Consider the following 143,466-nt stretch of genomic DNA (forward strand, 5'->3'; position numbering starts at 1 on the left):
CATGGAATCATTGGGACCACTGTGACAGTGTGGGGCCTTGTGAAACCTAGGGACCACTGTTACACTGCTGGACCCCATTGAACCAATGGTCCATTGTGACACTGCAGGTCTTCTTGTAATCAACAGGCCATTGTGACACTGTGGGGCCCCATAAAACCAAGAGAACACAGAACAGGTCTGGCTTCACCACCCATGGACTGCCTGACTGGTCCAGCTGACCTTGGCACATTGAGAGTCTCCTCATCTGCTATTGAAACACTGGGGCTCTGTGCTTTCCTTTCCAAGGAAAAGAACTGGCTTTCTCCTCCAGGCACCCATGGCAAGAATTGGGATTTCACCTCCAAAATTCTATATATCCAAGGATTGTTCCAATAGGAAGATTGCCAGGACAAGTCTGGCTGGTAATAGTTTCACAAGAGTCACCTTTCATCTGTCCCCAAAACACTGGGGAAAGCTCTGTGCTTTCCTTCCTATGGGAAAGAACTGTCCTTTTGGTCCAGGTGCCCATGGCCAAGACTGGGATTTCACCTCCAATATTGCCTATTGTGACAGACTGGAGGAGATTGTTGGCTGAAAACATTTTGTTGGGGGAGGGGGGAGGAAGGAGCAGGTCCAGCCTTGCCCTGCCATGGAACCCCAGCCCTGCCCTGCCCTGGAACCCCAATCCCCCCAGACCCTCTATCCCAGCCCAGCAGTGGCTGCCAATCCCTGTCACAGCACAGGCAATGCTCCACAGCCACCTCTGGAGCCCCCAGCCCAGCTCCTGAGGGACCAAATGAGCCCAAGTCCCACCTGTGGGAAGGGCCCAGGAAGATCAAGGGGTATTTAAGACTGACCACAAGGCAAGCACACATCTTGACCCTACCTCATCTTGGAATTTCCATCTGAACACCACTGGAATCCAGGAGTTGGTAGCTGTGTGTAAGGTTCTCTAAATATTTTTTTTTTCTCTCTCTCTATTTCTTCTATTTATGTTCTCTTGCAAATTTTGAGTATGTTAAAACTGAGCAGGCTTAGAGTTTGTGACGTTGAATGCTCCAAATTAAAGCTTTGATAAGTGGGGTTTTTTGATTGAATATCATATTAACCATTTGCCAAGTTTCCCAAATTTTCTAAAATGACCAGTAAAGGCTGTTGTGTTCTTTTGAGCTCCTGAGGCTCTCTTGTCAGTATTTCTCCAGTGCATCTAATTCAGAGGACACAAACAATTGTAATTCCTTTTAAACGCCTCCCTGAGAGAGTTGTTTGGGGGATGGTAGTCAGACCTTGTCTGTCCTGCTTGGCACAGCCCAGGCAGGGCTTTCCCAGCCACATTCCACACTCCATTTCCCAGATGGAACCCCTGGTGCCTCTGAGTTGTGCTGCCCCAGCCCCAGGGGCGCTCTCCTTGTCTGCCCATTCCCCCACGGTCTCTGGGCAGGGATGGCCTCAGTGGGGGCTGCTGACATCCTTGGCAACTTGGAGGCTGCTGCTGAATTTTCCTGCTCCAGAGGCTTGTTCAGCCTTCAGCTCTTCAGTGCAGGAACTCAGTGTCGCAGGGTTCATTAACATTCAGAACACCTTAACAAGCCAAGCCTCTGGGAATAATTTTATTTTAATTTTTAATCTTTTAATTTTCAAATCTTTTGTGGTTAATTAGACAGATTTCAGTACTGTATTGAACCTGAATGGATTCTGTCTAAAAAGCCAGAGTAGATTTTTTTAGGTCCTGTTGAGGTTTTTTTAATCTGTTCATAAATTGATATGTGCAAATTCCAGCTGACACTGAATCCAGGTACCTCCTCATGCAGTTTGAATAGATATGAAAATCAAGACCCTCCATGGCTGACAATCAATCAGACTCTGTCCCTACCCCCACCCCACCATTTCACCCATCCAAGCCCTGGCACTCAGAGCAGCCTTGTGCAAATCTGAGCTCCCTCCAGCCCAGGCTGCACCTGCAGCTTTCAGCTCCTTGGCTCCAACTCCCACCTGCTTTCCTTGGAGAAGGAGCTGCCCGAGACACAGAGGGATGTTCATTTCTTGTCAGCCAACAAAGCCAAGGAAAGGCACTGCTCCATCAAATGCAAAAGTCATTTCTCTGCGGGATATAAAATCCACTTTCCACAGCAGACAGTCTCAGAGCAATGGAAAACACCTTCTGTGCCCAGCACAGATCCCAATGTCCCCCCAACCCTCCCTGCCCCAGTTCTGCCCAGATTTGCTCTTTGCACACACGAGTCACACGCTGAAGTCAGGAGCTGCCTCCATGCCCAGAGGGAGGAAAAGAGAGAGAGGGGATGAAGAGCTCTCCTGTGCAGAGCCAAGGTCCAAGTGCTCTGGGATATCCCAGCAGCATCTGACATGTTCACCATCCCCCAGAGATTTCCGTACAGCAACAGTTTCAGACAAAGACAAAAGAAAAGGTAATTCTGTGAGATATAAACACAATTAAGATGTTGACTAATATGCTATTTATTTGAGCTTCAGAAATATTAGGCAATTCCCTGAAGCTCAAAGCATGAAACCAGTCAGCTGAAGGGCACTTGAATGACCAGAAAGCATTGGGAGGAGTGTTGAGGGTTTTTTGCAGGACAATGGACATATGGAACATATGCACAATCCAGCCTTCATAGAAACTGAGTAAGGTCACCATGCCCTTGAAAGACACAAAAGGAGAAGAACATGCTCAGCAGCAGATGGTTCAGGATGCAAAGGCAGACAAGAAAACCACAGCGAGATGTATGAAGAAGAAAGACTAACTAAAATTAACTGAAATGTCAAAATGCGTGCGTAAAAAGGACTTAACCAATCACGTATTAGCTTGAGGTGTGAACAATAGAGAACAGTATAAAAATGGCTTGCTTTTTGTAAAAAATTGGCTTCACTTGATCATATTGATCATGCTGTGATGTCCCGTTAATGATCCTCTGCACCTAGGGACCAGAAATGCATGCAAGCCTCCACCCCAAGAGACATTATGAATCCAAAAAACATGGTCATTAACTGCTTGATACCAACACAGAGTAATGGCAACCAAAATGCAGTCAGCCAAGGGTTTTTTCCCCTCTCTCTCAAGCCCCATGCATTGGGCACCAAATTTTGTCCTGGTTTAGGGCAAATTTGGGAGAAAACCTCCAAAGGGGCCCCTCCAGAAAGGAAACACACACAGCCCCTCTCCCCAGTCGGGTCGGGAAAGATTCCTTGGGGAGAAGTGGAAAGAACCTGTTCATTTAACAGGCAAAGCACCCCCAGCAGACAAAATGAACAATACCAGGTGACAACACTCTTTCACCACTCTGAAAAAGATGACAAATTCACAAAGTCTCTCTTGGGGGTGGTCGCTCTGTTATCAGTCCCTCCAGTGCTGGGGCAGCTGCTGCAGCCACAAGGTGCAAACTCTCGGTGTTTCCCAGGTCCCAGTCTGGAGCAGTTTGAGTGGTTCCAAAAAAGGGAAAGGAAAACAGTCCAGGGAAAAATTCAGACTGCTTAGCTAAACTAACTAATGAGCAGAAACAAAAGCAAGAGCAAAGCAAAAAGTCAAGCAAAAAGCAAAAGCAGCACCATGTACTGCCCTGCCTCTGTGTCCTGCCAGCCATGGGGGAGTTGCTTAAAACAAAACCAAAACAAAACTTCACTCTTCAGAGCGAGTCTTGAAGGCAAAGAACATAATATCCAGCATAAACAGAACAGACAGCTGGGGATACAAGCGTCCTAATGTCACCCTAGGACAGCACAGTTATTCCAAACTGACCCCCAGCAGCCCCCTCCTCACCCATGCCATCTGCTGGGGCTGTGCCAGCTTCAGGAGATGCCTCCAGGGCCTGCATTACCTGTGTGAAAAATGCATATGGTATGACTGGCTTTTCACAAATATTAAAATGAATATTATATGTGTTGTGTTAGAAAGTTATGTTGTACTAATTTCCTTAAGTAGTGTGTCAAATCTAGTTTTAGGGTATACCATAATGTTGAAATAGAAACTATGCTATGTAAGATACTTTTATAGTTAGAGTATTAATAATTTGGACAATTTGAATTAGGACAATATGAGATAATAGAAACAAAGAATTACAGACGTCTGGGTAACTTCTTCTGGGCAGCATAAGCCTGAAAAAGGACACACATTAACAGAGGGTTAACCCTTAAAAACAATAGCCTGTTGCATATTCATACCCCTCATACATGATGCATAAATTCTATTCAAACACAGGATTCTATCTTCTTCCTCTGAATCCTGACGGCGTCTTCATAGCTGAGCAGGCAGGAAGAAGTTCGTTTCTTCTGATAAGAGAGCAATAAATTCTCTTTCTCTGAAAGATTTAGGTGTCCTGTGGCCGCTATCTCGTTGCGAGTCCTTTCTTTAAAAAAAGTATTTTACATAGCATAGTTTTTATTTTAACATTATGTTATACCCTAAAACTAGATTTAACACACTACTTAAGAAAATTAATACAGCATAACTTTCTGACACAACACATATAATATTCATTTTAATATTTGCGAAAAGGCAATCATAAAATACGCATTTTTCCCACGGGAGGACAGGCCCCCCCCAGTTATTCCCTGTACCGGCGGGACCCCCCCTTCCCCTCAGAGCTCTCCCGCGCTGAGGGGCCGCTGCCGCTTCCCGCCCTTCGCGCCCGCCCTCAGCGGCCGCTGGGAGCTGGGGCCGCCCCGCCCGCCCTTTTATCGGAGCCATGGAGAAGGAAAATCGCTTTAAATTGTTCATGCCGCCGCGCCTGAGCGCTGGGCAGGTGTCTGCGGGCAGATCCCAGGTGAGCGCTCGGCCGCAGGGCCGCTGAGGGCGGCCCATACCACACCCGCCCCCGACCCCGGCCGCCTCCTCGGGCTGTGCTGCTCTGGAGGCCGCGGCTGAGGAGGGGACGGGGGGAAAGCGCAGGGGCCCTTCCCGGGGACACGGGGACAGTGCTGGGCCCGGGGAGTGCTCCGGCAGAGCCCCGAGCTGGAGCACACACACCTGCCCCTTGTCCCGGCAGAGCTGGAGCACACACCCACCTGCCCCTGCATAGGCCGGGACGGCTCCTGCACTCGACTCATTTCTGTGCGTGTGTCTGGAGTGGCACATGCACAGACATCTTCGGTTTGAATTTCAAAGACTTTTGTTGTTGTGTTCTCTCAAAACTGAAGGGAATCATCTTCTGGAGCATCCGCTCTGTGTTGTAAGTCCGCGTTTGCTGTGGGTAATTCAGCCCAGAGAGCGAGCAGGGCTCTATCGCCGGCCGGGCTCTGTGTACAAATCACCAACGGGATGGGGCTGCTGAGGAACTGCCTTGAGCTGTTTTATTTTCCAGCATCAGTCTCATTACGTGGTTATGACAATGGGAAGATGCCAGCAGCTCAGATCCCAGGCAGCAGACAAAGAACTTAATGTGACAACTTACTTTAAAAGTTTTTTGACCAATCACACAAAGCAAAAGTATATTGACAGCAGTTCTATCCAACCAGTATAAGCATAGGTACCTTTGGTTAAAAAAATGCTTGCCTTTTTTGAATACAATACCTGCTTGTAAGCCTTGAAACACAATGCACAGAGCTCCATTATTAAGCTTAGAACTTTCTAATATCTTGCTAGATAAACTTTTCTGTAGCTTAGGGAGTTATTCTAGCCAAGCATTAATACACAGACCATTGTTCTATTTGTCATTACTTTTCTACTTTTTGCATAATTTTTCTGCTGACCTATGTCATGGCTACTGCTTGGCACTAATCACAGTTCTGCTGTCTCTGAGGCCTGCCTTTTGCAGCTTTCTGAAACCCCTCTGATTTTATGGATTCCCACAGGCCCCACTCAGATGCTCGCACTGCCATTGGCGTCTTGGTCTCACCAGATCAGGTGTGCAGTGAAAATGTTCTGTCCCCACACTGAGTTATGAGCATTCAACAAGTTATTTTTTCATGTCGAAGCTCCTTATGAAATATGTTGAGATTCAAACAGGATATTCTGACAGCAGATGAGTTTGCTGTTTACAGGATGAACTTCTGTGACTTAAAAAACTTGTAAAAGGGTATTTTCATACTGAAACATAATCAGATATCGTTTAGAAGTGCCCTTGGAAGTAAAGCAAAAAAGAAATATCAACTACTGAAAAGTCTTCAGAAAAGTAATTTGTCTCCTTGAGTCCTTTGCCATGCACCAGTGCCCAGACAGGCAGGAGCTGCTGAGTTCCCTGCATTGAAAGCTCCCCTTTGGCCACAGTCTGTAAATCAAACTGCAGAACACCAACAGTTTGATCAACCACTGGGAAGTAAGAAGTGAGTTCCAAAGCCATTACCAATACCTTGGGCTTTGAAAATTGTAGGCAGCTGTTTAATTAATGACACATTCTATTTTCACATCATCTGTAGGGATTTTTTCTGGCTTTTATAATTCTTCTTTGCAAATCTACTCTTAAAGAACTAATTTTTAAATTTGTGCAGGGTATTAACAGACGCTCAGATGATGAATTTAAGCTGCCATTCGATGTGTTGAGCCATGGCGAAATCACTGATTCAGGTACGATTGGAATATTTGCCATGCATCTTCTTTAGATTTGTATATATTGTCAAGTTTTAATTTTCATGAGTAGTCTCACAGTTTCATGTCTGTAACTGTTAAATACAGTTTCACTGTTACTTTTTTTAGAAATACATTGATCAAAATCTCTTCATGTTTCAGATGCAATTTCACAGCAAGTGAAACTTTGCTCTGGAGTAGATGAAGAGGTCAGCTAAGTATCAACCCTGCACATCTCATTCCTTGGGGTCTTTTGAATTTGTTCCCAAACAGTGCCTAAAGCATTATTAAGTAGATATTTCAGGCCTAAAGGAAGTAGTCAAAAGGGAATAATGTTTTCTGTCTCCTGTTTAAAGCTGAATCACTTAGAGGAGATACTTGTGATTTAGTGAACACACCTGGAAATTAATCTTTAAAAATTAAGGTGATTGCAATATTGTTGTTGTTTTTTTCTTTGTTTGAAGTGTCTGCAAAGTCTATGAGCTTTAATTAGAGTAAGATTTAAACACTTAAGCATCCTTGTGGAACTGCTGCTGAATATTCTGTTGAGGGGCAGAAGGGTTGAAGTCAGAGTATTCTTTGGAAAACTGAAGTAGATGATCCCAATTGCATTGTCTGGCTTTAATTTATCTGTAGAACAATGAATTCAGTGGTTTCCTCAAGCACTGGATTCCTTTCACAGTGTCTTTACCAGCAGATCTCTGCTTTAGCACAACTCAGTACAGCTCATTTTTTTGCAATAGCTTCTGTACTTTGCAGCTACAAAACACTGTTTGCTACCACAAAATAAAACACATTTCTTGTGCTCTCTCTGCTGTTTTTCATATCTCTGACAACTTTTAGACTTTTTTAATCCTAAGCTATTAAAGCACCATCAGGACTGTAACAAAACTGTGATGCAGCCAAAACAAGGATGGTGTTTGGGGGTGTTGTAAATGAACCAAAGGGCCCTTGGGGCTTGTGTGTTGCTCTCCCTGCCTCAACCACTGGCCCAGCACTGCTTGTAGGGCACTTTCAAGGTGCTGTAAGGGCACAAGGGTGGTGGTTTTCCTTCCTGCTCTGTGTGTGAGCAGAGAACTGCTGGGACACTTGGATATTTATAAATCCCTGGTTCCAGATGGGATCCATGCCAGGGTGATGAGGGAGCTGGCAGATGAGCTTGCCAAGCCTCTCTCCATCATTTATCAGGAGTTGTGGCTCACTGTGAGGTTCCAGAGGATTGGACACTGGCCAGTGTGACACCCATGTACAAAAAAAGCAGGAAGGAGGATCCTGGTAATTCCAGGCCAGTCAGCCTGGCCCCAGTGGCAGGTGAGATAAAGGAGCAGTTCACACTGAGTGCTATCACACAGCACTCACAGCATGGCCAGGCTATCAGACCCAGCCAGCAGGGCTTTACCAAGGGTGGGTCATGTCTGACCAACCTGGGCTCCTTCTGTGAGCAGGTGACTGCCTGGTGCATGCAGGAAAGGCTGTGGGTGTTGTGTCTCTGGGCTCCAGCAAGGCCTTTGGCACTGTCTCCCACAGCACACTCCTGGAGAAGCTGCAGCCATGGCTGGGACAGGAGCACTCTGTGCTGGGCTCAGAACTGGCTGCATGGCCGGGCCAGAGAGTGGTGGTGAATGGTGCTGCATCCAGCTGGCAGCCAGGCACCAGTGCTGTCCCTCAGGGCTCTGTACTGGGACCAGTTCTGTTTAATATTTTTATAGATGACATGGGTGAGGGCATCGAGTCCTTCATCAGTAAATTTGCAGAGGACACTAAGCTGGGAGCTTGTGTTGATCTATTGGGAGGAAGGAGGGCTCTGCAGAGAGACTTAGATCAGTTGGATGGATGGGCAGAGTCCAGCAGCATGAAGTTTAATCAGTCCAAGTGCTGAGTTCCACATTTTGGCCACAGAAGTCCCCTACAACGTTCCAAGCTGGGGACAGTGTGGCTGGACAGTGCTCAGGCAGAAAGGGCCCTGGGGCTGCTGGTGACAGCCGGTTGAACATGAGCCAGCAGTGTGCCCTGGTGGCCAAGAAGGCCAATGGCTCCTGGCCTGGATCAGGAATGGTGTGGCCAGCAGGAGCAGGGAGCTCATTCTGCCCCTGTTCTGGGCACTGCTGAGGCTGCACCTTGAGTGCTGTGTCCAGTTCTGGGGCCTCAGTTTAGGAAGGACGTTGAGATGCTTGAGCACATCCAGAGGAGGGCAGCAAGGCTGGTGAGGGGTTTGGAACACAAGCCCTGTGAGGAACGTTTGAAGGAGCTGGGGCTGTTTAGCCTGGAGAAGAGGAGGCTCAGGAGTGACCTTATTGCTCTCTACAGCTTCCTGCAGGGAGGTTGGAGCCAGGTGGGGTCGGGCTCTTCCACCGGGCAGCACTGACAGAACCAGAGGACACAGTCTCCAGCTACAGCAGGGAAGGGATAGGTTGGATATTAGGGAAAAAATTTTCACTAAAAGAATAATGAAGCACTGGAATGCTCTTCCCAGGGACGTGATAGAATCACCATCTCTGGATGTGTTTAAAAAAAGCCTGGACATGGCACTTGGTGCTGCAGTTGAGGTGTCAGGGCATAGGTTGGACTCGATGATCTGAGAGGTCTCTTCCAGCCTCATTATTCTGTGATTCTGTGATTCTGTGATTCTGTGATTCTGTGTGTGTCCATGGCAATATCACAGGTACTCCTGGGCAAAGTCTCTGAAGCTGCTTTTACTTAACTCAGCAGTGTCTGTCAGAAGGAGAGGACAGAAATGTGTGAAGAACCTGCTAGAAGGAAATTTGGCTTCACTGATAATTCTGGCAAAATTTTTGTTGATTTTGGTGGATTGCAGTTATCCGTGTCTTTAAGCCCATCTATTTGGTGATGTCTGAAGGGGGTTTGGGATATTTCATTGTATTTGTATCTCCTATGTGCCCTGTAATGCCTTTTGATACATACACAGAGGATGCACAAAGATTTAAACTTGGGCTCCTGATCATATATAAGCTTATATCACCATCTGTGGAAAAAATATTACTCTTGTGATGTTTCTAAGAGATAAATACATTATCTACAACAGTATTAATTAGATATTATATACTATTAATTAGATAGTATTTGAGATTAACTTGTGGAACCTGTTCTAATAGAATCCAGAAACAACGAATGAATTGTTCTCAAAACTCTACAAAGAGGCTGAGAAGATCAAGCAGTGGAAACTGACTGTGGAAAGTGAACTAAACCAGAAAGAAAGAAAACTCCAAGAGAATAGAAAGATTATTGAAGCACAGAATAAAGCCATTCAAGAACTGCAGGCCAGTATTGTATAGTGTACATTGAACAGATGAAGTTCAGTGCTTCCTGATTCAGTATGACACTATTATTGATACAATTAAATATTAAAGACTGTTGCAGTTTGGTTTGTGCCTTGAGAAAATGATTATTTTGAGAAGTTGCAGGCACCTGTCCTGTGTGAGGGTGGGTATGAAGAATATACCTGTAAGTGTCTCATTTGCTGGTAAATTATTGTTCATTAATTATTACATCTTTCATGCAAAAGATGACTCAGCATGTAATACCAGATAAAACAGACTTCTGTCTACTGATGCCCCAAGTGACTTTTTCATGAGGGATTTGAGAAGTTCAAGTGCATTTCTAATATATTTTTCAATAACAGTGTCTTTTTGCATCTGTTCCCCATGAAATCAGTTTGAAAATGAGAAACTCCATTTGAAACTGGAAGATGAGATATGTGAAAATAAAGATCTCTTGAAAGAGTAAGTAATAGAACCAAGGATATATTTTTGTGATGGAAATAATCAGTTTCCATGTGGGCAGTTTTATGTAGCTGTTAAATTTTGAAGGTCATTTCCATTGTTACTCCTTAGGTGCACAAAGCACTGTGCACTCCTGAGCAAACATGATATTTTTCCCTCCCTTGGAGCTGCTGCTTCGAGGCATCTGTGTAATCTGCTCAAGGAAACCTGCACTCGCTTCACAGAGAAGACCAGCAAATGTAAATGCTTTTTTAGTTTTTATTTATCAGATAAATGTACTTCTAGCTTGCTCTGAATTCTCAAACAGAAGCAAGAAGAAGAAATTTCTCGTGCTGTTCAGAAAAGTTCTCCAGTTGAGATCGACTGGATGTGGCTCTCAGAATGAGAAGTGAATTTTAAGTGGCTCACAAAATTGGAAGTGAAGCCCCAGGTCTAACAGACTTGTGGTTTGTAATGCTGAATGCAGAGGGCTTTTGAAGGCAGTGAGATTGTTTGCTGCAAGGTTGCCAGCCTGGGAGCTCCTTGGGTGCCCAAACAGTGCTCCAGGTTTGAGGCAGTGCCCACAGCCCTGACTGGCACTGGAGCCACTGCAGAGCAGGGCAGGGCTCCCCAAGGCTGCTCAGCCCATTGAAGCTTTGCAGTCCCAGCCACACTCTGGGAATGTATTCAGACATGAGAAGTGACACTTCATGCCTGGTTTTAGGCAGTAGAATCTACTCTGAATTCCCAGCACTCTGTAACAAATTTCCAGAGCTGACCTTTCCTGTTTTCAGCCATCACACATTTGTGGGGAAAAAAGGTCTGAACCCCAAGGTATAATGAGCAACTGGAATTCTTCTCATGAAACTGAACAAGCCAAGACAGTTGGATAACTTAATGAAGTTTAAATTCTTGAGGTTTTAAAATATGTTATTGATTGGGAATTTTACTTTATATGTTATTTAGAATTGTTATTATAATCATTATAATTTTACTAACTTGATCCTGGATACTTAAGAAGTGTCTATCTCTTTTTAGCCTTAATTCTAGAAACACTTTTATATAGTTGTACTGTTCTTTTTTGATAGCTGTTTCTTTTACTGTTCTCTTTTTAATTGTTTTCTTAGGAAAAAATAGTATCAATTACAAAAGTGAAAGGAAAGAAGGAAAATATGGACATGGAGTGTTGCAATTTTATAATGACAGTTCAGATGCTCTATCAGCATCTGCTGATAGGAAGAAATTAAGTGCTAAACCCTAGATTACAGTTTATAAATACTAACAGTTTTGATACATTATTATTCAACAGCATTAATACTATAATAATTAATATGGTCACATAAACTGATCCAGAATTACACTTTTCACAGAAAAAAATATCTTGGGAAGGAAATTTAAAAGCTGAGCTTGCTTAATGTTTCAATGAAATACACATTTTCCCTAGATTCTGTAACTTTTGGCACCATGTTTCATAATGACTTATTTAGTAAGAATGGAGCTGATAATTCCTTTGTTAATTCATTATGCTGATTAAAAATTATGACTTGGGCAGCTGGCATTCTTGTTCAAAAGAAAAACTTTCTTATATGTTCTTGCTTTGATAGATGAACAGGAAAAGGAAGCAACAATACAATTGTATGAGGAACTTCACAGCAACGTAGAAGTAAGTGAGCAAGCTTGATGAAAGGAATGTGAGTTATGTGAGCTGAGCTGAGTTCCATGTTTATGTTGGGATATTGTTTGTGTCCATCATGTGTGGGTATCATATCATGTGTGATGCATGAAGTTGGGTTTTCAATCTCTTTTCAAGAATTATTTTAGTGTTCTATCAAACACATTCAATGGAGAAGGTGCAGCAGTGTGTGGGATGTAGATCCCTGTGATCTGGGTGATGTGTGCTCAGTGCTGGGTCACTGCCACAGCTTCTGGCTTCTTTCTGGGCTCTGTTTCACCTCCCTGCTGGTTCCTCAGAATGGCTGAGGTGGGCAGCAGCCCCTGGAGAAGTTCCAGGGTTTCCAGTATTGAACTTCAAATATTAAATTTTGTTTTTAGAGAATGACGGTGGCATTTGAAGAGCTTCGTGTGCAAGCAGAGAACGACAGATTGGAAATGAGTTTCAAATGTGAGAATTCTGTTTATTGAGTTTATGCAGCTGGCTCATTTTTGTACTTCATAGCTTGTGTTACACATGCAGTGTCAGGGCAGAGAGATGTGAAGTGCTGGAATGGTGAGCACCTCACACTGAGACACTGGGACCCTTCTTTTATTCCTGCTGCCTTTGGTCACTGCCTGGCCCCTTCTGTTGCTGTTCCACTGGGCCAAAGCTGGAACTTTATTTCTCAAACAGTCACTCAAAATTGAAGTTTTGTCTGTGAAGTACAGTCTAGAGATCAATACTTACTTCCCATAGTTTGTTTATTTAAATGATAATGCACGAGTGTATAGCTACAGAAACTTTAGCTAAATGCTCTCTCTCTGTATGTATAGCCTGCTATGTTCCTGTTTCATTCTCACTTGCTCTTTTCTGTTTGTATTTTCATTATAAAATCAAACATTGCCTCAGCAATTACTCTTGGGAAACAAATGGTACAGCTGTACAATTCCAGGCAACCTTAAACTGGAAGTTATATTGAGCTTGGAGTATATTTCAGCTAGAATGTTAACTATGGATGTTACTGTATCTCCAAAGTAAAAGAAGAAGCAGAAAAAGTGGACAAGTTTGAAAAAGAATGCAGACTGGAAGTCAGTCAAAAGGAAAAGCAGGTTTGCTCATTTTACCATCTAAGATGTAGAGCTTTATTTGGAACTAATGGGGCAATGCAAGAGCCAAGAAGTGTTTCTGGGTATTAGTAAAAAAGACAAAATAACATCTGAAGCTGCATTTAAGTCAAATTCTTCTAAGTTTAGTGGTGTTTCAGTCTCTTTAGTCTACTGGAATTTATGGTTTGATTTTGAATTGGAGAACTTTTTTGTTTAGAGTAATGTGACTTGATCAATATTTGGCTAAGAATATATCTAGACAAATATTATCTATCTATCTGTCTGTCTATCTATCTATCAATCTATCTATCTTGAATGACAGCAAAATGTCTGCTTATCATACCTGAGTACAAATGAAAATTAATATCTGTCCCTTCTCCAGACTTCATGATGATATTTCTTGCATTTTTCTAGATTTCAGCTCTTACCATACAGAGAGATGAAAAAGATGATGTCATAAAAGACATCAAGGCTCAGCTGCAGACGTCACAAAATAAGATTGCTGACTTAATGGAAGCAAGATGTAAGAGTTCTGCCTGCTGTGTTTAAATGTAATTGTTTATAGAATTGAAATGTAATTGTTTATGAATCTTTATTTATTATATGTAATTGTTTATAGAAGCATAGGAAACAGGGCCATGATAGTCTTATTCTGTTGCTGGTTGGCAGCAGAATTTTGGGGCCTTGAAGGCCTTATTTTTGTTTGGAGCAGGAGCTGCTCATGTGGGAGCAGGACTGGCAGGGCAGTTTTTAGGGTGAGTCAAGCATTGAGAGCTCTTGAAAATTGCAAGGGGAAAATATGTTGCTTCAGTTTTGCAAATGTACCGTCAGGCACATGTCACTGAGGAAACTTACTTTTCAGAACTTGATTTTCAATATTTTTAAGCCATCTATATTTTAATTTCATCTATTATTTTATAGTATATGATGTCAGTACCATTGGTCTTTGTTACATTCTTTAAATGTATGTAATTTTCCATTTTTAGCAGCATTTTTTAGTAAATAATCCTATTTTTAAAAAGATAAACATCTTTTTTTGCTTAGTACATAATGAAGAAATGTTAAAGGAATCCCAGGGCAGTAAAGAACATTTGAGGGCAGAGCTGGAAGAGGCTAAAATTTCATTGCAAAAGGCAGAGGTACCCCTTGCTTATAGTTTTACAGTAGAAATTGACTAGATGAGTATTTGCATAAATAATTATGGATACTTTAGACATGAAACAGCTGTAGCTGTTTGTTGCAAACATGTTTAGAAATGATATCATGTCTTGAAGGTTACTCAAAAGAACTTGGAAACTGAATTCCAGACTACAGTGAAAACATTAATTCAGGTCACTGGAGAAAAGGAAGAGCAGGAGGAAGAATGTAAAGAAATGAAGGCTTTGCTTGTAGCCCTGACAGAGGAGTTTGAGACTTCTGTTGCCAATTTGAAAAGCTTGCTGCAAGAAGATCAAAATAGGTAAATTAATGAGTTTAAATTCCAAGAGTGATCTTACAGGTTGCAGTCTATGACGAAATCAATAACAATTGGAAATGAAGCTGAAATTTTTTTCACACAGTGGTCTAAATGCAGAGAATTTCATGTATTTTTTTTGTTTGTGATAGTTGATACCGTATAAAAAGTAATCTTTTGCCCCCTCCAACTTTCATAATTCTGTCTTTAAGAAATACAGATTTCTGTAGGTATATATTTGTTTACTTTTATGTCTACTGTTCTGCGTTTTTAAAAGTGAAATTTGATGTGTGTTGCAGGCAGATCTATCACCTGCCTGTTGAAAGATAAATGTTCTTAAAGTGCTTGTGCTAAGACTTTGTCTTATTGTCCTGTAAGTTTCAAATGCAGTGCTTTGTACCCTACATTTGGGATTTTTCATTTACCATTTCCTTAGATTAAAGAAATCTGAAGATGATTCAAAGTTGCTTATCTTGGAGCTCCAGAATAAATCTGCTGAACTGGGTAAGGCTTGTAGAAAGGCAGAAAGTGAGCTAGGCAGTAATAAAAATGTTTTCTGCTGTTGTCTGGAAATGGACTGTCTCTAGTAGCTGGAGAAATGATTTTACAGTACCTGTACCTGTCAGGAATGCCTGGATTTATTTTCTCAGATGATTCCTTTTCTTTGGGGGTCATTGGTGCTGGCAGCAGCCAAAGGGCAGTGCTGTGCACAGCTCCAATAGTCAGACCATTCGTGCATGAATTCCTCTGGAGGTAATTTTGGTTTGCAGCTCACAGCAGCAGCACTGCAGGTGCCAGGAGTGACTTGTGCAGCAGAGATAAAACCTCCCATGGAGGTTTCTGTGACCCTCCCCATGCTGGAAGTGGAATGATGCTGGCAGGGGTTGTCTTTAAATATCATCAATTTGACATCCTGTGGTTTCTAGGGATGTGCTCCTTAGTCCCCAGAATAAGAGCTCTGCCTTGCTGTTGAGAACTTGCAAAAAATCCCAGAATTGTGAATGTGCACATAGAAACCATTTGGAAGTTAGTAACAACTGGTTTCCTTTCTCAGCATATCCATGTGATACCATATCCAGCAGTTCAGATTTTTTTTCTGGAACAATGCAGGTGCATCAATGCTTGGAGAATACTCTAGTCTTACAGTCCATGGTTTATTTGAAGTTGTAATTGTGGAAAACATAATAGGCTCTAAATTTTTTTGAAGATAATATTTAGTTTCTCTTCAGATATAGATTTGCTAATGTCTGAATCATTTTTTCAAGTCTACATTTAGATTAAGTCATAAATGAGCTTTTCAGTTTCTTAGCTTAATCCAACAAGTTTTGAGAACTGGGTATTGCAAAAGGGGAAATGTTTTATACTTCCTGCTAAATATGAAAAATCATTTATGTTCCATTCATTTTACATTCCATGTGCTGTAGAAGAGATGACAAAAGTAAAATGTGATAAAGAAGTGCAACTTGAAGAGCTGTCAGAAACTCTGGTAAATGTTCATTTTATTAATCTCATGGCATTTGCTCTTCATATGAAATTCCTCTTGCTTTGTAAGTATCTTAAATGCCATAAATAAACTCCATCTAGTCAACCTTAACATTTCTACTAAACTTTCTCACACACAATTTCAGTGTTTTCTTTGAAGAATTCTTTATTGCCTCTGTTTTTCTTGTCTCCTGTGCTTTTGGTTTTTCTTGTCTCCCATGTTTTTGGTTTTCCTTCTCAAGGTTTTTGGTTATTTCCTTCTTTGTTCATGCCCATTCAAATGCCACTCCCTCTGGATATAAAGTTTTCCCATTTTTTCTTCCTTCCAGGAAGGTAATTAGCTCTGGCCTCTGTGAACCCTGCTGTGCTGTGACACAGGCCCATTTTCTGTCACAGAAGTCTAAGCTATATGAAATACACTCTTAACAGAGGTTTATTTTCATTATGATTTTATATTTACAAGCCTAACAAGAATCCATATCAACTAAAGTTAAGATAGTCTGAAATCAGGTGTGCATTTTACTGTGTCTGCTTGTTGTTATAATCTGTGCATTGAGTGTTCTGAACTAAGTTTCACTCATTTTCTAAAATGGGTAAATTGGAGCACTTTTAGAAGAAGAATCTTGAGGCTAGTACAGAAAATTTGCAGAGAGAGAAACATTTGGAGAGAGAAATGAAAATACTCTCCAAATGAGAGAGGTCTGAAGAAAGGCAACAGTTACATGTTTTTAGAAATAGTGAAGTTGCACATCATGACTTGGATACAAGTTTATACATAAGAAACAGCACCCAGAGCAGGGTCCCACCCTAATTTTGCAGCCCAGGTAATGAAACTCACAGCAGAGGACAGACATGAACAGCACTGGTGTCACAGTTCACTATATCACACCACTTCCAGATCCCAGCAGAGACTGGAAAGATCCAATCTGGATAATCCATGGCATGGATGTTGTTGGGTTCTTCTGAAAGCCTTGTGCTCTTAGTTCATGTCTGATAACCTCCAGCAGTTGGAGTTTGCACATGGGAACTCAAAACTCTTCCTTTTCATTTTGCAGAAAGAATTCCATGGTTTGAAAGCACAGCTGACAAGAACAGCTAAGAAGGAACAAGATTATTTAAAGCAGCTTGTGACTCTGAAAACAGATCTTGAACAAGAGGCGTATGACCATTTTGAAAATGGGATATTTCATTAGTTTTGGTGTAATATAGAAGTTGCTTTAATCCACAGTGAAATGAACTATGATTGTTTTCTAATGGAAATTTTGAACCACATATATGCCATTAATTATATACTTACATTTCTAAATTCCACTTTCTCTATTTATGTGTATTCTATGGCATATGTAGTTGTTCTTTCACTTATTTAACAAGAAGAGAAAGTTTCTGAATTCATTGTTAATCTTGCTTTAAAATACATAATCTTCACTAACCATTATATATATATAAAAGTTGACTCTGATTTTCTTTCCTTCTTCTGTCACCTTCTTACATCTCTCTGACTCTGCTGCAAAGCTTATATTTGTAGATAAAGGCCTGGACTTCTTTCAGCATGGAATAACACTTGATAATGGGTATTTTTAATTTAAAAGGAGATTTCAAAATGCATCTTCTTATTCCTCTTGGCCATTTGTTTTAAATTAGGTTAAAGAATGAACAGCTAACAGTGTATCTCAGTAAGCTTTCACTAGAGAAAGAACAAACAGCACAAGAGAAAAATGCTGTGGCTGCAGAACTCCAGAAGCTGCAAGAACAATAAGAGGCAAGTTGTAAACTTCCAGCTTTCTTGAAAGGACAACACTCAATTTGGCAAATGACTCCGTTTTACAAATTAGATGATGAGCTGCAACATGACTTGGATCTGTAGAGTACCTGAGCAATTTTTTTTGTGTTTGAATTGGAAAGGAAGTGTATTTACACTTGTGAACAAGGCAGGTCTGTGTGCTTTGGATGGCTTTGAATTTTTTAAGAAGTCACTTTGAATTTTATTTCTTTGCTGACACAAGGGTCTTTATTTAGGATAGTAAGAAAAAAGAAGACAATACAAAGCAGTTAGTTGAAAATCTAGAAGAGGCAAATAGCCAGCTAAGGCAAGTAAAACCAAATATTAATAACTGATATTGTTGAAGGAAGTAGACTCAAATAGTTAGTTGTGTTCAAATGCTGCTTTCTGGGATTTTTTGATTAATGTTTTTTTAGATTACATAGCTAAACAGAAACTATTCAGAATTGCTGTTGGCCAAGTAGAAATTTTCTCAGATAGAAATACCAATTGCTGCAGGAACAATGTTTGCCATCATTTTGTATTCCATAGTAGGAGCTGTCTTGTTTTGCATTAGACATCTCAGGTGTGAAGGAAATTCAAATGGAAGTTGAAGGTTATGGATGAAATGTGACAAGGCAAAACTGGATCAGAGTTACTCTCTGTATCCCCAGTTCAACAGAGAGGCAGCTCCCATGTTTCACAGCTGCACTGCAATAGTCCAGGTCAGGATGTATTTTCCTTGGGTTCCTGGAACATCTTTTCCTACTTACAAGAAGTATGGACAGTTCACATATTGACTTACTGGGCCTGTTGCTGCATTTTAAGAACATTTTCATTGAACAGCTTATGTGAAGTTCCCATCAACATTAGCAGCTCTTTTCAGAAAATAAAATATGGGTTTATTAGAAGTACTGAAAATAAGTTAAAGGCAATAAGGACATATTTACTAATGCTTGTTAATTTGGCACTTAGAAATGAACTGGAGTCTTTGAAGAAGAAAATGGCAAAGACAGGTGAAGAGATGAAAAGTACACTGGATGAAAGAGAAGAAAATGTATGTCCTGTGTCATGAAAATATCTTACAGAACCTGCAGGGCAGCATTCAATGTAAAATCTTTGTTGGGGTTTTTTCTGCAAGCTCTGCCTGGGGGATGTGATCTCTGCCAGAGGTTTCTTCTTTCCCAGCTGCTGCCAGCTGTGCCCTTGTGTGTCCCCATGTGAGCCCTGGTATTTCAAAAGACAAGCATAGTCACTGGGATGTTCACTCTGTGCTGGAAGTTTAATATTAAAGATTTATTTGTTTTCAGGCAAACAGAGAACCTGCTTTTCTGTTTTTTTCATATACCCACTCAGTGATGGATGGGCTCTGGATTAGCTTTTTATATGTAGTGTGAGTTTGAGCTGAAATAGATTCAAACATTTTTACTTTTCTTTCTATTGGTTCAAAGCAACCTGGAGTTTTTAGCAAATTTCAAAATTTCATTGTAAAAGTCAAAGATTTACAATTTAATTTCAGGTTAAGAGAACTGAAAATGAAATTTCAAGAAAGGAAAAGCCATTGAAGATTCTAGAAAATAATTGGGAAAATTCATTTTTTCATGGATGTAGGGAACTTCATACAAGTGCATTTTTTAAATTGTGAAGATCTTGGGGTTTTTTTCTTCTTCTTTCTTAACTCCATAACCACTAAGGAACTGGTTCACTGCTGTTAATTAACATCTTGTGGTACTTTATGGCTAAAACTCTGATTATTCTAACATGGCAGCTGGTGTTTCAGTCCCATTGGAACAAACCAGACTGGTGCAAGGGCAGGTTTGAGAACATTTACAGGAATTGCTCATATAGGGAGTCATTTGTAGAACTTACTAATTCATGTCTGAAATATCTCTTTCAGATGAATATTTTAAAGAAACAGATGGAAAATAAAACCAAATGCACTGAAGAGTTGCAGCAGGAGGTGTGTAGAGATTTTAAATGTCACAAATGCATAAACACATTATACTTTGGGTTGCCTTTTCAGCAGGTTTTTGTCTGCTGTGATGTCTTTAGATACACCTATGTAACTTAAACATTTTCCTTTCTTATCCTAACCCTGAGCAAATTAGAGAGTCTTCTTAGGGATCACTTGATTTGTTAAATGAGCCTTAATTTGAAAAGAGCAATTACAAAAATAATATCTTTAATAAACTTCTACTCTTTTTCATTTAGTGCATAGTGTTATTTATGTACGTGTATGAATATCTCAGTTACCACTAGTAGAAAAGAATTCTGCACTGGCACAAACTGTAGGAACTTCACTGTAAAAATAAATAACTTGTATTTTTGGTCATGACATCTTCACACCTTCTGTCAGCAGCATCTTAGTTTTAATACCCATTCTGCACCTCATTTGTTATTCCCTGCTGCTGCTCAGGAGGAGCCTTTCTTAAGGTCATGAAGAAACAGTAATTATCACAGAAATTAGCTGAACATTCATTTGTTTGAAGAATTGTTCTGGAACCTGAGCTGCACAACAAAGAGTTATTTGCCTGATGAAAGCTGGAATATCTTGATGCAGTTAAACCATGACATAATTCTATTAACTTATTAAGGTACAGTGCTTGTTTTGTTTTATTTCAACAGAATAAGGTGCTGAAAAAGAAAATTACTGCAGAAAGCAAGAAAAGCAATACTTATGAAGGGAAGGTAGGTTTAAATAACATCGTGTAGAAGATGAGGTGAGTGTTTTTAACTTCCAGTGTAGGTAATGATAATACTTGTTATACATTCTGAGCTGGTTTATGGATCTAGGATCCAGACTTTGCAGGAATGAGCTTGATGCCGAATTTTTCCCCAAAAGGCGAGAATAACTGCCTAAGAGACTCAATTTAAGTCAGCATAGACAGGAGGTATTTTATTACGACGCGTTGGAGAAATCACAAAAGGGATTTCTGAGTATCTCGTAACCGAAGCAAGCCTTTTATACAGTTTTGATTATGAAGTTACATCATATCACATGCATAATCATGTTTTTGCATACATATTCATAAGAGGCGTGGTGTGGGCGGAGCGTGGGCGGAGACATCTCTTTTGAGGATCATTTTGGTGGTCGTTCCGGTTGCCTTCATCGTGGGCAGGAGTCACCTGATGAGTCTTCCTCCTTAAACTTTTGAACTCCTATCCTAATATGGCCAATTCCCGGTGTACTTGGCTTGGTCCCATGGCTTGGCAAGGCTCTTAGGGTTAGTTTGACTTTGTTGGCTCTGAACATGCTTAGCCCATCAGTTCCCCTATCCCTATCTCTCTTTCCTGTCATTGTGTTCCATGCCTTAACTGATTTATTGCTCTATATGTTTCCTAAGTGCTATGCTCTCTTCGAATGTTTCTCATTCCATGTTTTAACTCATTATTTCTTGAAGGCTATCCGTTTTGGGGCTTCAAGCTCATAGTTTTTAGAAGATGCTTCCATTTTTAATCATTGGGCACTGACTATTGGACATTTAAGAGATGGATTCACATTGCAATTAATGATGTTTCCAATATGTTCCCTTTTTTTTTCTTTTGTTGATAGTGGACTGAACAGGGTTCAGCAACCTCATTGTAACAGAAAAGCATTTAAAAGAAATATATATATAAATATATTACTCTTTTTAGGCTGTTCTTTAAATGTGTTCTTCAGTGGCAATCCCTCTGATGGGAATATTGTGTCCAGCTTTGGGTACTGCACTTGAAGAAAAGTGGACTTTTTTGAGGATATTCATATGAAAAACTTAAAAGGAAAAACTGTAGTCAAAATGCACAGCTGGGAGAAAATGTACCATAAAACCTGTGAAAATCTGATACAGATTTACAAGAGAGGGAATAAAATCTCCATCTCTATTTGTTTTTTTTCCAAGGCATTCACAGCATTTAGGGTGACTGCTTAGGGCAGTCTTCCCCATTGTGCTGTTGCCATTGTTCCTTTGAGTATTTTCTAACTCACTTCAGGCCAAAGTTCAACTCTATTAAAAAAAACCCTGAACTTTTAAATAGGAAACACTTGAATAATATACCTGAAAAGTAACAGTGTTTGTGCTCAAAAATAAGAGGTAAGAAAAAATAATCAACATAGTAATTCCTAAACAAATAACAGCAGCAATTCTGCTTTCTCCAAAGGTGAATAAATTGCAGTTAGAGATGGAAAATATGAACAAGCAACATAAGGAAGAAGTTGACATCTATCAAAAAGACATAGAAACAAGAAAAGTAAATGAAAATAAACTTCGTGAAGAGGTGAGAGGTGTTAATTTTTACTGCAATTTATTTTTTTTAGTTTAAAATGTTGTTCTGAAGCTTTAATGTCCAGAGTCCTTGCTCATATTTCAGTCTTATCAACATAAATGGAACTTGTTTTGTATGCCTGTGAGCAAAGCTTTAGTACATTAGGTGCTTAGGTTGAAGTATTTGAATATGTCTTTGACAATGAGAACTCCATTAAAAATTCCTTCTTTCAAGATATAGTTTAAAGAAATTCCACCCTTGGTATAAAGTCAGCCCAGTTAAATTAGATTATAACTTCTCCCATATTAGGATTTTTCCGCCCACACTTTTTTTATGGCAATGCTAAGAAATGTTAGGGCAGAGTGCTTGAAATGGCCTTTTGGTTTGCAGTGAGCTTGCCTGCCATGGCTGTACCTTTGATCTTGCCCATTTTAACAATCTGCAGAAGAGATGAGGGATTTGAAAGGGATCTTAAAAGCAAATAAAGCCCAAGTGGGACTGCAAACTTTGCACCCACAGGGGGAAGAAGAAATTGAGATTTAAAAGAAATATATTGTTATCTTGATGAATGAAATGCAATTCATTACTGACAGGTAGAAAAGATGAGGTTGCTTTGTGATGAAACTGCAATGATACAGAGAGAAACTGATGCCAGATGTCAGCACAAGATAACTGAGATGATGGCACTGATTGAAAAGCACAAGGTCAGAGATTTTCCTGCTTGCTGTGGTTTGCAATGGGTGATACCATGTCAATACCATGTTTATAACTTGTGACACCACGTTAATGACCTTTCCAAAGCAGAAACAGGCCTGAGTCTGGGAAAAGGAAGATGAACACATGCTGGACTTTGCATCATCTAAAATCAAATTCATTTGAAGATTATGAACACATTCCTATGGGCAGATACATTCCATTCATCTAAACTTCTGGGATTTTTAGATTTTTTTTTCAATTCAGGCTTCCTTTGATACCATCTGAATGCAATATTTTTCAGTATCAGTTTGGCTCTGAGATTACTTAGTGACTGTCAGCAGTTTAGCCTGACACATTTTAGTTTACCTTTCTATTCCTCATTTTGCAATGTCTTTAGCAGATACATTAATAAAGATAGCACAGCTGGCTCTTAGTGCTGAGCACATATTGCTGCACAGAAATAAAGCACTCTCTGCCAGTCCACAAAATAATACTTGAATTGAGCATTTCCTGTTTTACAGTTTCTGCAGAAGCATCAATGAATCTTTTCTTTCTGAATCTTAAGGGCTTGGTTTGAAAAAATGATGTTTAAAGACTGGATAACTCTATAATTGCAACATTTAGTCACATGTTTTGAGTTTGTTGTTGGTTGGTTTTTTTACCACAGAATGAATATGATAAAATGGTTGAAGAAAAAGATGCAGAGTTAAAAGTATATAAAATGAAACAGCAAAAGCAGTTCTCATCAGAAAGAGCACTGGTAAGGAGCACTTTGCAATGGTCAATAATTCAGTGAAGGAGCTGATGTCCTTGTGTAGGGGTTTTATACTGGCTAAGTGCAGGCACACACAAAAAAACATTCACTTATTTTTCTCTGCTATTGTTGAGCAGAGGAGGGGAAAGAAAAATTCAAGGACTGAGTTGAGATAAGGATTAGGAGAAAATCACTTTGAGGGTAAAGCAGATTCAAAATAAATAGTATAAAAAATTATTAATAGAATTAAAAGTGAGTAATAAGAATTTTAAAAAATCCTTAAAACACCTTTTATTGCAATCCCTCCCTCTTGCCCACCAACAGCACAGAGAGACAAAAGATGTGATCTTCAGTCAGTTTGTGACTTCTAAAGATCTTTTTTCAATTTGCTTAGAGAGTTTCTTTTCCTGCTGTGCTCTGGGGTCTTCCCACCAGAGACATTCTCTGGGAACTCTTCCAGTGTGCTTTTAATTTTTACCCGCAGCAGTCCCACCCAACCTGCTGCAACAGATCTTATATTCTGGGCACTAAAAACTCCAAATGTTTCTAAAAATAAATTGCAGTAGCAGTGTGTTTTTGTCTGCTCCTCCAGATAGTGGGTCATGTTCTGACTTCCCACTTTGAATAGATAACTTTTGTTTTAAATATTTAGATTGTGCCCTCTCACCCCTGCTCTCCCAAGCATTTTAAGGTATTACCTTGAACACTTCTGATCAAGTACCTGTTTCTTACAGTGCTTCAGTCTTTGTTAAACAAGCTAAAGCAAATCTTCAAGTATAGGGCTGAAAAGCACATAGAATTATCTTGTGTATCTAATGAGTGTCCGGTTAATTACTGTCTCACTTGGGACTGTTTTCCTTTTTCTGGGCTGTGCAGAGTTAACCCTGTCCTTTGTTTAATGGTTTGTAGGAAAATGAGCTGTCATGTTTGAAAAGGGAACTGTCCTCCCTTAAGGAACAGCTGAGAGCAGAAATGGAAGAAAAGGTGGAGTTTTTTATTCACTGAGCAGTGGGGGTGAGAGGTGTGGCCTGGGTTTGTGCTGTGGGAGGAGTTGGGTTAGAAATGAAACTGAACAGAAAAACAGTGACTTTGGAATGCTGGCGTTGTGCTAAATCTGGTCATAGATTTGTGTGAACTTTGTAACAGTCTGTGATTATAGATTACACATAAATAAACAAACAACAAAGCAAAACTCTCCTTTATTTTAGTTAATTTTAACTAGCTAAAGCAAAAAAGTTCCCTAAACTGAAGGGGTTTTTCAGTGACTTTTGAATGCTGGGGTTGTACCAAACCTGGTCATATTTTTGTGTGAACTTTGTAGCAGTCTGTGATTATAGACTGTGCACTGTAATTAGACCAAGAAGATTTTTAACAACTGAATCCAAATCAATATTTCCTTGCTGTCACATAACTCTTTTGTAGGAGAATCTTGTAAAAGAGCACTCTGGCAGTGTGATTCCTGAAAGTGAAAAGAAACACAAGGTAACTTTAACTTTTTTATTGCTTTTAGAATTTGATAGTATTTATATGTGTAGAATCAATTGAAGTGCCATGATAATTTATTTCCATTCAACAGAAGACAGTAGAATGCTTTAGACTTAAAATTTTAAATTATAAAAATACAAATTGATGTTCCTGGGACTCCTAAACCTTGTTTAGATCTATGCAGTGAATCTATTCATGAAAAAAATAGAAACTCTCCAAATTATATTCCAAAAAAAAAAAAAACAAAAAAAAAAAAAACACCAAAAAAAAAAAAAAGTCTTCTTCAGTACAGGAAGCCCCTTGGGCAGTCCAACATTGAAGTTTTGTAACTCCTAACAGTGAATTTTTCTTGTTGCATTTTTCTACCTGTATTTCTTCTCTGTAGATGATTTTTTTTTTTCCCCCTGGGATAAGAAGGGATTTTAAAGGGTCACACCATTCCATGGAGATATTAGACAGCAGTTTCTGGAAGGGCTCCCAGTGTCCCAGTGTGTAATTTTTCTTGCTCAGTTGTTGATTTTTTTTTGTCTCTAGAATTATTTTACATAGTCTTAAAAGTGTCCATTTGTAAAGGCACTTTTCCTCTATGGAAGAGAAAAAAGCTGATATAGCTGTAAACATGGTCAAAGTATAAAGTAGTCCTGACTGCAGAACTGACCCTTCTTCCCTGTCAGGAGTTCACTTGTGGTTTTCACATTGGAACAATGGAATCCAGCACCATTTTGATGTTATCTGTCTAAAAAAGGACTGCACTGGACCATTCAATGCTTCTCAGTTTCACTTCTAGTGAAAAGACTATTTTAAGAAACACCAATCTTGATGTAGCTACCAATCTTTCTTTGAAAGCCTTTTCCTGCAGTTTTGTTTGTTCCCATTTTCTTTGATGTTTGGTAGAGTCCAATGTAGTGGCTACAGTTCAGAATAACCTGAATTTCTGCAGATAAGCATGGAGAACTTAAATACAATGTGCCATGAAACTCAGCTCTTCCATAGCTTCCCCTTCATTCTCCTCATTTGGCAACAAAAATAATATAAAAAATGATATTTCCACCCCACTTTGTTTGGGTCTTTGCTCCATCTCTGGATGGAAAGATCAGAGTTCCACCATTTCTCTCAGGTGAATTCTTGGACACTCAGACTGTAAACTGGGTCCTGAGTTTGGCTTTAGATTCCATACTTACCCCATAAAATATGATCTAAAAATAGAAACATTTTCTTTCCCAGACATGTGTTATAAAGACTCCTCCAATGGATAAAATGCAGAGTGGAAGAAGCACAAGCCTGCCTGCAGGGCAGAGCAGCAGGAAAAAGCAGAAAGTGCTTGTGCAGCTGGACACTCAGTCAGACAGCTCTGAGCACACTGACCTCCTGGTAAGAGCCAGAGAACAAATCGTGGGCTGAGCAGCTCTTTGTGCTCACTGCTGGGGCTGAGAATGGAAATAAAGAGTTTGGGCTTCCACATTCCAGCCAATATTTATGTATATTTTTAATTTATTGGTTCTTTCTGGAATTGTAGTTGTATGTACATAATTAACATTCTTTTTATTGAACTGTTATGCCTCATAATGACAACTTTTCTTTTTCATAATTTAATATCCTTAGGCAGAAAGAAAAAGTAATTTTAATATAGTGTGACTAAGTAACTTTTAATTTAACTTTCAACTTTTAATCATATAGAGCATAGTCTCGGAAGAAGAAACATTTAAAAATTTGTACAAAGATTATCCACAAGCTTTACAGTTACATTCCACAGCACCAAAAAAGGTATGTTAGCCTTTCCTAAGATTAAAGCAAGCAGTTAATCAGATTGTTTACAGAAACGAAAGGATGGCTTTATTTTCCTTCCCAGAGCCCAGCTCCATGCAGTGTGAAATCTCCAGGCTCTGCTCTGAAACTCAAAACCATGAGGAGAATGCATGAGGCAGGCTGGACTGCGCTCTCCAAAATGGACAGGAAAAGGAAAATTACAGATGCTGTAAAGCTCTTTGCTTAAAATGCAGAAATGCCCAGTGCTGTGGCATTGCTTGCACGGTTGTTCTTCTCTCAGAGTTAGGAATTTGTTGCTTTTTTCTGTCATACTGTGTTTAATACTTCAAAATGTTGGGACAAAAATGAGCCAATTTTAAATTTTGAAATAAATAGAACTACATGGAAAGTTGTTTCAAAGCTGTTTCTGGCATTATAAACTCTGGTTTAAAAACTTCTGTTCTTTTACATTTGCTCTGTTTTTCTTAACACATAAATACTTAGTGGAAGAAATGTAGCTGTTAAATGAATGTTCTTTTACCTGAAGTCCTCTTGCTTTTTCCTGCATTTTAATGGCTGTTAGACCTGTCTTTTTAGACTGTTTTGTTTTCAGTATGTTAAAATGGTTTTGAAACTTCTAAAATTTCTGTAGAATTACTTGTATTTAAAAAGATTTCAGCTTCACAAGGAGTAAAATATGCACATTATAAGATTGTGAAAACAATGTTAAGATGCTATTAAATTCTTTATCTGAAATATAAAGTGTGGGACTATTTGTTGTTGCTTTAAATATTTGAACACAGACAGAAATCACCCACCAGCCTTCCTAGGGACCAGCAGAAGTGCAAGGATAGATTAGAACATCTATCTCTGTATTAATCCCTGATTAATCTTTGTCAGGGTCTCTGGCTGGTCAGAGTGACCCTGAGAAAAGTTCCAAAGTCTCTTTTCCCAGTCTGGTGCTTGAAGAAGGAGTCAGGGCTCTTCATTTCTCAGTCTCAAGGTTGTTTCATTTATCTTATCTGTAAAAAATTTTCTCCTGCCCTGCCAAGGTCAGCTCAGCAGGACAGTCTGAGGCATTCTGGCTCCCCCGGGGCAGTGTTATGTCTTTATACTACAAACTACATGTACAATGTTTACAATTACTTTCCAATACCTATCACCTATGTTAGACAGTGAGCTTCTACTCTAAACCAATCTGTAAGTGCCAACATCACAGCAGAAGAAGAAGGAGAAAGCTGGACACACACAGTTCCCTCCATCTTGCCCCCTGAACCCCCATACCAGAAATCCCAAAATCTACATTTTCACCCTGTAATAGCTTCACTAATACGCTACCTAAACTGTTGTGGCTTGCTGATCTTCATAGAAGGTTGGTAACTTGCTCCATGGGTCATAATCAAAACCACAGGGGCATTCTGGGCTCTGTGCCAGGGTCTCTGAGCCCCCTGGCAGGGGTCTGGGCTGCTCAGGACAGCCAGAGGGATGTCCTGGGTCCTGACAAATCCTGGTTTCACAACAATGAAAAACCCTGCTTCAGAGCCTAGACATAACAAGAAAACTACTAGTACATCTTAATCCCCGAGCCCCCTGCCCATTGCTGGGGACTCTGGGGGTTTCTCCCCCTGTCCCAGTGTAGGATTGATGGGGGTAGCACGGTCGGGACGCATGGAGATGAGAGATCTCTGCAGCCAGGTCGTGGAACTTGGGGTTGTGATAAATAGGTGTGATTCATGCTGATAAAAATTGAAACAGTAATCAATATTGATACAGTAATTAATATTTGAGAATAATAAAATAGTTAATAGCCAAAAGTTGTAATGCCAAAGAAGAGAGGGAAAGGAGGGTCTCCACCCACCCCCCCCTTCCCAGCAGATGTTCTCAAGGACCACAGGAAAGAAGCTGAAGATACCGTTGCTAAAAATGACCAAGAACCTGGTTGGGTCCAAGAAAATGCTAATTATAAGGGACTTATTGCTTTGATATGCAGATGCAGTGATACATTAGTCTTGGCTTACATTATACTGGCTTGGTGCGCATGTATAACCCAAAGGTGAATTAAAGGACAACGAAGAAGACTACAGAGCCTTCATCAGTGACGACCCCCAAAGACTTGTGTGACCACCAAACCGAGTGGTGGCGCATGCGTGATAAGGGTGGTAATGAGGGCAGAGATAGAGATATGATGAACCGAAAATGGGAGGAGATGGCATTTACACATGGCATATAAGGGGTGATTTTCACTTGGCAAGCTGGTACATGAAGTGGCAAGGGTCATTGAACTCTGCCCTCCGTACCCCGCAGTTGTTTTCACTTATGCACTATTATTTGAACCAAATTATCTCTTATTTATATATTTTCTAAACTATTCAATTAAAATTGCTGCTACCTTAAATATTGTTTGGGTTTTTTTTATGATGGATAATTGGGCAAACATAACAGGGTTTATTGCAAAGGGCCTGGGTGCAGGGCCCTGCTGGGATTTGGGGTTTATTGCAAAGGGCCTGGGTGCAGGGACCTTTTGGGATTTGGGGTTTATTGCAAAGGGCCTGGGTGCAGGGACCTTTTGGGATTTGGGGTTTATTGCAAAGGGCCTGGGTGCAGGGCCCTACGGGGAGCTGCAGCCACAGCTCGTAGCAGGCCTAAGAGAAGAGAGGGGGAGAGAGGATGAGAGGGTAAGAGAGTAAAAGCATGAGAGTAAAAGGGGTAAGAGCATCAAAGGCAAGAGCTAAGAGACAAGAGGTAAGAGCAAGAGTAAGAGAGGTAAGAGCTAAAACAGCGAAGTTCTCGTTACAATACAATAAATCTTCTTCTGTGTTGAATATTCTGATTCTCACTAACCAATCTAGCACAATATGGAAATCCTACAGCATCTCCATACTGCCTGTAAGAATCACTGCATTACCATACAGTGCTACATTTTAAACCCTAAAAACTCCTCTTTGGACCCCTTCTGTAGGGGCTGCTCTGACCCTGGGACCTGCCTGCAAGCAGAGGGAATTGTTTCATCAAAAGGGGATTACTTTCAGTGGCCTCACCGTTATTTTCCCGTTGTTCAGTAACTGAGGGATCTCAAAGCTTGCTTTCATTTCAATCTCGCTTATAGTTTCCATATTCTCAAAATCTTTTGCCAGACAATCATGTTATGAACAAAATTCGGGTAATATTTTTTGTGAGAAAAAGTTACAAAAAAAAAAGCAGCCAGACCACGGGTAGCTGCTGAAGTTCTTCGTGTTTTGTTATTGTAATCACGAGTCGTTGTGGCTAATCGCTCCTTTTGTATCAGCAGAGCCTCGCCCGAGGCTAAGTTGTACCTTTCCCAGAAGGGTGGGAACCTTCCCGAACAGTAGAAGAGACCTGAGAAGGTGAGGGGGGGCTATGCAAAGTGACTCCAAGACCACAATGCAGCATGGGTCCCCCGCTGTACGGAGAAAACCCCAAAACAACGAGCCACCTAAGAGTTGAGAGACTGGAGTGATGTCTGGACGTGAGGAGCCGAGTGCTGAGCCTGCAGAGATGCGGAACGCCTTCGGACCCTCTCACCCTGACCAAGAGAGACGACCCCGGCGGTGAGACCAGGCCGACTGAGTGGGTGGGGCAACATCTGACGGGGAATCACGCCCTAAAGGCTCCCACGAGGACTGGAATCCCCCTGCTCTGCCCCTTGTGGACAGAGCTGTGCATATCCTCCTCCTCTGAATCGCCCAGGAAGACGACGGAGACTGCAGACCCGTCGAGCCACCCAATCCTGAGCTGATCACTTTTAATAAAGGCATTAAAAAGGAGAAGAAGTCTCCTGGCCCTTGTTTATTTCAGCTGGGGGCTCTCGTCCGGAATAGCCACACCGCAAGAGGACTCAGGACTGGCCATCTTGGATCTTCAGAGGACAGCTGGCTACTAGGACCAGGGATCAGCTCAGGACAGCCACGCAGAGGAGCACCGGAGCACCGGACTGGTGAGAAACCCGGTGGCGGGAGTGGGAGACGTGCGCAAGTGTGTGAGTGAGACGAGGGCCGGCAGCCGGACCTTCGAAGCGAGTGGGACCCCTAAGTACTGCGTTTCCGGTTTTTCGCAAGAAACCCAGCCAGGAACAGGGGGAAGCGAGTGGACTTAGTGTGAGTGAAGTCGTCTCCCAAGGGGGAATAAAGGGCCCCCCCACTCCGGGCGTGCGGAGTGAATTACTGTGTATGAGTGGCACGCACCCCAAAGTCCTGACAAAGGGAGGTCAGGCACTTTTGTAAGTCTCAAGAAGGATTCGCGTAAGATTTGTCAGTCCCGAGAAGGATTCGGGTGTTTTCGCAAGCCCTGCAGGCAAAGTAAGTCCTGACAAAGGGAGTCAGGCACAAACCCCAGCAAAGGAGGCTGTGGTTTGCTTTTAAGTCCTGATACGGTGAAGCCTAAAAATTGGCGGGTTAGGCAAACTAAAAATCAGGCAGTTGTTTTTCCTGACTGAGGGAGTCAGGCACGACCCGGATTCTTGGCCGAGGCATCGTGTGTTCAAGTCCCGATAGATATAAGACCTGACGAAAGTTGGGCAATCAAGAGATTGGGCAGTTGTTTCAGTACAAAGTCCTGAGCATCAGGCAGAAATTTGAAGTTCAGTGGAGGAGGCTGAAGCTCCTCAAACAAGGTTTTTTTGAAATTACCGGTCAGTTGAGGCACCTTTGAGACTTTGTTATTGAGACCTGAAAAATGGGATGTTGTAGTAGTAAAAAGACCAGCAAGAGACTGAGGTATGTACATCCCAATAGTCCCTTAGAACTGTTAGAAAAATGGGATTCTATAGAGGCCACGGAGGGATTAGATAAAGTGAAAATGATCCATTATTGTATGGAAGTCTGGCCAGAATTAGAGGTGCAAGGAGGATGGCCTTGGTGTGGGACAAAGGATAAGTGGATGTGCCAACAATTAAATAACTATCTGACAGCTCGAGGGGATACTGATCCTGAGCAATTACTGTATGTATCGTGCTGGTTACAGAGCGCTGTTGGGGATGAAGGGGTGCGAATTTGTAAGGTACAGAGGAAGAAAGAGGGGAATGAAGGAGGGGATGATTAGGACTAGTAAAAGATGGGACCCCCTGGATTATTTGCCTCCTTCTGCCCCTCCACCTTATAATCCTCTTCTTCAAGCACCTCAAAGGGCAGGTCCGGTTCCTCCCCCAGCTGCCATCTCATTACCCCCTGCTCAAACTTCTCCTTCTACCTCTTCAGCTTCCGCTATGATAAACCCAGTATCTCCTCCAGTTCCTTCTGCATCACCACAAGCGCCTATTCCACCTGCTGCATTCTCCACCCCTTCTCCAGCTCCACTTAATATTCACTCAGGCTCTTCTCCCCCTCCTATTGCTGCCCCTTTACCTCCCCCTAGTTGGGGCACAAATGTCTCCTCATACAGTAAACAGCTATCAGCAAATACACTTGCTGATGGGCAGAAAGTTCAGGGTAACCCAGATATTCCTCAAAGTAGTTTGGCATCTGAAGATGGGCCATACTGTAGCACCAGATCCAAGACCTCCAAGGCGGAGAGACTCTTTCCCCTCAGAGAGGTTCCTATGGGAGGAATAGCGGGAGGTGTTGGCTTTGTGAATGCTCCCCTAACTGCTTCTGAGGTGAGAGGATTCAAGAAAGAGTTAAGGCATTTAGTGGAGGACCCAGTGGGCATAGCCAACCAAGTAGAACAATTTCTAGGTCCAAATATCTACACTTGGGGGGAGATGGATTCCATCCTGAGTATATTATTTTCCCCAGAAGAGGTCCAGATCATAAGGGCGACTGGCATAAGAATATGGGAGAAAGATAACAGTCCAGGACCCCAGGTGCCAACAGGTGAACAGAAATTGCCACTAACGGATCCCAGCTGGAACCCTAATCAGGAGGAGGGGAGGAAGGCCATGAGGGAATATAGGTCTTTGATAATACGGGGGATCAAAGAGTCAGTTCCCAAAGGAACTAATACCCAATTGGCATTTGAGGGTGCACAAGAGAAGGATGAAGCTCCTGCTGCCTGGCTTAATCGCCTAAGGCGGAACTTCCAGTTGTACTCTAGAATAGACTCAGGCACCCCGGAAGGTCAAATGCTGTTAAAAGTCCAATTTGTTACCAAATCTTGGCCTGATATAAGGAGAAAACTGGAAAAGATGGAAGATTGGCAAGAGAAGGACATTAATGAGTTATTAAGAGAAGCATTGAAGGTGTATTTAAGGAGGGAGGAAGAAAAAGCAAAGGCCAAGGCTAAGGTAATGGTTGCTGTAGCTAGAGAAAGTGCAGAGTGGGCGGGTCCACCACCAGGAGGAGGCAAGGATAGGCCAGTACTGTCAGGTGCAAGAGGGATGGAGACACCTCAAGGCCCTTTGAGAGAGCGACATTGCTATTACTGTAGAGAGCCAGGACACGTCAGGAGGTTTTTGTAGAAAGCTTAGTCTCGATGTGGCAATAGCCAGGGAACAAGATAATTTAGGGAAGATCCTTAGAGGTGACGATTAGAAGGTCATGGGCTTTACACTATAGGAGACCCAATGCAACATCTAGAAGAGCCCCTTGGTAAACTTTGAGGTGGGCCCCCTAAATGAAGAATTTGAATTTGAGTAGATACAGGAGCAGGTAAGTCCTGTCTCAACAAAGTAACATCTGAAGTTAGACAAAAAAACAGCTAGGTAGAAAGGGTATCCAGTAGCACCAAAACTGGCCAGTAAAACTAAACTTGTAATAAGTAATGTGAAAGTAAAAAGTACCTTTTTGTTGTCTTGTTGTGTGTGTGAGAGTGAGTCACGAAGTCAGCCTCAACTTCCCAGGCAGGTGGGAAGGGGGGCAGTGGAAGTGTGTGTGTGACCTGCAAACCAGGCTTGTGTCCCCCGGGCAGGTGGGGGCTGTGGCCAAAGAGTGTGTGTGACCTGCAAACCAGACTAGTGCTCCCCAGGTGTGTGAGGGAGCCATAGCTGTAAGAGCGTGAGTGACACACAGACAGCCTCACAGGTGGATGGGCACCAGAGGCAACCAGAGTCAGGGCCCTTCCAAGAGGCCCAGGGATACTGAGACCTGTGGGCCAACCCCAGGGTGAGGGGGGCTACAGGGACCCGTGATTTTCTAGCAATAATGATCCAGTTTGTGTCTTCAGAGTGTGAAGGAATGTGTGAGAGTGAATATAGACAAATTAGAATAGAGGTAATGTAGATTGTGCATTATAAGTTTTACCACATTTCCTTAGAGAGAAGTGTATTGTGTAGAAGAATGGTGTAAGAAAAAACCCCCAAAAATTTAAGTGTAAGGGGTTGAAAGAAATATTTAGGCTCTAAGTGAAAGTAAGAAACAGAAGCAAGAGATAAATAAGATCTTGAAAATAGAACAGAAAACCAGTGAATTAAATACACAGAGATATAAGAGAATAAAAATACTTTGGGAGTTAAGTTAGCTGAGAAATACAACTCCTTGCAAAATACAGAGTATGTAAAAGTTGATGAGAGAAACATGCAAGCTATGGAAAAAGAGAAATTAACCAACAACATTAAACAGAGAAACTGAGTTTTGATAAAATCATTAAATAGCAGACCATTAATGCCTGTGTTTGAAAGCCCGTTTCAGGTACTCTTCATTACTAATTCGACTGTGCAGACCAAAAGAAAAAGGTTGGACCCACATCACTCTCACCCCCTGGCATTGGACCAGGATTCAACATCAGGTTTTTTTTCCCTCTAACATTGGACCGGACTGCACCCCATTCTCCCTCTGGCATTGGACCGGACTCCACCCCTTTCTTCTTCTGGCATTGGGCCAGACTCCCAGTTTTTCACTCTGGCATTGGGCCAGAGTCCACACCACTCACCTCCGGGCACTGGACAAGGATTCATCTGCCTCACAAGCTAAATCACCTGAGTATACTGTGGTAAAAGGACCAAAGGATTTAAAGTTGACTCTCAGGAGGAAGAGTCAAATAGACTGAACTGTGTAGAAAAAATTAGTATCAAGAGTTCTAATATTGCTTAAAATGTTTCAAAACTGTTCTGTGTAAACTATGTTAGTAAAAAGTTTAAGACTGTAAATAAGAAATTCTGGTTAAGCTCCTTAAGTTAATTCTAAAGACTCCAGGTTAATCCTCTACAGAACACTTCCCTGGGAGGGGAAACCAAAATTGGTAGGGAACAGACCAAGAGAGGTTTAACCAGAGAAGCGGGTAGAAGGGACTCTAAAGAGCTTGGAAGCTTTTCCTCAGTAAAATTCCCCAAGAGGCAAGGCCGGGTGGGCAGGCTGTGCAAGATGACCCATACCGGACTCTTGGGAAGGGTAGTACTGATGGCTCTGATGGCTGGTGGTGCTCTGAGAAGCCCAGCTGAGCGGTGCAGTAAATGCTACTAATCCCTCTATGAGGAGGAAGTGAGCTCCTTGTCGAGAGTCCACATCAGTTCTGACCCTGATCGTGTTAACCTCTTCCAATTGGTCCTTTATCAGAAAAATAAGAGAGTGTATTGGATAGCATACAATACTGCCACTTTTAGGCAGCCACTCCTAGGAGAGTGTACTATAGGGGAAGCCTGGTTGTGCTTTGAATGTGATGCTGCTGAAACAAGCTCAGCAGATCTAGTAAAAAGCAAAGAAATGGTGAAAATGGTAAGAAAAATTGTTTGTTACAAGTATTTATATGAGTGTACTGGAAAGGAGATAAACCCCTTTTGGAACACATTTCAGGGGAGCCCTAAACCCCTAGGTTTGATCTCGTCTGGCAACTGCATTGCTAGAGTGATAAAACCAATTTTCTTATTACCCAAAGAAACTGAATCAAGTTTGGGAGTTCCTATATATAATGATTTGGGAGAAAATAAACAGAACCGAGAAAGTGAAATAGAAATTGAGAAAATCCAAAATTGTAAAAGCCAAATTCGGACCCCAATACCTATGTTAAACAAAGTCATCAGGCTCCAGGCAGTATTAAAAATAAAGAATTCAATTATTAGGAACATTTCAAACGAGATAAAAAGATTAGCATGTGTAAATAATGAAGAACAAACTCCTACACTTGATTCCAGTGGGTGGGAGAACCTGGAGATTTTCAAAAAGGATGTATGGGAAAAGGTAGTTTTTCTCACTGTGTGTGTACTTGGAGGATTGGTTTTTTTACTATGCTTATTTATCTGTCTTAGTAGAATAGTACTTGCCGTGCGGACCAACGTGAAGAAACCAAAGAAAGTAACAAGGTTAAGTAACCAGGATTACCAAAGTGCACAAGAGATTTATAGTAGATTCAAAACAAAAAATTTGTGAGTTGATGCGAGCTTAGAATTTAAGCTCGATCAAAGAAAAAGAGGGGGGACTGTTATGAACAAAATTCGGGTAATATTTTTTGTGAGAAAAAGTTACAAAAAAAAAAGCAGCCAGACCACGGGTAGCTGCTGAAGTTCTTCGTGTTTTGTTATTGTAATCACGAGTCGTTGTGGCTAATCGCTCCTTTTGTATCAGCAGAGCCTCGCCCGAGGCTAAGTTGTACCTTTCCCAGAAGGGTGGGAACCTTCCCGAACAGTAGAAGAGACCTGAGAAGGTGAGGGGGGGCTATGCAAAGTGACTCCAAGACCACAATGCAGCATGGGTCCCCCGCTGTACGGAGAAAACCCCAAAACAACGAGCCACCTAAGAGTTGAGAGACTGGAGTGATGTCTGGACGTGAGGAGCCGAGTGCTGAGCCTGCAGAGATGCGGAACGCCTTCGGACCCTCTCGCCCTGACCAAGAGAGACGACCCCGGCGGTGAGACCAGGCCGACTGAGTGGGTGGGGCAACATCTGACGGGGAATCACGCCCTAAAGACTCCCACGAGGACTGGATTCCCCCAGCTCTGCCCCTTGTGGACAGAGCTGTGCATATCCTCCTCCTCTGAATCGCCCGGGAAGACGACGGAGACTGCAGACCCGTCGAGCCACCCAATCCTGAGCTGATCACTTTTAATAAAGGCATTAAAAAGGAGAAGAAGTCTCCTGGCCTTTGTTTATTTCAAATCATATTTGTAAGGCTTTCCTGTTTCATCTTCCCCAACACCCCAGAGCCGGCACTGCTCCGGCCGTGGGGCAGAGGGGGTGCGAAAGAGGGATCCGGGCTTGGAGCGGGAGGAAGGGGAGGGAGAGGGGAAGGGGAGGAGCAGGAACTGGAGCAGCACGAAGGGGAGCAGCCCGAGGAGGAGCAGCAGCAGGGCCAGGAGCATTGCGGGGTTCCACGGCGAGCCCGCAGCTCGGCTGGGCCCGGCAGCATCGCATTGCCCCGCGTCCCACAGGTGAGTGCCGAGGGGAAGCGGCAGCTGCGGGAGGGTTTTTTGGGGGAAGAGGGGGATTCTGCTGGGGTTTGGACCTTGCCGATTCCGGAGTTGTGAAAAGTGCGTATTGTATGGGTCTATGCAGATATTTACTGTGGGAATCCATAAAATCAGAGGCTTTTGGGAAAGCTGCAAAAGGCAGGCCTCAGAGACAGCAGAACTGTGAGTAGAGCGCAGCCATGAGATAGGTCAGCAGAAAAATTATTTAAACTGTAGAAAAAGCAAGGGCAAATAGAACAATGGCCTGTGCATTAACGTTTGTCTGAATAGCTCTCTAAGCTGCAGAAAGTTTATTTAGCAAGATATTAGGATAGTTGAAGCTTAAGAATGGAGCTCAGTGCATTGTGTTTTAAGGCTTACAAGCAGGTATTGTATTCAAAATAAGCAAGCATTGTTTTAAGCAAACATGGTGTGTGAAAAACGGCAATCACTTGTTTTTAAAATTTTAAAAGTTTAATAGTAATAAAATAGTTCTACAAATAGTAATACAATTAGAGTAATAATAATTTGGACAATTTGAATTAGGATGATACGAGACAACAAATATAAAGAGTTACGGACATCTGGGTACCTTTTTCTGGGCAGCACAAGCCCAAAAAAGGACCCCCGCTAACGAAGATTAACCCCTAAAAACAATAGCCCATTGCATATTCATACACCTCATACATGATGCATAAATTCCATTCAAACATTCAAACACAGGATTCTGTGGTTCTGGTCAGTGTCAGCTTCTTCCTCTGAATCCTAACAGCACCTTCGAGGCGGGAAGAAGTTCGTTTCTTCTGATAAGAGAGCAATAAATTCTTTTTCTGTGAAAGATTTAGGTGTCCTGTGGCTGCTATCTCGCTGCAAGTCCTTTCTTTAAAAAAGTATCCTACATAGCATTGTTTCTGTGTTAACAATTTTTATAACCTAAAACTATATTTAACATGGTACTTAAGAGAATTAATACAGCATTACTTTCTAACACAACACATATAATATTCATTTTTATACTTGCAAAAAGCCAATCATAAAATACAGGCATTTTCACATTTACTATATGTATTTTGATGTATTGATCAGTAGTGCTGTATTAACAGTTTAATAATAAATGTAGTCTTGTAATTAAAAGGTAACTTTTGCAGTTAAAAGAAGAACTATGTTAGTGGGGTTTTTTTAAAGAAAGGAATGAGGCACTCACACCAGATAGCAGCCACAGGACACCTAAATCTTTCAGAGAAAAGAATTTATTGCTCTCTTATCAGAAGAAATGAACTTCTTCCCACCTCAAAGGGGCTGTTAGGATTAGAGGGAAGAGGTTGATGATGGCCAGACAGAATCCTGTGTTTGAATGGAATTTATGCATCATGTATGAGGTGTATGAATATGCAATGGGTTATTGCTTTTAAGGGTTAATCCTTTGCTAATGGGTGTCCTTTTTCGCGCTCGTGCTGCCCAGAAAAAGGTACCCAGACGTCTGTAACTCTTTATATTTGTTGTCTCGTATTGTCCTGATTCAAATTGTCCAAATTATTATTACTCTAATTGTATTAGTATTTGTAGAACTATTTTATTACTATTAAACTTTTAAAATTTTAAAAACAAGTGATTGGCGTTTTTCACAGGAGTTGAGTCCCAAATATATTTTGGTGTTGCTGAGAGAGGTATTTTTAATTCATTTGATGAGGGGATATTTTTGGATCTCTCAGGAATGCAAAGGGGAGCAGGGGAAGTGTTGAGTGCCTGGAGTGGAGGGATGCTGGGGAAAGGGGACCCTGGAACACCTGATATAAAATTTCAATGGTCAATCCAAATTTTACTTCTATACCTTTTATTTTAAAGCAAGCAAGCAGCGCTGGGTGGCCGGGGAGTCACTGCTCCACTCACAGCACACACAGTTCAGTAAAGTATATATACTGTTTTTAAGCCTACAAAGCAGTTTCTAATGTGCTTGGTTAGTCCAAATTAGCAAATATCAATAAGCTGGGAGCAGTAATTTCATAATATTTCTAGGTTGTCCTTGATTCCTATCCTTGTGGTTTTCTGGAGGGAGGCCTTGCACTGGTGTCTGCTACATGATTTTGTCAAGTGCATCAAGCTTTTTATTATACATAAGCTTTTAATTGCTTTGTTGCAATATCTCTTAGCTTTACCTCAACTTCCTCTAATTTATTCTAAGCATCAGTCATCTTGCTACCTCATCTCTTTTGCTGTACTATACTTCTTTGATTTTGATGCTTTTTTTGGCTGTTTGGTCAGAAAGTTTCAAAACCTTTCTTTGTGTCTGTTTTGGACACAGCAGATAGAAGCATTTGCTGATTCCATTCCCAATTGGCACGTATCTCAAAAACAATTTCCACAGAATCAGGGGAGGGTGAGCCCTGGGACCCCCCCAAAACCCCCTCATCATGCCTGAGCAGGACCTGGGAGAGGGGGAATGCCCAGGACCCACGGGCCCCCCAGCAGCTCTGAGAAGAGGGACCCCCATAGCCCCAAAGCGAGGACACTGGAAACAGGGAACTCCTGGGAGAGGTTTTTGGACTCCTTGATTTTTGGAGGTATTTCTGGCCACCAGACGTCTGGTGACTTCTAGAGATGGACTTGCCCAGTGGGACCATCAAAGGCAGTGCACTCACATCTTGTTTTTCCGCCAAACCAGGATTTCCCATTCCCAAACCTCTTCTGGATGGAGAAGGCTGTGAGGAAGAGGAAGATGCCCCAGGGCACTGAGGCAGGTGAGGAGGAAGTCAGTGCCCCTTTCCCCCTCTGTCCTGCTCCATCTCCCAGCCCAGCACGGCCCCGGCTGCAGCACAGCCCCACTGCTGATGCTGTCCAGCCACGGATGCACTGGGGGGATCTCCTTCCCCTTCCCTCTGGCACAGAGGAAAATCCCATCCTGTCCTTGTCCTTCCTCCCCCAGGGAAGGAGCTGAGGATGGAGACCAGGGAGGACAAATCCCCACAGCAGAACCTGGTGGCAGAGGCCATTTTGAGTGGCTCCAGGGCACAGGAATCCACCGGGGAGGAAAAGCCCCGGAGATTCCTCAGGAGGAGGGGCTGCAAACCCAGCCCAGGGTGCTCCGAGGAGGAAAGACTCACCCTGAGCCAGGAAGGCAGCCAGAGATCTGGCCAGAGCGCTGAGGTGGTGGTCCATGAGCAGCTTGATGATGGCAAGAAGCCCCACCAGTGCTTGGAATGTGGGAAGAGTTTCGGCAGGAGCGACCACCTGCTCATCCACCAGAGGACCCACACCGGGGAACGGCCCTATGAGTGTGGGGAATGTGGGAAGAGCTTCAGGATCAGCTCCCACCTGATCGTCCACCAGAGGATCCACACCAATGAACGGCCCCACGAGTGTGGGGAATGTGGGAAGAGCTTCAGGATCAACTCCAGCCTGATCACCCACCAGAGGATCCACACCAATGAACGGCCCTATAAACGTGGAGAATGTGGGAAAGGCTTCAGGAGGAGCTCCAGCCTGAAACTCCACCAGATGATCCACACTGGGATACGACCCTTTGTGTGTGGGGAGTGTGGGAAGGGCTTCCGTGACAGCTCCCGCCTGATCATCCACCAGACAATGCATACTGGGGAGTGCCCCTACACATGCTCAGAGTGTGGGAAGAGCTTCATTGAGAACTCCAGCCTGATTCTGCACCAGAGGATCCACACTGGGGAGAGGCCCTACAAGTGCAGGGAATGTGGGAAAAGCTTTAGGCAGAGCTGCCATCTGAATGCCCACCAGAGGATCCACACTGGGGAGAGGCCCTATAAGTGCAGGGAATGTGGGAAAAGCTTCATCGACCCCTCCGGCCTGAGTGTCCACCAGAGGATCCACACTGGGGAGAGGCCCTACAAGTGTGGGGAATGTGGGAAAAGCTTCAGTCAGAGCACTAGGCTGATTCTGCACCAGAGGATCCACACCAGGGAGAGGCCTTACAGGTGTGGGGAATGTGGGAAATGCTTCAGGCAGAACTCTAAGCTGATTGCCCACCAGAGAATCCACACTGGGGAGAGACCCTATGAGTGTTCTGAGTGTGGGGAGAGGTTTCAGAGCCGATACCGTCTCCTCAAGCATCAGCAGATTCACACAGAATAGAGGCCCTTCTGCTGCCCTGACTGCAGGAAGGGCTTTTAGAAAAACTCCACCTTTGTCACCCACCAGTGGATCCACACTGGGGAGAGGCCCTGACAGTGTCCCAAGTGTGGGAAGAGCTTCTCCCAGAACTCTGCCGTGACCCAACACCAAGGGACGCAGCAGTAAGGGATGCCCAACAAGTGCCCTGTGTGCAGGAAGAGTGTTACCTTGATTTTTAAAGATTCTCTGAGCCTTCTAATGTTTACATTCTTGTAGCAAACTTTCTCAAACACTTTCTGTAAATAACTTCTTGTTTTGCATTCTTTTATAGAAGAAGAGAAATTTGATGGACTGTTGGTTTGTCCAGTGTCATTGGAGAGGTGGCACTTTCAGCCTCCAGTCCACGGTCACTTTTAGAAAACTATAAATGTTTGAGTCAGGAAATAAACTTCCCTTTTCTTCCCCTTGAGAGCAGCAGTGTGTACGCTCGTGTTGTTTTGTGTCCTACAGTGACAGGAAGAGCTTTGAGCGCTGCTTCAACTCCATCCCCCATTGGGGACCCCCACTGGATGGTCCACAGTGATCCTCGCTGTGCAGAGACTTGGTCATCCATGGTCCTGGTGATCCATGTTGGGAAGACACCTGGCTGGTGGTCTCCACGTCTTCCTGGCTCCCCTTGGGCATTTGGACACGGCCAGAGAAAAATCCATTGGGATGCAAACAGACACCAGAATTTCACAGCGGACAGCACAGTTTTTTACTTTCGACCCCAAAAAAGTCTCATCTTTTGCATCCTATCATTCTTCGGGTGGCATCCAGAATTCCAAATGGTGTTGGAGGTCTTTTCCAACCTGAATCATTCCATGATTCTAATTCTCTCTGGCCCACCAGCATCTTCCACAGCCAAATGGTGTTTGACTGGGGCAAACCCCAGGATTTTGGAAACAATGGAGTGGAAATCTTTCTAGAAAAGGTCCTTTCTACCGCCCAGGCACATGGATACTCAGCCAGCATGGACACGTAAATGCTTTTATTTTGGCCTTTATTTTCTTTCATTTTTCATTATCCTTCACCCAACATTGGGGTAAATATAAAGACATTTAACTCACACACACATGGTGACATTGTGGGACATGGGTGGGGACATGGTAGGGATGGGGACAAGGACGTGGGTGGGGATGTGGTGGGGATGGGGACAAGGACCTGGGTGGGGATATGGTGGGGATATGGTGGGGATGGGGACCAGGACATGGCTGTGGATGGCGATATTGGGCATGAGGGGTGTCACAGATAGAGATGGTGACATGGGGCTCTATGGCCATAGATGAGGACATGGGGGACATGGCCATGGATGGTGACACAAGTGGCCTAGAGACAAGTCCATGGGTTGACATGTCCATGCCATGGGGTGTCCCATGGCCAAGGACAACACATCCCCACCACCACCATGATACTGTCCCTTTCATGCTACCATTTATTCCCTGCTCCTCCCCATTGTCATCCCACTGTGAACCCAGCCAGGGACAGGGGTGACATTTGGGGACACTCCTGTCCCCACTCCAGCACATACCTGGGGCCAGCAGAGAAGGGGATGAAGGACGACGGGGACCGTCCCTTGCTGTTCTCCAGACTGAACCTCAGAGGACTGAACACCTGGGGTGACACCGACACAGTCACACCGAGGGGACACAGCTGTCACCACCATGGTGACAGGGACACCTCATAGGGTGGCCCTACCTCAGGCTTGGGCCAGAGGTCTGGGTTGTGATGGGTCCCGTAGATGCTCATCAGGCAGATGACCCCTGGTGGGATGGGAATGGCCACTTTAGGGACAGCAGATGAGGGTGGGTGGTGACACTGGGGACACCCTGGCCATGCCATACCCTTGGGGATGACACAGCCATCACGCAGGGGGATGTCCTCGGTGCAGCGCCGGGACACAGCAGTGACAGGAGGGTGCAGCCGCAGGCTCTCCTTGATGCACATGGTGGTGAAGGGCAGCTGGGACAGGTCCTCCCTGGGGACAAGCGGGGGTGGCACCGTGTCCCCGAGCCACATGACCGGGGTGGCCCTGGGGACATCTCACCATTCAATGTCCACAGTGTCCCGGTCAGCCAGGAGCTCCTGGACCTGCTGGTGGCATCACTCCTGGTGCTCAGGATGGCCGGCCAGGTTGTAGAAGAGCCATGCCAGGCCACTGGCTGTGGTGTCATGGCCTGTGGGGACACTGGGTGAGTGAGGGGACACTGGAGTGGCTCCTCCCCAGTGGCACCTGAGAGCTCATGCTCACCCTCAAACATGAAGGTGTCAGCCTCAGCCATGATGTCCTCGTCCGATAGGGTGTGGCCATTCACGTCCTGCACGGGCAAGATGAGCCACGGGCCACTGGGGCCACCAGTCTGTGGGCCACGTGGGGCCAAATCCCATCCATGGCCACCACCCTATGGCTCCACAATCCCACTGGCCACCAGCTCTATGGTCAGTGCTGCCCATGGCCACCACTGTTCTCCTATGGCCACCAGTCTATGTCCAAGCCTCCCATGGCCACCAGCATCCTACTGACCTCTATGGCCAATCCTTCCATGGCCACCACCACTCTCTTGACCACTTCCATGTTCCATGGCCACCACCCCAGCCCCACCTTGGTGAGCAGCAGGATGTACTCGCTGGGCCGTCTGCACCAGGGACAATGGGGGGACACTGTGGCCACCAGCATGGATGATAGCAGGACCATTGCGGCCACCAGAATGGCCAACAGGGACAGTGATTGGACAGGATGGCCAGTGGGGACCATGGCAGAGCCAGCACAGCCACCAGGATGGCCAGCAGGGACAATGGTAGGGTCACCAGGGCCACCAGGATGGTGTCATGATCCACTCGGTGCCAAAGCAACACGGAAGGGGATTTTGGTATTAATCAAAACAAATGCACCTTTAATTGAGTGCCCACAGCAGATGTGATGGAAGGATTAGAAAGGAGAATAAAGGATAGAGAGAGAGAGGGAAAGAGGAGGGGAATAGCTACCAATGGAGAGATGAAACCCTCGTGGTCCAGCCAATAGATCCGTCTTGTCACGTCAGGGAGAATCTCAAAGTCTTGGTTCTATTATAGTCCTCCACCAAGGAGGGGAACAGGTAAGTCTATTGAAACCACTGAGAGGGAACAGGTAAGTTTACAGACAGTCCATGTTCTCAGCAGTGAGCGAGACCAATTGTTTTCTTGGTGCAGGGAGCACACCTGCAGGCAACACTTGGCAAACATCTCGCTTCAGTCCGGCCAGCCCCCTGTGTTAGAGTTATAGGGGTCTCAGTCTCAGCCCTTGGGAGGGGGCTTCAGTCTCCATCCATCACAGTGGTCGTGAGGCAGATGAGGGAAACCTCAGACTGTCTCTTACAGATGATCAGTGGGGACAGGTGACACTCACTCCTGGCCATGGCTCTCGTGGCTGAAGATGCACTTCTGGAGCGTGTCCAGGGTGAGGAGGCTCAGGGGCTGCAGCACCTCCAACTCCATTAGCCCCCCACCAGCTGCCACTGCTGCTGCCCCCCACTTATGGGGAAGGACTGGGTTGGGGAGGGAACAGGGAGGGGATCAGGGACAAGGGATAAATTTGGGGGTGGGACAGGAGTGGGAGAGGGGGAGGAGTTGAAGAGAGGGTGTGGAACAGGAATGTGGTGATGAATGAGGGGTGGGGTTGGGGTTTGGGGGCAGCTTTGAGTTTGGGGTATGGGACGGTACAGAATTTGGGTACAGGACGGGGCTCGGGGTGCAGGACAGGACTCAGGATGCAGCAGTGGGTGCAGGACAGAATTTTGGGTGCAGGACTGTCCTAAGGTGACGTTATGATGCTTGTATCCCCATCCATGTGTTCTGTTTATGCTGGATATTATGTTCTGTGCCTTCAAAATTGGCTCGAAAGAGTGAATGTTTTGTTTTGGTTTTGTTATCAGCCGCTCCCCCATGGCTGGCAGGACGCAGAGGCAGGGCAGTACATGGTGCTGCTTTTGCTTTTTGCTTGGCTTTTTGCTTTGCTCTTGCTTTTGTTTCTGCTCATTAGTTAGTTTAGCTAAGCACTCCGAATTTTTCCCTGGACTGTTTTTCTTTCCCTTTTTTGGAACCACTCAAACTGCTCCAGACTGGGACCTGGGAAATACTGAGAGTTTGCACCTTGTGGCTGCAGCAGCTGCCCCAGCACCGGAGGGACTGATAACAGAGCGACTACTCCCAAGAGAGACTTTCTGAATTTGTCATCTTTTTCAGAGTGGTGAAAGAGTGTTGTCACCTGGTATTGTTCATTTTGTCTGCTGGGGGTTCTTTGCCTGTTAAATAAACAGGTTCTTTCCACTTCTCTCCAGGGAATCCTTCCTGACCCAGTTGTGGGGAGGGGCTGTGTGTGTTTCCTTTCTGGAGGACCCCTTTTGGAGGTTTTCTCCCAAATTTGCCCTAAACCAGGACAAAATTTGGTGCCCAATGCATGGGGCTTGAGAGAGAGGGGAAAAAACCCTTGGCTGACTGCATTTTGGTTGCCATTACTCTGTGTTGGTATCAAGCAGTTAATGACCATGTTTTTTGGATTCATAATGTCTCTTGGGGTGGAGGCTTGCATGCATTTCTGGTCCCTAGGTGCAGAGGATCATTAATGGGACATCACACCATGATTAATATGATAAGTGAAACCAATTTATTACAAAAAGCAAGCCATATTTATACTGTTCTCTATTGTTCACACCTCAAGCTAATACATGATTGGTTAAATCCTTTTTACGCACGCATTTTGATATTTCAGTTAATTTTAGTTAGTCTTTCTTCTTCATGCATCTCGCTGTGGTTTTCTTGTCTGCCTTTGCATCCTGAACCGTCTGCTGGTGAGCATGTTCTCCTTCTTTTGTGTCCTTCAAGGGCATGGTGACCTTACTCAGGTTCTATGAAGGCTGGATTGTGCATATGTTGCATATGTCCATTGTCCTGCAAAAAACCCTCAACACTCCTCCCAATGCTTTCTGGTCATTCAAGTGCCCTTCAGCTGACTGGTTTCAGCTTTGAACTTCAGGGACTTGCCCAATCTTTCTGAAGCTCAAATAAATAGCATATTAGTCAACATCTTAATTGTGTTTATATCTCACAGAATTACCTTTTCTTTTGTCTTTGTCTGAAACTGTTGCTGTACGGAAATCTCTAGGGGATGGTGGACATGTCAGATGCTGCTGGGACATCCCAGAGCACTTGGACCTTGGCTCTGCACAGGAGAGCTCTTCATCCCCTCTCTCTCTTTTCCTCCCTCTGGGCATGGAGGCAGGTCCTGACTTCAGCATGTGATTCGTGTGTGCAAAGAGCAAATCTGGGCAGAATTGGGGCAGGGAGGGTTTGGGGGGACATTGGGATCTGTGCTGGGCACTGAAGGTGTTTTCCATTGCTCTGAGACTGTCTACTGTGGAAAGTGGATTTAATATCCCACAGAGGAATGACTTTTGCATTTGATGGAGCTGTGCTTTCCCTTGGCTTTGTTGGCTGAAAAGATACAGAGAAGCACACACACAGCTACCGGCTCCTGGATTCCAGCAGTGTTCAGATAGAAATTCCAAGAGGAGGCAGGGTCAAGATGTGTGCTTGCCTTGTGGTCAGCCTTAAATACCCCTTGGTCTTCCTGGGCCCTTCCCCCAGGTGGGGCTTGGGCTCATTTGGTCCCGCAGGAGCTGGGCTGGGGCTGCAGAGGTGGCTGTGGAGCATTGCCTGTGCTGTGCCAGGGACTGGCAGACACTGCTGGGCTGGGATAGAGGCTCTGGGGGGATTGGGGTTCCAGGGCAGGGCAGGGCAGGGGTTCCAGGGCAAGGCAAGGCTGGACCTGCCCCTTCTTCCCCCACACACAAAATGTTTAGAGCCAACAATCTCCTCCAGTCTGTCACAACAGGGAATGCTGGAAGTGAAATCCCAATTGTGGCCATGGGCACCTGGCTGAGAAGGACAGTTCTTTTCCGTAGGAAGGAAAGCACAGAGCCTCAGTGTTTGGAAGGTAGGTGAGAGTCTCACTAGGCAAGGCCAGCCAGACTTTTCAGAAATGGCAGATTTTTGTCTGGGAGCAGTCTTTGGATATAGGGAATTCTGGAGGTGGAACCCAATCTCAGCCATGCGTGCCTGGAGAAGTAGGACAGTTCTTTCTCATAGGGAGGAAAGCACGGAGCCTTCCCCAGTGTTTTGGGGACAGACGGGAGGTGACTCTCCTGAAACCACTGCCTGCCACACTTGTCCTGGCAATATTCCTATGGGAAAAATTTGGAGTTGAAATCCCAGTTCTGGCCATGGGTATTCAGAAGAGATTGACAGTTCTTTTCCTAGCAAGGAAAGCACAGAGCCGCAGTGCTCCAGGAGCTGATGAGAGGCAGCCCTTGGCATCCCAACATCAGCCAGAGCAGTCCAGTGGCCCCTAGGAGGCCAATCCAGCCAGGCCTGTTCCATGTTCCCTCAGTTCCATGGGAGCCAATGGTCCCTTGCTTCCATGTGTCCCTGAGGTGCCATAATGCCCCCTTAGTGACACGAGGCCCTGAAGGGTCACAATGGTCACAATGGTCTCCATGGTTCCATCAGGCCCCACAGAGTCATAATGGCCTCTGGGTCCATGAAGCCCCGCTGTGTCACCAAGGCCCCTTGGTTCCATGGGCTCCAGTGGTGCCACAATGATCCCCTTGGTTCCATGGGCTCCAGTGGTGCCACAATGATCCCCTCGGTTCCATGAGGTTCCCTAGTGTCACCACGGTGTCCTTGGACTCACTGGGACTCTCAGTGTGTTCCCAGTCACCCCCAGTATGGTTACAGACACTCCCAGTATATCCCAGTTGCTCTCAGCACACCCACAGTCATTCCCAGTCACATCCACTTGGCCCAGTAAGGTTCCACTTTCCACCAGTATGATCCCAGTCACTCCCAGTGAAGGGAAGGGACCGGGATGGATTAGGACAGGCTGGGATGGACTGGGACACCGGGATACACCAGGATAAACTGGGATACACTGGGATACACCGGGACACACTGGAATATACTGGAATATACTGGGATACACCGGGACATACCAAGACACACCAGGATACTCCAGGATACACCAGGACACTCTGGGATTCACCGTGCCCAGCACTGGGACCCACTGGGAGCAGGATCAGGGCACACTGGGACTCAGCAGGGCCAGAATTGGGGCAACATGGATCATAGTGGGACCAACTGGGATATACTGGGAGTGACTGTAACCATATTGGGGGTGACTGGGAACACACTGAGAGCGACTGGAGTAACTGAGTCTACACTGGGGGCAACTGGGATTGACTGGGACTATGCTGGGGAAGACTGGGATCACAGTGGATTCCGGCTGGGGTCATACTGGGAGTGACTGGGTCTGTGCTAGGGTGTCGTGGTTTTGGTTTGCTCATTTAAGATCTCCTTAATTTTGAGATTTTTTTGGCTAATGCACTAAAGAATATGGTGGGTTTGGTGTTGGTTAATTACTAATACACTTATTTTTGGTTGTGAGATAGGATTAGGAGAAAGGTAAAGCAGGCTCAAAACTTTAAAAGGGTAGAAAGAAAAATTTTAATAATAGTAAGTAAAAAGAAAGAAAAAGGTAGTAAGAATTAAAGCAAACTTTTTAGAATACTCCTCGCCACAACTTTTTCTTTCTCACTGACAATATAAAGAAACTAAACTTAAGATTTCTAGTCAGTTTATTACCTCTCAAAGAGTCTTTTTTTAGTTCACTTAGGGAGAGAAGTCCCTCTTGTTAATGTTATGGAGACTTTTCTACAAAAGGAAAAAACTTCTCATGGTTCTCAATTTTGTCATGAATAACAACTGCCAGGGGAACCTTGCTATCGTAAAATCTTTCTTATTTCTACCTTATTTCTACCTTCCCACAGCTTGGAGATGGGCTATGTTGATTGATGGGGTATTGTTTTAAAGATGAGCTGTTTTAAAGATGAGCTGTTCAAAGGCAAAAGTTCTCATTATCTATCTCTAAAATCATCATCGTCTCTGGGAGCAGAGATCTTCATTTTTAGAAGCACAAGACTGCGCTCTTTCTTTGTGCAAACTTCTCATGAGATTACAGCTATTTCAACATCTGCTTACTTTAACATAGAAGCCTTTACCTAATATCAATTCAAACACTTTCATTTCCTTATAGTTTTATGTGTTATAAGGGAAAAGAGTAGTTTCTTTATAGCTTACAAGAGGATTTCAGCTCTAAAAACAAAGCATCTTCTCACCCCTCCCATCTGGGACTTACTTACCTTCTTCTTTATTACCTTTAATGTCTTCATCTTGTTTTTAATATACTTGCATGTTGTTCTTTTCTCTCATTCAAAAGAAGATTGAAGCACTGAAAAAGTTAACATCACGCCTGAAGCCTACCCACCAATAACTACTAACAGAAAGCTGTGGCTCAGTTGTGTTCAGATCAGCTTTATAGTTAGTGTTAAGTTTTCTACACCAGCCACAGAAGTCTCTGGTCTGAGCCATGCTAAGAAGAAGAAGAAGCAGCCTGACAGCGAGATCTTCACAGCCACAGCCAGCCCTGCTCTGGCTAAAGCTCCGCAGCCTCCCCTGTCTCCTTGCCCAGCAGCTGTTGAAGCCCAGCCCGGCCAAACCAGAGCCCATGGAGAGAGAAGCCAGCAAGCAGCCCAGAAAATAGAAAAGAAGCCCAGCCTGCAGCAAGACTGCCCAGCCCAGCCCAGCCCAGACACAGAGCAGAAGCCAAAACCCAGCAGCTCCCTGCTGACCAACAAAGAAAAAAAAGTTTCTGAATTTTTTGGTCTTTACCATATGTGTTTCGCAAAAGCATATCTTAGCTTTTCAGCAGCTCAACAGACTGTCAGATGCACAAAAAACTTTGGATCACTTCCCTAAATTTCCTCCCATTCCAAAACATAACACAGAGGCGACTGGGAGCAACTGGGATCAGACTGGGAGGAAATGGGAACAACTAGGACGAAGCTGGGAGCAACTGGGAGCAGCTAGGACCAAGCTGGGAGCAACTGGGATCATCATGGCATCAGAGTAGGATCATACTGGGAGGGACTGGGTCTGTGCTAGAGCCAACTGGGATCATACTGGGAGGAAATGGAACTATGCTGGGATAAATAGGATCATACTGGGAGCAACTGGCACCACACTGAGGGTGACTGGGATCCTTCTGGAATCATACTGGAAGTGACTAGGGGTAGGCTGAGGGCAACTGGGACCACGGTGGAGCAAGTGGGATATACAGGAAGTGACTGGAATCATGCTGGAGGTGACTGGGAGTGGCTGTGAGCAAATGGAATCATACTGGAAGCTACTGGGAGCAACTGGGAGTGAGTGGAAACACATTAGGGACAACTGGGATGTACTGGGAGAGACCAGGAATGACTGGGATCACAAAAGAACCATAAAGGAAGTTACTGGAATCCTACTGGGAGTATCTGGGAGTGACTGGAATCCTACTGGGAGTGACTGGAATCATACTGGGTGACTTGGAGTGACTGGGACCATACTGGGGGCAAATGGCACCGTACTGAGAGTGACTGGGTTCATCCTGGAATCATACTGGGAAGGACTTGAACCATACTGGGAGTGCCTGGAACTATAGTAGGGGTGAATGGAAACACCTGGGATCATAGTGGGATCATGCTGGGAGTGACTGGGATGATACTGGGATCACACTGAGTATAACTGGAAGTGACTGGGAGCATCCTGGGGGTGACTGGGAGCCACAGGGCCCATGCTGGGAGTGACCAGGGGGAACTGGGGGAACTGGCCCAGCTGGGGCTCAGGGTTGTTCTCCCCCTGGGCTGCCCTGCGTCCTGCTGCTGTCCCTGGCCTCACAGAGCCGAGGGACAGAGGACAGGGACAGGGGACAGCTGAGGGACAGGAGACAGGGGCAGGGATGTGGAGAGGTAGAAGGGAGTTCCAGGGGGTCCTTGAGCCCAGGAAATGGGAGTCCAGGGTTTCCCAAAAAGGGGGGACCAGGGTGGGGACACTCGGGATGTTCAGGAAGGGGCAGTTCAGGGGGTCGCTGGTTTTGCACAAAGCTGGGGCTGGGGACTGGGAAAGGCAGGAATGGGGGACCAAGGCATTCCAGGGTGTCCCAGGGTCAAGCCAATGGCCAGTCTGGAGGCTGGGAGCCATGGGACGGCCAGGAAAAGGGGAGCAGGGGGTCCTCATGTCCAGAAATGGGGTGTGAAAAATGCATGTATTTTATGATTGGCTTTTCGCAAATATTAAAATGAATATTATATGTGTTGTGTTAGAAAATAATGCTGTATTAATTTTCTTCAGTACTGTGTTAAATATAGTTTTAGGTTATAAAACTTGTTAAAACAGAAATGATGCTATGTAAGATGCTTTGTTTAAAAGAAAGGACTTGCAGCAAGATAGCAGCCACAGGACACCTAGATCTTTCAGAGAAAAAGAATTTATGGCCTTCTTATTGGAAGAAACAAACTTCTTCCCACCTTGGAGGCACTATTAGGATTAGAGGGAAGAAGTTGACACTGATCAGACAGAATCCTGTGTTTGAATGGAATTTATGCATCATGTATGAAGTGTATGAATATGCAACGGGCTATTGTTCTTAAGGGTTAATCCTTTGTTACTGGGGGTCCTTTTTCGGGCCCATGATGCCCAGAAAAAGGTACCCGGACATCCGTAACTCTTTGTTTTTCTTGTCTCATATTGTCTTAATTCAAATTGTCCAAATTGTTATTACTCTAATTGTGTTACTATATAACTATCTTATTACTATTAAACTTTAAAAATTTTAAAAACAAGTGATTGGCGTTTTTCACAATTTGGTAGCAGAGGATGGTTACTAACACATTGGTGCCGGTGCTTTAGGAGAGTCAGAGTGGGGAAGGCGCGCCCTGCCCCATTGGCAGCCTCGCCCTGTTTCCCCTGAAGTGACCGACAAACGCAGGTTACGATCTGTGGACAAAAGAAGGCAATAAAACAAAGAGAAGGGAAAAAGGCTCCCTACAACCGCGGTAATTAGCCCCCTAAGACTAGTAGTGCGCACGAAGAACCCGGGAAGGAAAAAGGATTGGTAAGTACTTCTTGGGGGGGCAGGTACGCGGGGATGAATCTGTGTGAATGAGAGGCGGGCTGGTTGTCCCAGACCTGCCAAGTGAGTGAGGAGTCTCCCATGCTGCGTTTTCGTCTTTTCGCAAGAAAAGCGGCCAGTAAAGAGACGAAGCAAGTGATACGAGAGTGAAAGAATCCCCCGGGGTAACTGGGACAGGGTCTCAGGGAGGGGTTGGACCCCTCGGAGGTAGGGAGCAAGGTTTCCTAGCCCAATCCACTAGGAAACGGGACAGGAGGGGCCCCTAAAACCTGCTGGGTTGAGGGATTTCTATTCCAAGAGCATCCAAGAGCAGGGTTGAGCAGAATTCTGTCAGAGTGAGGATATGCCCAAGAACACCCAGCGTGGGACAACACAGCTAGATTGGGGGATGAAAATTTTGCCCAACAGCATCCAGGGTTGGACAACACAGCTAGATTGAGGGATGAAAATTTTGCCTAACAGTATCTGGGGTTGGACAACACAGCTACATTGAGGGAAAAATTTTTGCCTAACAAGATCCAGGGTTGAACAACACAGCCGGATTGAGGGATAAAAAAATGCCCAAGAACATCCAGGGTTGGACAACACAGCAAAACAAATTAAATGCCCAAGAGCATCTGTAGTTGTACCACACCGCTGGGTTGAGGGACAGAAAATGCCCAAGAGCATCTGGGGTTGAACAGCACAGCTGGATTGAGGGAAAAATACTCAAAAGCATCTGGGGTTGGACAACACGGCAGGACTGAAGGAAAATTACCCGAGAGCATCTGGGGTTGGGCAACACGGCAGGATTGAGGGAAAAATTGCCCAAGAGCATTTGGGGTTGGATAACACAGCTTGGTTGAGGGATATCCAATAGCACAAGGACTGGCCAGTAACACCTAAACTTGTAATAGGTGATGTGAAAGTAAAAGGTACCTTATTGTTGTTTTGTGGTGTGTGAGAGTGAGACACACACAAAGTCAGCCTCAGTTTCCTGGGCAGGTGGGAAGGGGGAGGCAGTGGAAAGAGGAGTGAGTGACTTACGCACCAAGGTAGCGTTCACTGGGTGTGTGAGGGGCTGTAGCTGAAGAGTGTGAAAGACACGCAGACAGCCTCACAGGGGATCGGACACTGTCGGATTTCGGGACTGTTTAGATGGTCTGGGAAAAGCCCAAGATGGCCTTGGGCCCCCGGGTTCGAAAGGACGAGAGGAAACTTCAGATTTTTTCTCGGTCTCGGTGTTTATTAATTGCTTATCTAAAAGATTTTCTCTTGGCCTGACAGAGTTCTGCTCAGCAGTCAGCCATGGGCACACACTGAGAGCCCCTGGGGCGGCCACCTATCTTTATACCCGGAGTTACGTATACAATATTTATCATTTTTCTCCAATACCCTCTACCCTTATTAACCAGTGTTCCCCTAGTAAGGTCCAATCCCAGAGTGCCAACACCACCACAGAAGATGGAGGCCTAGAGGAAGAAGAAGAAGGAGAAGGGCACACCCCAATTCCTCCATCTTACTTCTCTAGACCCCCCTGTACAGAAATCTTAAACTCTTTATCTCACACTCCAATTAACTTATCCCTTCACCATTCACCCCGGTGAAATCCTCCTATCCTCATACTGATGTCATCTCCCATGTGGGATCAAAGTCCAGCCACCAGACATTTCTGGCAACATTCCAGGACTCCCGAGCCCCCCAGGGGTGGTCTCGTTCACCCTGCACCCCAGTTCTGAGAGACTGAGATCCCACATCTCCCCCTTCTGTTTGCACCAAAAAGATCTTTTTCGCCATCCGATTCATTGCATGTTTTAAACATGCAAATATGCATGGGACAACAAGTATGAGGACTAGGAGAACTATTAAAACATAAAACCCTATCTTTAAGATTCCTCTCCAAATGGGAGAGATGTCAAAGAATTCTGCCAGTTGATCGATCCATGATCCTGTGATCTCGCCAAGCTTATTTATGCTGTCCTTTATATTTTTGATATTTTCATGAATTGACTTTGAATGATCTGAGAGATTCATGCAGCACATCCCCTCGAACTCTTCACACCCATGTCCATGAGCGAGCAATAGATAATCGATTGCCGCTCTGTTTTGAAGAGTCGCCTGTCTCACACTACTGACGTCTTTTAACATGTCATCCAATGTGACAGACACAGACCGCGCATGTTTGCTCAACCAACAACCCATGCGGTCGATCTGAGTCAAGGCCACCCCCGATGCTGTCTGAGGTGAGAAGATTGCTGTAGCAATACTCGTTTTCTTGTCCCAAGAAAACATTTCATCATTGCAATCTGCCGCATATTGCTGTATTGATCTTTTTTCTCTGTGCCTTTCCTCTCTTAACATGTTCAAATCAGGCGATAGCATTGAAATTTCCCCAATGCTGCATGGACCTCCCGTGGCATTAGCAGGAATGCCGTGCCAAATTCTGTCCCCGCAAATTAAGAACAGACCCCGCGGCAATTGCACCGGAACTTGGATCGATCCTTTGGTAGTTCTCTTTGTATATTTACACCAAGCTGAGGCATTCTTATAAAATTCATGAGTGGGAGTTAAATCAATAGTTTGCGCCTTTGTGACTTTTGGAGCTTCAAACTGCATGCAGAGTCTCATTGTCATGGACCCAAAAATCTCCAATTCCTGAGGTTCTGTAGAAGCCACAGGAAGCAGGTGTGTCCAAGCACACCACTCTTTTATAGGATTTTTAATGACCTGCGAAATGTTAATTGCAGAGTGCCCTGGAACTGGCCATTCGTCCACTGGCAATCCAACCATGCATGCTGAAAATGGTTTACCTGGTCTTGAATGTGTCAGGCAGATACTATCTAAATTCGCTGCCCGAGCTAAAGCCTCCCATACATTTTGCCTTGGTTGACTAACAGGTAAATCTCCCCCACTGCTTACTGCAATGAATGAAAGAACGATGCACATAAGCATCATGAAACCCATTACTTCGCTTTTGTGTGAAAACCCCCCAAGGTCCTTAGTTTCTTTTTATTTCTCTTCCGGGTCGTTTTTCGCAGTCTTAGTCTCGACTTCTGTCTGAGTACTCGTCTCTTTGTTTCTTGGATCAGCGTTCTCGTGTTCTCGCGTTCGGAATGGCTTCACATGCCGCACCGACACCCACTTCAGACTCGATCTGTGGAAATACAAGCAAAACCCTTTCCCCAAGAGATTAGTTTGAAAGGACCCTCTATTTGACCTGTTTCTGGGTTTCTGACCAAAACCAAAGGATCTCCCTTTAGCTTTGCCTGTGTGTTGTTTAGAAAATGTCTCACGATCGGTGGATCAGGTTCCGAGGATGGATAATCCCTTTGTTGTGTTAACATTGTCTTCTTCGAGGTGCTTTTCTTTTTATATATTGTTGGAAAAAATTGCTGCATTGTTGCAGTCTCGCCACGAGATGGCGCTGTGGCTCCACCGAGCCGACCCGGCATGTCGTGCACTTCCGCCCTCCTGCCACTAGGTGGCGCTGTCACCGGCCTCCCTGGCTCGGATGACGGAGCAATCTCGACTGCCCCACTTCCTCTTCCGGCTCGGCGTCCCCCGTGAGGGGAAGGGACTGGGACTCCGAGGGTCTGAACCAAAGGCACCAGGTCTGGAGATGGTTTTGAGCCCCGGGACGTAGAATCCCTAACACGGCCCCTCCTCACCCGCGACGTCACAGGGGACCGGGCTCGGCTCTGCCCGCGCCCTACTTTCTGTGCATGCGTGCTCTCCGAGCCGCTCCTTGTGTCCCCCAAGCTGACGTCATCATCTCCCCCCTGTCCCACCTCCGAGGTCCCCGCCCCTCGGTCTGTCCCTGAGTCCACCTCCTCCTCCTCTGACGTTGTGTTCGCCTCTCCCGCCGGCACTCCTGCTCTCCCCGCGATTCGAGCTGACCTTCGCACCGGGTCTGACGTCACAACCGCGCGCCTCCTGCGTCTCACCATGGCGGCTCTCTGAGGCTGCACATTTTCCCTCAGTCCGCCTCTCGCGTTCGTATGTGAGTCTACACCCCGGTTTTTGCGAATTTCACCCTCCGCGCGCGTCTCATCTTCACCCGCGCTGCCCGCGTTTGCCGCCGCCGCCGCTTCGCCGCTTTGCCCGCCGCGAACGAGCGCCCCCCCCGATCCCTTATCTTCCTGCTCCCCCCCTTCTGCTCCTGACTCCTCTACACTCTCTGGAGTTTCAGGACGCCCTTGGGGTTTGTTGCGTTTTTTGATCGGGGGTTTTAATATTTTTTCCTGCTCTCTTTTTTCGAGAGCCCTTTCCCCCTGGCTTTTTAAAGCCAGAGCAATTTTTTTCCCGGAGCTTCGCCGCTCCGCCCCCTCCTCTGAGGGTACCGCAGCTTCTCGCTGCTTTTCCAGTCTTTTAGACTGCACTGAGATACCTTGTAACATGATTCTTGCCGGTGAGAGTAGCTTTAACGCTGTCTCATCTTTTTTTGTTGCTAAAATATATAAATGCCTATTAATTTCTTGCCAAAACCCCACTTCGAACAACAGACATGTCTCTGCAAGTGGATAATTAAGCCTTGCCCATAGTAACAGCTGTTTTAATTCTTTCTTTGGGATCCCTTCTGTATATAATTCTGCTACACTTTGTAAGGTGGATAAGATTTCCCGTTGTTCCTGGGAGAGTGTGGCCCCCATGATCTTATTTTGGCCTTCTTACCGAATCTGTCGTCAGAGTGGTCTGAAAGCCCTCAGTCTCCGTCCAGCAGATCACGAGGGATAGATCCAGAGGCGCCTTTCTGGTCCGAGTCCAGGCCACTCTGCTACGAACTGTCTTCGGCAGAAGCTGAGAGATGGAATTTCTCAGTGACTGCTGATTTTTGCAGCTTCTCCTGGCTGGTTTTTTCTTTTTCTTCTTTCTTTCTTCAGGCTTCTCTCCTCTGGAGTTATCAGTGCTGTCCTCTTGGCTCTTCAGCTCTTCAGGGCTTTTCCCCCCCCGAAAGGTTTGGTGGGAGATAGCCCGCACAGCGGACGCCAGTTGTCGGATTTGGGGGCTGTTTAGATGGTCTGGGAAAAGCCCAAGATGGCCTTGGGCCCCCGGGTTCGAAAGGACGAGAGGAAACTTCAGATTTTTTCTCGGTCTCGGTGTTTATTAATTGCTTATCTAAAAGATTTTCTCTTGGCCTGACAGAGTTCTGCTCAGCAGTCAGCCATGGGCACACACTGAGAGCCCCTGGGGCGGCCACCTATCTTTATACCCGGAGTTACGTATACAATATTTATCATTTTTCTCCAATACCCTCTACCCTTATTAACCAGTGTTCCCCTAGTAAGGTCCAATCCCAGAGTGCCAACACCACCACAGAAGATGGAGGCCTAGAGAAAGAAGAAGAAGGAGAAGGGCACGCCCCAATTCCTCCATCTTACTTCTCTAGACCCCCCTGTACAGAAATCTTAAACTCTTTATCTCACACTCCAATTAACTTATCCCTTCACCATTCACCCCGGTGAAATCCTCCTATCCTCATACTGATGTCATCTCCCATGTGGGATCAAAGTCCAGCCACCAGACATTTCTGGCAACATTCCAGGACTCCCGAGCCCTCCAGGGGTGGTCTCGTTCACCCTGCACCCCAGTTCTGAGAGACTGAGATCCCACAGGACACCAGAGGCAGCCAGAGTCAGGGCCCTTCCAGGGGGCCTGGTGACACTGAGATCTGGAGGGAAACCCCAAAGCGAAAGAGGGGACCACAAGGAGCCGTGATTTTCTAGCAATAAGGATCCACTTTGTGTCTTGGGAGTGTGAAGGAATATGTGAAAGTGAATGAGAAATAAAAGTGAGTGAATGTAGATGAATGAAAGTATAGGTAATGTCGATTGTGCATTTTAAGCCTTACCATATCTCCTTGGAGGGAGGTGGATTGTATTGAAAAGCAGTCTGAGCAAAAAAGATTTTTGGGTGTAAGTAGTTGGAAGAAAAGTGGTATTTAAGTTGTTAATAAAAAGTGAAAAATGGAAGCAGGGGACGAAGAGATAGAATCTTGAAAACTGAGACAAAAATCCAGTAAGGTGGATACAGGAAAGAAAAGCAGGAGAAAAAAAAATATACCAACAGAAATACTCCAAGATAGCACTTTGGGAGTTATGTTAACAAACAGAAATACAACTCCTTGCAAAATACAGGGTATTCAGAAGTTGATGAGAAAAAACATGCAAACTTGTGAATTATATACTTAAAAAGAGCATTAGAAAATTTAACACAAAAGGAAGGAGTTATATATTGATTGAAGGTATGCCTTTGGAGTAGGACATACCTTAGGAAAAATTTAAAAAGGGAGATTACTTAATTAAAGAAGAAAAAGATTAGTACATGAGAAACTTATTTTCGAGGTTTTAGAGGCATTAAAATTATCTAAGAGAGATCGTAATAATACATATTAAAGGACACCAAAAGGTTAAAACCTAGAAATAAGAAAAAATAGTTGGCAGATCAAGAAGCTAAAGATGCAGCAGAAAATAGAGCTGAAAGAGTTAATATTAACTCCAAATGAAGAAAAATTGGAAATTCCCAAGTTTAGAGAAGAAAAAAAAAAGGGGGGAATTAAAACAAGATAGGTGGCGAACAAGAGAAATCGGGGAAATAGAAACATCTTGATGGAAGACAATTAGACAATAAAACCCTTACTAGGGAATAGCAGAGAACATGTTTCAAAAAGCCCGGTGGGATACTCAGGCTTAGGGGGATCATTTTTTTAAAAGAATTATGGGTGCACTGAGACTTTAAGAGTAGAAAAACAAGTACCTGAAACATGTATAATTTGTCAAAACATAAATTAAAGGGTGATGAGAAAACCAATATGAGAAGGTCGTGAGTTAGCTCGTCAACCATTTCAAAGCATCCAAGCAGAAGTTTAGATTTAAGTTAAGTTAAGCTCTGGATTTATTTGTAAAAACCGATTAATCCAGAAGAAAAAGAGAATACCACATGGTGGGGAAGGGGGAGGCTGTAAGAAAATAACATTTTTGAAAGGCAATAAAGGCAAAATGGGGAAAGTATAAAGCTGAGAACAAATTACCTCATCCATTCCCGTTCGTTCCCCCACTCGTTGGCAGCTGCACCACCCCTCCCAGCCCCTGTGCCAGCTCCGGCGCAGTCCGTCTGTCCCGGTCCGTCTGTCCCGGTCCGTCTGCCCAGTCCGTCTGTCCCAGTCCGGCCTCCTGGCCCGTGGTCTCTCCGCTGGCCGTGCCGGGGCTGGGGGTCTGTCCTGCCGTGTGCACTGTGGTCACCGCGCTGACCGCACCGAGGGGGGTCCCGTCTGTCCCGTCTGTCCCATCCCCGGCTGCCCTGACCCTATCGGCTCCCGCCGCTGCAGCCAGGGTCAGTCCCGGCTTTGTCTGTGCCGGATCAGCCACCGTGAGCCGTGTGGGGGCGATCCCCGCTCCAGCTCGGCCTGCACCGGAACAGCCCCTCGGGCGATCCCGGCTGCAGACCCCGCCTTTGGAGCACCCAGACCCTGAGCTGTGCCGATCCCCTCGGGCGATCCCAACCACAGATCCCGCCTTTGGAGCACCCAGACCCTGAGCTGTGCCGATCCCCTCGGGCCATCCCGGCTGCAGACCCTGCCTTTGGAGCACCCAGACCCTGAGCTGTGCCGATCCCCTCGGGCGATTCCCCCTGCAGACCCCGCCTTTGGAGCACCCAGACCCTGAGCTGTGCCGATCCCCTCGGGCGATCCCAACCACAGACCCTGCCTTTGGAGCACCCAGACCCTGAGCTGTGCCGATCCCCTCGGGCGATCCCAACCACAGATCCCGCCTTTGGAGCACCCAGACCCTGAGCTGTGCCGATCCCCTCGGGCGATCCCAACCACAGATCCCGCCTTTGGAGCACCCAGACCCTGAGCTGTGCCGATCCCCTCGGGCCATCCCGGCTGCAGACCCCGCCTTTGGAGCACCCAGACCCTGAGCTGTGCCGAGTTCTCCCGTCCTGCCCTGAGCTCCATTCCCTCGGTAACCACAGCTCCGGCTGCTCAGGGAAACTCTCTAAAGGAATCGCTTCATCGAAACACTAAAAGTTCAGTTAGAAGAAAGCCCTCTCCTGATTCTTCCTAAAAATACGGGGGAAAGGCGATAGAAGATAAAAATCCAAAAAGAATGGGATAAAGAGATTGGTCTATTTCCATTACGAAAGGTTCTCATAGGAGGGGACGGATCAGAGTTTGTAAATGCTCCTTTGACTTTGTCTGAGGTCTGAAATTTTAAGAAATAAATACAAGGGTTATTTGGAGAATCCCATAGGCATAGCTGAACAATTAGACCAACTTTTAAGTCCAAACATTTATACTTGAGAAGAGATGTGGTCGGTAATGAAAATAATATTTTTCTTAAGAAGAAAAGCAATTAATCAGAGCAATTGAAATAAAAGCTTAAGAAAAAGATAATCCGCAGGGACCCCCAGAGAAGACAAAACGCCAACTGCACCTCCTGAGTGGGGTTAAAATAATGAGGAGGGGAGTAAACACATGAATAATGATCGTAATTGCATAACCAAGAGAATAAATGAGACAGCATATCAAAGGCGAAATGCGAAAACAAAAGGTTCTTAAGGGACAGCATTTAGAGGGAAAAGAAGAAACTCCAACTAAATAGATGAAAAAACTTGAGACTAAAAAGGAAAATGGTCCTAAGTAAGCAGAAGATCTGAAAATCTTTAAAGAAATGAGCACATAAAAAAATAAAAAAGTCATAGGCTCTAATTTTTTGGGGGGGACAAACACCATCTAGAGCCTGTGATAACTTTAAAAATGGGTCCCCGAGAAGAAGAATTGGAATTTGTAATAGACACAGGGGGAGAGAGAACCTGCCTGTTAAATGTTCCAAAAGGTTATTGTGTGAGCAAACATATAGTGAAAGTAACAGGGGGAAAAGAGAAAGTTTTACATTTCTAGTCATTAAACATGTGGTAATTGAGGGAAGAAACTAATATTTAGATGGGAGATGTGTTATTGGTCCCAGGGCAGGTAGCAATTTATTAGGAAGAGTCTTACAAATGCAATTAAGAATAAGAGTTATATCAGAAAATGGGAAAATGACAGCTAGAGTGTTGAAAGTAGGCCAAGAAGATGAAGAAAAAAAAATTAACAAAGAAGTTTGGGTCAGAGAAGGAAATAGGGGAGGATTAAATAGTGACCCCATAAGGGTTACAATTGAGAGAGAAGAAAGAGAGAAGTTGAAGTAGAGAGGTAGTTAGGAAACTCTAAGATGTTGGAATGTGAAGTGATGACATCTTGGTGCTAGAAGAGAGCAGAAGTGCAAATGAAGGTTTTTTGCATGAAAGGCAAGGAAGTGTGTTAACACATGGTTGGTAAGAGATTATTCAATGCCACACTGGGGTCCAGAAAGGGTTTAGCAGAACAGGCCCTGCTTGAAGAGAGAAGAGGATAAGTTGCCTAGAGAAAGAAAAAGAATGTCAGGAGCACCTGGGGACGCCAAGTTTGGGGTTGTCAAGGTTGGGAGGTGTCTGAGCGCTCCCTACGAGCGGCAGGGTCTCGGGGGCTGCGGCAGGGACCGATCCATGGAGGTGACCTGGGCGGTGCCAGCAGCAGAGGACACAGGTTTGCGGCCGGGAGCGGGCTGGCTCCGTGGCGGAACTGCCAGGGGGGCTCCCAGACTGTCGGGGTGCCGAGTCCAGGATGGCAATGTCAGCCCGGTAAGTGGGCTGAGAGAGAGAGGGAGAGAGAGAGAGGAGAAGAGAGAGAGAGAGAGAGAGAGAGAAAGAAGGAAAGAGGAAGAGAGAGAAGAAGAGAGAGAGAGAGAGAGAGAGACAGGGGGCAAGAGAGACCCAGGGCAGCCCCAGGGTCCCCATGCCCGTGGCTGCTCTCCCCTGCTCCGGCCCTGCAGCCAAGGGGCGGCACTGGGGGAAGGGCAAAGAACAGCACTGACAGCAAGGCTGTGAAAAGAGGGGTAGGGGGGCCAGCACTAAAAGATAAACTCAAAGCAGAGATTGATGACTCTCCAAACCTCACAAAGCAGTTTATTTTTCTTAAGTGAGAAGTTTTTTGGTTTTTCTTTTCTTTTGCCATTAACGAGAAGGTTTTTTTCCCTGAAGAAGAAGAGGCTGCTGTAGAGAAAGCTTTTAGCTAAACCCAGAAAGTTTAGAAGGAAAGCGAATAGTAAAAGTTAATGCAGTATTATCTTTCTTTGATTACTATGCTATTAAGAAGTCCTTTCCAGGTACTACTGAAGCAACAACCAGAATCACAGAAAGAAGGTGAATTTTGTGCCAGCAGAATCAAAGGACTTGTGAAGAAACCTGAAAAATGGACTATCACATTTAAACTGGGTGATATTGAACTGACTTTCCAATGGGATCTGAGTGGTAATAGTCTGGGAAAACCCAAATTATCCAAGAAATATACAAAGAATAACACTGAATTAAGAAATAAGATAACGCTTATATCACTAGTTTTGAGCACTGCCTGAATAAAACATCTCCTTGGGAAGGAATACCTCAGGTAGAAGGATCAAGACTGTTTTTGTATTCTGACCTTAGCCTGAGAATTGTACAGGGGAGAAGGGGAATTGCCATTTCCATTAGTAAACTTTGTTTGATTCATTCCAATACTGGACATGCTAGCTGGGTTATAACTAAATGCTTAAATTGTGAGAGTATTTAGTATTGTAGTTCACAAAATTTATGCTCTTATTGCAAAAAGTGTTATAGTAATAACTTAGTTTTGTGGATGGGAATTATTAGTGCCTGTTGAATGAGAGATACCTGAGGAACAGTAGGAGACCACAGTTAAAGAGTGTTAAAAACAATTTGCCTGGAAATTAGTTAAGAGAAAGTGACAAGAAAATACAGGGCAAGACCAGATTGGCCTCTGTATTTCACCACCGAGAAGATCAAATAAACCTGCCGTGGGTTGGAACCTCATAGGCATGGGAGGTGGGAGTATAAGCCATACTGGACCTCTGTTATTCCTGTCTCTGGCACTCATTTGTTGTCTTTTCCCTTTCGGGATACCAGAAAGATCATGTCAAAAATGCTACAAAAAGTATCACATAGAAAGAAACCAAAGTTCCTCCTTTATTACACACACCTATGTCAACAGCCACTGTTATAACCTGTCCAAATTAAGAACTTGTAGGCAAAACAGAGTAAATTATTAGATTACAAGAAACTTAGGAAAAAGTGGTAATAGATTTAGAATTGAATTTCCAAAAAGAGAGAGATGGATTTGTTTAAAATTTAATCTTGAAGATACGGTTCAAGATTTGGTAAAAAAACAAATAATAAATGAAAAGGTAAAACCAGCACAGCAATCTAACTCTGTATTGACTCCAAATTATCTGTTGAATCGTATTACAAGACTCCATGCAGTTATAGAAATGATAGCAAATAAGGCTGCTCAAGCATTAGAGTTAATATCAAGCCAGCAAAGCCAAACAAAAACTGTGGTGTATCAGAATAGGTTGGCTTTAGACTATTTATTGGCCAAAGAAGGGGGTGTTTGTGGAAAGTTTAATATATCAGATTGTTGAAAATTGATGACCACAAAAAAGTCATTCTAGAAAAAGCAAAAGAAATCAAAGAAGAAAAATATATAAGCATATAATAACCCAGGTACCAGTCCAAAAATTAGAAAACAATGTTAAAATCTAGCTGGTGGGGTAATGTATTAGAAGAAATTAAGATCTTTCATTTTTTGTTACAACTGTTTTTATATTTCTTACTCGCGTAATCCCGTTTTATTTTGCCAGCATAGCCCAGAAGATGCAAGTAGATAAAAATATTGCTCAAGCCAAATGATTTACAAATAATAAGAGTGGGAATTGTGAAAAATGCATGTATTTTATGATTGGCTTTTTGCAAATATTAAAATGAATATTATATGTGTTGTGTTAGAAAGGAATGCTGTATTAATTCTCTTAAGTACTGTGTTCAATATAGTTTTAGGTTATAAAAATTGTTAAAATAGAAACGATGCTATGTAAGATGCTTTGTTTAAAAAGAAGGGCTTGCAGCAAGATAGCAGCCACAGAACACCTAAATCTTTCAGAGAAAGAGAATTTATTGCCCTCTTATCAGAATAAACGAACTTCTTCCGACCTCGAAGGCGCTGTTAGGATTAGAAGGAAGAAGCTGACACTGACCAGACAGAATCCTGTGTTTGAATGGAATTTATGCATCATGTATGAAGTGTATGAATATGCAATGGGCTATTGTTCTTAAGGGTTAATCCTTTGTTAACGCGTGTCCTTTTTTGGGCTCCTGATGCCCAGAGAAAGGTACCCGGACGTCCGTAACTCTTTGTTTTTATTGTCTCATATTGTCCTAAATATTTTATTACTATTAAACTTTTAAAATTTTTAAAAACAAGTGATTGGCGTTTTTCACAGGTCCCTTTTCCTTAGCGCGTGGTTTTCGCACAGCATTCGCAGCGGCCGTCCCCTCCCACCCGGCCTTTGCAGCTCAGGCAGATAAACTGTATTCCAATTCTCGACTACATCCACCAGTTTTGGTTTTGCACGGGAGGTATTTAAAAAAGCGATGCAAAAGTTTTAGCTACTAAAAGCTGTACAGCTTCTGAGACAGTAAAGAAGAAATTAAATCCCAAACAAGAGAAATAAAGAAATGCCTTAATCTTAAAGCTAAAACCCTCTGGTAAAACTATGGAAAGAAGACTTTTTTCTCTAAGACTTAAAGGTATGGAGAGATATAGTTGTAATTAATATCAAACAAAAGACTCCACAACAAAGCAAACAAATATTAAAGTCACTGTAATCCTATAAGAAGTTGAAACGGAGAGAAGAGTAATAAAATTATGTGCCTCCAAGAACAAAAATCTCTGTTCAGAGTGGGCACAATGGGAGGCCGGGCCGCCAGCTCCGCCCCCCGAGCCCCCGCCGGCCGACACCGCAGGCCCCTCGGCACCTTTCGGCGTGGCCCCGCTCCCCGCAATGCCGTTGTCCGCAGCCTCCTCCCCGCCGCCCCTGCCCCCGGACGGCCGCACTCCAAGCCGCTCCTGCCGCTGCCCGCGCTCCTGAGAGCGACACTGCCGGCCCGGCTCGTGGCGGCCTCGCCCCTGGACAGGGAGCTGCGGCTGCTGCTGGCCCGGGGCAGCTGCGGCTCGGAGTCCGCCTGCCGAGGGGCGAGAAGCAGCAGCCCTGGGCTGCTCACCATTGTGCCCCGCATGATTCCCTGCCCCGGCGCCTCGGAGCCCGGGCACACCGAGCGTCAGCACGGCCGCTGCGGCTCCCTGCCTGGGCACACGGAGAAATCCGGCACATGGAACTCGCCAGAAACCCGAGCTGAGGCAAAACTGACCGCGAGTCGCACCTGTGCTGAAGCCGCTTCCCAGCTTTATTATAGGCTTGCCGGGCTCTGGGCGCGACAGCCGCTGCGCCTCCAGTCTAATGGGCGCGATTCGTACCCCCTCACTGCTACACGGACAGCGTCAGTGTGGGAGGGATTTTGGCCGATCTGAGCAATCGGCGGCGGGAGCGCAGCCAATCGCGGATCGGCGGCTGCCCCGCCGCGCCCCGGCGCTCCCCGCTGCCTTCTCCGGGATCGGTTCCGTCACCGTTCCGGCGCCTCCCGTCGCTGCCAGCCCAGATTCGGGGATCAGAACCCGAGTCCCTTTGGCCCGGCTGAGCGCAGTGCAAACCCCCTGCGGTGGCGGCAGTCGCGGGGCTGCCCCGCCTCACCCCGAGCCCCGGGGGGTCCCAGCTCGGCTTTCCCCGCTCGGCTTTTCCCTCGCTGCCGCCGGCGCTTTCCCCGCTCCCGGGGCTCGGCTCTGCCCGGCGGCTCCGCTTGGCCCCGGGCGAACTCACTGCCCCCCGTGGCTCCCCAGCCCTGCGGCGGGGCGAACCCCCGGCGTTTGCCGAAGGGCTCTGACTGCCCCTGGCTACTGAAGCCTCACGCTCCGTGTCCTAGAATGCCGTAAACATGTCCTGAAATGCTTATTTGAAGTTAGTCTTGTGTGTTTTTGGTGAACTCTGCTTTCTCTGAGAATTGTTACTGGAAAGATTCAAAGCGGTACATGCAGTGCTTCATGATTGTCATGTGCAGAATAACACAGTCTAATTTCTTTAGCAGAAATGCTGATAACATTTAACACATGGTATTACACTAAATACAATCTCGAGAAGCTCCCGATCTCTTGGACACTTTGCCAAATTCTACTTTGTTGTTTCTTTTAGTAGAATTGAGCTTTAAAAGGTTTCAGTAAATTCATTAAAATTTGTGGCTGCCATGAGTTTTTCTCAATGTTAAATTACATAGGGTCAAGATATTTGTTACACTTCTCTAATCCCTGCAGTAAATCCATCAGGCCACTATTTCAGCCGCACTTGGTTCACATTTTCAGTGCCTTTTGGTATTAATAGCATCAGACTAAGTTACATTTTGTAGAACCCAGAACTTTTAAGGATATTGATTGCTAGTTCAGTTCTGTTTTATTTGAATATGATTTTAGCGATGTTCAGATTAAGCAAGGTTAGATCTGAGTAATGTTACCTTTATTACTCTATTGAGTTAATTTTTTACTAATCTTTCATGTTAAGGTGGATTACTGTCAGATTTGAATGTTGCTGAGTTTGGACAAGATCAGGTTTCAGTCTTCTTCACTTTAAGCCATTTCATGTTTTATTTCAGTTTTAAGATCAGTTTTTATTGAGTATGAAAGATGCTACTTTAAATTCTCTTAAGTGTACCTCGAATGGTACTGAGGTGACACTGAATTACACTGCAATTAATTTTAAGACTTAAGTTAATTTTCTTTAAATATGTTTGTTTACATTGCAAGATGTAGTTCTTTTCTTCTAGAGAAAAGACAGATCCCACTGAAACAGCTGTGATGAAACACTGATAAACACCTGCCTTTGGATAGAAGAAGATACAGTTTGTTGGGCCCTTGATCCTCTCACAGATTGCACAGGTGTCAGTGCTGCACTGCCTGGCAGGATCAATGATTGTGATCTCTTCTGGTTTATCTTCCACAGATAACACACGAGAGTGGGTGGTTGTTCTACATTATGGCTGTTATCCATTGTAAGCTGTTCAGTGTTTCATTGCTATGGATACAGGAATGCTGGAAGAATATTGTCTCCAATTCCTGAGACAGTCACTGCTGATAGATTGCTTCCATCATGTGAATTCCCTCATTTTTATAACAGGCATTATTCATAAGACACCATTACCATATTTATAGCTGGCTTTTCATGAACTTGGACATATCTTTGTGTGACTATCCACAAGACATGGTGTCACTTTGGGATCTCTCTGCTTTGTTCTGCAGCTGCAGATGCATCTCTTTGAACAGGCTGTCTGCAGCCGTTCCTTGCACTGCCTGCTCAGCCTTTAGTCCCTTCTCTTGTTCCAGCAGGGTTGCTGTGCCTTCACCCAGGGCTGTCTCATGATTTTCCTGTGTTTTCAGAGTTCCAGGATGAGATCTCTGGGCTCTCTCAAAAGCCTCATCTGAGCTGAGGTCCTGTGGTCTTTCCCGACTATTGTGTGCCACATCCTCATGGGACAGGGCTGTGACCTGCTGAGGGCAAGGCTGCTCCTGCTCTGCGGGAATCAGACACAGCCCCAGGTGTTCTCACAGGAGCACTCCAGCAGTTTGCTTTGTTTGGGGCATCTCATAGCTGCTATTATTGAGAGATTTGTTTTTAAGGTATGTGAGGGAGACCCTCCCAATGAGGGTCTGGGTTCTGGCCATGCCCTGGCTCTTCCTGGTCGGAAAATTGCCAACAAACGCAGATGTTTTCTGCCTCAAAACTATATTCAAGTGCCTTGGACTTGGCAATTTGACCCTATACCAATAGGACAGCTGGATCTATTTTTAAAGTGAGCTTGGACACCTTTCCTGGAAATGGATCTCCACGTCCTCACTGACTGAAATGAGGTTTGTCAGCTGTTGCAGGCTCTGGGTGATGGTGCAGTATTTAAGACATTGATAATCATCCAATTTCACAAGTGTTATTAATTACATGCATTATCTGACTTATTATTTATTACTGTCAGTTTCTTGTTTCACTGCATGTATTGCTTTGTTTTGCTGTTCCCTTCATGTTCATAGCAAGAGACATGCATATTATTTTTAAAACAAAAAGAAAGGGGAATTGGCTCCTAAAGAATGTCTGAACAATGCAATATTTGTACTAAAAGTATTTTAAAGGCTTTTCTGTAAGTGTCACAGTGAGGGTGGCTGTGACAAACCTCTCTGGTTCCCTGACTTCAGGTAAGGGTGGTGAAAATGAAAAGGAGCGTGTTTGATGGAGCTGCCCACAAAGAACTTTCATAAAGGGTGAGAAACAACAAACGTGGGGAAGCCGTGCACAATAGGAGGGACAGGATCCAGAGACCCCAAACAAAGGGGAAGCAACAATAGATACACTCAGGGCTGGAACATTCTGGAACTGTAACCATATGGGGGAAACAAGTAAGCACTAGGGGAACAGAACTTGGGCAACTTAACATAAAAACACCAAAGGCTCACGGGGGAACTCTCAGGCTGGCCCTGAATTAAACAAATGATTCCCAGGGCTGGAAACCAATGCCTGGCTCTTTTGGGGTAAAATCCAGGTGAGTCTGAGTCACAGCTGGGCCAAGTCCCACACATGAGGATCTCCAGGTGAGTGTGCAATGGCAAGGCCTGGCTGATTTATGGACTGAGGGAGAAGGGGTGCACGTGTTTTATCATCAGCAAGCTTTAAAGGGGTCACCTGCTCACCTGATCAGGCATCAATGGCCTCCGAGAAATGAGGCTCAGGGAGAAGAGAGGTGACCTTGTCCCCACTCAGCCTTGGTGGCCAGGACAGGGACAGAGGCAGGACTGCCAGCACATGGCTGTGCCTGGAGACTTGGAAAGAAAACTGAACAGAGGCCTTCTGTCCTACAGTATTTACCACCCTGATGTGGTGTTCTACCAACCCTCTTCAGCTATTCCTGCTCCAGGCTTCCAGAAAGACATTCAGTGATGCCAAGGCCAACATTCCCAGCTGCTGGACTTCCTCCTGCCTAGACAGCACAGCCCCTAAGTTCCAGCCATGGGGACTTTAGAATTATGGTCATTTATTTCCATTCCCTAAGAGACATTGGACATGATCTTTGTGTTCTCCCATGCTGCAAGACCCTCTGTCAGTGACATGATTGGACTAGAGGATACAAAATTGGAGTATTGATTGACTGTAACCTGTCTTTCATGTGTCTTATCCTGTACCTAATAGATAACCATTAATAACCTTAAAAAGATTGTAATCGCACAGGAACAAACTGTTTAAACATCAGAATGCATAAGCTTTTTTTTTTTTTAACAAAAAGAAGGAGAATTGTTGCATATAGATAGAAATGCTATAAAAGAAATGCCTTACAATATCATGGTATAGGCCTGCTGATTGGGCTGGGTGCAGCTCACAGCTTGTCTGTTGATTCCCATGAGAGAGAATCAGAGGAATGAGAATCAGTCTGCAGAACAATCTATTGTTGTAAAGAAAAACAGGTTCACACTCTCAAAACCAAGAAATCTGTCCCATGCAAATCAGTGAAAAATATATATATAAACCAACCAAAAATGGAGAGGTTTAGTGGAAATGCAAAATGCCATTTACTGTCCAATGAGCTGTCAGAGTATTGTGAGCCAACTAGATCCAACACGGTGCCAGCTGATAATCCTATAAAATATGAGCTGTGCAGTAAAGATACGCCTTTTCTGGATAAAGAAATGGGTCGCAGTTGTTTGTATTGTGACAAATCAAGGGGGACTTTCCCTCAATTTAGCCTCCTAAAATAAGTGGAAATGCAGTTTCGTTCTCAATTTCCCTCACTGAAGCCCATTCTGGGGGCTTTTGGACATCTTTTTCATCTGTGAAGGTCCCTTCAAATGGAGGCTCCCTCTCAACGGAACTCTTACAGTGGCACCCTCGGCGATCCCAGCGCAGGGGGCACACGGGGGAAGCCGGCACCAGGAACTCGGCAGAACCCCCCGGCCCTCACCGCGGCCCCCTCCGCCCGCAGCGAGCCCCGAGCTGGGGCAGCACCGGCCGCGGGTCCCACCTGGGCTGGAGCCGCCTCCGAGCTCCGGGTGCCGCCACCGCTCCGCTCCCGTCCCGGCCAGACACAGCAGGCACGGCGCAACAGGATAAAGAAAATGTCTGGAGCGAGAGGGATTTTGGCCGTCTTGAGAAAGCAGTGTGCGGGGAGGGCAGCGGGGGGTGAGGAAGAGAGGGGAGGAGGGGAGAAGTCAGATCCCTCCTATTTCCGAAAAAAAAAAAAACGTTGTAAGAAAAAGGGCCCCAGGCCGTTGGAGTTGGTGAAGAAGCGCAGCCTCGGGGAAGCCGCTCCTGGGGCTCTCAACAAGGAATCATCGTGGGGATTCTTGGGCTGGGCTGGGCCAGGCCAGGTGCCCGGTACCAACAAAAGCGCTTTGTGCCTCTGCCCCTGCCCCTGGGCAGGCAACAGAACACAGCAGGAAAGGCTCGAGGACCGGCAAAAGCCAGGCAGAGATCACTCACCGGAGACCGGAAGAAGGGACACGACCGGGGGGAATTATTTGTGTTATGAACAAAAATTCGGTTAATATTTTTTTGTGAGAAAAAGTTACAAAGAGGCAGCCAGATCACTGACCCTGCCCAAGTTCTGCGTGTTTTGTTATTGTAATCACGGGTCGTTGTGGCTAATTGCTCCTTTTGTATTAGCAGAGCCTTGCCCGAGGCTAAGTTGTACCTTTCTCAGAATAGTGAAGACACCTGAGAAGGTGAGGGGGGTTATGCAAAGTGACTCCAAGACCACAATGCAGCATGGGTCCCCCGCTGTACGGAGAAACCCCAAAAACAACGAGCCAAATAAGAGCTGAGAGACTGGAGTGATGTCTGGACGTGAGGAGCCGAGTGCTGAGCCTGCAGAGATGCGGAACGCCTTCGGACCCTCTCGCCCTGACCACCCCGGCGGTGAGACCAGGCCGACTGAGTGGGTGGGGCAACATCTGACGGGGAATCACGCCCTAAAGACTCCCACGAGGACTGGATTCCCCCAGCTCTGCCCCTTGTGGACAGAGCTGTGCATATCCTCCTCCTCTGAATCGCCCGGGAAGACGACGGAGACTGCAGACCCGTCGAGCTGCCCAATCCTGAGCTGATCACTTTTAATAAAGGCGTTAAAAAGGAGAAGAAGTCTCCTGGCCCTGTTTATTTCATAAACGGTTCGAGAGAACTTGCTGGGAGCTCGGGGAGCTCTTAGCGGGCTCTTTAGGGTGCGGGGCACGGCAGGAGTTTAAGGCATGGGACTGTTGTGAGGGGCTCTGGGGCTGCGAGGGAGGAGAGGAGATGAATTCCCAGAAGTGGCTGTACCGGGCATCTGTGGGGTTGGGAGCACTCAGGGGGTCCGGGAACGCTTTTGGGGGGTCCCAAATGGGCACTGAGGGGGCATTGAGGGATCCTGGAGGGTCTGGGGGACACTTAAGGGACAAAGGGGGGTGGATCCCGGGGGGGGGAGGGGGATGTCTGTGGAGCACGGGGGATGACGGGAGTTGTAGTCCCGACTCCAATGGGGCTCAATTGGGCCGCGGGGCATGACGGGAGTTGTGGCTACTGTAGGCACAGTCTCCGAGTCTCCGATCTCGGGCGCTGTTTGGCTTCGCCCAGTGATGGGCGGGAGTCTCGGCAAATGGGATGGGGTTGAGGTGGGAACAGCCCATTCAACCTCTCCAGTCCCTCCCTATACAGCCCAGTTCATCCCCGGTCCAGACCAGTACAACCCCAGTACAGCCCAGCTCATTCCAAGTAGAACCCAGTTCCACCCCAGTGCCCCTCCAATCGCTCCCAGTACAGCCCAGTCCCTCCCAATAACTCTGAGTTTATTCCCAGTCCCTCCCAGTTCATCCCAATGTCATCCACAGGATGCCCCAGTGGCCCCAGTCTTCTCCGCAATGGCCCCAGTGTCCCCAGTTTGTCCCAGTATCACTCAGTATCACTCCCAGTGTGTCCCAGTCCTCCCCAATGTCACTCCCAGTATGTCCCAGTGTCTCCCACAGCGTTCCCAGTGTTCCCAGTATATCCCAGTCCCCCCAACTGTCACTCCCAGTATGTCCCAGTATCTCCCACAGCGTTCCCAGTGTTCCCCAGTTTGTCCCAGTCCCTCCCAGTGTCACTCCCAGTATGTCCCAGTGTCTCCCACAGCGTTCCCAGTGTCCCCAGTATGTCCCAGTCCTCCCCAGTGTTTCCAAGGGCAGTTTCATTTTTCTCGGTGGCCGTGGCAGCCAAACCCAGCAGTGGGGTCAGTGCAGTGCCCATGGCCACAGCCCCTTGCAGGGGCCCAGTGCAGCTTGGGCTGATGATCCACCCTCACAGCTGGCCCAGGGCAGCTCTGCAGTGGCTTTGGTGTCACCTGGGGCTGGCACACACCTGAGCAGTGTGTCTGTTTGCAGTGAGGAAACTCAGCAGTTTTAGATTGCTGTAAAAAGTACAAAAAGGGAAAATCCCTCTTAGGCTGAGTGCAGCCAGCTCTGCAAGCACAGCAGGGCCCAGGGCAGTGAGCACAGGCAGGATGGGGCTGAGCAATGTGGAGCAAGGCTGTCCATACTGGGTCAGAGCTCCAGGCACAGCTTCTGTGAGCAGGCCAGAGCTGCTGAGGAGAGACCCTGGGTCAATACCAATCACAGAATGCTGCAACCACCTCTGCTCTAAAGAGAAATACAATAAAAGACACCCTTTAAAATAGAAATGTATATTTTATTACTGCTCTTTGAAATCTTTCTCCATGACTGGACTAGGAAAACTTTAATTTCCCTCTCAGGGCTTTGCTGTTGTTTACATCAGACTCAGTCCTTGAGAGTGTCTTGAAAAAACTTCTCAAGAACTCAAAGTTAAATTTAGACTCCAAACTTTCTTGAAGTTATAATTTTATTAATTCAGTTAATTTTCTTTTAAGGGGAGATGAATAATTATTTTTATGTTTTGCGATGTCAGTCTGTAAGAGACGGTCCAAAGATCCCTCATCTGCCTCACAGCCGCCATCAGGGACAGAGATTGAAGCCCTCCCCAAGGACTGAGACTGAAACCCTTCAAATTCTAACCCAGGGGTTCTTGCCTGACTGCAGCTGGATGTCTGCCATGGGAAGTGGGATGTTTCCCATAGGAACCAGTCCAGAAACAACGGGCCCCGCTCACTGCTGGCACCGGTTTGTGCTGTTCAGAACTGGACTGTCTGTGCCTGTCCCCAGTGGATTTATTCTCCACTGTTCCCTCCATGTGCCGTCCTGCTCCCCTTCCGGCGGTAGATTAAAAAGGAGCCCTGAGTTAACCAAAGGCTTTGAGACTGTCCCCGACGTGACCAGACGGATCTATTGGCTGTACCATGAAGATTTAATCTCTCTGTTGGCAGCTATTCCCCCCCTCCTTTTCTCTGTCTCTCTATCCTTTACCCCATTCTAATCCTTGTGCTGCATCTGCTGTGGGCACTCCATAAAAGGTGCATTTGTTTTGGTTAATACTGAAAGTCCCCTGCTGTGTGTCTTTGCACCCTGAGATCAGTGAAACGAACCATCGTGACCGCCCTTGTACCAGGGGATGGTGACACGGCCTGATGGGGTTGCTGCCCACAGCGTGTGAACGTGATCTTCTTGGTGGTGACTGCACTGGTTCATCTGCTCTTGCATTCTGGTCTCCCTATCCCAGAATTACCTGTGCAACCTACTTTTCTTATATTGTGGTTCTCTGTAGTTCTTTCAATAGCCAGCCCTTCCTAAGTTCACTCTTGGAATAGGGGATCATCACCTCCCCATCATATTGAGTGCATTCAAATGCACTTGAATGCATTTTGCCTGCATTCCAAATATGGTCCCGGTTTTTGATTTACTGGGGAATCTGTGTTTGTATTTTCTACCTCTGTCGAGGCTGGGATTGAAGGTACTTGAGATGATATTTGTTGTTGAGATTCAGGTGGTTTTTATTTCTTATCAGTGACACAGCCTCACAACCATGAGTTCTGCAGCCTTTCATCTGAGGCACAAAATGGCTCCCTATCTCTTGTTACAAGGCCTGGATGGTACCAAGGAGACCATGGTGATACTGGGGATCCAAGGAGACCGTGGTGACACCAGGGACACTCATGGAACCATGGGCATTGTGACACAGCAGGGCTTCATGGAACCAAGGAGTCAATTGGGACTCTACCAAACCTCAAGGAACCAAGGGCCCATTGTGGCACTGAGGAACTTCAGGGAACCAAGAGTCTCTTGTGACACATGGGGTACTCATGAAACCATGGAGACCATTTTGACACTTCAAGGCCTGATGGAACCAAAGGGTCATTCTGGCACTTCTGAGCCTTGAAAGCAAAGAGACCACAGTGACACACTGGGGCTCTGAGGAACCAAGGGGCCGTGGTGGCATTGTGGAGTGTCATTGAACCAACTGCCCATGGTGACACTGCAGGGCCTGATGGAATCATGGACACCACTGTGACGCTACAGGGCGTCATGGAAGCAAGGGGCCATTGTCAAACTCTGGGGCCTCTTGGGATCCAAGGGCAGTTGTGATACCATGGAAATTATGGCAACTGTGGCACCATGAAACCAAGGAGACCATTGTGACCCTAGAGGACCCCATGGAACTAAGGATTCATGGAACAGTGCAGGACACATGGAACCGAGGGGCCATTGTGAAGCTGTAGGACCAAAAGAGCCCATTGTGACACTGTGGGCCCCCATGGATCCAAAGGTCCATTTTGACATTGCAGGGCCTCATGGAATCCTGGAGACCACTGTGAAACTTTGAGGCCTTGTTGAATTAAGTGGCCCTGCAGGGCCTGGTGGAACCAAAGAGACCCCATAGAGCCAAGGGTCCATTGTGACCCTGTGGTCCCAAGGTGTCCTGGGTTGACCCAGGCCAAATGCCAGGCATCCATGTGGGCTGCTCACTCACTCCCCTCTGCAGCTGGACAAAAAGAATTTAATAAAGGGTTCATGGGTTGAGATAAGGACTGGGCGAGATCACTCATCAAATACTGTCCTGGGAAAAACAGGCTTAGCTTAGAGATGTGAAATTCATTTATTACTAACAAAGTCAGAGCAGGAAAAGGGGAAATAAAATAAGCCCCTCACCTCCCTCCTTCCAGCTCTACCTCCGACCCCAGCAGTGCAGGGAGACAGGGAATGGGGGTTATGGTCAGTTCATCACCCATGGCTTCTGCCCCTGCTCAGGGAGAGGAGTGGCTCCCCTGCTGCACCGTGGGTCCCTCCAAGGGAGACAGTTCTGCAGGAGCTTCTCCCATGTGAGTCCATTTCAGGGGCAGCAGCCCTCTGCAAACTGCTGCAGTGTGAGTCCATGCCAGGGACAACAGTCCTTCCCAAACTGCTGCAGCATGGGTCGCTCTTCCAGGGGGTGCATTCCTGCAGGGACAGGCTGCTCCAGCCTGGGAGCAGGGCCCCTCTCTCCATGGCTCTCCTGCAGCGTGCCTGGGTCTGCAGGGCCTGGAGCACCTCCTGCCCCTCCTTCTGCACTGACCTGGGTGTCTGCAGAGTTGCTCTTCTCACATGCTCTACCTCTGCTCTCCTCTGACTGGAGTTTAAACTGTGTCACAATCTCTATTTTGATTTCTTTTTAAATCTCCCATCACAGAGGAATTGCCACCATTTGTAACTGGCCCAGCCTTTGCCAGCAGCAGGTCCATCTTTGAAGCCACCAGGAATTGGCTGTGCCAGACACGGTGGAAGCTTCCAGCAGCTTCTCACAGGAGCCATCCCTGTGCCCCCCTGTGAAATACAAAGCTGTGTTTTGTGTCAGGTACATACAGGCAACGTGTGTATTTGTGATTGTGATACGTGTGGAAACCGACCATGGGACAGGTATAAAGACGAATTCTAATAATTACTGAGGAAAGCTAAGCTTGGAAGAAGGCCTTTGAACCTATCTTTTGTTCATAATTATCCTTGATAAGTCTTAAAGTGATATAGGAGCATTTGAATTAACGCTTTTAGGATATTGCTTTTTGACAGGAACTTTCTGCTTGTAGCTAAGCCTTAAAGAGTTTTGCAGTAATAACCTTTTGAAGTATAATTTGAGAATACTGCTTGTAGTAAGGATCTTTGAAACTATAGCTTTAGAATATATAAAAGGAAACATGCTTATCTCACACCTTAACAAAACAGTGAAAAGCAGCATGAGAAAGGAAGATGAACATCAACTCAAGGATTTATGGTTTCGACCAAGGGTAGCTGGACATCACTGTTATGAGATTTATAGTCCTTGCAATTAAAAGGTGGACCCACATCTGGAATCTGGACCACACCATCTGGGAGATTTCTTCCTTCTTTCGGAAACCGAACCACCACCATCTGGGGATACTCCTTTCTGGGATACATCCTGAGAAAAACTAAATCACAATAGGTGTAGAATTGTGACATAAAAATTTGGAATAGAAACTGCTGATGAGTAAAAATTGGGAATAGAAACTGCTGAGAAAGCTGATGAGTACCCCTATAAATACCTGTAACCATCAATTATTGGTGTGCAGTTGGAGGGAAAACTTCCCCCACTGTACCCGGCGCTGCATTGCTCATACTTTACCATATGAAATAATAAATTGATTGCTGCTTGAATATTGGCCTAGTCAAGCTTCTTATTTATAACACAGTGCTCAGTGGATGCTCGAGAGGTCTCTGTACCTCATTCCCTGGGAATGCTTGGGAGGGGCTGGAGGGGTTGTCCCTGTCCCTGTCACCCCAGGCCATTGCCAGGGGGTCTCCCTCCCTCTCACCCCTGTGCCAGGGGGTGCTCGGGGCAGTCTCTGTCCCTCTCAGCCCAGGAGATGCTCGGGGGTCTCTGTCCCTCTCAGCCCAGGGGATGCTCGGGGGGTCTCCATCCCTCTGGCCTCAGGCAATGCCTGTGCAGGGCTGGGGACCAGGGGCTCTGTGTCCCTCTCACCGCTGAGGGTGCTCGGGGCTGGGGGGGCTCTCTGACCTTCTCACACCTGAGTGAAGGTGCAAATGAGACCATGGGAACGCAACCTGCGGATCTGCTCGAACTTGGATTGTACTGAACAAGAAATGGAAAGGAGTGAGGGAGAGAAATAAATCAGAAATGTTCTCAGAGAGAAAGAAATATGAAAAGGCTCCGGCCCCAACTCCGCAGCTCCCGGGGACACCCGCAGGGCGCAGCGCCTTTCACAATTCCAGCCAATCAGAAGAGGCGCTAACCAAATTCCAGCCAACCGGAGCCTTTCTCGCCGATGACTCACCGGTTGCCAGGCGGCCCCGCAGAACCCGGCGGCCCCGGAGCGGAATTTGGGGCTCGGGCCGGGGGACGGATCCGCCCCAGGGGGGTCCCCGAGCCCCCTGCCCAGCCCTGGGGCCGATCGGGGGCTCCCCCACCCAGCAGCCGGTGCTGCGGGGCCGCGGGGCAGAGCGGTGGGAAAGGGGGGTCGGGGCTGGCAGCGGAGGAAATGCGGGAGGAAGAGGAGGGAGAGGAGGAGCAGGAGCGGGAGAATCGCGGCGCTGGCAGCGCCCGCACGCCGAGCCTGCAGCGCCCCCTGCCCCGGGAGCATCGCCCCCAGCCCCGAGCCGCAGGTGAGGGCGGAGGCCGAGCTCGCCCCGGCTCCAGCCAGGGGTCTCCGGGAGGATTTTTTTCAGAGAGTTCGGAGCCGGCAGATCCCGGACTCGAGCCCCGGGTATCTCCGGGCTCCCTCAGAGGAGCTTTTTCGGGGGGAGAGGAGCCGCGATCGCCCCTCGGGGGGGTCCCAGGCGGTGCACGTGGGGATGGCCCGCTACCGACGGGGCGGGACATTGGTTTTGGGGATCCCCGTGCGAGCCGGGGCTGTGGAACGGGGGACCCCCGGGGCGGGGAGAGGGGAAGGGGCGATACCGGAGCTGGGGGACCCCCGGCAGCCCGGAGATGAGGCGGGGACGGGACCCCCTGACCCTGACAGGGGCGTGTCCTGGGGTGACTTCATGATGCTCGTACCCCATCGGTCTGCTTAGCCCAGAAATGAGTTCTGCACCTTTCAGGCCGGTTCTGAGAGCAAAGGGGAGGAGGAAGAGCAGTAGTTTGTTTTCATACACTGCACTCACTCCTCCACATTCCGGCTCCTGGACTGTTGTGATGCCTTAAGGAGCTGGAACAGAGGCCAGACAGAGTAAAGAGGAATAAAGTTGATTTTTATTGAAGTGCCTTTAAAGGTCACACCCTGGCAGCAGAGGAGCCACAGCTGTGGCTCTGCCTGGATGGCTCCAAGATGGGAGCAAAAGAGGGCTTGGTCATGAGATCTCACATTTAAACAAGTTTTAGTCCATTTGGATATAGAAGTTAACTGCTCAATTAATAGTTTCAAATTATGAAGTTACATCTTCCTTGCTTGCATGCCTGCTCTCCTCTTTTCACGTTGTTTATGCTTTGGGCCTGAAGTTTGAAGAGATTGTCCTTGAGTCTCCAGCTAGAACAGGATTGTTTTGTCTTCACCACCCTGTGAAAAGATCCCAGTGACACGTAATATAAAGCTAAAACAGAATGGAAAAATTTAAAACCTAAGGTATTGGTTGTCTGCAGTTGGACAGACAGCAGGACAGAGCTCTCCTTTGCTTTTAGTTAGTTTTTAGCTGGCTGAGGCAGAGAAGTTCCCCCAACTGTGGTTTTTCTTTTTCTTTGCAGCTGTTTAAAACTGCTCTGCACTAAACACCCAGAACACCACTGGCAGCTCCCACCTGTGGCCCACCAGGCTGAGCCTGGGCCGCGGCAGTTCCAGTCACACACTGCCGGGGCACATTCCCTGCCTGCAGCATTGCTGAGCATTGTCCCTGCTGAGGGTCACACACTGCCGGGGCACATTCCCTGCCTGCAGCATTGCTGAGCATTGTCCCTGCTGAGGGTCACACACTGCTGGGGCACATTCCCTGCCTGCAGGATTCGTGCCTGACCCAAGCACTGCACTGATGGCTCCAGGACTGCTTTCCAACAAAAACAGGGGAAGCCAAACTGTGCAGCTCATGGTATTTTAGAGTGTCTAAAACTTGCCAAGTCATCGATCTTAGAGGTGAGAGCCATTTAGAACTCATGGCATGGAGAAGTAATGCAAGATGGAAAAGAGGAGCATAGAAATAAACTGAGGAAAACATTTCAGATGATTTCTTTCCATTTTCATTTCACTTCTGGAATGCTGGTTCAGTTTTCCAGGAATCTTCTCTGTGATCCTGTCTGCTCTTTTCAAAAACCTTTCCTGGAGAATGAGGTCGAGCTCCTGTCACAAGATGTGCCACCAACTGCAGCTTCTCTTGGCTTTCCACACTGCGTGCAGCAGGACTCCTGCAGCAAAGCAGGACAAAAGTTTTGAGGACTTGACAACTTGTCCTTTCTTTTCCTGGTGGACTGGGGAGTTGTGCTATGGGTAAGGTTTTCATTGCTTCTGGTCCAGGCTAAGAAAACAGGAGGTGGTACAAAGAATTGTTAGGTAATACAAGCCTGGCTAAATGCAGAGAAAGAATCTCCAGAGCCTGCAGCCACAAGTGGAGAGTTGTGTGATGATCATTCCAACCTGTCACTGGACATCTTGAAAATGATCTGGAATGTGAAAATGCTCTGACAGAGGGAGTTTGTTTCTGAATTCAGTGTGGATGATTCCACATCTGGTGCCTTGGTGCATAAATCAAGAGCACAATCAGTTCATGATAAGCACCAGAACAAGATGGACCTCTCAGAGTAGCTGACTGAAACAATCTGAAAAGGAGAAATGCAGGGAATGACCGGGTGAATCTTGCCTGGAGAAGGGTAAATTTTTCTAATAATTACTAATCTGTTCCCTCATCTTCTGGCTTTCTTAGCAAGGCCATTTGCATCCCAGATTCCCTATGAAGTGAGAAGTGTGAGCTTGTGGAAGTGGCTGAAAGATGCCCTGTTCCTCTGCAGGACACTCAGGCTGGCACAGGAGCCGGAGCCCTCTCTGGGGCAGCCTCCTCCAAGCTGGAATTTGTGCCGTGCTGGGAGAGGAGGAGAAGGGGGCGAAGGCTGGCACTGTGTGGCAGCAGCAGGAGGTTTGGGCTGCAGGACATTCTGTCTGCGCCGCTGCCCCACAATGGGCGGCCGTGCCTGTGGCTCTGGGCCTGGCCCCGCGTGTGCTGAGCTCCCTGGCCTGGGCTCAGGTTCCCGCTGGGCCTGGGCAGAGCCTGGGCTCAAACTGGGGGCAGCAGCAGTGCAAAACACCTCTGGGCATCCGCATTTCCTGCTGCTGGGAAGGAGCAATGAAGCGAGTTGAGAAGTTCTGGTTTCTGTTTCTCCTGGTGGATTTTTTGATTTAATTCCACATTGCGGAGGCAAATTCTGTGACAGCCTCTGTCTGCTTATTCTATTTCAACAACGCCAGCAACAGGGCTGTGTTTGAGCGCTGCAAATGTGGCCTGTGTGGCTTTAATTCCCCTCATCTTAGTGTTCAGGGGCTGGTGAGCATTTCAGTATCTGCTGATCTTTATGCCTGTGACAAAAATACTGACTTCACTGTCATGAAAGCACCGTGGGTAGCACCAACTGAAAGAGGCACTTGCATTTTTATGGATAAAATTCAGGTGGCAAGCAGAAGAGGGCCAAGAGCAGCCATGATCTGCAATTCCCAAGGCAAAGGCACCAGCATCCTCCTCCTGTCACCTCAGGGTGAGTCAAACAGAGCTGGAAACAGTGCTGGAACCCAATCCTTTCTTCCTCTGAGGGCTGGCTCAGGGCAGCACAGGCGGGCCCTGAGCAGTCAGGGCAGTGTGTGGGTGCTGGTTGCTCTGCTCCAGAATTGAGCTGGAAAAAGCCCTTGGGAGCAGAGGCAGGAGCAGGTGGGATGGGGCTGGCGCTGCTGCTGCTCCTGGCCGGGAGCCCCGGCTGGGCCGGGCCGGCTCCCCCTGCGCTGCGGCTGCTGCTGCTGCCAGAGCCGGGCGGGACTCGGGGACAGGGAACGGACACGGGGGACAGCAAAGGCCTGGCGGCTGCAGGGATGGTGGCGCTCGGGCCAGCGCCAGCACAGAGCTTCAGTCCGCAGTTAACCCCGAAAGGCTCCATTTCAGCCTTTCTGCACTCGTGGCTGTGAAGGCACTGAAATGAAAGCAGAACAAGCAGGGCCCAACCTGTTCTCCTGCCTTGGGTGGAGCCCCAGGCCTGAGGCTGAGAGGGGCTGTGAGGGGCTGTGAGGGGCCATCCATCATGAGGGGCCATGAAGGGCCTTGAGAGGCCATGACGGGCCATGGGGAACTCGGAGAGGCCTTAAGGCCCTGTGAGGGGCTGTGGGAGCCCAGGCCCCTCATGGAACCAAGGGTCCATCATGTCCCAGCAGGGCCTTGTGGAACCAAAGGGACCATGGTGACACTATGGAGCCTCATGGTATCACAGGTCCATTATTACACAGCAGCCACAGCACGACTGCAGAATCAAGGAGATCATTGTGACACTGCACAACTGTGGAAACCTGTTAGCCTACCAGGGAAAAGCCGGCAGAAATGCCCTGCAGAGACACACTGTAGGCTCTGGGCATTCCTCAAAGCTCAGGGTGAGGAAAGAGGCTTCCCCATGGTGTTCTGCAGCATTATGTTAATTTGTCCCAGTTCTGTACTCTCCCTTGGCCTTCTCTACCCGTTTAACTCTTATATGTTCATGTTCCGGTGAGTCCTCCCTTCCCTGTTTTCCCACTGGTGTGTAACCCTGCCCATCCACACTGGCATTCACTATTGGTCCCTTCCATGTGTACCGTCCCTGAACCCTCAGAGCATTGGATCCCCGGTGCTCTACTCTGCACCCTCTTTCCCTGTATCTGTACCCTGGACTCTCCTTTGTCTTTGTCTTTGGCCCCTGGACACTCTCAGCATTTCTCTGTGTGTGTGTGTGTCTGTGTGTGTGTCTGTGTGTCTGTGTGTGTGTTTGTCTGTGTCTGTGTCTGTGTCTGTGTCTATGTGCTGGTGCTCTCATGGTTCCTACCCATTGGCACAAGAAACTCTCGGGGAAGGTTGTGTGCAGACCACCTCAGACTGCAACAATAACTCCCTTTTTTCATTTACTTTGTGGTGGGAATGAACCATTCTGTCTAATCATGATCAGAATAAATCAGAGCTGTATTTATATAAATTTATCTGGTATTCAATCTTTAATCCTGGGGGGAAAATTGCATTAAAGTTCAATTCCACGTGTCTAATCTTTAACACCTTTGACAAAGTCTGGGGCTGGGATTGGATCCAACCGCTCCCAGTCTCCTCTCTTTGAAGGAATTTTAGAAGTCTAGGGGCCCTGCAGGGGTTTGAAGATCCATGGTGCCTGCAGGATGTAATTTCTCCATCTCATGTCTCAGCAGGAGTTTCTCCAATAAAGAAATAAAGGTTTTGCCTGATGCTCCCACTGTGCCCGTGACAGGAACCCCTGTGAGTGTCTGGGACATCCCAGCTCTTTGGCAGCCTGGGGACTCCTGGGATGTCACCGTGGAGTCCCCGTGAGTGCCTGTGACAGATTGGTGCCTTTGCGGCCCAAGGTCCCCTGGGATGTCACCATGGAATGGCTGTGACTGCCTCTGACCACACAGCTCTTTACCATCCCCAGAAAGCCCTGGGAGGTGTCCATGTAGCCCCTGTATCTGCCTGTAACATTCCAGCTCTGGAACAGCCTGGAGACTCTTGGAAAGTCCCCATGGAACACCTCAAAGGGCCTGTGACAAATCTGATCCTTAGCAGGGAATGATCACCAGGCCCCTGTTGCTATGGTCCATTTCCATGGTAACCATCACCAGCCCCCTGTTGCAATGGTCAGTTTCCATGGCAACCATCAGCAGGGCCCTGCTGCTATGGTCAGTTTCCATGGCAACCATCCCCAGCCCCCTGTTGCTATGCTCAGTCCCTTGGCAGCTCCATGGAGACCCCATGCCAGGGGTGGTTGCCATGGACATCAGCTCAGGCCTGCAGCCAGAGCCCGTTGCCATGGCAACCATTTGCAACCCCATCCCCAGGCTCATGGGATCCTGGAACCACAGAATTGGTTGAGCTGGGAGGGACCCATCAGGATCCTCCAGTCCAGCTGCTGGCCCTGCACAGGACACCCCAAAAATGCCAGCCTGGGCCTGGCAGCGCTGTCCAAACGCTGCTGCAGCTCCGAGAGCCCTGGAGCTGGGACCCTTCCCTGGGGAGCCTGGGCAGGGCCCCAGCAGCCTCTGGGCAAAAACCTTTTCCTGACATCCAACCTGAGCCTGCCCCGACTCAGCTGCAGCCGTTCCCTCCACTCCTGTCCCTGGGCACCAGAGGGAATAGGTTCCCGCAGCCCCAGCCAGGGACCCGCTCCTAAGGCTGTTGCCATGGCCACCAGGGCTGGGACCAGCTGCGATGCTCGGTTTCCATGGGCCGGGGTTCAGGAATGGGATTCAGCAATTTCCTGCTCTTGCTAAAACCGCGCTGCCCTCGCTGCCCTCCCGCCTCCCATGGAAAGCACAAAAGGCAAAGATCCCAGGCTGGGATAAAAACCATTTATTGGGAACAGCAACGAGATAAGGAACAAACAGGAACAAAAACAATATTGATAACAGAAGGGATAAATAAAACTGTTTGCAGAGAAAACTAAAACATCAACAATTGGCTCTTCACGGCAATGCATTTCCTCCTGTCTGCAAAGGACACCCTTCTCCCTGGGGTGAGAAAGAGTCCCTTTCCTGCCCCTGGCAATGACCGGAGGCAGGAGTGAATGTAATGACAGGGCCATGGCCAGACTCTCATGTTCTTCCATCCCACATCATGTCATTGGCAGGGGCAGGAAAAGGGACAGGTGCCTTCCTAGCATGGATCACAGGGAACATGGATCACCAGGGCTCTTTCCAATATGGGGCTCCAATGAGGGATGAAGCTGGAGCTGGGCATGAAGCCCTTCTGCAGTTGGGGCACTGATAGAACGTCCCTTACCAGGCTTCCATGGTGACTGGTCAAGTCAGAGCTCTGGGTGCAACTCTTCCCACACTGGCGACACTCGAATGGCCTCTTCCCTGTGTGGATGCGCTGGTGCCTGATGAGGGTGAACTTATGCTTGAATCCCTTCCCACAGTCAGGGCAGCGGAAGGGCCTCCCCTCTGTGTGAATCCGCTCATGCAGACGGAGATTTGAGCTGGTCTGAAACCTCTTCCCGCATGTGGGGCACTCGTAGGGCCTCTCCCCAGTGTGGATGCGCCGGTGGATGATGAGGTGGGACTTGCGCTTGAAGCCCTTCCCACACTCAGGGCAGCAGAAAGGCCTCTCCCCAGTGTGAATGAGCTGGTGCCTGAGGAGATCAGAGCTGGTCCGAAAGCTCTTCTGGCACTCGGGACACTCGTAGGGCCTCTCCCCAGTGTGGATGTGGTGGGTCACAAGGGTGGACCTGTAACTGAAGCCCTTCCCACATTCCCCACACTCGTAGGCCCATTCCCTGGTGTGGATCATCTGGTGGCTGATCAGGGTGCTGCTCTGCCTGAAGCTCTTCCCACACTCTGAGGACTTGTGGGGCTTCTCCCCATCATGAAGCTGCTCACTGACCAACAGCTCTGTGCTCTGGCTGAAGCTCTGTTCACCTTCCTGGTTCAGGGTGTGTCTTTCCTCCTCAGAGCACCCTGGGCTGGGTTTTGAGCCCCTCTTCCTGTGGAATCTCCGGAGATTATCCTCCCCATTGAATTCCTGTGTCATGGAGCTGCTCAAAATGGCCTCTTCCTCCAGGTTCTGCCGTGGGGATTTGTCCTCCCTGGTCTCCATCCTCAGCTCCTTCTCTGGGGGAGGAAGGACAAGGAGAGGATGGGATTTGCCTCCGTGCCAGAGGGAAAGGGAAGGAGATCCCCTCAGTGCATCCCTGGAAGGATGGCGTTGGCACCAGGGTTGTCCTGCAGCCAGGGGCTGTGCTGGGCTGGGAGATGGAGCAGGAGAGAGGGGGAAAGGGGCACTGACTTCCTCCTCACCTGCCTGGGTGTCCTGGGGCATCTTCCTCTTCCTTGCAGTCTCTCCCTCCATCTGGCTAAGTTTTAGGAATGGGAAATTCTGTTTTGGGAGGAAAACAAGAAATGAGCACACTAAATTTTGTACCGGATTGAAGGTAAACCAGGGGGAGAGTCTAAGTCAGAATTACAATTTAATAAGAAAGTGAAGACCAAGGCAATGATACAGAAACCCTGCCTTAAACTGACAGAGTCAGGATATAACCTGACACCATGTTGGTCAGGGTGGTGGCTGCAGTCCCATTAAATGGTGGCTGCAGTCCTGTTGGAGTGATGAACGTGGTTCTGTCAGAGCAGTGATCCTGTAGAAGGGTCTGGTCTTCCTCTGAAGGTCCACTGGTGGTTATGGAGCTCTTGTCCTCTGGGAACCCAGTAGGCAAGGTGCTGCTGGTGTTGCCAGCCTCAGCTTATATCCAAGTAGGAATTCTTGGATCCTCCCCCTGGGTGGAGCATCCCACAAAGGGATGATGGAATTTTATCAGTCCTGCAGTGACACTCAATGGCCCATTCACAGAAGATATCTCCCCTGGAGGGCGTTATCAGGGCTGAGTCATGGAAGAGATAAAGAACACTGCCACACCTGTATATAGCAGTTGATGAAGATGGTGATTGAAAACATGCATTTGGTTACATCTTGCATTGTAACCTGAAACAGTGGGGTAATCCCTGCTCAGGGGGTGGACACCACCCCCCTTACCCAAACTGGCTCAGGTGTAAAACCCACACCCTGGGAAGGGCACACACACAGGGGACAATGTCACACTTGCCCTGCTCCAGGTGACGTCTCTGTCCCTGTCACTCTCTTTCAAAGGCTGGAGGCTTTGCCAAATGTTAGAATAATTTTTCTCTTTGTCCCTGTCACCTTTGTGACAGCTACACAGAGCTTCCCCTTCCTTTCATAATCCGTATTGGGCCTAATTTCGACTTTTCTTTCATCAAAATGTGCCAGCAGCTGAGCTGGAGCTGTGCAGGACCAATGGAATTTGGATTTGCCACAAAATAGCTTCTATTGTAAGTTTATAAAGTTTTGGGATTTGTTTGCATTTCCATCACAAGTGACTTGTGGGAAGAGCAAATTCAAGGCATTTTATCTAGGATTAATTTTGATTTCTGACAAGAAAAAACATTACTTTGTCCAGTGCCCAGGGGATGGTCGAGCAGCCTCTGTGCCTCTCACCCTGGGGTGTGCTTCAGGAGGTTTTACCCTGTCCCAGGCCATTCCCCAGGGGGTTTGTCCCAGTCCCTCTCACCTCAGGCCATTCCCCAGGGGGTCTCCATCATTCTCACCCCAGGAAATGCCTGGGGGGTCTCCCTCCCTCTCACCCCTGTGCCAGGGGGTTCTCGGGGCAGTCTCTGTCCCTCTCAGCCCAGGAGATGCTCGGGGCTCTCTGTCCCCTCACCTGGGGGATGCTCGGGGGTCTCCATCCCTCTGGCCTCAGGCAATGCCTGTGCAGGGCTGGGGACCAGGGGCTCTGTGTCCCTCTCACAGCTGAGGGTGCTCGGGGCTGGGGGGGCTCTCCGACCTTCTCACACCTGGGGAGGCCGGGGGGGTCTCTGTCCCTCTCAGCCCTGCTGTGACCCCACCCAAACATCATCGGGGTCAGAGGGACAGAGACACCCCCAAAGCCCCAGAAGGGCTGAACTTGTGGATGGATAAAGCCCAGCTGCCCTTTTCTTCTGGTGCCTCCACCTCTCCTCAGCTGAGGATGTCAAACTCCCCAGGAGCAGGAAAATCCCTATTCCCTGTTTCCTTGTAGCTGCAGCCTGGAACATTCAGAATGAAGAATTTTCTGATAGCTCTGCTGAATGACAATGGAAGATGTTTGTGAGAATGGGAAGAAATTGTGTTTTGATAGTAAATAAAATGTGCAAAATTATTTCTTTCTGACACATTACTTTTCAGTCAGTTCTGGTTTGTTTTCAGAGTGCCACCTTCTCAGCTGATTGTGTTTGTGCCCTCCTTTCTCTCCTACCTTTCTTTACCTGCTCTGTTTCTCTTTCAGTGTCTCTCTTGACCTAGGGCAGCTCCCACCAAAGACCCTGCCCTGATTTAATTCCCAATCCAGGACCTAAAACAACCATTGGTGAAGATATGAAGGCTGGCAGTGAAACATCACTGTAGGATCTTGCTCCACTTGGCTTTTGGCTCCTTCTTGAGAGCTTTTCCTTCCAGAGCAGGAACATCTTTTCCTGGCAGGGAACTGGAATTCCAGCCCCTGGGAGTGACCTACCAGTGCCCCAACAGCAGAAGAGCTTCATGCCCAGCTCCAGCTTCATCCCTCATTAGAGGACCCATATTGGAAAGAGCCCTGGTGATCCATGTTCCACATGATCCATGCTAGGAAGACACCTGTCCCTTTTCCTGCCCCTGCCAGTAAGATGATGTGGAATTGAAAAACATGAGGGTCTGGCCATGGCCATGTCATTACATTCCCTCCCACCTCAGGCCATTGCCTGGGACAGGAAAGGGACTCTCTCTCCCCAGGGAGAAGGATGTCCTTTCTAGGCAGGGGGCAATATGTGGCCAGGAAGAGCCTGCTGTTGATGTTGTAGCTTTCCCTGTAAATAGCTTTTCTTATTCCTTCTTTTATCAATATTGTTTTTGTTCCTGTTTGTTCCTTATCTCGTTGCTGTTCCCAATAAATGGTTTTTATCCCAGCCTGGGATCTTTGCCTTTTGTGCTTTCCATGGGAGGCGGGAGGGCAGCGAGGGCAGCGTGGTTTTAGCAAGAGCAGGAAATTGCTGAATCCCATTCCTGAACCCCGGCCCATGGAAACCGAGCATCGCAGCTGGTCCCAGCCCTGGTGGCCATGGCAACAGCCTTAGGAGCGGGTCCCTGGCTGGGGCTGCGGGAACCTCTTCCCTCTGGTGCCCAGGAACAGGAGTGGAGGGAACGGCTGCAGCTGAGTCGGGGCAGGCTCAGGTTGGATGTCAGGTAAAGGTTTTGGCCCAGAGGCTGCTGGGGCCCTGCCCAGGCTCCCCAGGGAAGGGTCCCAGCTCCAGGGCTCTCGGAGCTGCAGCAGCGTTTGGACAGCGCTGCCAGGCCCAGGCTGGCATTTTTGGGGTGTCCTGTGCAGGGCCAGCAGTTGGACTGGAGGATCCTGATGGGTCCCTCCCAGCTCAACCAATTCTGTGGTTCCAGGATCCCATGAGCCTGGGGATGGGGCTGCCAATGGTTGCCATGGCAACAGGCTCTGGCTGCAGGCCTGAGCTGGTGTCCATGGCAACCACCCCTGGCATGGGGTCTCCATGGAGCTGCCAAGGGACTGAGCATAGCAACAGGGGGCTGGGGATGGTTGCCATGGAAACTGACCATAGCAGCAGGGCCCTGCTGATGGTTGCCATGGAAACTGACCATTGCAACAGGGGGCTGGTGATAGTTACCATGGAAATGGACCATAGCAACAGGGGCCTGGTGATCGTTCCCTGCTAAGGATCAGATTTGTCACAGGCCCTTTGAGGTGTTCCATGGGGACTTTCCAAGAGTCTCCAGGCTGTTCCAGAGCTGGAATGTTACAGGCAGATACAGGGGCTACATGGACACCTCCCAGGGCTTTCTGGGGATGGTAAAGAGCTGTGTGGTCAGAGGCAGTCACAGCCATTCCATGGTGACATCCCAGGGGACCTTGGGCCGCAAAGGCACCAATCTGTCACAGGCACTCACGGGGACTCCACGGTGACATCCCAGGAGTCCCCAGGCTGCCAAAGAGCTGGGATGTCCCAGACACTCACAGGGGTTCCTGTCACGGGCACAGTGGGAGCATCAGGCAAAACCTTTATTTCTTTATTGGAGAAACTCCTGCTGAGACATGAGATGGAGAAATTACATCCTGCAGGCACCATGGATCTTCAAACCCCTGCAGGGCCCCTAGATTTCTAAAATTCCTTCAAAGAGAGGAGACTGGGAGCGGTTGGATCCAATCCCAGCCCCAGACTTTGTCAAAGGTGTTAAAGATTAGACACGTGGAATTGAACTTTAATGCAATTTTCCCCCCAGGATTAAAGATTGAACACCAGATAAATTTATATAAATACAGCTCTGATTTATTCTGATCATGATTAGACAGAATGGTTCATTCCCACCACAAAGTAAATGAAAAAAGGGAGTTATTGTTGCAGTCTGAGGTGGTCTGCACACAACCTTCCCCGAGAGTTTCTTGTGCCAATGGGTAGGAACCATGAGAGCACCAGCACATAGACACAGACACAGACACAGACACAGACAAACACACACACAGACACACAGACACACACACAGACACACACACACACAGAGAAATGCTGAGAGTGTCCAGGGGCCAAAGACAAAGACAAAGGAGAGTCCAGGGTACAGATACAGGGAAAGAGGGTGCAGAGTAGAGCACCGGGGATCCAATGCTCTGAGGGTTCAGGGACGGTACACATGGAAGGGACCAATAGTGAATGCCAGTGTGGATGGGCAGGGTTACACACCAGTGGGAAAACAGGGAAGGGAGGACTCACCGGAACATGAACATATAAGGGTTAAACGGGTAGAGAAGGCCAAGGGAGAGTACAGAACTGGGACAAATTAACATAGTGCTGCAGAACACCATGGGGAAGCCTCTTTCCTCACCCTGAGCTTTGAGGAATGCCCAGAGCCTACAGTGTGTCTCTGCAGGGCATTTCTGCCGGCTTTTCCCTGGTAGGCTAACAGGTTTCCACAGTTGTGCAGTGTCACAATGATCTCCTTGATTCTGCAGTCGTGCTGTGGCTGCTGTGTAATAATGGACCTGTGATACCATGAGGCTCCATAGTGTCACCATGGTCCCTTTGGTTCCACAAGGCCCTGCTGGGACATGATGGACCCTTGGTTCCATGAGGGGCCTGGGCTCCCACAGCCCCTCACAGGGCCTTAAGGCCTCTCCGAGTTCCCCATGGCCCGTCATGGCCTCTCAAGGCCCTTCATGGCCCCTCATGATGGATGGCCCCTCACAGCCCCTCACAGCCCCTCTCAGCCTCAGGCCTGGGGCTCCACCCAAGGCAGAAGAACAGGAGCAGCAGCAGCGCCAGCCCCATCCCACCTGCTCCTGCCTCTGCTCCCAAGGGCTTTTTCCAGCTCAATTCTGGAGCAGAGCAACCAGCACCCACACACTGCCCTGACTGCTCAGGGCCCGCCTGTGCTGCCCCGAGCCAGCCCTCAGAGGAAGAAAGGATTGGGTTCCAGTGCTGTTTTCAGCTCTGTTTGACTCACCCTGAGGTGACAGGAGGAGGATGCTGGTGCCTTTGCCTTGGGAATTGCAGATCATGGCTGCTCTTGGCCCTCTTCTGCTTGCCACCTGAATTTTATCCATAAAAATGCAAGTGCCTCTTTCAGTTGGTGCTACCCACGGTGCTTTCATGACAGTGAAGTCAGTATTTTTGTCACAGGCATAAAGATCAGCAGATACTGAAATGCTCACCAGCCCCTGAACACTAAGATGAGGGGAATTAAAGCCACACAGGCCACATTTGCAGCGCTCAAACACAGCCCTGTTGCTGGCGTTGTTGAAATAGAATAAGCAGACAGAGGCTGTCACAGAATTTGCCAAACCTCCTGCTCCTGCTCCTGCCACACAGCACCAGCCTTCTCCCCCTCCTCCTCCTCTCCCAGCACGGCACAAATTCCAGCTTGGAGGAGGCTTCCCCAGAGAGGGCTTCAGCTCCTGTGCCAGCCTGAGTGTCCCTGCAGAGGAACAGGGCATCTTTCAGCCACTTCCACAAGCTCACGCTTCTCACTTCATAGGGAATCTGGGATGCAAATGGCCTTGCTAAGAAAGCCAAAAGATGAGGGAATGGATTAGTAATTATTAGAAAAATTTACCCTTCTCCAGGCAAGGTTCACCCGGTCATTCCCTGCATTTCTCCTTTTCAGATTGTTTCAGTCAGCTACTCTGAGAGGTCCATCTTGTTCTGGTGCTTATCATGAACTGATTGTGCTCTTGATTTATGCACCAAGGCACCAGATGTGGAATCATCCACACTGAATTCAGAAACAAACTCCCTCTGTCAGAGCATTTTCACATTCCAGATCATTTTCAAGATGTCCAGTGACAGGTTGGAATGATCATCACACAACTCTCCACTTGTGGCTGCAGGCTCTGGAGATTCTTTCTCTGCATTTAGCCAGGCTTGTATTACCTAACAATTCTTTGTACCACCTCCTGTTTTCTTAGCCTGGACCAGAAGCAATGAAAACCTTACCCATAGCACAACTCCCCAGTCCACCAGGAAAAGAAAGGACAAGTTGTCAAGTCCTCAAAACTTTTGTCCTGCTTTGCTGCAGGAGTCCTGCTGCACGCAGTGCGGAAAGACAAGAGAAGCCGCAGGTGGTGGCACATCTTGTGACAAGAGCTCAACCTCATTCTCCAGGAAAGGTTTTCGAAAAGAGCAGACAGGATCACAGAGAAGATTCCTGGAAAACTGAACCAGCATTCCAGAAGTGAAATGAAAATGGAAAGAAATCATCTGAAATGTTTTCCTCAGTTTATTTCTCTGCTCCTCTTTTCCATCTTGCACTACTTCTCCATGCCATGAGTTCTAAATGCATCTCACCTCTGAGATCAATGACTTAGTGAGTTTTAGACACACTAAAATACCATGACCTGCACAGTTTGGCTTCCCCTGTTTTTGTTAGAAAGCAACGCTGGAGACACAAGTGCAGCGCTTGGGTCGGGCACGAATCCTGCAGGCAGGGAATGTGCCCCCGGCAGTGTGTGACCCTCAGCAGGGACAATGCTCAGCAATGCTGCAGGCAGGGAATGTGCCCCGGCAGTGTGTGACCCTCAGCAGGGACAATGCTCAGCAATCCTGCAGGCAGGGAATGTGCCCCGGCAGTGTGTGACCCTCAGCAGGGACAATGCTCAGCAATCCTGCAGGCAGGGAATGTGCCCCGGCAGTGTGTGACCCTCAGCAGGGACAATGCTCAGCAATCCTGCAGGCAGGGAATGTGCCCCGGCAGTGTGTGACCCTTAGCAGGGACAATGCTCAGCAGCATTGCTGTGCTCGGTCTCCATGGAACCATGCCAGGAGCAGCTGCTGAGCTCAGAAGCCATCGCAGCCCCCGCCCTGCCCATAGCCCCTTGGCAGGGTGGGCTCCTGCCCTGGCTCTGTGTGCCAGGAGCCGGCAGCGCTGGGTGCAGGGCTCCCAGGGAGGGCACAGAAACGCTGGGTGAGAAATGCTGGGGCACAGCGAGATGGGTGAGTGCAGCCAGCCAGGGCAGAGGAGCAGCACGCACAGGGGGCACAGGCTGCAGGACAGATGGCCAAGGGGAGAAAACAACAAACTTCTCAGGAGGGTGGAGAACAAACTTTTAGTTGCAAACTTCAGAGAATGAGGTACTTGGGAAATCTGAAGCAACATGTAATTTCAGTAAATCACTTCATAAAGCACTGACTTCACAAACTCTAACCTGTCCAACTTCAAGTTATCCAGATTTCGATAAAAGGAAGTCAGGAGAAGAGAGAGAGGGAGAGAGAGATTCACAGTCAGTCTTGGATCTCAGCTGCTGTGAGCTCCAGGGCCATGGGATGTGTCAGTGTCACACCTGTGTCACAGCCTGACCTGCTCTGGTCCCTCTCTCAGGTGGGGTTTTTGGGGTGCCAGGGGCTTGGCAGCCACTTTGGGGCTGCACCAGAGGCTGCAGTGGCTGGGGTGGGGCAGTGACCACCCCACCCATGCAGAACTCTCCCTGCCCCCAAGCACACACTGGAGATGGCTGGGGCTGTTCATCATTTCTCTGCTCTCCAGCACTGAGGCAACAGACTCTGGCTACAGCTCTGAGCTCGTGCCCAAGGCAACCACCTCTGGCAATGGGGCTCCATGGAGCTGCTCTCAGGAAAGACCCTGAGAGCTGGGGAGTGACTCAAAACTGCCTCTGAAACATGAGATACTCCAAAATCTCTTCAGGAATGTGGATTATTCAAGAACTCATTCAGTAATGGGCTCCCCTTCCCTTCATCACCCCCAAACTTTGGCTGTCTCATTCCAGACCCCAGCCCACCTCCCCAGTCCCAACCCCAAGCCATCCCACCCCTCCTGGACATCATGACCCCCTTCCCAAGCCATATTTCCCCCATTTCCCACCTCCCAAACCCCATCCCACCCATCCTGCCCCACTTAATGCCCATGTCAAGCCTCCTGATTTGAAGGCCACTTTGCTCAATCCCCTTCCAACCCCATTCCACACCAAAGAGCTGTGGAATACAGGAATTTTGGGGTGGGATTGAGTAGTTTTCAGTGGCATTGAGGTGACAGATTGAACCCTCTTGTCTCTTTCAGTGCCAAGAAAGGGAAACAAGTACATCAAATACCCCCAAATTCTCCCAATTATCTCCCTGAATCTCAGATTGCCCTGAAACACAAGTAAAAAGTGAGGCTTTAGATGCCATTGATGAATTTATTGAGTTTTACTCCAATTTTCTCTGTTTTAAAGGGATGAAGATGAATCCAAAGAAAATTAGGGTCAAAACAAAAGAATGTCCAGCCGCCTCTCCAATGCAGATCACCAGGAATGTGGATCGCCAGGGCTCTGACCAACGTGGGTCCTCCCATGGGGGATTAAGCTGGAGCAGTGCATGAAGCTCCCCCTGCAGCTGGGGCACTCACAGGGCTGCCCTTACCGGTGCCTCCATTGGTGTCGGGTAAAGAACGAGCGGTCTGAGAAGCTCTTCCCACACTGGGGACACTCGTAGGGCCTCTCCCCGGCGTGGATGCGCCGGTGGGTGACGAGGGTGGAGTTGTGCCTGAAGCCCATCCTGCAGTCGGGGCAGCAGAAGGGCCTCTCCTCGGTGTGAATGCGCTCATGTACAAGGAGGTGGGTGCTGGTGTGAAACCTCTTCTGACACTTGGGACACTCGTAGGGCCTCTCCCCAGTGTGGAACCTCTGGTGGACAACCAGGTCAGACCTGTGGCTGAAGCTCATCCCACATTCCAAGCACTCTTGGGGCCGTTCCCCAGTGTGGATCCTCTGGTGGCAGATCAGGCTGAATCTCTTCCTGAAGCTCTTCCCACACTCCAAGCACTCATAGGGCCTCTCGCTGGCATGAAGCTGCCCATGGGCCACCAGCTCTGAGCTCTGGCTGAAGCTCTGTCCACCTTCCTGGTTCAGAGTGGGTCTTTCCTCCTCAGAGCACCCTGGGCTGGGTTTGCATCCCCTCCTTGTGCGGGATTGCCGGGGCTTTTCCTCCCCATTGGGTTCCTACACTGTGGAGTCACTCAAAACAGCCACTTCCATGAGGTTCTGCTGTGGGGATTTGTCCTCCCTGGTCTCCATCCTCAGCTCCTTCCCTGGGGGAGGAAGGACAAGGAGAGGATGGGATTTGCCTCCGTGCCACCCAAAAGGGGAAGGAGATCCCCCCAATGCATCCCCAGCAGGACGGGGTTGGCAGCAGGGTTGTCCTGCAGCCGGGGGCCGTGCTGGGCTGGGAGATGGAGCAGGAGAGAGGGGGAAAGGGGCACTGACTTCCTCCTCACCTGCCTGGGTGTCCCGGGGCATCTTCCTCTTCCTCCAAGCCTTCTCCTCCCCCATATTGCCAAGGTTTGGGAATGGGAAATCCTGGTTTGGGGAAAGACAAGGTGTGAATGCCTTGGGTTGGGGATTCCTCCCACCCAAGTCCATCACTAGAAGTCATCTGGTGTCCATAAAATCCTTCAAAAATCAAGAGTGAATCAAAAAAAGCCACCAGGAGTTTCCCATTTCCAGTCTCTGGGGTTCTGGTGATCCCCTGTCTCAGGGCTGCTGGAGATCCCATGGGCACTGGGGATCTCCCCGCTCCAGGGTCCTGCCTAGGGATGCTGGGGGGTTTTGGGGTCCCCTTCTCCAGCCTCACCCCAGTCCTGTCACTAGAGGCTCTCCCCTCTTCCCACCACCCTCTCCTGGTTTAGGGCAAATTTGGGAGAAAATCTCCAAAAGAGTTTCTTCTAGAAAGCAGATTCAAGCGGCCCCTCCCCCAACCAGATTGAGAAAATATTTCCATGCAGAAAAGGGGAAAAACCTGTTTATTTAACAGGCAAAGCATTCACCAGCACAAAAAATGAACAGTATTAAAAAATAAAACCTCTTGCCACTCCAAAAGAGATGACAAACTCAGAAAGTCCCTCCGCGGCCCAGGCTCGGCTAGGTGGGCCACAGGTGGGAGGTGCCGGTGGTGTTCTGGGTGTTCAGTCCAGAGCAGCTTTAAACAGCTCCAAAGAAAAAGAAAAACCACAGTTGGGGGAACTTCTCTGCCTCAGCCAGCTAAAACTAACTAAAAGCAAAGGAGAGCTCTGTCCTGCTGTCTGTCCAACTGCAGACAACTGATACCTTAGGTTTTAAATTTTTCCATTCTGTTTTGATGTGCAGCTTTTAGCTTTATATTAAGTGTTACTGGGATCTTTTCACAGGGTGGTGAAGACAAAACAATCCTGTTCTAGCTGGAGACTCAAGGACAATCTCTTCAAACTTCAGGCCCAAAGCATAAACAAAGTGAAAAGAGGAGAGCAGGCATGCAAGCAAGGAAGATGTAACTTCATAATTTGAAACTATTAACTGAGCAGTTAACTTCTATATACAAATGGACTAAAACTTGTTTAAATGTGAGATCTCATGACCAAGCCCTCTTTTGCTCCCATCTTGGAGCCATCCAGGCAGAGCCACAGCTGTGGCTCCTGTGCTGCCTGACTGCGGCCTTTAAAGCCATTTCAATAAAAATCCACTTTATTCCTCTTTACTCTGTCTGGCCTCTGTTCCAGCTCCTTAAGGCATCACAACAGTCCAGGAGCCGGAATGTGGAGGAGTGAGTACAGTTTCTGAAAACAAACTGCTGCTTCTTCCTCCTCCCCTTCGCTCTCAGAACCGGCCTGAAAGGTGCAGAACTCATTTCTGGGCTAAGCAGACCGATGGGGTACGAGCATCATGAAGTCACCCCAGGACACCCCTGTCAGGGTCAGGGGGTCCCGTCCCCGCCTCATCTCCGGGCTGCCGGGGGTCCCCCAGCTCCGGTATCGCCCCTTCCCCTCTCCCCGCCCCGGGGGTCCCCCGTTCCACAGCCCCGGCTCGCACGGGGATCCCCAAAACCAATGTCCCGCCCCGTCGGTAGCGGGCCATCCCCACGTGCACCGCCTGGGACCCCCCCGAGGGGCGATCGCGGCTCCTCTCCCCCCGAAAAAGCTCCTCTGAGGGAGCCCGGAGATACCCGGGGCTCGAGTCCGGGATCTGCTGGCTCCGAACTCTCTCAAAAAAATCCTCCCGGAGACCCCTGGCTGGAGCCGGGGCGAGCTCGGCCTCCGCCCTCACCTGCGGCTCGGGGCTGGGGGCGATGCTCCCGGGGCAGGGGGCGCTGCAGGCTCGGCGTGCGGGCGCTGCCAGCGCCGCGATTCTCCCGCTCCTGCTCCTCCTCTCCCTCCTCTTCCTCCCGCATTTCCTCCGCTGCCAGCCCCGACCCCCCTTTCCCACCGCTCTGCCCCGCGGCCCCGCAGCACCGGCTGCTGGGTGGGGGAGCCCCCGATCGGCCCCAGGGCTGGGCAGGGGGCTCGGGCACCCCCCCGGGGCGGATCCGTCCCCCCGGCCCGAGCCCCAAATTCCGCTCCGCGGCCGCCGGGCTCTGCGGGCCAGCCTGGCAACCGGTGAGTCATCGGCGAGAAAAGCTCTGGTTGGCTGGAACTTGGTTAGCCCCTCCTCTGATTGGCTGGAATTGTGAAAGGCGCTGCGCCCTGCGGGTGTCCCCGGGAGCTGCGGAGTCCGGGCCGGAGCCTTTTTTATTTCTTTCTCTCCCTCTGAGACCATTTCTGATTTCTTTCTCTCCCTCTGAGACCTCTTTCCTATTTCTTTCTCTCTCTGAGACCTCTTCCAGGTTTCTTTCTCCCCCTTTCTTCTTTCTCCCCCTTTCTCCTCCCCATTTCTTGTTCAGTTTGTTATATTTGCCCAATTACCCCATCATCAAAAAACCAAACAATATTAAAGGTAGCAGGAATTTTAATTGAATAGCTTAAAATATATAAAATCAGATATACTTGAAATATTGACAATATAATTTGGTTTAAATATGGGATAATTTTGTTCCAATAATAGCACATAAGGGAAAAAATAACCACGCGGGGTACGGAGTGCAGGATCCTTGCACACCTGCCACCTCGAGTACAAGCTTGCCAAATGAAAATTCCCTCCTTATATGCCATGTGTCAATGCCATCTCCTCCCATTTTCGATACATCACACTTCTACTTCTGCCCTTATCACCACCTTTACCGCTCATGCTCCACCACTCTTTTGGGGGGTCACACCACTTTTTGGGGGTTGTCTCTGATGAAGGCTTTCCTCTTCCTCGATGTCCTTTAATTCACCTTTGGGTTACACATGCACACCAAGCTAGTATAATGTAAGCCAAAACTAACATAATATTATATTTAAGCATCAAAGAAATAAATCTCATATAATTAGCATTTTCCTGCAACCCAACCAGATTTTTCTTTCTTTCTGTTTATTTTTAGTAACTGTTATCTCTTGCTTTTTCCTGCCTTGAACATCTGCAGGAAGGGGTGGGGGGGGGGGAGTGAAACCCCTCCTCTCCCTTTCTTTCTTGCCATTATACCTTTTAACTGTTTTATTATTTCCAAATAATTATCACTGTATCAATATTGATTACTTTTTCAATTTTGTCAGCATGAATCATACCGATTTACCACATAAGTAACCAATCAAGGTGGCCCAAGGAAATTATGGGGCTCTTTGGACACCTTAAGTAGAATGTATAGTAAATGGCCAGTATTGAAGGGAAGAACTTGGTTTGTCTTTCCCAACAGTCTTGGGGATATTGGCAGGAGATATTATTTCATTGTCTTCTTTATGGACTGTCACGCTGACATAAAACCTGACTTGGAGGAAAATGTCCAAAGACTTCACTCACAGAGACTTTCTGCCCTGAACTCCTGAGAAGAAAGGAATCTGTGCCCCAACAATCCCATAGCTCAGCCAGGGGCTCATGCACAGCCCCCCTGGTAAAGGCTTATCCCAATGGATGCTCCAAACCAGGCTGTGGGTTTGCAGCAGTGGGGGAACTGGCTCAGATGTGACGCACATCTTAAACTGATCAAAAGAAAAACAATGAGGCTGTACTCTCCTGGGAGAACTTTGGGCACTTTATGGGAATTAAAAGGACTACAAAAGGGCTGGATGTGGACTTTGCACAAGGGCCTGGCATGGGAATGGCATCACAATGACAGAGGAGAGAGATAGGTGGGATATTGGGAAGAAATTCTTCCCTGTGAGCATGGTGATGCCCTAATAGAGCCTGCCCCATTCCTGGAAGTGTCCAAGAGCAGCTTAGATGGGATCTTGCCGCAACCAGGTCTAGTGGAAAATGTTCCTTTACCTGTCCCTGACAGGGGGTGAAACGAGATGATCTTTTAGGTCCCTTCCAGCCCACATCATCCCAAGACTCCATTAATCTATGACTTCCTGGGACCCACTGGCTCCCAGGAGTGGAGTGGGGTGCGTTGCCTGGCAAGAGGAGGTTTGTTGAGGAGGGGCATCAGCAGAGCCGGCCTCAGTCCTGCAAGGGATTCGGAAGGAGAAGGAGCCTGCTGGCTACTCGTCCTTTTTATTATTGCTTTTGCTCATTGCTTCTATCAACCCTTTTGTTCACCCTGTTTGTCGTCCATTTTGCTCATCCCTGACAGACCCAACTGGGCAGAAGGCTTGTGACAAATCAGGGACAGAGTGTGTGCAGACATGGCAACATGCCAGGACGCACTCAGCCTCTCCCAGATGCTGGATGTCGCCATTGGGACACCAGAGGAGGGAGCCATTCACTTTGCAGCCATGAGAAAACTGCTGCAGGCCGTGCTGGAGCACCTGAACGTGCAGTACCTGACCAGTGAGGAGCCGTGGTCAGGCCAGCTGAGTGGGTCCTCACTTGCTGATCTTAGTTATGAAGTGAAAGTATTTAAGAAAGAGATGGAAAACTACAAGAAACACGTGTCCAAGGTAGAGGCTTTTTCTAGCCCCTGGGCACTCCCCCACCAGACAGCCCCTCCCTGCTTCCTCAGACAGCAGTGCTTGGCTCTGCCCTCACTGCCCTGGCAGAGCTGCTGGCAGGGGTTCTTTGCTGTCTGGTTGTGCTTCAGTGCTCTGGTACTGAGCCCAGCTGGGGCAGGTGGCACCTGGACTCTCCCTGCTCACCTGGCTGTGCCAAGGGCTGCCTGTGGCAGGGTGGGGCTCTTTGAAATGTTGCTGCCCTGGCCAGCACCTCTGACATCCTTGTTTCTGGGCCTGTTTCACAGGTTCTTCGCGAGGAGATTGGTGGGATAAAGGCAGAAACTTCCCGCATATCAGAGGACTTGAAGAAGTTCCAGGAGGCACAGGTTTGTGCAGATCACTGTGGTTCTAAGGTCATGTTTCCTAAACACCCTCACCAGAGACTTGTCTCTGACAATGCTTTTCCCTAGACCATGGAGATTTCCCAGCATCTTGAGGAGCTTTAAAAGTTAAAGGCTGTCCAGCGTCACATGGCAGGGGAAATGAACAAGGTCCAGATGTCGCGGGACCAGGCGAACTGCTGCTGGGAGCAAGTTTTGGGTCTGAGACCGCAGCCTGTACCCTCTGCTCTGCTGGCTGGAGGCTCAGCACCCTTGGCCCTGCTCAATGCATGGACCGTGCTGCCTGCAGAGCCCTGCCAGCCTGGCTGAGCCCGGCCCTGCCCTGTCTCCAGTGCTCCACAAACTCCAGCAGGGGTCAAGGGCTTGCGGGTCCCCATTGACCCTCCCAGAAGCTCACTGCTACCACTGCTCTCCCCTAGGACATGGCTCTCACCCAGGATCTCTGTGAGGAGGTTGACAAGTTAAAGACAATCCACATCCTCATGGAAGAAGACATAAGGAAGCTTAAAGAGTCTCTTGCCTTAGTGAGCTGTTGGGTCATGTAATCTTTGGGCTCTCATGGGGAACTTCAATGTGATTCCAAGAGCAGGTTTTGGGATCAGGGTCTCAGGACCGGGTGAAGGACCCTGGGTCTGCCCATGCAGCTAAAGGGCCCCCATGCTGGGACAACATGATGTCTGTGCCCTGACTCTACCGTCACTGACCTTTCCAGATGAAGAAACTGGGGGAGGACCTTAAAAAGCTGAAGGAGGATTTCGCCCATTGGAAAGAAGAGAACAGGAAGGAGATCTCTCAGCATATTGAGTAAGGGGACAGGAGTGGGTTTCATACCCTGGGGGGCTGGCAAGGGAGCCCAGGGGGTCTGGAGCATCCTGGTTTGTGGGCATGGGATGCCCAGCAGCCCTTCAGAGGTAACCCTGCCCTTGCCCCCATCCTGCTGGCCAGGGCTTTGCGGCAGGAGACAAAGTCACAGCTGAAGAAAATGGGAGAGCATCAGGAGATGAAGAATGCCATGCTGGAGGAGCAGGTGACTGAGACAGCCGACCAGCTGAACGTGCAGGTGAGGTCCTGGGGAAGCACTCCCACCACTCCTGGCTCAGTCCTGTTGGAGGTCCATGCCACATCCTCATGCTGTCTTGTGCTTTGCTGTAATCATTTGGGAGACCCAAACTGCCAAAATTGGCCTGGATCAGTCAGCAGCATGGACAGAAATTAAAGCCTTGATGTAAACGTCCTCTTGACATGGTGGGTTCATGGCCAATGGCTCAGTAATTGTCACAGTGGTTACAAGGGTCTTCAGGGTGAAGAGAGATGAGAATGTTGACTTCATGTTCAGAAGGCTTGATTTATTATTTTATGATATATATATTACATTATAACTATACTAAAAGAAATAGAAGAGAAAGTTCTCAGAAGGCTGGCTAAGCTAAGAATAGAAAAGAATGAATAACAAAGATCTGTGTCTCCGCAGAGAGCGAGACCCAGCTCTGCCGTGAGTGGTCAGTAAATCTAAACATCTACAGGAGACCAATCATGGATTCACCTGTTGCATTCCACAGCAGCAGATAACCATTGTTTCCACTTTGTTGCTGAAACTTCTCAGCTTCAGCAGGAAAAATCCTAACGAAAGCATTTTAATGAAAAGATGTCTGTGACAAGTAATGCGGGTCTTCCCCTGTGGAGCAGCCAGACCCCTTTTGGTCAGCACCTTATGTTTTTTCATCCCAGGAGCAGGATCAGAAGCTGAGACAGGACATGGAAGCCAAGTTTTTGGAGATCCAAAGAGACTATGAGAAACTCAGCTTTGCCTCAAAGAGAATCCAAAAGGACTCTCAACAAAAGCAGAAAGATATCACGGTGTGTGGGTGAAACACCTTTTGGGTCAGAGCATCCCCCAAGATGACTCCAGGCAGGAGATAAAGTCAGATCCAGGCAGGGATCACAAGGAATCTCCTACTGCCCTCCTCACAGCATTGTGCTGGTCCCAAGTGCCCTTCCTCGAGGTTTTTGGGCAAGGGGAGAGGGGTGTGCTCCTACATCCTGGGGTGTGCCCCAACCTTGCTGTGGTGTCATGGGTTCCTTTCTGTGCTGAAAGATGCTGTTCCTGTCTCTGGAGAGGCTGCAGAAGGAGAAAGCAGATCAACAGGACATGATGGCTGCAATGGACATGGTACAGTCTAAAGGGCCTCTGTGCCAGCCCAGAGCTTCCCAGGCAGGGTGACAAATGCCCCTTGTCCCTTGGGGGCTGGGTGGCAGAAATTGTCCCCTTGGGAGGAGGAATCTCCTGAGCTCATGGTGGGACCAAGCTCACCAGGGTGATGGGGCAAACAGGGCCACAGCAGCCTGAAAGGGGCGTGATGGCCTGGAGGAAGCACTCCTCCCTCTGCCCCTCACACGCTGGCCCTGCCTGGCATTCCTCATCCCTTTCCCCGCCGCTCTCCTGCCGTTCCCCTCTGCTAGAAGGCGGACAAAGCTGCCTTGGACAGCAAAGTCGATTGCAGCCAGTTTGAAGAGAACATGGAGGAGCTGGATGAGAGGATGCAGGAGTTGCAGAGCCAGATTTCAGGCTAGGAGCAGCACTGGAACAATATGCAGCAGCAGTTCAGCAATGCAATTGAAGACAAGGTGAGGGGTATTTCGTCCCCACCATGAGGAACTGGCATCTTTGGGACTTGACAGCCTGCGGCAGCATCCCTCTGAGGATCCCCCTCCAGGCTTTTCCCTGGAGAGCTCCATGTCACATCCTGGAGCAGCTGGCTGAGGCTGTGCACCTGTTCACAGCTGGATCGCCTGGAGCTGAAGACTTTCTGTAAACACCTGGAGGACTCCTGGAAACGGAACATGGAGGAACTCGAGGATAGGCTGTTGCGTGAAAACGCCGCTGGGATTAAGAAGTGAGTGCGATGGAGATTCTGATGGCTTTGGCAAACAACTGTTTCTGACAGCGATGGCAACTGCTCCTCCCAGGCAGGGCTGTCACACACTATGCCCCTGAGCTGGGCCGTGCCCTGCCCTCCTGGCCATGCACACAGGGGGACTTTGGTGCCAGAGAGGGGCTGAAAGCGCTGCAGGGGCTGCTTGAGATGGTGGCATGGGTGCCTGTGCCCTTCACCTGGCATCAGCCAGCACCTTGGGGGTGGGGAGAAACAGGCTCAACAGCCCACGGTTCACCCTGCAATGGCTGTGACCCTGTGCAGTGACCTGCCCAGCAGCTGGCTGCTGCAGGGAGCTGCTGCCTGTGTGCTGCAGGGCTGTGGGCCCAGGAGCTCAGCCGGCCCTCTTCCCTCACCCTCCATAGGCAGCTGCTAGTCCCTTTCAAGTGTCTGTCATGTGACCGCATGCTCAGCGTGCAGGTTCCTGGCCAGTGAGTAGCACCAGTGCATCAGGGGCAGCAGGGCTGGCATGGGGGGAGATGGGTGCCAGCAGTGACCCACTGTGCTGGGCACAGGGGTGACAGTGTCTGCTTGGGAGGGGCTGATGTGGGGAGCCCCCTCTGCAGCCCTGCCCATCAGCAGGGCCTGTGGGGGCTCATCCCAAGGGCTACAGGCAGCGAGATGCCATGGGCTACAATCCCATGGCTTTGGGGTGCTGCCTCCAACAGGAACAGGTTCGTTGTCCCCTGCCACACACCTGTGACTCCTGCCCTCCCCAGGTACCCCGAAAAACTCCTGTATTTGCACCCAATGCCCCCCAGAAAGGAGCCACTGCCCAGCCAAAGGTAAGGGCTCTGAAGACACATTCCCCGCGCCTGGGGTGCAGGGTAGCCCTGACACAGCAAAAAGGGCTCTGCACCTGGACTGGGGCAGAGGAGCCTGGGGGGACGGGGCAGGGTAGGGGAGCAGAAGGCAGCTGTGGAGGGCCAGTGCTTGTCCCAGGGCTGGGGGCTTTTGCATTCCTTGCCGTGCACTGCCCCGTCTGGCCCACCTCTCTGTCCCAAGGTTGCTGAAAGCACATCTGATGAGCTGTGTCTGTTTTCAGTCTGAGCTCAGGCTTGCTGGGGAGTTGTGTGTCTGTGAAAGGAGTTGCCAAAACTAATCCCTGCAGCTGGGAGACAGCGCAGCTCCTGCCAGCTGGTGTCCTGTGCACAGGGACCTGCCATGGCCATGGCCAGCACACCTTGCTGTGGGGACAGAGCCAGCAGATCCAGCCTGGTGGGATGGGCTTGGGGCTCCTGCAGCAGGTGGACAGGAGCTGGCAGGGACATGCCCCTGCAAGCAGCACTGCTAGTGCCCTCCCTGGCACAGCAGGGTGATGCCCTGCATGCCACAGGGCTGGGCACTGAGTGTCCTCTGCCCCATCCCACAGGAGGCTGCTGGTCCGTGCCAGTGTCCCCCGTATGCCTCAGATCTCTGGGGACCATCAGAGCAGCAGCTCCACGATGCAGAACATCAAGGCTTCCCCACATACAAGTGCCCAGCTGCAGCCTCTCCTGGTACACCTCAAGAAGGTAGGTGTGATGAAAGTGGGGACACAGAATGGTAACTGAGGTTTGATGGCATTGCTGACTGTCCAGGGGGAATCTGTGCCTTCAGTGCCCAGGGAGACCTGGGTTGGGAGGATTATTGGGGGGTGCTGGATTGAGCCCTGCATTGCAGCCAGCTGCCCCCTCCTCCTCAGCCCAGTGTGACCCTGCTGCACGGTGATGGACACATCTCGAGGGGCCGTAATGACCAGCATCACACGGTGATCAGGACACAGGATGCGTCAGATATGGCCCTGTCAGGGCGAGGGGGTCAGTGACGACAGGGGGCTGATTATCTGCAGGGTGCTAGCTGAGGCATGAGTGGGGTTCAGTGTACAGAGCTGGGTAATGTGGCATGAGTATTTTGTGTCTGGGGCAAGCAGGAAGGGACAGAATAGAGCAGGAGGACTGGCACATGGGGCAACTGAGTTTGGAGCTGGAGTTACATGGGAGAATGGCCATGCCCAGTGTGGGACAAGACCTTGAGTCCTGGTGCGCTGGGGCCAGCACCTGTGGCGGCTCACCCTTGTCCTTCACCACCCAGGCCCTGCTGCCTCAGGAGAGCACCGGCCAGGCACAGCTCCTTGACAGGTCTCATGGGCTCCAGGGCTCGAGCAGCCTCTCCAGCCCCGCCAGACATCAACAGCCCCCTGCCAGCTGGAAAGGACTCAGCGCCCAATGCTCGGCCTGGGACATCTTGTCCAAAGTGAGAAACACCTGTGACAACTGTCATAAGGAACTTGACTTTTTACTTGTATATAATAACTAAGTTAGTTGTATATAGTTATTAGGTTAATAAAAGCTGTTAAAATTACGGGCAGAGCCTTGTCTCACAGCCTGTCTCTCCCCGGGCTCCCTGGTGCTCCTTCAGCTCCTTCCCCCCTGCTGTGGCTCTGCCCCCGGGGCTGAGCAGATCGAGCCCCGGGCCAGGCCCTGAGGCTGCTGCTGCTCCCGCGGCGCCTGCGGGGCAGCCCTGAGGCTCCAGGCCGGCTGTGGGAGCCGGAGCCGCGCTGCAGAGCCCGCGGCCCTCACGGGCTGCGAAGGCACGGTCACATGGCCATGGGGCCCGGCTGGCACTGCCGGCGCTGCTGCTCTCGGCTGCCGCCTGCAATCCTTACAGGCAGCCCTCATGCCGGCTCAGGAGACGCTCAGAGCTGTGCCCAAGGGCTGGCCCCGACCCGCGGCCCCCAAGGGCACTTGTCCCTTCATCTCTGCACTGCCACATTCCGAGCTCATTTGTCAGCTCCCTCCTCCCCTTCCTTTCTGCGGGGCAGCGTTAGGGGCCGGCCCAGCGGCTTTCCTCCCGCACAGCCGGCAGCCCCTTGCCCACAGCTCCCTGGCGGGAGCCAGAGCTGCTTTCCAGCTGGGCAGCCCCACCGTGTCCCGCAGCCCGGGCCGGCTCCTGCCCGCTGCCGGCGAGGCCCGGCGGCTGGGCCCGGCCATCCCGGGCCAGAGCAGCTACCTGGCCGGGGGAACACAGCCGGACATGGGGGGACACAAAGCAACACAAAGGAGACACACGACGAGCACCGTTTCCCGTGTCCCCATTGCCGCAGAGCAGCGCCGTGTGCGGGGCTGGCACGGACCCGGGCACAAAGGAATGTCTGTGCTGTCACCGGAGAAAGGACACGGCAGGGGTGCTGCTCACGGATGAGGGTGCTTGGGGCTGGGGGGGCTCTCTGACCTTCTCACACCTGCGGAGGTCGGGGCAGTCTCTGTCCCTCTCAGCCCTGGTGTGACCCCACCCAAACATCATCGGGGTCAGAGGGACAGAGACACCCGCAAACCCTCAGAACAGCAGAACCTGGGATTTGGTTTGGGGCTGAGGATTTAGGAAGGGGCTGGAATTGGGGCTGGGTTGGAGTTGGAGCTGAGATTTGGATTAGAGCTGGGACTGGGGTTAAGGCTAGACATGGGATTGGCTTTGGGCTGGGGTTGGGTTGTGGTCTGGGGCTAGACAAGTTTGGAATTGGGATGTGATTAAATACAGAACTATGAGTGTGTCTAAACGTGGAGTGAGATTGAGACCAGGATCAGGGTCAGGTTTGGGACTGAGCTCATCCAGAGCGGGACAGAGGGGATGTCACTGCAGGATGTCCCTGGCATAATCCCAGCCCTCCTCAGGCACCTCCAAACATGAGGGGCAGCTGGGTGCCCCAAGATCCAGGTGCTCGCACACTGCCCCTCCATACCAGGCAAGCATTCCCTGAGGGCAGCCCTGACTGTGACCCTTAGGGCTCTGGGATCAGCCCTCATATCCCTGTGGGAGAAGATGCAGACAGGATGAGAGATTTCCCCCCCCTCTTCCCTGTGGAAAGGGCCCAGCTGCCCTTTCCTTCGGTGACTCCTCCTCTCCTCAGTTGAGGATGTCAAACTTCCCAGGAGCAGGAAAATCCCCATTCCCTGTTTCCTTGTGGCTGCAGCTTGGAACACCCACTCAGAATTAAGGACTTTCTGACAGCCCTGCTGAATGACACTGGGAGAAGATTTGTGAGAAAGGGAGGAAATTGTATTTCAATAGTAAATAAAAGGTGCAAAATTATTTCTTTCTGTCACATTTGTTTTCAGTCAGTTGCACTTCTGGTCCCAGGCCAGAGAAAAGGGTGGGGCTGGGGGCTGGGAGAGGTGGGGGGGCTAGGAAAAGGTTGCGTTGGTGCTCGATGAAGAGATGCAGGGGGGTCTGGGTGGAATGGGGAATGGGGGTGCCAGGGGGATCTCAGGGTCATGGGAATGGGGGGTGGGCAGGGACGTGGAGAGGTAGAAGGGAGTTCCAGGGGGTCCTTGAGCCCAGGAAAGGGGAGTCCAGGGTTTCCCAAAAAGTGGGGACCAGAGTGGGGACACTCGGGATGTTCGGAAAGGGAGAGTTCAGGGGGTCTCTGTTTTTGCAGAAAGGTGTGCCTGGGAAAGGCAGGAATGGGAGACCAAGGCGTTCCAGGTTGTCCCAGAGTCAAGCCTATGCCAAGTCTGGAGCCTGGGAGCCATGGGATGCCCGGGAAAAGGGGAGCAGAGGGTCCTGATGTCCACAACAGGGGGATTCAGGGAACCCCTGTGCAGGCTAAGGGGAGCAGGGGGGTCCTGGTGCTGGCAGTGGCGGTTCAGGGTCCCGGTGCCGGGGGTCCCACTCGCCCCTGGCCCCCCAGGAGCGCCCTCAGCCCCAGCGCTGGAGCCATCGCGCTGCTCCTCCTCACTGCCAGTGTGATCCCAGGATGATCCCAGTAGAACTCAGTCACCCAGGAGCTGCTCCCAGGATGATCCCAGTACAGCCCAGTCACTCCCAGTCCTGGCATTCCCCCAGGCCTCTCTGCGTTCCGACCTGTCCCGGCTCCATCCCCGCCCCTCCCGGGGGCTGCGAGGGCTGCGGGAGCGGAGGAGGAGGAGGAGGGAGGGAGGAAGAGGCGGAGCGGGGGAGGAGAGGGGGAGCCAGGCGGCTCCGGCGCTGCCTGAACTTGCAGCAGCCTCTTGTCCCCTCCTGTCAGGGAGTTGCGCAGAGCCAGAAGGTCCCCCCTGAGCCTCCTTTTCTCCAGGCTGAGCCCCCTTCCCTGCTGCCTCAGCCCCTCCTGCTGTTCCGGCCAGGGTCGGATACTAGTGCTGCAAACAATGTACAGACCTGGCATAGGTGCCTTTGTCACCACATTTTAACCTTTCATTAGTTACAGAAAGACTCTTGGGAAGCCCCAAACTGCAGTCCGTCGCTGAAGTGCCAATCTCCTTTGCAAATCCCTGCGGCCAGGCCCGGCCCGGCCCCGCCCGGCCCCGCACTCGGTGCCGCGGTTGCCCGGTAACCGCGCCCGGGCCCTCAGCGTCTGTGACAGCGGCGCGGCCTCAGTTGCCTGAGAGCGCGGCCCTGGCTGGGTGTGCGCAGCCTGGGCTCCTGCAGGCGGCTGCACCGGGGCATTCGCCAGGGGAATTGTCGGCGTGGAGAATTGCTAAAGGTGCAGAGCATTGGCCTCTGCGAAAAGCTCCTCAGCGTGCAGAACACTGGTGTCTGCTAGGGAGTCCTGAATTTCATTTGAAGGTAACGACTAAAGTTGGACTTTTTGGTTTTGTTTCATCTGTGCTCTGAAAGAGAATGCCAAGGGGAAATAGGGGATGTGATCATGCCAGTCTTCTGGCGCAGTAGTTCAGTGACATGTACACCTGAGAGGATGAACAATAAATGGACTACTGATTGTGCTTTTTTTACTGAAGAAGTGCAACATTTTCTAAAGATAGTAGTCTATACATTTTTTCCCTATAGTAACTGCTTAAACTGCTTAAAGGTGAATGAGTTCTGTTCAAGTTTCAGTGGGTTTTTATCATCTGGGTTTTAAAATTTTTAGGGAGATGCCTCTGTATTGAGGTGCAGACGAGACCATATGCCAAAGTCAATGGCATATTGCACAAGGTAGCCATATAGTTCAAATAAAGTCCAACTAGAGGCCTAACTATACTAGCTAGCTGCTTACACCAAAAAAGCACTTAGCTACTTTCAAGTAATGTATCATTTTTAGCACCAGAATATGCCTTGAAGCTGCCATGAATTGGGTTGTGGATTTTCAGAGTTCCATTGTTGCTCCTTCCAGTTTTGTTGAGGCATTGTCGCTCACCTGCGACATCGTCCCTTGGAAATGGCGTCCGGATTGCCAAAGAAGACACCAACACCTCGTCTTTTGTCCAGGGAAGGGCTGAAGCCTCATACTGTGAGTACCCACTGGGGCTGTGTTAAGGCTGGCACTGCCCTGGTGTCCCTTCTCTCCCTGCCCCTGTTGTCCAGCAGTGCTGTGAAGCTGCAGAGCCCCTGCCCAGCCCTTTGTGCTGTGCTGCTGTTGCTGGGGCTGTCCTGGTGCAATAGGGAACACTGTGGGATGCTTCAGCTGTGTCTTGCCTGGCTGTGCCAGCAGAGCCAAGTGAAACCAATGCACAGCTGAAGGCCTGAGCATGTGTTCTGTCCCTTTCCCTTTGCCACAGGAATTCCTTCTGTCAGGCTGGGCACTCACCTGTGCTGCTCTGGCCATCCTGCCCTTGGGCACCTGGGCATGTGGTGGGGGAAGCTCAAACTCTGCCCAAAGCCTTGAGAGCCATGGCTGGTCCCAGCTGGAAGAGCTTCCAAAGCAGCTGTTCTCTCCCAGCTCCTGTGTGGGCACAGATGCAGCCCTGCAGGCAGCGCTGGAGCCAGGGCCACAAAGGTCCCTTGCTGTCTGCAGCTCACTTGGCTGAAGATGCCCCACTGCTGAGGCTCTGTCAAGGAGATGCCTCTGTTTTCTTCTGTGGAGGGCTCTGTCAGCCCAGACAGAGAAAACAATTAACAGGGAGAACTAAAACCTGGACACATTCCTGTGCACCTCACTCTTGGTACAGTGTTCCTTTCTTGCATCTCTTGGACTCATCCAGCAGCGATATCTCCTTGCTGTGAGTTCTGAGCGTTGTGCAGGGATGGAGTTCAGGCAGTTCTGAAAGCTCCTCCCCATTCTCTGGAAAGGTCATTGCCTCAGTCCAATGAAACGTAAGAGGAAACAAATGCCCAAAGAGCAGAAATCCCCAACCATGTCCTATGCAATCATGGAGAAGGCAATGGGACAGAGCCATATGGCTGGAGTATGTGTGTTCCACTCTGTATTATTAATTCACTGATGCTAAGTATTTCAGCAGGAAACCCCCAGGGCTTCCAGGAATGTCCTAGTGGCTGTGATCACAAGTTATTCAGCAGTGCCACTTGTTCAAGAAAAGCCTTTCTGAACAAGCACAACTCTGAGGCTCTAGCTGGTTTACTTTTGCCTTTCAGCTGCTTCCCTCTAAGTTCCAGAAGGAGAAGTTTCTCAGCAGGAAGAAGGAGGCCAGCACTGGGGGGAGTATTCTGCCCAGAATTGGCCCATTTCTAGACAGGAGTGAGACTCGCTCAAAGGTAGCCTTTTCCTGCTCTTTTCCTTTCTGTTTCACATGAAGTTTGAAGAGGGTGTGTGTTTGTGACAGGCTTGCCTCCAGCAAAATACCTCAGTGTCCAGGTCCTGCTGTCATTGCAAAGTGCTGGGAGTGGTGGACTGGGAGGGCTGATCTGCACTAAGGCAACACAAATACCCTCTGCTGAAGCTGCTGGGGTGTGCTGGAGTGCAGCTGCCATTGCTAAAACAATGGGAGGAAGGCTGGGGACACAGAGGCCCAAAATTGCCCTTTGCCATTCTCCTGCTGAAGGAGCCACCTCTTGCTTTGGTGTGGTCACCATCAAATGCTCGGGGTCACAGGATTCGCTGCAGAGTGGCAGCGTTGGCCTTTGAAGGCCAAGGATCTGCAGGAATTACTTCAGATTGAACAAAACAAATTGCATTTCTGCTTTGGGCTGGAACAATGTGTTGGACCCTGACGGGGTGTTAGATTTTGCAGGCTGCCAGATGTACAGGGGACTGGCCCTGGGCAGAGGGGAATGGATGTGCTTTGTCTCGATCAGTGCCTACTCAGAGGTGTGTTTAAAGCTGCAGAACTAGCTTGGTATAAAGCACAGTCCAAAGGGGTAGGTGACTGAGGTGGGCTGTTGAGTAGGAAATTGGAAGCAAGAGACATGGAACACAATCCAGGTAAAGGATTGTCCTGGAGAGGAGCCTTGGGAACACCTCAGGGAAGGGCACAGCTAAGGGACAGTGTGCTGCAGCCACTCCCTTCAGCAGAATGTGTCTGCTGTGAAGTCACAGAGGAGACCTGCTTGTGTCTCTGCAGTGACAGCAGTGTGGCTGGAGAAGGCAGACAAAGCAGGGCAGAGTTTTCTCCAAGCAATGTCTCTGCTCCAGAAGCATTTGCTGTTGTTGTGTCATTCCAGACGTGCTTCTACAATGGCATGAAATAAGATCGCAGTAATGACAAGAAAGCACCCACTTAAAGCCCATTGAAAAAGGAGATACCAACTCTACTTTTACCCAAGTTGCTGAGAAAATAACTGAAACTTATCCTCATTCAGCATTCACCTCACTTGTCTTTTTATTTTCAGCTCATTTGTCTTTTTATTTTTGCCTTTTCCTCTCTTTGGAACACACTAACTTTTAAATACAATGAAAAGGAACAAAATCATCAAAGCAAAAGAAAAGTGTATCTTAGTAAGGATTCAGCTGAGCTGGGGATGTCTCCCTCCCTGAGAGCCAAGCACACACACACACCCTCTGAGAAAATGGCAATCATTGTATCCCCTTTGTACCCGGCTGGGGCGGTCCCTGTGCCCTTTGCCATTGGATGGCTACTCAGGAGTTCCATTCTCTACTGAGCACCAACTTTTCTGTCCCCTCCCTTCTCGTCCTCCTTCCTTTTGGTCAGGTCTTCAACCCTGTCCCTCTCACTGTGACACTCAACAAACCAACCTGAACAAATGCAAACCACAAATAACACACAGAACCAACAAATTCCATTCTTTTGCTTAATAACCTTTTGGCTTCAGCCAAGTGTCACCTCATCTCTCAAACCTCCTCTGGTCCTGTGCTCTTCTTACTGATGTCTAAGTTGTAGAGCAAAAAAGATATTTGCAGTTGTGTGGGCCTCACTTTCCCTGTCTCAGAATAAAAGACATCCCAAATCCTTTCCCATGGAGTCTCCTGTAAATTCATGGGTTTTACTTACTCCATGAGTGCTCAGTCAGTGCCCCAGAGCTCTGTGACCGCATGGGCACAGGGCTGTATTTTAGGAAAGTGCTGCCTGGCATTCTGGAGTAAGAAACCTGGAGAAATCCATGCCAGAAGAGCAGCTTGGCTTGAGCCTGCTCTGTGTGGCCCAGCAGCTGTGGATCAGCTCAGAGCAGAGGTGGGTGAGCCCCTGTTTGCCCAGTGTGGGCTGGGCAGACGTGCTCTCCCAGAGTCTGTACTTCACTGGGGATCAGTGGAAGATTCTCCTGCATGAACCTTCCTCCCAGCAGCTGAAGCTCTCCCTGCTCTCTCTCCTCTCCAGCTGCCGTCAGCTGCCCCGAAACAGAGCTGGTTTGGGGTTTCCCCACCAGAGCTGGTATTTCAGAACTTCGTCGCTCGGGAGGTCTCTGAAATGGTGCTGTCTCTCATGAATAAGGACAAGGTAAGTGCTGGCACGCGAAGCTTTAACACTGTGCTGGAAGAGGAGAGTGCTGTCATTCCCTCAGTGTACAGCAAAGCAAGTTATGTGCTGCAGCACATGCAGAAGAAAATGTCTCAGCACCTTCTTCTGCAAGATGGTGGAAATCTTCCTGTGCTGGGAATTGTGCCCAGATTTTGGCCAGGCATTGATGGTGTCTATCCCAAAGGAGTTTCCTTCTCTTGAAAGCTCTGGATTGACAGGAATGTTGAGGGCTGTACAGTTCTTACCTGCTCTCATGCTTTGCCTTGGGTCTATACCACAACGCTGTGTCTCCTTGGTTAATCTTGGCTCCTGGTAGGAATCTCTGCCTCTCTCAGCCAGTTTGGCTCCCTTTGTGCAGCTCACAGCCAAAGCTCAGGGGCTGAGCCTCCTGCACTTTATGCTGGAATCATTTCTCATTAATGGCATTGGCCCTGCAGGAACCGTGTTCTGCAAGAGCCCTGCAATCAGAGTGATGGAGCAGAAGCAGTGAGAGGCCTTTAGGTGCCACTTGAAGCTCCTGCTCAGCTTCATCCAGCTCTGCTCAGCTTTTCCAGAAGCAACACGGTGCTCTGCTTTCCCTTTGCAGAAGCACAGCACATCCAAAGCCATGTGCTCCTGGAGGTTTCCACCTTCACCTGAAGAAATTGGGATTGTTTTGCAGTTTCCCAAGAGAGCTGAGAGGGGAAAAGTTGAAAAATGTCCGTTGTGTTCCACTGTAAAGACGAAAACTTGAGACCATTTGAATTTCAGTCAGGGAAACATTTTCTCAAGTGAGGCTTGTGCCAAGAGTGGGCTGGTGGGAGGAGACAGGAGGGAGTCCAAATCATCTGGTTTAGACTTTTGGAGAGCATTTTGGTGCTCAGGGGTTGATGATATCAGTGTGCTAGAAAATGCATGTATGCTGTGTCTGTGAACCCCAGAGGGCAGAACCTGGCCTCCTGGCTGCAGGCAGGAATGCCCAGCAGCCCAGCTTGCCTTCACAGGTAGCGGGAAGCCCTGGAGAGCCAAGATTGGCTTTTCATACTGGAACCACACTGTCAGTCAGTGCTGGTCCTGTTTCTCCAGGCAGAAAATGCCTCTGAAGCCCCATGGTCAATAGACACCGCCTGTCTCTGTTTCTGTCATTGTTGGCAAGCTGGTTGCTCTCATGGTTTTATGATTCTTCCTTGCTGCTTTACTGCCCATTTAAATTCTCTTTGCCATCTCCTTGTTTTAGGGATTGTCTTGCTGTGTTCATTCCTTCTTTTGCTTTTCAGGTTTGCTTTTATTCCCAGTAAGACCACAGTGTTTGGTCTCCTGTCTTGCTGCTCTGCCTGCCTGACTGTATCCCCAGAAGGTCCCTACCCAAACCTGATCTGCTGGAAGGGAATTTCTTCCTTGCCCCACAGTAATGTGCTGGTTTGCTTTTAGGTAGCACATTCCCCCTCTGGAACATGACAACTTGATGCCTGTGTGCAGGCAGAAGCCAGCAGGTTTTTTGGCCTTGTTGAATACGCAGGTGACTTGGTTCAGGTGCTGTGTCTCCATCCTGCTGGTGCTGACCTGCTCAGCCCTTCTTTCCCAGCAGGCACTGCCCGACTGCCCCTGGCCAAATGCTGGAGCCAGAGAGAAGGGATTCAAGTTCAGCCTTGTGAATGATGTGCCTGTGCCTGCTCAGCTGAAAGTGCTTTGGAAAAGGGGCAAGGGAGGGATGTTAGCAGGGCATGGACAGGTCTCCTCTCGTCCTGTTTCCACAAGTGGCAAAATGATGATTTCATGTCTTTGCTGCAGTTTCTTCACGTGGTGAAGGTCTCCATGGAGAGCTCACCTTACTTCCAGCTGGTGAGCTCCAGCGATGCGTGCCGCCGGGCGCCTCTGCCCCTGTGCGCATCCGCTTCACCCCCAGCAAGAACAAGGTGAGGCTGGAGGAGCCAAAGCACACAATGATCTCCACAGCCATTGTTTTCCCTGCACTCTGGCTCCAGCCCATTGCATGCTGTGAGCTGGGCTCCAGGCGTGGGCAGGCAGCCTGCAGCCAGTCACACCTTGGCACTGCTGGCAGGCACTGCAGCCAGGCCTGAGAGGCTCTGCTTCCCCTCCCTGCACATTGCTGAGAATTGCCAAGGGAAGATGCACAGGAAACAGAATGAAAATGACAGAGGGCTGTTGATGGATGTTGGGCCATCTCTAGGTGCAGTGGAAGGGGTTTCATTCTGATGGAAAACACCAGAGGAACAAAGAGGTCAGAGAGCTTTCCTCCTTCCTGGACTGCCAACAGCTTCCCTGCCTGCCCCTGGGCTGGAGCAAAGCCGGTGCTTTTTCACTCCCTCTGTTGTGCAGCCTTGCAGCTGTGCTGTCCCAGAGCACAAGTGAGCATGGCACAGCTGCAGGGCCAGGGCAGTGGATGTGCTGTGCCCGTGAGCCCGGGCTGGCACAGGCACACTGGGCTCTGGGTGCCCTTGGTCAGCAGGAGGTTGCTGAGCTGCAGGGGACTTGAACACCTGCCTGCAGGAGCTGGTGTAGGGCAGGTACAAGCTGCAGGCAGAGCTGTGAGCCCAGAGCCCGTGGCAGTGACACTGCTGGGGCTCTGTCTTCATGCCTGTCCCTGTGCTTGCTCTGTCAGCTGGCACCCATTCCGTGCCAAAGGTGCTTTTGTGGGGAGGTTTGAACGGCAGTGCTGAGGCCCTGGCAAGTCTGATCTCAGTGCTGGGATCTGGAGGGTTCATGTTCTGATCTGGAGGCTTGTTCATACAGAAGGGTTGAGGGCATGGCATGGAAGGGAGGAAGCCTTGCAGGGAAACAAAGAGAGGCCCTTTCCAACAGCATCCTGCTACCTCTTAGCACTGTTCTTCTCCTGACTTGGTTGGACAGGCAAAGTTAGAGGGGAGTTGTGAGCCAACCGATGTTTCTGCACCAGGCCAGAGGTGCAGGATGTCTTTGGGTGCAGCTGTTTTCTCCTCTTCCTTTTGCTGCTTAGAGTCAGTTGAACACTTTGTCCTATTCTCAGACAGTGGGAATATAGAACCCTAAAGAGCAATGTCCTGTGTTCCCCAGCTCCATGTTGCTTAGAAGGGGCTTAGAAATTCTTTAACATCATTAAAGTTTAGAGTAGGAATGATGGTGGCCTAGGGCTGTTATCTGTATGACCCAAGTGACACAAGAGCTTAATGCCACTGAGACAGATTTTGCAAAGTGCACTGGTGCCTTTAAAATGTGACATAGTAGTAGAACTTAGTGTTCATTTGAGGGTGCAATAGGTAAATTGATGCCCTTGAAGGGGTATAGGAAATGGTTTTTCTTCTGCCATGGGGATGGCACTAAATGTCCTGTGCTGAGCCAGTTTCTTTTCCTGCAGGATTATTGCCACGAGCTGGTGTGCCTCACTGCAAGGGAAAGGATCGTTGTGCCAATTCGGGCCATTGGTGCCCGAGCTGTGCTGGACTTCCCTGCCCAGCTGGACTTCTCCAAGTGTCCAGTCAAGGTCAGCACCCAGCAGACTCGGCTGCTGCGCAATGTCGGTGCCCGGGCAGCTCGGTACCAGCTGAGAACCCAGAGGTGAGGCAGCTCTTCTGTCCCTGTGCAAACACCTTTGGGTGAGAGCAGAGTTGGGAAAGAGCTACAGAAGGAACCAAGCATCGGATCTGCTGCCCTGCAGCCTGGCTGGAAGTGAGCAGGATGGATGGCATCTGCTCTTGCTTTCAGTGGCCTTGGAGCTTTCTATGTCCCAGATTCCCTGGAGGCTGCTGGAACATGTTGGGAGCTGGCTTGCACCCTGCTGAGCACAAGCAGCTTCTGAAATGCTTCCTCAGCACTGTCAGCCAAACAGAGCCATTCTCTGGGAGGCCACAGGCACGTGGCTTTGCAGTGGTCCTGGAGGGGACCTCTGGAAATCATCTGAGCAAACACACTGCTCAAAGCAAGAGCAGTGTCTGGGGGTTGCAAGGTGCCATTGGGAGACATGGACCTGTCTTTAGATGCCATACAAGAAAACAAACATGTCAATGGACCTAGTTATAAAAGCAGAAGAAAACAACCTTTTAAAACCCCTCCATACCTTATCTTTTCTGCCTGTCAGGTGCAGTAGTGATTCATTGAGAGGATGGATCTAACAGGATGAGAAGTGTCTTAAGGAGCAGCTCACAATTAACAGAGAAAAGGCCAAAATTTAGCTTTCCAGGCCTATCTCTTGGCAGTGATTTTCCTTTGGTTCTTACAGTGTCAGGGATGTCTCCTTCACAGCTCTTCTAGCTGTGGGCTCAGGGAACAGTTTAGTGGTGTTGGCTGAAATTCAGAGGAGTTACGTTTAGCTGTAGACTTGTAGAGCTTGTGTCTTTGGGTCTTGGGGAGCCAGCTGTGTGTGAGAGATGAGTGCTACAGCAGGAACAGAGGAGTCTGGTGGGTACCGCCCAGGGATTGAAGAGATGCGGGGGCTGATTTGCACTTAGTTTTTCAGTGCTGACAGCTGAGTCCTGAACTTGGCTGGATCCTCTTCTCCTGATAATTTGAAAAGAAGAAGACACCTTCTTTCTCAGGCAAGCCCTGAAGTCATCCCTGGAATGTTATTCCCATCCTGCCACCTGAAGGCAGGAGCATGTAACATGGGGCAGGAGTGGGAAGGGAATGGAATGGAAGGTAGTGCTGAAGCGTGGCCAGGAATTCCCCTAACTGGCAGCTTCTCTATTGTGGTGAAATTTCTGGCCAAAGACTAAGAACAGAATGCTGTGCCTTGCCCCCAGCCAGCCCTGATCCCCCCAGCCCCAGCAGAGCTGCAGCAGTGCTGGCATCAGCCCCAGGGCAGATGCAGGAGCACGAGCACTGATCTGGCTGTGGGGCTGCTGGGGCCTTGTCTTTCCTCCCCTCCCTCCAAAGTCTCACGTCCAGCACATGAACATTGCTGGCCCAAGGCTTCTCCATCAGCCAGCAGTGATGTTCTCACCAGTGGCAATGGGAACAGGTCAGCCCATAATTACAGCAAGAGGTCCTTAATGAGCAGAACCTGAAGCGAGTTCATCAGCTGTTACTAAGTTCAGCTTGGCAGATGTTCTCTTTGTTTTTGTGTGTGATGCATTCACCAGCAAAGTCCCCAGAACACATTTGAAGTGACAGATTGACCAGCAACAAAGCACCAAGGCCAGGAACTTTTGTTTCCTCACTGGGGCTGTAGAAGGGCACAAAGCCCAGCAGCTGCTGGGCAGAAGCACATTTCCCCTGAGCTGTCCCTGAGCATCAAAGCACAGAGTCTTGTGTTTGTCAGGCAAGACCTGTTTACCTGGTGACTAAATCCTGATTGCTCCTGTTAAATCCAAAGTGCACCAACGCATTTGCATCATTATTTCCAACACATTGCACAGAGTTTCTCTGCTGGGCCAAGCAAACAGTTACCAGCCTGCATGACAGCCCAGAGTCCCAGACTGCATTGCTGGTAAACACACAGAAACCTCCTGTTCTGCTTCCTTGATGTGCTCCTGCTCATGGTGCTTCATTTAGCTGGGATTGGACCCTTCAGACTGTAAATGGCATCGTCCTTTTGGGTTTCCATGTCACTGTATTGCTCTAATCTGTATTTGCACTCTTTCAAAGTTTTGATTGCTCCTTTTCTTAGAGCAGTTTTCATTGAAATGCTTATAAAAGTTGCCCTTTTTAGGCTAAATCACAATGTTTTCAAGGTAAAATAAACCAACAAAGCACACTGCAAATTCAACAGGAACTATTCCTTGGTCTTCAGGGAAAAGTTCCTTCTCCCTGTCTGATTCCTAGGCTGTAATCTCCCAGGACAGGGAGTGCCCTACCATTTGCATCTCTTGAGATGCAATTTATAGGCAGCAGGAGAAGAGAAATTCCTGAGGCAGTCAGTGTCAAGTTGTGCATGCGAATAGCTCTGAACCATCTCTGTGCTTTTCTCAAACCATTCTCTGATGGGATTGCTGGCAGTGGGAGCCTTGAGGCTCATTGCAGAGAGCTGGATGCAGAGTATGGGGAGCAGAGGTCATTTTACCCCCAGGATCTTGTGAGGGCTGGATCTTGTCAGCAGTGGCTCAGTGGCTGTTTGTGATCCTGTCTGTTCTGTCTCTTGTGCTGCCTGTGCTTGGTTTGCTCCCTGCGTGGCCAAGGGCGCTGCAGGGAGCTGCAGGGCAGCAGGAATCTCATGGCCAGGTGTCCCCCAGGCCTGACCCCTCTCTCTGTGTTGCAGTCCTTTCTCCGTGGTGCCGGCCACAGGAGCTCTGGGCGCTGGTGACACCGTGCAGGTGACAGTGGCATTTCACCTGCTGGCCAGCGGTGCCCATTGCGGCTCCCTGGCCGTGTGCTGCAGCTCAGGTGAGTGCTGGGCCCTGCAGGGCACAGGACAGTTCTGCACATGGCTGCTTGCTGTCCATCCCCTGCATTCCCTCCAGAGGTGCCTCCCCTGTTCACCTTTACCCCAAAGCAAACTGAGAACTACTTGGTGTTTAGGGGCTTGAGAAAGGCAAAGATTTTTGACTGCTGTTTTGCTGGGACTTGCTGAGTGGAGGAAGGAGGAACTCTGATTCTCCACTACCATGTGGCTATGCCTGGGTGAAGTTTTATTTGATTCCTGGGCAGTGCTGTAGGTGAGGTCTCCATCAGACTCTCTGCAATGCAATGGAATTCTTGCACACCTCTGTCCCATATGCTGCTTCTCCACTGGCTTGTCAAGGACCCTTTTTCTGTGTGGCCCTTACACATAGATGTAGTTTCTGTCTAACAACATTTTCAGGCCCTCAAGTTCCTTTTTTGTGACAAATCAAAACAATTTTTTCCCTGTCCCTATTTCCCAGGCTCTTCAAGCTGTTGCAAACCTCTCACATCTATCTCCCATTTGATTTTTAGACTGAGGGATCCCATTCAGTCTTAATGTAGAAACTGCTCTGTACTCACTAATCTTTCCTTTGTCCCTTTCTTATTTGATTTGCAATGCTCCAGCTTGGTTTTTCAGATCAGAACAGTATAAAATATTTAAAGACTGATGTGGCTGTGGGTTTGGACAGGGAGATGATTTTCATGGTGCTCATTCTGTAGTGGTTTGTCACATTGCAGAGCCGGGCTGGTTGTGTTTCCTCACCTGTGTCCCCTCCTGCTGTGGGCTGTCACTTCACTTGTTCCTCTGGGCCTCCTTTTGCTGCCCACCTGCCCCCAGGCATATTTGCTGGTCAGCAAGAAGGGATCCAAGGGATCAGGAGAGACAGGAGTCTCCTGGGATGCCCGGGGAGAGCCTGGGCAAGGCAGGACTGAGCAGGGCTCCTCAGCCCTGTCACCTGAAGGACTTGGATGCAGAAATCCCGGTGGTCTGAGTGGGTCACTGGAGCACATGGACCAATCTCCCTGTCCATCCTGTCACCTTGGGGCCAAATCTCTACAAACACCCTCAGAAATAAGGTGTTTGAGGAGGTGCCCAGGACATCCTCACGCTGTACACACAGAGCTGAAGGATGTGATCAATGGAGTGGTCCACAGAACTGCTTCTTCAGCGCAAAACTGGGACACTTTCTTCTGTGCCCTGTGCTTTGCTCTGTTCCTTGTGCTTCCATCAGCCAGTGAGCTGAGCAAAGACTCCCCTTTGCTTTGTTCCAGGTGAAGAAAGAATCCACACAAAGCTCCTGGGAGAAGCTGTAGATGTCAACGTTGGGCTGAGCACAAATTCCGTGGAGCTTGACAAGACTTTCACCACCATGTCAAGCCACAGAACCCTGTTCATTCAAAACAGGAGTAACATCACAGCCCACTTCCAGTGGAAAGCTTTTGCTACTGAGGAAGAAGAGAATGAAGAGAAGAGGAGGTTGGTTTGAAAGATGCATTTCAGTGAGATACAGGCCCAAGACTGAGCTAACATGTGGCCTCAGGGGATGTTGGTGCTTTTGAATGGTTTAGACCAAGTAAACCATGCCCAGCGCTGGGGTGTGTATCCCTGGGCTTCAGGAGCTCAGCACTCAGCATTCCAGGTCATTTATACTCCAACCAGGGATGGCATTTTGGGAAGGAAAGGTTGATTGTGATGACTGGATTTCCTCAGGTCCTAATTGGGCTCTTGTCTCTCTTATCTTCTTTCTACATGACCTGGCAACATCCTTAAGCATTTCCTGAGTTGCCAGTCCCTCTTTCCAAAAGTGATACACCCTCTTTTTTCCCCTTAGTTCCTTCAAAAGCTCCTTGCCCATGCGGGCTGGTTGTGTGTCCCTGTGCTGCTGTCAGAGAGGTTTTGAGCTCTCAGAGCAGAGAGGATTTTTTGTCAGAGAAGATAGCGCAGGATCCTTTCCCTCTCAGGACATTCTAGTGCCATGCACTGGGATGGGATCCAAAAAGCTCTGGCTCATGAAAAGGTCTCTCCAGCAGTTTGCTGTCTCCCTCTTGCACAACAAAGTTCCTTCCCCTCTCAGAGCCTCTGTTTTCATGCATATTGCATATAAAAACTTGAATGTCCCTGAAGGGATTCGGTGCCTGAATTCATCAATTTCCTGTGGAAGTGCTCTGGGATGCTCTTGGGAAAGGCAGAGTAGGGAACTGGGTAGGTCCAAAATGGAAGAAACAAAGAGTGATGCTGGTAACACGTAGCTGCAAGCCAGCTTTGTCTCCCCTTGCCAGGGCAATGCTGCAGTGGGTGCTCTGTGATCTTTCTGTGCCCCCCCCGAGCAGCTGAGTGGGAGGAAAAGCCACTTGAAATGGCTGGTAGATTCTCCCTCAGCTGTGGCAGAGGCTTTGAGGCAGGAGGTTCTCTGGAGGGATGCTGGCTTTGGAAACCTCTGCTGGGCTTGCAAGTGTGGAGTGAAACTCCCTGCTGGGCCAGGGAACAGCAAGTTGTCCTCTGATCCCTGTGGGACCCTCGTGGCTTGGGCTCAGCCTTTGCTGGGGAGCTGCTGCTGCTCCTCCTCAAGTGCTTTGCTCTCCTGCACTCACACTTCTCTCTGCAAATCTGTGGCTCATGAAACCATCTGCTGGCCTTGTCTCTCCCTGGGGCTGCAGGCAGTGTTTGCTGTGGCTGCCGAAAGAGGTATCCCAGGAAAACTTCCCAGAGGAGAAAGAAACAGAGAAGGTGAAGGGCTCTTGTGGAGATCACAGTGCCCTCCTGAGCAGCATGGTCCAGGAGAAGATGGCAAAGGTGCAAGAAGACCCCATGCTGTTCTCTGATGACATTTTTTTCATTGAGCCAATGGTAAGTGATAGCTGAGAACATTATCTTCCTCCTTCTCTTCCTCCTCCTCCTCCTCCTCCCCCCACCCACCCTACTCCCTACACCCACCCCTTCCCCGGCTGCAGTCACTGGGCAGATCCTCAGCTGGCCCCATGTGCTGGCAGGGAGGACATGGAGTTTCTGGTGAGGCTGCAGGGCTCGCTGCTGAAAGCATTTGTGCCCTGCAGGCTGCAGGCAGGGCTGGGAGCCTGACAAAGCCCAGCTCTGCTGCCAGGCTCGAGCTCAAGGCACTGCCTGCGTGTCCTGTCAGTGTCCCAGGGAGCAGTTCTTGTAGGCAGGGGCTCCCCCCACACGTGGGGCTCAGCAGAGGCTGTTGGAGCACTGCCAGCTCACACACTGACCTGAAGCTTGCAATTGTTCCCTGGCAAAAGGAGGCCAAATTCATTCCAAGGTTAATAACAGAAATGCCAATCCCTTCCTGTAACCATGCCTTGCACTATTTCTGAGTGTCCCTTCCAGCGTCATCTGTGAGCCTGGACACAAGGGTGGAAGGTTGAAATGGGCCTTTGGAGTTGTCCTGCACACAGGGACAGAAAACCTTTTCCTTTTCTGGTGATGCAAGCAAACTGCCACATGCTCCCATCAACCAGAGCCTTGATTCTGAGTACTGGCATTGTGAGAGATGATGAATGCCTGGTGTGTGCACACTGCAACATCCCTTCTCATCTTGGAGTAAACCCTAGAATAATCCCAACCTCTGCTTTCTTTCAATACAGGTTAAACTAATATTTTTATTTCCAAGGAAGGGGATCATGTTCTCTTCTTGGTTACAGCTATGGCCCATCTTAGGCCAAGAGCCAGCAGGGCACAGTGGCAGTTGCATCCCACTGTAGCTGACAGCAGCATGATGTGCCCAAGAGCTTGTGTCAGAGCAGCAGGAATATTGTGGAGAGTGGGAGCTGAACAGCTGAGCATTGAGAGCTGTGTTGGACTGGGGTTGGAGTGTTTCCTTGGCTCCTTGTGTTGTTCACTCATCACTGATGCTCTAAACAAAGGCTTACAGGAGGGTGGTGAAAACAAGCAATGTGAAGTTTGCAGAGCAATGTTTTGCTGTCTCTTTCTGCTGTAGGAGGGAGAAATTGGGCCGAATTGTTCAGCTGAAATCAAGGTGACCTTCAAACCCCTGGAAGCACTGGAGTATGGAAGTGTAGCTTACTGCAGCATCTCAGGTGCAGCTCCTTTGCCCTGCCTCTCTCCCCCTCAGTGAAGCCATGGTGCCAGCCTGAGCCCACTGGGCTTCCATGGAAGTGCTGGGAAGAGTCCCTGGTCAGCAGGGCAGTGCTGGCACATCCCCCCTGGCCCTGCAGCTCCCAGGGAGTCTCCCGTGCCAGGCCAGGGCTCAGAATGCCTTGTGTGCCAGACTGATCCCAGAACAGCCCAGGCAGTGCAGGGAGAGGTTTTCATGCCATGGCTTTGCCAGCATTCCCTCAAAGGCCAGAGAGCTGCAGAGCAGAACAGCTTTAGTGAACAAGCACTCAGCCCCTGCAGGCCCCTGGCCTCCAGGATGGCTCCATTTGCCATGGATCCATCATCAGGTGGTAGGAGCTGAGTTAGAAATGGGCTCCCTGAGCCTGGATCACCTCCCAGTGCCCAGACAGCAGCAGAGCAGAGGGGGCTGAGCCCCCCTGAGCCCGGGCTGTTGGTAGAGGGAGCAGCCTTGGCCAGCAGCTGCTGCTCTCCCTGTGTGGCAGTTGTCACCTTGCAGCTCTCAGTCTGTGGCAATAGAACACAGTGCTGAGTGTCACAAGGGGAGCACTTGGGCAACAAAGTCCTGTGCTCCTGGGCCAGGGAGTTTGGGAATTGCCAAACTCTGTAGGAGCTTTGTGCCTGCACTGAATGGATTTCCAAGCTCCTCTAGGTGCATGGGAAGGAAACCACAGAATCACAGTATGGTAAGGATGGAATGGACCTTAAAGATCATCTAGTCCCAAGGCCCCTGCCATGGGCAGGGACACCTCCCTCTAGAGCAGGGAGCTCCAAGCCCCATCCAGCCTGGCTTGGAACACTTGCAGGGCTGGAACCTCCACAACATCCCTGGGGAACCTACTCCAGTGCCTCACCACCCTCACAGGAAAAATTTCTTCCCTAATATCACACCTAAATTTCCTTTCTTTCAATTTCTACCCATTACTCCTTGACCTGTCACTACAGGCACCAGAGATGTTTTAAACTCAGCAAACTGGTGGCTCAAATTGGAAAGCAGCCCAGGAAATGGGTTAGAAATTGCAAGTCAGCCTCAGGGGATATGTCCTGAGGGAAGAGAAGGGTGCATATCTTCTCCTGCAGCATCAGGAGCTGGTTGCGTCCAGCTCAGAGTCGGGGACTCAGTCGGAGACTGAGGCAGCCTGGAAAATCCAGTGTAGCAGAGGGAATGATTGTACTGCAATGGACATCTCTCCCCAGGCTGTGAGAGCAGGCTGCCCCTGCAGCTCAGAGGGGAAGGCCAAGGACCCTTAGTTGAACTCAGCTCTCAGACTCTGAACATTGGGAACGTTTTCATCAACACCCCCCATGTCTGTGAGGTGAGCAGCAGGGCTTGGGATGGATCCTGATGGCTCCTGAGGCAGCAGCAAGCCTGGTGCAGCTGTGGAATTGCTGCCAACCTGGGCAGCAGTGAGCAGGGAATATTTGATGGACTGCTCAAATTTGGGGGGTCACAAAGGTGTGTCTGTTGTTCCTGAAGCCCCAGTCCCTGCTTTTGGGCAGCCTTCCTTAGGGATCAACTGGGAGGCTTCCTGCAAAAACACCCCTTGGCACATGAAACCAGCACTGGCTCCAAAAGCTGCATGTTCAGAGTCTTTTGTGGCAGTGCCAGACACAAGGCACCTTTGCACTGGGCTCTGCAGAAGCAGCTGCAACAAACTGGCTGCCTTTGAGCTTCAGCCCACTGCCAACAGCTCCCAGTCAAGTGTCCCTGCTTATTGCTGCAATCACAGGAAATCCTTGGGAGTTCTCTCCCTTGCTGACCAGTCCCTCACCACACTTCAGCCTCGGTGCATCTCTGGCTCTAGAAAGAGAAAAGTGTTCCTGGGAATAAAGCAAAGGGTTTTTCTACCTATTTGCCTCCCCCCCAGCAGAGTCAAGCTTGCAAAAACTTCATGAGGCACTGCATCATGGCAGACACTTTCAAAATCTTGGGCTGTGGATGGGAAAGACACGCTTAGTTTTCTCACCAAAAAATGGTGCTGTCTGTACATTTAGATGCTGGTGCCTCATTCTCAATGTATTGTTTTCATGGTCTGGGAAAAGGTTGATGAGTGGATGGTGCTGTTGGAGCTGTGCTCACTGGGACAGCAGCAGCTCTGGGGTGATTCCCTACGCAGCTGCAATCAGCCCACATTGCTCTCAGGGCCAGCTCTCAATGCACTTGGTGCTGCTGAGCAGAGGGGCACTGCTCTGTGTCCATAGGATAAGCCAGGGTGACTGCAGTTCTGTGGAGTTGCCACTGCTCTGCATGAAAACCCAAAGGCAGAACTTGTCCTGTTGTATCTTTGGACTTCTGCCATTCAGCAGCACAAAGCATCTTCTGCCTTTTCTGGGTGTTCATTGCATCATTAGACAATAACTCACAAGAAGGGAAGATTCCAGACGTATTTCCATTTTGCTTTCTTGCTGCTGCAGGTGAAACTGATGAACCAAGGAGCTATTGATGCTCCCTTCACCTGTCTCCCTTCAGCCACCAACCTGGGCTTGTGTTTCAAGTTTGCCCCCAAGGAGGGGATCATTGCAGCAGGTGGGAGCCAGAGTGTGCAGATCTCCTTCAGTGCCACCGTGCTGGGGAGCTTTGAGGAGGAGTTCCAGTTCAGTGTGGCTGGATCTCCTGTGCCTGCCATCCTGACCATCAAGTAAGGACCCTGGGAGCTGGGTGGGCACATCTGTGGCTGTCTCTGGGACATCCCCCATCTGCCTCCTTTTGGGGTGGAGCAGAGGAAAAAGGTGTTTCCTGAGGTGTGAATCTCTGCTCTGCTGCTGGCATTGCTTTAGTGTGAGGCTGCCTGCTGCCCTGTGTGGTAGCTGGGAGCTGGAATGACTCCTCCCTGCAGGGATCTCCCTGTGCCTTGGGGCATGGCAGGCAGTGGGATGGATCAGCTTTGGGCAGCAGCTGCTCTGGGATGTCCCACCTGAACACCCAGCAAGGCCCCCAGGGCTTTGCAGATGGGCCAGCCTGGCTGATTCTGCAGCAGCAGCAGTTTTTGTAAAACCTTGTGTGAATAATCCATGCCAGATGGGCAGCAGCAGCCTCAGCTCACCTCTCATGGCCGTGCTGTGGGGCACAAGCTGTGCTCCCAGCTCCTGTGCACAGAGGGCTCTGGTGCCTCCTTTGCACAGCCAGCAAAGCGCTGATGTGGGAGTCAGGAACTGTGCAGCAGGAACTGTGCCAAGGACTTGGGCACCATCCTGTGGGCTGGTGCCATGGCAAGAGACAATCCTGGCCCAGCCAAAGGGAGAAGGGCGGATCATAGGGGAGGCAGAGCTCAGTGCTCAGCACCACAGCAGCATGAGGCCTTGTCCCTGCCAGCCTGAGCCATGTGCTGCCAGGATAATGCAGTGGAAGCAGGAGAGCTGGTGCTGGCTGCTCTGCAGCTTTGGAGCTGGGCTGCTGCTCTTGGGTGGCACTGGCTCAAGGCAGTAAAGTAATGAAAGCAATCTGCACTGGATGATACCAATGAGATAAGGGAGATGGGTAAAGAAGAACAAGGAAGTTATTCCTTAGCAAGAGAAAAGTGGTGAGCAGGTGTGCCCATAGTGGAGAAACAATGACGCTGCCTTTGTTTTTGGAGAAAAAGTGCTGCTTTTTTCATTTGGAAATCAAGAGGTAACCTTTCACCATCAAATAATTGATTCTCCTCTGTCCCTCCCCCAAAGTGGCCATGGGGTGTTTCTGCATAAGCAGCTTTCTCCTTGAGCAAGGGCAGGTGTCTCTTGTTGAGATGTGCAGAGCAGAGCCAGGGGCAGTCCTGTGAATACAATAGAGGACACAGTTCACTGGTTCTTGATTTTGAACCAAAAGGCAGAGTGGGCACTGATTGGCATCAACCATGAAATCAACTGGTGAATGTTGTGCAGCTTCAAGTGCTGATTTCAGTGGATGTTGGTGGCTTTTGGAGTGTGTCTGCTGAGTTGAAGGACAGGTGAGGTGCTGTGCTAGATTCAGGACAGCCAAGTTTGGTTGTTGAAGCTCTTGCTCTTGGCTGTGCCAGCTGGTGCACTGCTGACCAGCTGGTCCTTTCCTCTAGGATTCATCTGTGCCCTGGGTAGAACTGTTGCTGCTCTTTTCAGAGGATGTTTGGGAATGCCCTGGATTCGTGTCTCAGAACAGTGTCTGTAATGATTGTGTGGGTCAAACTCTCTTGAGAAAACTCCTCCATGGGAACAGCAGTTGCAGCTCAGAAGGAGCAAAGCAGGGAAGCTGTGGCTGGAAGGGCTGCTTACAGAAGTTTGTGGGGACACCTTGATGTCCATGCCATTGCAGATGGGGAAACTGAGGCACGGAGCCATGCCTGGGTGTGTGTTCAGGGTCCTTCATGGGACCCCCAGCAACCCGGGGGCTTCTCCTGCCTGTCCTGTGCCCAGAGCCCATCAGGGGCTGTTGGCTGCTGCCCCTTGGCTTGAGCTGCCTCCTGTGCCCAGGGCCCTGTGCTGAGCACACGGGGCTGTGTTGGTTGGAAACCCAGGGTGCCCTGAGCCCGGGTTTTGTGCCCCCGAGCCACGACAGCCGCACCTTTGCAATGCCTTTTACCGAGCCATTGCCTGCTCTGTCCTCGGCCTCCAGGGGCAGCGTCACTGCACCGAGTTTACACTTCGACCTCGCTGAGCTCGACTTCGGGGACATCTCCTTTGGTGAGTGTTCCCTGGGCTGGGACACAGCCTCAGGGATGTGTGCCTTCCAACAGAAAAGCATCCCTCACTCTTGCCCTGCCCCAGCAGCCTCTTCAGGCTATGAACTGCAGGGCTGCTGCTGCTGCTGCCTCAGGGGGCATTTTGCCATTGTGAGATCCAATGGAAGCAAGGAATAGAAAGGCAGTATTTTCTGATGTCTCTGTGCTGCTTCAAAAGACAGATGTCTGCCAAGGAAGGTGGGAATCTTGCTGCAATGGAAAGATGAGCCCCTCCCTCCAAATGATTATCCCTTTGAAATGACAGGGCTCCCAGGCAAAACTGTGGGAAAAGGAATAACAGTTCTTTGCTAGACTATCTCAGGAGAGCACAGACAAGACAAGAACAGACATTTCCCAGATGCCAAGTCCTGTTTTTCCCCTTTGGTGGAGGTCTGGTCACAGCAGGAGGAGCTGTGGGCTCTGGCAGGGCAGTGATCCCCCCCCAGCCGGTGCGGGAAGGGAAGGGAAGGAGGAAATGCTCCTTTTGCAAAGCCCCAGAGGGCAGGGGGATGTGGGCAGTGCCCAGCAGCAGCAGCAGCAGCAGCAGCAGCAGCGGGGCAGGCAGGCAGGGTCGGTGCCAGCGCTGAGCTGCGGCCAGGGCCGAGCACAAACCTCCCGCAGCAGCAGCGGCCGAGCTGCGATCCCCGAGCGGGAGGAAGGGAAGCTCCGCTCCCTGCCCAGCCTCAGCTCCCACTGCACAGCCGCCCATGGCATCACGCCACAACTCCCAAAAACCCCCAAGGGAAAAGCCCAGCCCAGGGCCAAAACCCCCCAAAACCCTCCAGAACCCCTATCCTCCTTCCCAGACCAAGGGCAACATTCACGGCCAAGCCTAAACCCAGAACAATGAAGTTCATGAACTTCTGAAGGAAACTCATTGCCTTTTTTGAGCTGCTTCTTCCCCAGCCTGCATCACCACGGAGGCGCTTGTCAAGTTCCCTTTGGATGGAATGAAACACGAAAGGCAAGAGACGGAAATATGGGTCTGAAGCAGGAGATTCAGATCCTGCTGAATCCAATTTCATTCCTAAGGGCTCTTCGGCTGAAGGCAGCTGTTGTATCTTTGCTTCTTTGTAACTGTTGACTGTTGTCTGCATGTGCTGGCCTCAGTCTCATTGGAGGTTTTGACATCTGGGTTTGTCCTTTTTGTGCCTCTCTTGCCTCCCTGCTGGAGTCCCTGCTGGAGCTGGCAGTGGCCACTTGGATGGGCACAGAGAAGCTCTGGGCTGCAGCTGCAGTTGTTTTTTCTCCCCATCTGTGTCCCAGTGACTCTTGGTGAGCAGGCCTGGGGAGAAGTCTCCTCCCCACAGAGCTGGCCAGCCCAGCCAGATGTGCAGTGCAGAGCAGACTGTGGCTGCTCTGCGGGCTCTGCAGGACATCCCCACCATGAGTGGCTGTATCTCTGGCTTTGCAGGATGGAAAGCAAATCTCAGAGCCAAGGTGGGGTAAACTCTTGCAGGCAGCACTCTCAGTGAGCAGCATGGCTGTGATTTCCCTGTTTGTGGGCTGAGGTGGGACCTGGTTCCTAATTGCTAATCTCAAAGCAAGGCTTGTCTGTGCCCCCAGTTGAGTGGGCTCTGAGCTGTCACGTGCTCAGTCTGTTTGGCCCAAAGCAAGTGATGCCTTAAGGATCCTGCAGAGAGAAGCTGCATTAGGGTGCTTTGCATCACGTTCTAGTTCCTGATTCCATCCTCTCTTTCGCTGTAGCTTCTTCTCACTGACAACTCACTCTTTATATGTCTTGAAAAAGGTGGGAGTGTTGGCAGGCTGAGCAGGGAATTGGACAGCTTGAATTCTCAGAGTAAATGCTGGGTCTGGGTGCACACTCATCCCTGAGAGAGAACTGGTGCTGGTTTGGAGCAGGTGAGGGAGCTCGTCCCCATCCCAAAGAGAGAAGCTTGCAGTGTTCAGCAGGGCTAGGAGTGGGCATTTTAAAGGCTGCAGTCTGGAATCTGTGTCAAAGGGAACTAAGTGACGATTAATTCCTCATGCAGCTTCTAGGTGAGCTGTAGTTCAGATAATAAAGAGCTCAGCTCCAATCCCACTTTGATCCTGCCAGGGTCTTGCCCCCAGGATCATGCCCTGCTGGGTGCCTGAATGGATATTTGTGTCCTTGCCCAGGCTTTCCCTACACGCAGCGCTGCCGCCTCACCAACAGCTCCGCGGTGCCCCTGACGTTCCAGCTCCGCATGTCGGACGATGGCACGCAGCCGGCTGTGGACAGCGTGGATCAGATCCGCAGGGACACCGACCCGGCCTGGAGGAAGGGAATCCATTTCCATGTGGAGCCCAAGGAGTTCACCCTGAATCCCAGCCAAGGCACCATCCTCCCCCAGGGACACCAGGACATCGAGGTACGGCAAGAGCCCAGCCACAGCCGCTGCAGCACCAGGGCTGGAGCTGCACTGCAGGGTGGGAGGGCTTTAGCTCTGGTGCCAGCCTGGAGCATCCTGGCACTGAGAGATCTGCACTGCTGGGAGGCCTCTGCTAGCTGGCTTACTCGGGATGTTCCTCAGGGAGCACTGTTTGCTTTCCAAAATCATACGCTGAGCTCACAGACCTTATGGCCAAGGCCTGAAACCATTCTTGTGCTTTTGAGAGCGATTGATTTGATTGCAACGGAGCAGAGCAAGGATGAGGGCAGAAGGTGGCTGTTAGAGAGATGTCATTGTATCAAGCAGTTAGCTTTTCTTCTTGGTCTCTTTTCCCTCCTCCTGGGGAGCAGAATGATTTGTGTTCACTGCAGGAAGCTCCAGTGGAGACAAAAAAATCTGCAGCCATGTGTAGCACTTCAAATTTATTGTATTGATTCCTTGTTCAGGGGTTTGTTCTGTTGTACTCCGTGTTCTCCCCGAGTTGGTTTACCCCTGGGTTTTACCCTCCTTCAAAGCTGTCCCTCATGCCATTCCCTGCCCCTTGTTCCAGCTCTTTCCCTGCCTGTCAAATCCAGCCCCTTTTGTTCCCCAACCTTCTTTGCCAATTTAACCTGGAGCCAATCCCTGTCTGCAACACCCCTTTGGAATTCCCCTATTCCTGGAGGCCCCATTGGCCCATGTGAGCCATCCTCCCCACCCTCCTACCCAAAGTGGCCCCAGACACTTGATGTAATCCCCTCAGTGCTCCGCTGAGGATTCCCTTTTGGTTTGCTGTTTGTATCCACCCCCTGATTTGTGTCTGTACAAAATTCCTTGCACCGGAGTGTGCAGGGCTCTTTTGGCACTGATCCTTTTGCTTGGAATAAACCCTTTCTTGTGGAACTTCAAGACACAGATCCTCCTCCTTTCTCCTCTGCCTGGTCCCATTGGTGGCTTGTCTCTTGCGGTGTTGAGCAAGAGGCTCTGAGGATTCTGCCTCTGGTCAATGCCCAGCCTGGGGCAGTTCTGAGGGTTCTGCCTGTGGTCAATGCTCACCCTGGGGCAGTTCTGGCTCTGAGGGTTCTGCCTCTGGTCAATGCCCACCCTGGGGCAGTTCTGAGGGTTCTGCCTCTGGTCAATGCCCAGCCTGGGGCAGTTCTGAGGGTTCTGCCTCTGGTCAATGCTCACCCTGAGGAAGTTCTGAGGATTCTGCCTCTGGTCAATGCCCACCCTGGGGCAGTTCCCCACTCCTGGTGTGAAGTTCTCAGAGCCAGCCTGGGCTCGGGCTCCCAGGGCAGCCATGAACTGCCCAGCACCTGCTGGGCCACACTTTGCCCTCAGCCTCCTGCTGCAAAGCTGAACTCATTGTGGTCAAGTCAGATTTCCTCTACATGGATGTCTTTGTAGTCAGATGAGCAATTGGTCCCTTAATTTGAATGCAGTGGTGCATGGAGCTGTAGTCTAATGTTTTAATGTAGCTGACCTGTGCCCTGATAGCAAGGTGTGTTTAACAAATCTGGTATTGCCAGAAGGCTTTTGTTACTCTGAGACTGTGCTCTACACATGGAGCAGCAGAAGAATTAAGGGCAAATCCTCCCTCAGGAACTGGAGGATATCACCCGTGGGTAATGAGCTTTTGGAAGGAAGAATTGACTGTTCTTCTCTTCCACCAGGTGACCCTGTGCTCCAACACGGTGATGGAGTTCTACCGGAGGTTGCTGGTGGACCTGGAGGGTATTGGCAAGGGAGTGGCAGCCCTGATCATCACAGCCAGGTACCAGCCCTTGCCTGGCCTCCCGCAGGCACTGCCTTGCCCAGGCTGTGCTGGCTGCAGCTGCCAAGGAGAAGTGCTGCTGAATACCCTCATGTTGTGCCAGCTGGACACGAGAACAGCAGTGCTTGGGCAGCAGCCCGTGGTGAAAAGCACGTTTGCTCACAGCCCAGCACGGTCCTGGGCCTACTTCTAAAGGCACCAGGAATGATATCATTGATTGGCCTTGTTTTTGGTGCTTGAGGTGGAACAAATTTCCCAAGGGCCTCCTCTCCTTCAGGCCGCAAGAGGTGGAGTTGTGCTGGTTGTGAGCACCGTGCACTGGTTTGGGCCACACCAAGCAGCTGCTGAGAGTCAGGCTCTGGCTCTGTCCATGAGGGCACATGGCAGGGGGGAAGTGGCTCCCAGCAAGAGTGGGGAGGGCAAGGTCTGACAAGGGGAAAGCAGCCCTTGATGTGGCTGGTCAGCTCCAGTTTTTGTCCTTCCCTCTGCTTCCCATTTTGAGCTTTAATGTTGTCAGAGTTGAGAGCAAAAGTCGTTGTTGCTGCAGCAGAATTCCATGCTGCTGTGCTGCTGTGGGTGTCAGTGTGATGCCCAGAGGGATGAAGCTCCCTGGTGCTGTTCCCTGTGCCAGGCAGAGCCATCCAGCACAGGGGATGTGTACAGCAGGTGGAGCTGGGGCCAGGCAGTGCCTGGAGCTGTGCAGTGAAGGAGCCAGGGAGCTGCAGGGCCTGATCAGGGGCTGATCAGCCCCTCTGTGGGGCAGCTGCTGTCTCGTGCCCTCCAGGGCTGGGGCAAAGAGCTGAGTTCTCAGGCAGGGCAACAGCACCATGGCAGAGAAGGGAGTCATTTTTACTGAGACCCTGGAGCTGTGTGTTCCTTGAGCCTTAGGGAGCACTGATCCTTGTTGGGAAGGCTCCCCCAGAGCTCGTGGGTCACTGGGACTCTTCCAGGAGTCCTTGCAAGCCTTCCTGGGTAAAGCAGGGGCTGAGGCAGCTGTGGGGCAAAGTGCTCTGCCTGGGGCACTTGGCAGCCTCTGGGTGCTGCCTCTCAGGGTTTGCCCCTCCTTGACAAGACATGTTGGAGTGGGAAGAGGTAGAAGGCAATTTATCCCTGTAGGGCTCTTCAATGTGCATTTGACAGTGACCAATGTGTTCTGCTCCATTTCACAATCTTTGGGGGTAAGCATTCTCCATTCTCTCAGTATCTCTGATTGTCCTGGGGTCATCTCTTTGCCCAGATGTCTCGTTCCTGAGCTCCAAGTGTCCCCCCAAGTGCTGCTGTGTGATGAGTGCCACCTGAAGGTGTCCTATGAGAGGAGGATCCTCATTAGGAATCCCAGCCACCTTCCTGGCTGCTACGGGCTTATTCCCCAGGTTTGGCATCACATCCACCTCCTCCTGTTAAATATTCCTGAGGAGATTATTAGGGGAAAAAAGGGTTTGGATAAGACCTTGCTGGTTTCTAATCAGTCCTAAAGATGTGCTGAGAACAGGATCCTACCCAACTGTAAACTTTAGGAGGCAGTTTAAGCTCCTGAAAAAACAGTTGATGTTCTAGTCCTCAGGGTGTTTTCCTGTGGGAGATCTTAGAGGGTTGTGAAAAGCTGCTGCACCCACAGACACCAGTGCCTGTGCTGGCAGCCTCCTTGCAGGATGCCCTGGGAGTGCTAAACCTACAATTCTGGCATCTTGTTTGTGCCTTTGACCTTTGTCCTGGGGAGTTTTAAAGGTGTGTGTAAGTGTCTGTTGTGATGGATGTTAAGGAGCCTAAAGTTTCTTGAGAGGTCCCTCTGAATCTGCATTTCATTGTGTCCCTTCCAGAAATGCAAGGAGGACTCTGCTGTGCTCTACTCCAGCCCCAAGCCCTGTGGGATTGTGCAGCCCCAGAGCACAGCAGAGATCCCAGTTGTGGTGGCAGTGCAGGCCCTGGGCACTCATCGCACCAACGTTCTCATCGGCGTGTTCGGGGATGAGAGAAACCCCCTGGTGAGGGCAAGGGGAGATGTGAGCCTGTGTGCAGCTGCTCCTGGCAGGGTGCACAGGGACAGGGATTCTGCCGGGGAAAACAGGCACGGGCTGCTGGGGAGGAGGACAGGAGGGATGGGGGGCACAAACGGCTCCTGCCTTAGAGGTGGGAATCTCAGTGTCTGACACAGAATGGAGTTGGGCTAAGCTGGAATCCAGGGGGATTTGAGTTCATTATTCTTTAAAATGCTGTTAACTTTGGAAACATCTGTTTGAAAATGTCATCTCTCTGAGCACAAAAGAGGATGTCAGAAGTCTTCTAGGAACCTTGAGCTTTCTGTAAAAGAAAGGAAAGCTGGCATTTGAAGACTGGTTGAAAGGATTGAAACTTCGATTAAAACATATGGAAATGGCAATGCCAAATTCCTTGGATGGCACCAAACATCTGAACCCGGGCCATCGTGGCACTGCCTGTAAATCAGTGAACAGGAAGGAAAGGCAATGCAGGCTGTGCCAGGGAGCCTGAAGTTTGACCAAACAGTTGCTTTTAACTATCAGGCTGCTTCCCTTAAAGAGGAGGGTTTCTCCCCACCAGAACTAGTTGTTTAACTGTCAGCCTGGTCTTAATTAGAGATTTCTTGCAAAGATAAAAGCTTTGGGCCAATAATTTTTAGTTTGAAAGGTTCTCTTACCTTAATCCTTTTTGATTTGGAGGTGAACATGAAATTTTCTTTTTCCCCAAAAGCCCAGCATTTCAGCTGGAGAGTGGTAGCTATCCCTAAAGAAAAAACTCGAGCAGGGTTGAGCTGTTGAAGGTTTTTTAGGTTTCTCTGTTGTGGTTTGTTTTGGGGATTTTAAAATCTTTCTTGCTTGCTTTCTGGAACAGAGAGCACAATTATGGAGCTCAGGACGGCTGGCAGAAATCTCCCCAAGCCCAAGGCTGGCAGAGCTTGGCAGGATCCCAGCACCACAGCCTGTGTATGTATGGATGGAAGGATGGATGGATGGATGGATGGATGGATGGATGGATGGATGGATGGAAGGATGGATGGATGGGGAATGCGACCTGAGTCACCTGGGAGTGTTGGAAAATGTCAACCAACCCCCCAGCGGTGTCAGGGGAACATTCCTGATAAATCCCAGGTGGAGCTGCAGAGTTTCTGGCCTTGGGCACTGGGGGGGCTGTGCTGGCTGGGCACTGGCTGGGTCTGCCCCTCGGTGTCTCAAATCTCACCTTTTTGCTGCCTTCTCTGTCTTTTCCTCTCCCACTGTGCTTTTTGCATCCCCACCAGGTGTAAATGCCTGTCCTCTGTAGTTGCTTAATGCAAGCAGTTGCAGCTGCTGCAGCACCTCAGTGTCATCCCTGGGCTGCCTTTAGAACAGACCTGCCCCAGCCTGGATTGGGAAAGGCTGGATCAAACCATTTCTCAGTTCAACGTGCCAGCACTCAGCCAGGGGCTGCATCCTGGCCAGGAGCTGCTCGTGCAGGTGTCCCTCCCTCCCTCCCACTGCAGGTCCCTGTTCATAGTTATTTATTTTCCAGAGATGAGCTCCACCCACCTAAATTCAAACCCCAGCCACCGAAGGAGAGGAGAACCAGTCTGGATTGCCCGGCAACTCGATGGAGGCACTTCAGGACTGGACAGGAGGAGGCAGCCAGAGCCCTGAAAGAAGTGCAGGATTTTACCCACTCTTCAGGAGCAGAGGTAGATTTTCTTGTACACCTACTGCTTGCTTTGCCTCCCCAGCCTGCCAGCACCAAGTCCTGCTCATGCTGAGCTCCCTTTTTGCTGCCCTGCTGTGCTGTGCCCTGACAGTGGGCTGGGCAGCAGGGCCTGTGGCTGGACATGGGCTGAGGGGGAGGGAGAAATAGGACAGTTTTCCTTGGAGAAGCTGGCTCAGATCCTACAGACCTGTGCTGAGTGTGGAATTTTTTGCCTTGTTTCCTTCCCAATGTAAGATGAGGCTTTTCTCTGCATCATCATGGTAACACCTCCAGCTTCCCTCCCAGAGCAAGCTGGGGTGATCCTGATCTCCATGGAGCCTCTTCCCAAAGCAGCCAGACTCCCTGTTTGCAGGGCTCTGCTTTCACCCAGAGCTGCTATTGCACTGCTGGCCCTGGAGCTGTCTGACAAAGGGAGACTTTGCAGAGGGGCTGTCTCTTCTTCCCAGCATAAAAAATGGCTTGTTTTTTGGGTGCCAGCACCAACTGCTGAGCACCCTCACCTGCCTCGAGGCTTGGAGGGATTCAGGTGCTCCCTGGACGTGGCGCACACTCCCCTGGGAGCAGAGAAGGCAAGAGGGAATCTGTCTCCCTTGCCCATTGTCAGTGTGGCAAGCAGGGCTGGAGCTGCCAGTGCCACTGGGGGCCCTCAGCATTGGCCACAGAGGGGCCTCCCATCCCTGCAGGCCCATCACAAAGTACTGCTGGAGCAGCTGCTTGTTGGAGAGGCCGTGCAGGACACGTTGCAGGGCTGCCCAAGGACGCTGTGCGGCACCTGTGGAGGGCACTGCTCCCCCTGGAACTCCTCAAGTGCTCCATAGGAAATTTTTGCAGGAGCTTTTGCTGTAGCACCTTGAGAAAGAAGCATTTAAATCAGAGAGAGAGGGGAAGAGCCTCAGGAGTCAGATGAGCTGGGCTGGACTCCTTCCCTCAGCTCCAAGAGCTCTCACTCTGAGTCTCCTCCTTTTCTAAAAGCAGGAAGTTTTGAAACTTTTTAAAGGCAAGTTGGGCATCAGAGAGAATTTCTACTGCCAGGAGCCATCCCAGTTCACTTTCTTGTCGTGTACTAATTAATGCATTGACCCGTGAGTATGGGAGAAGATTTTCCCCATGGTCCCTGCACTGGTCAATGGCATGGATGCAGGATGAGGTGAGGGTGATTCTGGCAGTGTTTGGGGAATAGGCCCCTCTGGCTACAGCTGCACTTTGCTCCAAGATGCTCTTCTGCCTCCATTTCCATGCTCAACACCTCAATCTCTCCTGTCTTCCGTCCAGGCTTTCAGTATCCTGCCACTGCCAGGTGTGCTGCAGCCAGGAGAGAGTCAGCAGGTCTCCTCCACCTTCTCTGGCAACCTCAACACCACCTCCAATGTCCCGGAGCTGTGCCACATGGAGGGAAGCTCCACCTCCGAGGTGCTGGTGCCCAGGGCGGCCTCACGTGTCAGCTCCTCCCTGAGCCCCCAGGAGGTCAAGTGTGGCCCTCAGGCCCCTCTCAGGGACAGGTGAGTCAGCCTTCCGTGGGTTCCTGCTCTGCCATGGGTTATTGTCCCTGCAGGGCTTCCCTGCTCCAAGGCCTCTGAGCTCAGAGGAGCTGCAGAGCAAAGGCCAGCAGCAACACAGGGATGGCCACTCTGAGCTCCCTGGCTGCCAAGAGAGGAAGGACCTTCTTCTGTTGAGACAGAACATCTTCTTCTCTATTTGAGTTCTGAGCCCTGCTGGCTTAGCTGCTGTCTGCGGGGAGCTGGGCTCTGGGCTTGCCTTGGCACCACCTCTAGAGGTGTCTTGAAGTCCATGGTGTTGAGTGGCATCTTCTTCATCATCTGCCTTCTTCACCAGAACAGTGGGATTGTGGTATGGCCAGGTGTGGGGCACAGAGCAAACCTTGCTTTAGGTCCTGCTCCTGCCACAGATGAAGTCCTTGCACTGCTGATTTGCCAGGGTTCTCCTTATGGTGGCGCAGCAGTCAGAAAAGCTCCTGTCCTTTAGGCTCCCCTGCAGCTGCAGCCGTAGGCAAGCACAGGAGAAGCTCAGCTCCAGCAAGGCAGCCCAGCTCAGGACACACAGGCACAAGTGTGGAGCTGGGAGTGGAGGTGCTTAAAGCAAGCCTGTGCATCAGGACTTCTTCAGGCCAGGCTGAAGTTGGTTTCATGGGGAGGAGATGGATGAGGCTGCTTCCAATGGTTTCCATGGCAGCCAGCACTGGTTTGCTTGGTCCCAGCTGGGTTCCAGCAGGAAATCTGCCTGACAAGAGCCTGTCTTGCAGGAGAGGAGTTCCTGCAGCCTTTGCTTTCTGACTGATAGGATTGTTCTCATGAAGGAGCAGGCTAGGAGTCATTAAAACCGAAGATCATGGACAGAGACTCTCTAACTAATTAAAGTTAGATTGTGGGATGTTTAATAACACCGGCGGGCGGCACCAGAGCCGTCCCTAAAAGGCATGACCACGCTGTCCAAGGCTCTTTGCCCTCTCCCTATTTCCCAAGATCTTACATACAATACATCTGCACAACCCCAGCACCTCCCATCCCTGCTCTGTATTCAAATGAGGTCATTGGTCCTTCACTCCTGTGCAACTCTTCCCTTGAATTGGGTCAATGGTCTCGAATTGGGTCAGTGGTCTTAAGGGATGAAGTCAGGAATATCTTCATCAGATCTCTGTGACCCTCTGGCACCATCCAAGGTCCCCAACTTAGTGATTGATTGACATCAAGCCCAGGTGCTAACCATTGTTCCACTGGTTTCAAGATGTTCTTATGACAGTTCACTTCCTCCACTTCCTTCTAGAAAGAAGCTCCTAATGGTAAACAATAGCACCATCAGCTCCAGCTTAAGCATCTCATAATCATTAACCTATGGTCTGCCTATCTAACCTACATCCTGATCAATGGGAATTGCTTCTAACCCTCAGCTGAAATCTGAACTCTTTAAAATCATGCTTCAGCTATGCCCAGGGAGAAGGGAGCTGAATGAGATGAGTAAGAACTGTAGGAGAGCTAAGCAGATGTCAGCAATCTGTGCTCTGCTTTAAACTGGGAAGCCAAGAGACAAAGGGCGTTTCCAGGCACCAGCGCAGAGAGCTGTTGGATCAGCCTTTGGCAGGGGCTGGAGGGGTCTGGCTGTGCCTTCAGTGGGAGCTGGCACAGTCAACACCTTATGATGGCAAAGCTCAGGTTTGGCTGGTCCTGGAGGTCCCCTTCCACCCATGCCCTCACTTGGGATGTTCCCAACCTATGTGGGTTGAGGAGAATTCACGGAAATGGCCTCAGGATCAAGGAATGAAGTGCAGGGCCAGTCAGGACTAGGGAGCCCAAGTTTCTGGTGGGACTCTCAGCCATGTTTTCTGTTTTGTCTGCAGAAGGGAGCTGAAGGAGCCAGCTCAAAAGCTTGAGCAGGAGGAGGCAAAAGCCTTAGAGGAGGAAGACAGGGGGAAGGAGGAAGAGAGGCAGAAGAAGGAAAAGAAGAGTGTCTCTGTTGGGAAGCAAGCTCCAAAACCAGCGAAGGGGAAAACCAAGACCCGGGAGAAGAAAGAAGCCCATGCGAAAGCATCAGAGAGGAAGGAAAGCAGAATCCCAGAGAAGAAGGAAAGCAAAATCCCAGAAAAGAAGGAAACCAAATTCCCAGAGAGGAAGGAAACCAAAATCCCAGAGAAGGAAACCAGAGCGCCAGAAAAGAAGGAAACCAAAGCCCTAAAGAAGAAGGAACCCAAAGCTCCAGAGAAGAGCGAAACCAAAGCCCTAAGAAGTGCGAAAGCAAAGCCCTAAAGAAGGGGGGAACTGCAATCCCAGAAGACCCAGCTGGAGAACTCTTTACTCTTTATTCACAAAATTCGCTTTACACAGTTTGACAGACCTCTTGTGCAACATTAGTTAGTTCATAGATTTCTTAGCAGTTCTTCTGTTATTGGTTAATAAATTAGATTTTACTTGTGCATCAAATCTCTCTATTGTATTGTTTACTTGTTCTCTTCACCGAGTCTCATGGGACTAATCCCTTGTTGTTGCAGGTGCATTTTTGCAGTTTTTCACCCTCAGAATAGATTGTTCACAAAGTCTCATTCTCCAGATAGCTTCACATGGGAACTTGTAACTGCTTAGCTGCACTCAGAAGAGATGACAGGCCAGCTATTAATATGGCAGAAGAAGGCCTGATTTCAAAAGGCCTTTCTTTTATCATTATTCTACTGGTCTATGACATCTCCCCCTTTTCGTTCATTTAAAAAAGGCTCCTATGTTCTGATGTTGAAACAGCTCACTCTTGTGAGGGTATTATCTCATCACAGTTGTCACTGGTTATCTATTAGATATGGGATAAGATAGATAAATGACCAATTACAATCAACAAAACTTACCAAATTCTATCAAGTCATTGACACAGGATTTTGCAGCATGAGAAAACAAAAGAGAAATGTCCAGTGTCTCTTAGGGAAATGAAAAGAAATGACCATTGTTTCCAATTAGTTGAGAAGGATGAGAAAGTCTGTGAGCTGGAAATGCTGATCTTTGACATCACTGAATGTCCTCCTGGGCACTGGAACAGGGAATAACTGCAGAAGGTTCGTAGGAGTACTGTACCATGAGGATGCCATGAGGCTTTTGTTGGCAAACTGCCTCTGTCAGTTTCCAGCCACAGCCATGTCTTGGCAGTGCTCCTTCTGCTCCTGCTCTGGCCACAAAGGCTGCAAGGTGATGAGGTTATTTCTCCTTTCACTGGGCCTCATTTTTTCAGAACTGATCAGTATCTGATGGAATGAACAGGTGACTGCTTTGAACTGCTGATGATAAAACACAGGCACATCTTCTCCTGAAGTTAATGAATTAATTAGGCTTCACTGTGATACAGCCTATTGGGATTCAGATGTGATGATCTTTTTTCCAAATTTCTCATGTAAATATTGCATTATTCAAAATGATTAGTTGTCCAAATTTCTCATGTACATATTGCATTACTTGAAGTTCATAAGGCGTTCATTCCTCTTCTTTTTTGTTTTTTAAGAATGAGATGCATGTCTTTTTTTATAAGTATGATGAAACATCATAGCAAAATAATACATGCAGTGAACAAGAAACTTACAGCAATTAGGAATAATTTGGATCCAACAATCAGGAATATTTCAAATAGCAGAAAAAGCTAACAACATAGGTTTCTTTCACCCACCAGAACCAAAAGAAAGTTTTCTTGGCAGTTCTCTGCTTTTAACCCCCTGTGTTCTCAGAGGCGTACCCATGTCCTCAGTGGCCACACCACGTGCCAATATTCAAATCTGGGCACCTATTGGTTTAACTACAGCATCCCAAAAAACTCACTTGCTTTTCAAACCAGGACAGAGGGTCTCTTTCCCTTCTGGCTGGCAAAGAGGTAACAAGGCCGACCCGGCCCCCATCTCAGCCAGGCTGGTCTGGGCGGCTCCTGCCGTGGGGCCGGGCCCATTCCCAGGGACCCCGCCAGGCCCCATCGGCTGCCGGGCAGGGCAGGGGAGGCCGCGGGGCCGAGGCCCAGCCGGGCCATGGCTGCAGTTGTGACCATCTGGGCTCTGCTGAGCCCTGCCCCGCCGCCAGCCTGGGCCCAGCCAGGATCCACTGGGCCCCAGGAGCAGCCCTGGGCCGGGCCGGCTCGGCCAAGATTCTGCCACCGTTGGGGTTCAGCCGCAAGCCCTGGGCAGGGGGAGGAGAAGCCATCGGCCCTGGCCATGCTGCTGCTGCTGAGTTCTGGCCTGGCTGCTGAGATCCTGGCCCTGCCCCAGCGCGGCCCATCCTGACACAGCCCCAGCACAGCTGCTGCAGAAACCTCCATCATAAAACAGCTCCAGCCACAAGCACCGAGCCCGGCTGGGGTCACAGAACCATCTGCAGGCCCCAGGTGAGATATGAACTCTTTCAGTGCTTCCATCCTCCCTCGAGGGAGAGAAAAGGACAAAGTGCAGATACATACATGAGCAGCACAAAGACATGGAGGTCAGTGAAGTGGAAGCTGAGTCCCAGATAGGAGGGATGAGGAGATGTCTTGATCTTGGAGCTGAAATGCTCTTGTAAAGCAATGGAGAAGGATGTAATTGATACATCAGACTCTCTTTTTCCCTATAAGGCATTGAAAAGCATGGGAAGATGACTTGTTCAGCAAAAACCTCCATGCTAAAGTAAGCAAACCTTGAAGTAGCTATGATCCCATGAGAAATTTGAACAGAGAAAGAGAGATGAGTGATGAGACCCTGTGCCTCATGAAGAGAAGAAGACCTCTGTTTGTAGATATGAAGATGATTTCAGAAATAGATGAAGAGAACCTTTGTTCCTAAACAGCTCATCTTTAAACTAATACCCCATAAACTAACATGGCCCATAAACACAGATGTGGAAAAAGATGTGAAAAAATGGGAGGGACTTCACGATTACAGATTTTCTGGGAGGCTGATATTCATGGGAATTGAGAGCCACGAGAAATATGTTTTCTTGTAAAGCTTCCATAGCATGAAAGAGAGACTCCTTTCCCTACGTGAATTGAAGAAAAACTATTCTAGAGGTGGCAAAGTGACTGAAAATTTTAGGTTTTGTCTCTTTGCATTGTCAGTAAGAAAGAAAAGCTTGCAGGGAGAGGAGAAGTGTTCCAAAAGTTTTTTTCGCATTCATATTACTCTTTCTTCTAGTTACTGGTAATAAACTTTTCTTTATACCCTTTTAAAGTTTTGAGGCTACTTTGCCTTTCACCTAATCCTACCTCACAGCGGGAAATAAGTACGTATAATCTAGTGAGTGTACTGGTATATAGCCAACACTGAACCCATCACAATCGTTGCTGCATTCTCCAAGAAATCTCAAATTAGTGAACAAAAACCACTACAGACAGCTTCCTGATGAGCTCCATGAGATCAGAGGGAAATCAAGGCAGAGCCATGGTTTGTCAGGATTTGCTTGATCCTCATGCACCTCACTGTGCATTTGGAGCTGAGCCCTTAAACCTTAGGGCCTGAGAGGAGATTGCACAAACCTTTCCAGGAGTCAAAGTCAGAAGAAAACCGCAAAGTGTCTCAAGGCATTCATGGCTCCCACTGAGGTCCATCCTCAACACAGGCTCCTCGTGGACTCCTTGGAGGACAGAATTGAAGGCCAGAATGGCACAAAAACCTCTCAGAGACTCAGTGTGGAAAGGAAAATCCAAAGTACCTTAAAAACCTTGAGTATCTCAAAGTATTAATGAGCCCCACTGAGTGTCAGTACAAAGCTCCCAAGGGACTTGTTAAAGTAGATAATTGGGGCCATGATTGCACAAACCTCTCACAGAGTCTGTATCAAAACAGAAACACCAAGTACCTTAAAAGAACTGAAGTACCTTGAAGCATTAATGAGCCCCACTGAGTGTTGTTACTGACAAAGCCTCTCCAGGGACTAATTACAGCAGATAATTGGAGGCCATCATTGCACAAAGCTCTCAGAGACTCCAAGGCAAAAGCCAAACCCAAAGTCCTTTGAAAAATCTGCAGTCCCTGCAGGGAGCATTCAGGAGTCCCCATTCCTGAGCAAGGCTCCCCAGGGACTCCTTCCAGCAGATCCTTGAGGCCACTGGGATGTGGGCTAGGGGGGGATGCTGAGGGCAGGACAAGGGGCTGACAGTGCTCAGCCTGGCTGGGGCTGTGCCAGGAGGCCCCAGGGCCTCAGGACAAGGTGTCTCCTCCCAGCCCTTGGTGGCACAGACCCTGCTGCTGTGCCCCAGGGCATCAAGAACTGGCTTCTCTTTGTGCCCACCTGTCATCCCTGCCTCCAGTTCTCTGCTCTGCCTGGGGCCTGGGGACGCTTTCTCAGTCGTGTCCCTCAGTGGGACCCATTACAAGTCCAAGAAACTTTGGATTGGAGTTCTGGAGAGGTTTCTTCAGCTCCCTCTCAGGGACTGATGTTCAGGGCCTGAGCACAAAGCCCAGAGGCTCATTAAAGTCCTGGTCCTGTGTCTGTGCTGCTCAGCTGGGCTGGGCTCCTGGCACAGAGGCAGCTCCTGGTAACCAAGAAGAGCTTCAAAAGCACATTTCTCCTGATGAGCAGCTCCTCTGCCAGCCCAGCAGGGCTGGGACACTGCCTGCAGCCACCCCGGGCACAGCACAGAGGCACAGAGAGCTTCAATCAGTCAGGGCTGGGAAGGGGCTGAGAAGTGCCTGGGGCAGAATCACTGCCAGCCCTTGGCACAGGGACCTCTGGCTGCAGGACAATGCAGCTGCAGCTCCTGGAGCCATCTCCTGCTGCTGGACCATCCCAATGCCTAAAGACTCTGTGAGTACAACTCTGGTATTTCTGGTGCAGGGGAGGTGAAATGCTCATGAAGCTCTGATGTACTGAGGGGTTCTGATCAGTCACAGAATATTTCCAAGACAAGGATTTTGATAAAAATGAGGAAAATTCCTAAGACTGTATTCAGTTTCCTACTATTGGAGGATGGCGGAGAGGGGGTATAAATATTAAAGGATGATTATGAATTTTGACAAGTACCTGAGAAATCTGAACTGTTACTTTTAGTGATCAATAGGTTCACAGGAGATTCCTAATGTGCTTTCAGCCACTCCTCTGCCCATGGACAGCACCAGCATCACCTTTGCATGACCCATCAGGCTCAGTCTGAGCTGTCCTTTCTCCAAGCTGCAAACAGAACCTGCCCCATCCAGTGCCCTGCAAACAGGCAGGATTCTGTAGGACCAAGGAGTCCACAGAGATTTGGGGTCTGTGAGTGCTGGCACAGAGAGATCAGGCACAGGGAAACACCTGCAGCAGGGAAATCTGCGGGAAGCAGACAGAAGATCAGGGAATGAGAGAAAAAAAACCCCAGCAATGCTGTGGCAGGGAGAGTTTAGAAATGCCCACAGGATCCCCT

This window comes from Melozone crissalis, unplaced genomic scaffold (genome assembly GCF_028551555.1).
Source record: "Melozone crissalis strain CALT ecotype California unplaced genomic scaffold, PUWL_Pcris_2 ptg000096l_1, whole genome shotgun sequence".
Classification (NCBI taxonomy): Eukaryota; Metazoa; Chordata; class Aves; order Passeriformes; family Passerellidae; genus Melozone; species Melozone crissalis.